The sequence below is a fragment of the Mixophyes fleayi genome, chromosome 6, assembly GCF_038048845.1.
Source record: "Mixophyes fleayi isolate aMixFle1 chromosome 6, aMixFle1.hap1, whole genome shotgun sequence".
In the NCBI taxonomy this organism is placed as follows: domain Eukaryota; kingdom Metazoa; phylum Chordata; class Amphibia; order Anura; family Limnodynastidae; genus Mixophyes; species Mixophyes fleayi.
Window position 1 is genome coordinate 168,257,116 of NC_134407.1, and position 125,377 is coordinate 168,382,492.

The 125,377-nt window shown below is 40.3% G+C and overlaps 1 long non-coding RNA gene and 1 other non-coding gene across 2 annotated transcripts; both read right to left on the minus strand.

Moving 5' to 3' along the window:
* Nucleotides 1-20,666: 20,666 nt before the first annotated feature.
* Nucleotides 20,667-100,468, minus strand: LOC142094724 (uncharacterized). Its single transcript, XR_012677702.1, has 3 exons — nucleotides 100,353-100,468; nucleotides 20,829-21,074; nucleotides 20,667-20,751 (listed from the first exon to the last, which is right to left on the minus strand). It is a non-coding gene; the product is annotated as an uncharacterized LOC142094724 (long non-coding RNA).
* LOC142095522 (small nucleolar RNA SNORD50) lies at nucleotides 74,184-74,255 on the minus strand. The gene has a single exon (XR_012677788.1). It is a non-coding gene; the product is annotated as a small nucleolar RNA SNORD50 (small nucleolar RNA).
* Nucleotides 100,469-125,377: the final 24,909 nt, after the last annotated feature.

Below are 125,377 nucleotides of genomic sequence, written 5' to 3' on the forward strand. Positions count from 1 at the left end.
AGCCAATGATATTTGTGGTCATTGATCAGCCCCATGTGATCCTCTTATTCCACTAAACCACCAAGCAACAGGATCTAACCATTTCACACCCGTATATGTAGCCAAACAGGGGCACAGGCAGGATTTTTAGGGGGGGGGGGGTTTCCCCTCCTCCAAAAAAAAAAACCAAAAAAAAAAACCAGCAGCTCCGTTTCGGCAGCACTGTACTATACGACGATTGTATACAATACAGCACCACCGGCTGCTATATAGTACAGTGCCGCTATGAGGGGCACTTCGCTAAAGGAGGGAGGGGTTTCTGGAGACACGGAAACCCCCCCTGCGTGCGCCCCTGCCAAACTAGACAGAGATACAGTCATTCAGCAGAGTTATATAACAATATAACAAACGTTTTGCTCATGTACATGCTCTGTTAGACTTCAGAGCTACATTCTAGATCAGGTTTATTGAAAGACCACCAGACATATGCAGTTTGCGGTGGGACTAATTGTGAGCATAATATGAGAGTTTGCATTTCATGTTTACTTACCAAACCTTTTTGCCATTGTACTCAAAACATATCTTAAAGAAATAGCACTTGTTCTGACCATATTTGTACACATTCTTTTGTTTTAATTGATTTACTGTTTGACTTTTTGTGTTGTTTATTTTTTGTTTTTCTCCAGAGCATGACTGAAAATAGACATTTTATGCCTAGTGCGGGTCAGCTCCACTATATTAAGCAGGCTCTGGCACGATTAGGGTTCCAGAGTATTTGGTTCACCATTGTTCCAGCACTGTTCCTTCCAGTGATCACCCTGTTCCAGCTCCCTGCATTGTGTTTCCCTGGTTCCACACTTGGCTTGTTCTTGACTATTGCTTAACGGATTGCGATTTGGTTCTGTAGTGACTACTTGACTATTCTTCTGGATCACATCTCTGTACCTTGAATCCTGGCTAGTTTGAAATTGGATTGTCTGCCATCTCTCCTTTACCTACTACTTCGCTGGTAACTGTCCAGGAGAACATTGGCCTGCGCGTCCTTACAGCAAAGACCATGCTCCTTGCTGGGGTTCCTGGTAAAAATCAAGGGCGCGTTAGACTCCACTTCTCCTTGTCCAGTAGTGCTAATACCAGCAGGTAGCCTCCATCCACTACCACATCTGTATACCAGCATTATATTGTGACAATAGAGTTGTTGTGAGAAAGATGGAAAAGAATATTCAGAAGCAATAAGCTAAGGGAGTTTTGACCTCATTGCAGAAACTTTTTGGCAGCTTCCTTCCAACGGCTTAACACTAATAATGTTAATCTAAAGCTTCACTTATATGATGTTGTTAAGACTAGTAGTTGCCTGGACTGCCATGGGCTTCTCCATTTCATTATACTACATTAATGTTTGCCTCGTGATTTCATGAGGCAGCTGTGTTTGTGATTCATAAATAAATACAGTAAACAGAATGAGGGTGTTCACTGCACAAGAGCTTACTACCTAACCCACCCAAAAAGGACTATAGTGTCTTTCTTGGAGACCTGTCCCAGTCACAGAGCCACACCATTCACTCCTCTGCTGGCAGAGACCAAGTTCAATGCCCTCCTGTTTTTATAGGTGCACAGAGTATCAATGATCCTGGACCATCCAAACCAGAGCCAAAACAGAACACAGAATGAACACCCTGGTGACATTTAAGAACAAGTAAAACACAATATTGTACAGCATAAACTTCAGGTTACAAAATACATTGCTAATGTTCCATAATACCATACCAATACATTATTACCAGAAGAGGGGATACAAAGCGGGATAATCTTTATTAGAATATGTATGGCACACCAATCTTGTCACAAGTATTACTACTCAGCAGGAGATGGATTTATCCTCTACAGCTGCTGCAGGAACCCATTCAAAATCCTGCTATATCTGGACCCCCTTGCCACAACCTAAAATATTTGTTCTCCAGAGTCCACCTGAGCACGTCTCTGTCAGTGGCGTGTGTCAGCTTTTCTGGCTTTGGCTGATCCCTGCAATGGACCCTCTGTGCCCACAGCCTTGCAGCTTCTTTTTGGGCCTGATTATTGGGTAGCCCCTAACACCTGTCTGCAGTCCCTACCACCTACTTACCTGCCCGCTGTCCAGGAAAGCTCTCAATGGTTCCAATCAGGTCCGTTCCCATGTCCAGTTCACCACTGCTAATTTAGGCAGAGGCTGTGGTCTGGTCTACCGTCAGGCCATCCTGGATCCTCATCACTTCCATTGTCCTCCATATTCTTGTGCTCCATACTCTTTAGTAGGGCTCCAATGCTTGCTCATCCAAGGTAGCACTTAACATCACAGCTGCATTATTCGCCAAGTTGCAGTCATGGACAGTCACGGTTCCAGCCTCCCAAGCCTTGACGACAATCTGTGGGACTGGCCTCCACTGGAACCAGTACTTGGTAAGTCTTGGGACCTTCCACCCCTGCTCACTCCGTATCATGGCTCCTGACTCTAAAGCAGCTCCAATTGGGGTCCAAGTAGAGATTGAGATAAGGGGCATACAGAGCCTGTCCAGCTCATACAGTGTTCCATCAAATTGCTTTAACACACTGCTCACCTACTCTAATCTGCAACCATTTACCATCTACCCCTCCCCTTGCCCCTGTACCCTCATGGCCCCTGCACCATGGGGGCTACTGCACCATCCAGCTTGCACCACCATGACCCCATGCAACATCAAAGCACCTGCATCTTCTGGGCCTTCCAGTGTGATACCCAGAAACTGCGGGTCACTAGGACCCAGTGGAAAAGCACCATCTCACAGCATGATACAGGAGAGACTTTAGATGCCAGAAAAAGTCCAGTTTATAAGACTGCTGAAAAGCTCCAGGGTTTTGTTGCAGAGACTGTTGAGAGGAGGAGCCTCAGAGTGAGTGAAGTCTGAAGAGACATTTTGTGAAAAGAGACAGGACTTTCTGCTTTGCTGTTGTGAGGAAAAGTGAGAGATAGACTGCAGCAGATGGCCGATGTGTGTTACCAGCCAGAACCCTTTGTTAAGAAATATTTTAGTGATGCATTGTTCCTGAATAATAAATCTGATATCATTCACACATTTAGTGTTTTGTTTGTATTGGGGACTTGGGGGTTCTCCATCCCACTGCTGTGCTGTGACCGAGAGAAGAGAATCCAGAGACCAGGTACGATCTGCACTACAATCTAACAACACCTAAGTATAGGGGTGTTACACAGGACCATCTGAGGGGGTCATGACATGAATAAATTACATATAATGACATGAATTAAAATGTAAAGATGTCCTTGTCCAAGTGAGCTTACAATATAAGAGGTTTGGAGAATACTTGATGCATAAGGAAGCGGAATAATAAATCAGCTGGATGGGAAAGAGCGTGTTGTCATTACACGGCAGCAGCCAATATTAAAGCAGTGTTTGGTAGATGGCATTTCTGTGCAGATTCCAGTGGTGCATCAGTGGTGCATCATGATTAGTAGAGGTAGCATTTCTAATTGGCTTGGGACAACAGTGAACAGACATCTGGCCTTGTATATTCCCTTGGGAAAGACTGTTGTCATGGATTAGCTTTGTTTGCAACTTGTATAAACATCCTGACTCCTGGGCATATAAAAAGTAAGAAATAGGACTAATGTTTTTTTCTATAAAAATATAATCTTTTTGTTGTTATAATAACTTTCTAAGACAAATCATGTTTGGACATGAATGATATTGGCATTATCATAGCTGCAAATACTGTATGTTGATCAGACAGCACATTTAAAATGTCTAATAATCAGATAATAAAGTGCAGTATTAACTGTTTATCTGTGAAGGGCAATGATATTCAAATATTGGAACTCAAATATATTATATATTTTTTCATTGGGCAATGCAATGGAAAAATGGACGTCTATTTGTAATTCTGTTTTTCCAGAGTCATGCCTGAAAATAAGCATTTTTTTATGCCTAGTGCACCTGCTCGGTCTACAAAAGCAAATAGATAAAAAAATCTAAATTAACAAGTAGTATATTTTCCATATATAACTAAAAAAAAAAAATAGATCACTGGTTCTAATAATAATTCCCCTTGCCTGAATTGCTGCTTCCATTTGAAAAAGCTCTAAAGGGGGTGAACTTATTTTGTTTCTTCCCTTACAATCATGGTCCATTACATTACAATCACAGTGCAGAAGGAGTTCTGGTTAATCTCTATGGCAAAAGGTATGGAGATGATTGGTGCAGAGAAAACACTGGGAATGTTGCAACAGCATTTTCCAGTAAATAATCCCTATAAACAAGTGGGCTGCAGAAGCAATATAAAGCTGCTGTGAGGAAGTGGGAAAACCATATTCATAAGCAATAGGCTGAGTAGGAGTTTGCACCTAGGTGCAGACATTTTTTTGCCGCCATCCTTCCAGGGCTACACATTAAAGAAGTTAATCTAAAGTTTTACTTACATGATGTTGTAAAAATGAGTGGTTACCTGGGCTGCAGTGGGCTCTGCATACACGTGGACCATCATCATCATCATCACCATTTATTTATATAGCACCACTGATTCCGCAGCGCTGTACAGAGAACTCATTGACATCATTCTCTGCCCCATTGGAGCTTACAGTCTAAATTCCCTAACATACACACACAGACAGACAAGCTCTTCCTCTTTGCCATCATATTATTATATTATGTTATGGTTTACTTAGTGATTTCATGAGACAGCTGCTCACATGGTTAGTGACTGAACATCATGGATGTGACTAATGTGTGGGTATGAGCATATGTCCAGCAGCAGCTACATGGCTTCACCCAATACACCCACCCCACTCTAAGCTCCACTGCCAGCTGTCCTGCCCATCTGCCTCCCCTGGCTCCTGCACAAACAACACAGACAGGCCTGAGCTCTACCCACCCCCACTACCACCACCACTATTGTCACTCTTGCCAATATAAGAGCTATGCCATCATTGAAACCTACTTTGCTGCTAGATTTGCATTTATTAAACTTTGATGTACCCCAGTAATTGCCTAGGGTGAAGACAAAGGCAGTTCTTTCATAGACAAAGGGGAAACCCAAGTCAGTACCAATAGAACAGGTAAAATGTTAGATTTTAGTTATCACAAGATACCTGTTGCTCATGCAAGGAACTGATGCCAAATGCAATATTAAATAGTGAATGCCGTTGATGCTGTCAATGAGAACATTCTCGAAGCACATAAATGTCATGGTTCTGCTGCTTGATAGGAGCCACTATAAAGAGTGAAGAGAGTTGTACATAAGTCCCTATAAAGGAACATGAAGAGACAGGCACACTAGCGAACCTAAGTGAATGGGTTCACTAGTGTGTCTGTCTTATGAGTAGTATTTAACAGACATATTGAATATGATTAGTTGGGGCAGCATAGATAATTTGCTTAGGGCAGCAATGAACACACAACTAGTCTTGTGCATTCCCGTGGAAAAGCATAAAGACTGGGGTTATGGGATAGCTTTTCCTGCAACTTGTTTAAACATCCTGGCCTGTTGGCAGTGAGAAAGAAAGAATAATGAATTCTACAGAAATATAATTTGTTGTTATAATTGCTTCCTAAGCAAACTCATGTTTTGACAAGAATGGCATTAGTATTAGCATAGCATACTATATGTTGGTGTTGACATAGCACATTTAAAATGTCTAATAATCATAAAGTGGATTGTTAACTTTTTATCTGGGAAGGGCAAGGGAACTGAAATAAATTATATAGTGCACACTTACAACATATATAAGATTGTGCATTATTAGTGGTCTGTAGTTGCATTCATCCAGTGAATTTCTCGACTTGATGGTCGAGAAATTCACTGTAAAGACTTGATTGTCTTTACAGTGCATTTCATTCTCAGCAAATACACCTATTTGTCCATAAAAATGTCCCATGCATATCCACATTCTAGTTTTAAGGGAGGTTATATCTTTATTCTATGCGTCACTATCACACATTTTAATGTACATTGATGTAATTATGCTTTCCTGTAGAAAGTGACCCAGGGAAGTGAAAATAGCATCCCATTGAAATTATACATCAAAGCCCAACTTTTTGTGGGAAGAAAAAGGCTCTCTACTCCAGAAAACTACAAAGCCTTCATCCACTCCCCACTCTCCATAATTCCAACCTCATTTTACGCCATTTTCCTGCCTTCCTGCTCTGCCAATAACCGATGCCTCAACCACTGATAACCACAGCCCATTCCAATCTCCAGGACTTCTTCTGTGCCATTTCCCATGTCATGATCCAGCACTCACCTGAGCCTGCGTGACGTTTGTGTGACAAAGAGATAGTCAAAAACAACCACCTAGTCTGTTTAAAATCATAATCATCACTCGCTATTTATATAGCACCACTAATTCCACAACGCTGTACAGCGAATTCACTCACACCAGTCCCTGCCCCATTGGAGCTTACAGTCTAAATTTCATAATACACACACACACATACAGAGAGAGGTGAATTTAATAGCAGTCAATTAACCTACTAGTATGTTTTTAGAGTGTGGGAGGAAACTGGAGCACCTGGAGGAAACCCACACAAACACGGGGAGAACTCCCCACCGATGGTCAGGAATCAAACTCATGACCCTAGTGCTTTGAGGTTGAAGTGCTAACCCTGCTGCCCCAAACTTTCCCGGTCTATGCCACACATTAACATTGCCTTACCAATTATGCCACGACCAAGGTTTTGTGCGACGAACTAACACTCTTACTTTTGAAGACTTCAGTTCTTCCTTTAAAGTAATCTATTACAACTTATTTACCTAATTTATCATAAACAAAATGATCCCCTCTATTTCAACTATGTAGCGTTCTAATATCAAGCTAAATCTGACATGTGATTTCATAAGAACACAGTGGGCTTTCATAAGAACAACATGCGCTTGTTTAACAACACATGAAAATCGGCTCTGCGTACTCCCGAATTCAATGAGGTGTGGATCTGAAGATACATGCTCTGAAGATTTTGGGTATAGGTCTGCTCTGCTGTATTACACAAGACACTGCAGGATACATCCTATGTGCACAGAAAAAAACCCTATTGAATTAATGTTAATGGGAGCGCTCCCTAAAACGTAGGTATAATCAGATGCATAAGGAAATAAGAGCCTCGGTTGGCAGTTCTCTCGACAATCGTTCATCCTTAATGCGATCGGTAAGACCCTGCCAATATGTTGCAACAAGTGTCTCAATTATAAAGCCAAAATGCGGAATTGAACAGCATATTGACATAGAGAAAGGATTCCCGTAGGTTCAGTAAACTAGAGGCTTTCGACTAAACACAAACTGGTTCAGAAGATCCTGTGAAATGTCTTAATGAAGGTAGTATTTGCAGGAGTGAGTCGTTGCGCTCAAGCCCAAGCATGTGCTTGCACAGAGAGTAGGGAAATAATAAAGGCTACCTTGACTCTCTCAGAGGGAAAGTTCTCTGGACTCCACTCAAACTGGATGGTGCATTGATTAAGGAAACTTCTGCATTCCTTAAAGTTCCCACCATCTTTCTCTGTGGGAGGTATCAGCAGGATCTCTGATGTAGAAGGTGTGGAGGCCGGAGATGAAGATGTGGTAACAGAAGAGGAGGCAGTAGCATCCTTGGAGGCCACCATGGAGCCTTAAAGGGAAGCCAGGTGAGAAACCATTCCTTGGACACAATGCAGAATTGCGCCTGGTCTGATTCCTGTTGCTCGACACATGGGGCCAAATGAAAGAGGATGTCCTAGGCAGAGGGATTGAAGGGATAGTTTGCCTAGGACCTAGGAGTTCCTAGGCAAACAAAGCTTCAATAGGCAAGTTCTCCATTAGGGCCAGAGTATACTGTCACAACTAAAAGCTGGTGTACAAATCTGGTAGTGGATGGAGTCTACCTCCTGTGTTAGCACAACTGAGCAGGGAAGCATGGAGGAAGTATGGATTTTGATGCAAGGATGCACAGGTCACAGTTCTTCAGAACAGTTACCAGCAAAGTAGTAAGTGAAAAAAATGTGTCAAATGGTCAAAGTTCAAACCAGCATGGTATAGATCTACAGAGACAAGATAAAGAAGAATAGTCAAGTAGCCAGAGGTCAAATCAGGAAGGCAAATAAAGAACCAAATATTAATCCGTGGAGTGAAATTGGAAACAAGCAAAGTCTGGAACCAGGGAGGCACAATGCAGGGGACAGGAACAAGGAGGTAACAAAAAGGACAAGCGCTAGAGCAATGGTGAAACAAATACTCTGGCACCCTATTGCCAAAGCCTGCTCAATATAAAGAAATTGGACCACACTAATTACAGGTGGAGGAGACATCCCCTGCCACTGCTGGGGAATCGAATCCCATTGCCTGTCATCTGTACGCACACGTACAGTAAAGCATGGAGCGCATAGGACCCATGAGGCATGCAGCCGTCCCTGTGAGGGTAGAGAGGGATGGTGCCTGACAGTAATTTAATATGGAAAATAATTCCACAATGCTTAAGATAAAAACAATTAACAAAACAACATGCAAAGATACAGTCATGGCGAAGAGTTCTGAGAATAACACAAGGTTTGGTTTTCACAAAGTTTGCTGCTTCAATGTTTTTAGACCTTTTGTCAGATCTTGCTATGGTATACTGAAGTACAATTACAAGTATTTCCTAAGTGTCAAAGGCTTTAATTGACAATTACATTAAGTTTATGCAAAGAGTCAATCTTTGCAGTGTTGACCCTTCTTTTTTAAGACTCTGCAATTCATCCTGATATGCTGTCAGTCAACTTCTGGGCCACATACTGACTGATGGTTGCCCATTCTTGCCTAATCAAGAGTTTGTCAGAATTTGTGGGTTTTGTTTGTCTAGCCGCCTCTTGGGGATCGACCACAATTTCTTAATGGGATTAAGGTCTGATGAGTTTCCTGGCCATGGACCCAAAATTTTGATGTTTTGATCCCTGAACCACTTATTTATCATTTTTGTCTTATGGCAAGATGCTTCATCATGCTGGAAAAGGCATTGTTCATCACCAAACTATTCTTGGATGGTTGGGAGAAGTTGCTCTTGGAGGATGTTTTGGTACCATTCTTTATTCATGACTGTGTTCTTAAGCAAAATTGTGAGTGAGCCCACTCCCTTGGCTGAGAAGCAACCCCACACATGAATGGTCTCAGGATGGTTTATTGTTGGCTTGACGCAGGACTGATGGTAGCTGTGACGATTATGCAGTATATCTAATGACTGATTGTTATTTTCTGTTGAATTCATGTATGACAATGTGTATATTTTATGCAACCTCTCAAAGTATGCTTTGCTGACTAACCTAGGTGACCTGTACAATTAACAAAGAGTCTTTTGAAACTAGCCAGATAGATTAGGATCTCGGAGAAGTTTGAAGCCCCAAAGTTGTAAACCATTTAGCCACTCAAGCAGACAGAGGTGAGAGATTCTCTGAGGTGCCCAAACATATATCTTAGTGATAGATAATTTACTTCGGAAAGCTCTGTGTCATTTTGGGAATCAATCTGACTTAATTCAAAATGTAATTCTTAAGATGGGGGTAAAGAGCATGTAAGAAGGGTTTACAATCTTCTGTTTTAGACATTACATGGTGCATTTTCATGAGGGGGACTATCAAGACTGAAATATCCCATACTTCTCAATTGTGTTCCCTCACACACAAAGCCTTAACTAAGTAAGTTGTGACTCTGGTTTTATTTCCTATTTTATTTCCTGAAACTTACTTGTGCAACATATTGTATGTCTTGTTATTAATTTTTGTAAAGCCTTGGAAACATTTGTTCAGATTAAATAAATTTAACCTAGCGTGTTCTCCGTGATTCTTTGTGAACTTACGAAGCCCAGGGAGGCTCATGCTACATGTGTATGTGATTTAAGTGTGAAACATTTTTAAGTGGTTTTGGTGAACGCAAGGACACCATAATAAATCCTTTATGGTTGCATAAAAGGTGTATTAATTGCTAAATGACTAAGGTGACGCCAGTAACGACCAGCTATTCAGATTGCTGTATCTGGTAAAGGCTGGGCATTCGTGAGAGTTGTGCTCACCTTTCCTTCGCCGGACAAGCATTTTTCTAGATTCCCCAAATAAACTGAAAGGGGATTCATTAGAGAAAATGACTTTACCACAGTCCTCAGCAGTCCATTCCCTTTTGCAGAATATCAGTCTGTCCCTGATGTTTTTCCTGGAGAGAAGTGACTTCTTTGCTAGCTTTCTTGACACTAGGCCATCCTCCAAAAGTCTTTGTCTGCCTGTGCGTGCAGATGCACTCACACCCGCCTGCTGGCATTCCTGAGCAAGCTCTGCATTGGTGGTGCCTCGATCCCGCAGCTAAATCAACTTTAGGAGACAGTCCTAGTGCTTGCTGGACATTCTTGGGCGCCCTGAAGCCTTCTTCACAACTATTGAACCTCTCTCCTTGAAGTTCTTGATGATTCGATAAATGGTTGATTTAGGTGCAATCTTGCTAGCAGCAATATCCTTGCCTATGAAGCACTTTTTGTGCAAAGCAATGATGACTGAAGGTGTTTCCTTGCAAATAACCATGGTTAACAGAGGAAGAACAATGATTTCAAGCACCACCTTCCTTTTAACGCTTCCAGTCTGTTATTCTAACTCAATCAGCATGACAGAGTTATCTCCAGCCTTGTCCTCATAAACACTCTCACCTTTGTTGACAAGAGATTCACTGACCTGATGTCAGCTGGTTCTTTTGTGGCAGAGATGAAATGCAATGGAAATGTTGTTTTTGGGATAAAGTTCATTGTCTTGGCAAAGAGGGACTTTGCAGTTCATCTGATCACTCTTCATGACATTCTGGGGTATATGCAAATTGCCATTATAAAAACTGATGCAACAAACTGTGAAAAATAATATTTGTGTCATTCTCAAAATTTTTGGCCATGATTATATAATTCAATAGTTTCTTGTATAATAAATAGTAATAAAACAACAGAAATGATAAAACATACAAATGATCAGTTTACACTGGCTTAGCTTTGCACCAGAATATCCTACAAAGATGATTTTACCTCCACACAACAGGTCAAAAGTTTCCTATCATCTATATTTCAAATATGACTCCTGTAAGTATGATACTTAAGAAAATATGTTATGGCATTTTCCTGTTCCTTATTTTGCTTCATTTACACGTATCCTAGCTGCTCTGGCCCCCAGTCGGGGTCTGTTTGTTGAATGTCACTGTCCTTAGATATCCCAGATGTTATTGATGTAACCTTAAAGAGTGATTTCAAAGACCTCAGTTTTACGACCTGCATCATATGTTGGCACTGAGCACTCATCTGTAGCCAGTGGTCTTTGCTCTCGTGGAGATACTAAAAAAGAGATCAAAGAAATACAGTCATTTAGATTCAGGTGTCAACCCATATAACCTATGCGTTTCACCGGTTCTGGGCTTCTTAAGCAATTGTAGCATAAACCGTGACTTTCATTATCATAAAATGCATATGGTACTTTGGATTGTAACAACAATACCTGAAGAAGCCCAGAAAGGGTGAAATGCGTAGGTTATAACTATTTTCTCAGAAAGCAATTTGTCCGTTTACATAGGTCTGCCAAGTAGCTCTGGATTGCAACCACTCTTTGATTATATGCTACAGACTGCATGTGCGCATGCGCACTATTACCTGGTGTTACTGTGAAAGCAGCAGCGAGACCTTCACCTAGCAATGGCTACCAGCTGCAACTTACATCGGCAACCTGTTAGACCTGAAGTGACTTATTATGATCGTATCTCTTACCAAGTGTCAAGAAAATGGAGAGTCTGCCCTGCTTTTGGATCTGCAGGACTTCAGGGGCCCCACTTTCCTCCTGCACGCTAATAAAAAAACAGGGGGGGGGTGTTCCCTGCACAGCACATTATCTATAGGATACATTTGATGAATGAAAGGCGACTGAAGAATATTAAGATAAATAAAGCTCCAGGTCCAGATGGCATACACCCAAGGGTCCTTATGGAGTTAAACTCGGAAATAGCTAGACCGCTATTCTTAATTTTCAGAGATTCAATCTCATCAGGCTCAGTACCAAGGGATTGGCGAATAGCAGATGTGGTGCCGTTGTTTAAAAAGGGGACGAGATCACAACCAGAGAATTATAGACCTGTAAGCCTGACATCAATTGTGGGGAAACTACTGGAAGGTATTTTAAGGGACAGTATTCAGGATTACTTGGTATGCAATAAAATTATTAGTGGGAATCAACATGGATTTGTGAGGGATAGGTCATGTCAAACTAATCTAATTAGTTTCTACGAGAAAGTTAGTGGGAACTTAGACCAGGGCAGCACAGTAGATGTGGTCTACTTAGATTTTGCAAAGGCCTTTGATACAGTGCCACACAAGAGGTTGGTTTACAAAATAAGGGAACTGGGTCTAGAAATCAAAATTTGTACTTGGATCGAAAACTGGTTAGAGAATAGGGAACAGAGAGTTGTGATAAATGGAACATTTTCTAATTGGTCAAAGGTCTTAAGTGGAGTACCTCAAGGTTCCGTGCTGGGACCACTCATTTTTAATATATTTATTAATGACCTTGGTGATGGTTTAGAGAGTAAAGTTTCTATTTTTGCAGATGGCACTAAACTCTGTAAGGTAATAAAATCAGAGCAAGATGTAGCTTCTCTACAGAGGGACTTAAATAAACTGGAGGATTGGGCGGCCAAATGGAATATGAGGTTTAACACAGATAAATGTAAGGTTATGCATTCAGGGATCAAAAACAAGAACGCAATCTATAAATTAAATGGAATTAATTTGGGAGAATCTATAATGGAAAAGGATTTGGGAGTGCTCGTAGACAGTAGACTTAGCAATAGTGCTCAATGTCAAGCAGCAGCTGCAAGGGCAAACAAAGTATTGGCATGCATAAAAAGGGGCATAGATGCAAGGGAAGACGGTGTAATTTTGCCACTGTATAAATCGTTGGTAAGACCTCATCTTGAATATGCAGTACAGTTCTGGGCACCACTCTATAAAAAAGATAATTTGGAACTAGAAAGGGTTCAGAGAAGGGCGACAAAATTGATAAAGGGTATGGAGTCATTAAGTTATGAGGAAAGGTTAGCCAGTTTAGGCATGTTTACTTTAGAAAAGAGGCGTCTAAGGGGAGATATGATTACTATGTACAAATACATTAGGGGTCAATACAGAGAGCTTTCATGGGAACTTTTTACTCCAAGGACCATATACAGGACACGTGGTCATCCCCTAAGGTTAGAGGAGAGGAAATTTCACAACCAGCAAAGGAAGGGGTTCTTTATAGTAAGGGCAGTCAAGATATGGAATTCATTGCCAGGGAAGGTTGTGATCGTAGATTCAATAGATATCTTTAAGAAAGGGTTAGACAAATTTTTAGCTGAAAGGTGTATCCAGGGATACGACCGTTAATTTAAAATAAAGGATAGTAGTGGATATAGGGTAAAAATTGGATTGCAATATTGAGTCTGGGGGGATTTTCAAAATTGAAACAGATGGGCGGTTGCCTACTCTGGATTAATTTCAAATATAAGTGCAGGATCGCAGGAGATCCAAAATAGGTTGAACTTGATGGACTGGTGTCTTTTTTCAACCTCATCAACTATGTTACTATGTTACTATGTTACTATGTAACTTGCCTATCAATAACTCTTTTGGAGCTATTGCTATGAATCATTGATTTTCGTTATCATGAACCGCATATGATACTTTTAATGTGCCCAAACTTTTAATGTGCCCAAAGACATCCATGGTTTATAGTACTTTGGATGTATCTTATGGACTTTTACTTCACTGTTGCTAAGTTTCTTTCTTTTTGGATCACTTTTGGATATTGGGGCATTTTGGCCTCTTCTGGTGCTTTCATTATGTTGCTTTACAATTGAGCTGTACCTATATTAAATTACTGTGGTCGGGACCAGGATTATGTTGATCATTTCTATAGATTTGTTTCAATAAATATTGTTGTATTTTATATTACCTTATCACCTACTCATATTGCATCAGGGAACTATATTTTGTATATATTACCCTATACCAGAGGAAAGGGACCCTCCTCTTGCATACTGTTTCCCATCTAGGCAGCACCCAGTAATACGCATACAAAGTGTAGCTACCTCCCCCTCCTTTTTTGTCTATCTCCTGTAGGTAAGTCTCTAGCATCCCTAGCATGTGAAAGAAATGTATATTCAGGATGTGACACTTAAAACCTTCCATGAGGCTAAATGTTTCAAAGCTTGCAGCACCTGAGGCGGGTGGCCCGACTCCCAAAAAACAATCTAGAAATGAGTGAAACCAAGTTGCGCTTCTTTAAATTAAGCAAATGTGTCATTCGGGCAGGGCCATCTTAACAACATTATGGGCCCCCGGGCAAAGCAGTGCACCGTGGCCCATAGATATAGATATATAGATGTATACAGATACAGATATAGATATATAGAGATAGAGATAGATAGATGTTCTTGCTCAGTGACCCTTGTAGGTTTTTTTTTGCAGGTTTTTTTCTTTTGCAGGATTATTTATTCTCATTAAGAGCCGTGCTTATGGGGCCCCCTTGCCTGTGGGGCCCCCGGGCAGCTGCCCATCATGCCCAATGGAAAAGATGGCCCTGACATCGGGACTGGAAGGTGCAAAAGGTAAAAGGATTTGCATGACAGATGATGACACAATATGCTGAAAGAGAAGCTCTGACGAACCATAAGATTGTTGTGCTTAACTACTATGTGATAAGCCATTCAAAACTGGTTACAGAACTGAATCATGAGACAGTTATTACAACTAGGAGAAATCTAGGAGGTGAGAGTAAAAAGATGTAATCAGTTGGGAGGTGAGGCAGTGGTCATTGAGTGTAGAGGGAGGGAGAGAGAGTGGAGGAAAATGAGGTTGATGTAGGGGAGAAGAGTGGTTGAAGGCTTTATAGATGTGGAGTCAGAACTGGATTCTACAGGAGACAGGGAGACAGTAGTGTAACTGGCAGAACTGATTGGCTGATGATGAGCAACAAGAGAGGAAAAAAAATTGAGCAGTGATGTTGAGGACAGATTGAAGTGTGGAGAGGTGGGATAGAGGGAGCCTGGGGAGGAGGATGTTGGAATAATTGAAACGAGACATAATGATGGTGAATGAGAGGTCAGGTTGTGTCCAAGGGGAGAAAGGGTCTGATGCTAGAGATGTTGCAAAGGTGGAAGCAGCAGGAATAAGTGAGAGACTGTGGAATGAAGGAGAAGTAGGCATTGAGGATGACACCCAAGCAGCAAACATGAGGAACAGAGGAGAGGGTAGTGTTATCAATGGATAGGGAAAGGAGAGGAGGTGATTGGACCCTAGAGGAGGGGAACACAAAGAGTTCAGTTTTAGTCATGTTAAGTTTGAGAAAGTGGTTGGAAATAGTAGACAACTTGACATGTGAGAGATCAGGAAAGGGGAGAGGTCAGGGGTGGAGAGGTAAATTTGGATATTGTCAACATAGAGGTGGTATTGAAGGCCAAAGGACTGATCAGAGGAGGGAGTTGAAGGTAGTTGACTGTGGTTGAAGAACTGGGAGATATTTGAAGTAGGACCGTTTATAGAGAGATGGGGAAAAACTGTAGGAGGAGAGAATGAATTTGAAGAAGAGGAAGTGACCGTGAGAGTGTGACTTACTCTAGTGAAGATCAGCAGATCACCATGTTGGTGATGGGAAGGAAAAGTGTTAGGATTCTGTTTCTGTTGCTACTTGCTGTGTGTGAGAGCAGCTTGCTTTCAATTAGGCTGATCTGCTCTATCCTGATTTGTTGCCTGCTCTATTTAAGACCTGTCCTGACACTCAATCTTTGCCAGTGGTAGCATTTTGCTTCTAGCAGCAGGTTACTGGTTTCTGCGCTTTATTATTCTGAGTACATTTCTCTGGTGTTCACAGCCTCGGACTGGCCTGCTGGCCAGCCAGGCTATACACCGTTAGGCCCGTGCGCGATTAAGCCCCGCCTTCTCCGCTGTTGGGGCGGAGCTTACCAGAGGTCAGATATGGTCGTGGGGGGCATAGGGGGCATGTGCCCTGGGCCCCCCTCTCTCCGAGGCTCCCCCCGCCGCCCGCATCAGATGATCTCTTCAGTAGTACAGCAGCTGTGGTGCTGCTGTACTACTATCAAAAATGTCCGAATTGGAGCTTCTGCGCATGTGCAGCAGAAGCAGATTCAGGAAGCAACAACAAAGTGAGCAGGTGAGTGTCAGTTTCACTGCACACATATTTATACAGTTAAAAACAAATCAATCATATATAAATAAATATCAAGAAGGCCCTTCACAGCATAGCAGGTTTATTGTTTATTGCTTGATTGAATATGTCACCTATAGCAGTGAGAATATATATATTTTCTTGCTGCTATAGGTGGCTACATTTGACATATTTAATCAAGCAGTCAAGTAATAATCATGCTATGAAGGGTCTTCTTAAATATGTATATACATATGTTTATTTTTGTTATCAGCTATATCTCAATAAATATAGTAAAGTAATCACATAAGCCAGCCACTTATATTAAAGCTTGAATGAGACTTTAGTGTGTGTGTGTGTGTGTGTGTGTGTGTGTGTGTATATATATATATATATATATATATATATATATATATATATATATATATATAAAAGAGAGGTAGAAGAAACAAGGTGCCACATAGTGTATTACCACAATAGAAAACAATGTTTGAGAATGAATAAAGTGTGATAGAAATAGAAACACACTGGAAATATATTAACAATACATTGTGATTGTCAGATAGTGATCAGAAATAGCACTCGTGCCAATACACTGAAATCCCAGGTGTGATCACCACTAATATTTATTCAGCGTACCAGATAGAAAACCTTTCAGGCATATCTGTAAAAACTGCTGGAGTAGCCAATGCTTCTAGGTGTCTCCAAATCCTCAATAATAGAGGGAGTCACTGGAACCGCTTGAACATCCGTGATACAATATGATAAGAGACTAAAATAGTGTAATACTGTATACAACAAAATTTATTGATAAAAGTAAGTATCTAACTTACATAAAATCATTCATAAAGGTGCATATAAAGGTATCTTTTGGTAGTACTCATATGGACAGCGTGGATTCCCCACAGGGCAGGAAACAGTCAGTCCCAATATATCACCACAGCGGATCACCTGCATTAGTACCCCGATATCCTAAAGTGCACTCGTTTCGTCCATACAAAAAAGCGGACTTCATCAGGAGGAAAACATTTAGAATCATAGGAGTGGAAAAATGCATTGTTTTCAAAAATGCATTGATTTCTACATTTTTTCCTCCTGATGAGGTCCGCTTTTTTGTATGGACAAATATTTACAATGTATTGTTAATATATTTTCAGTGTGTTTCTATTTCTATCACACTTTATTCATTCTCAAACATTGTTTTTTATTGTGGTAATACACTATGTGGCGCCTTGTTTCTTCTAACTCTCTTTTTCAGATATTCCAGATTCACCATCTGTTTTTGGAACTGGCTGCCTCCTGTAATTTGGACTTTGTGTATACACTATTATTGTGTACAAGTAACATCATTATTTAGTGACTTTGTACACAGAAGTGGGTTACGTGCCCCAGGGTATCTGTTGTGTGTATAATTAGATGTGTGTGTGTGTGTGTGTGTGTGTGTGTGTGTAATCTAATTAAAAGCTTTAATATAAGTGGCAGGGTTCGACAATTGCTTTACTATTGATTAATAAAATAGAGGATCCTCTAACATAGTTGCTGCATTTTATAAGGGTATACAAACATAGCTACACACATACAGACATATATAGTCAAAATTGGTGTTATGTTATCAATGTTTATTATTTTTATGTTAGTTTTAATGTGCGGTATCATTGCTAGTTTTAGTGTGCGGTATCAGTTGTATTTTTAATGTGCGGTATCATTGCTGGTTTTAATGTGTGGTGTCAATGCCCCTTTTAATGTGGGGTTTTGATGATTGTTTTAATGTAAAGTATTTTAGTTTGTGGAAGTAATGACTTTTCTTGTGCAGACAAGCTAGGCGAGCCCTCTGGGAGAGCTGTAAATGTCGTACTAGCGGGCTATAGGTGTCGTAATGCAGGATGTGTCAATGTTTACAGCCTTATACCCAATGAAGACGCTCTTAATTTTAGATTTTAGGGGCCCCCTCCCAAAGCCTTAATCCAGCTCTGGGCGGCGGGGCCATTTCCGTCACAAACTCACTACCGCGCAGGTGTACAGAGCCGTGTCTGGGCTCTCTGCATCTGCACGGTAGTGTGTTTTTCACTTCAGCAGGGGAGGAGGAGTGTGCCGTCTTCCTGGTATCACGGCCGCCCAAAGGAGCAGGATGCGGGAGCTTTCCACACAGGTAGGTGAGTGCCCTCCCAAGCCAGCCAGCCTGTCATTTTTTTTTTCACCAGAAAGGAGCAGAGAAACCCTGAGGGAAATGGGGGAATGGAATCAATACACATACTGCAGACCCCATCTAAATGGCACCTTATTATGAATATATATATATATATATATATATATATATTTTTATATTTACCAGGTGTCCTTGTTCTTTACGTTGTGAGTTTCCCTCCGTGGGCTGACCACACCCCCTTGACTGGCCACACCCACTCTTACAGTTGGCCACACCCCAATGTAGTGGGCCCCTATCACTACATTCCCCCGGTGGGTCCTTCATGCCACAGTCCGACACTGGGTGTTCAGCTTCTCCACATCTATTCTGACCTGCACCCTGACCATCAGTTGTGCAGCTCCACTCAATCCAATTGTAGTTATAAGAAATTTCATTGACATTTATACTACATCAAATGCTATTGTGGCTGACTATTCTGAGGGAATTTCAGTCTGTCTCAGAATACTTTGGATTGGATTCTGTGGACTTTGTTATACTGCTGATAAGTACACTGTGACATTCCGCTATACTACGCCTGCTGCTTTGGGTTAATCTCCTGCTCTGATATTGGGACTTTCTGTATCCTGCATTTCTTCCTGTTGATAGCAGAGCCATCTGGATATGATTCTGAACCTGATAAATTTGCGCAAGATTTGGAACTTGATAGTCTACATTTGATATCCTGCAACTGATACTATGCATATACTGCTTGTTGCTGATCACGTCAATGGCATTAAGGTTGTTATTGGTCAGGGTAGCCTTGGGAGAGGGGGAAGATGATGGGATGGGGGAGGCTCAAGGAAAGGAGATGATTGTCATAAAGAGGGAAATGGGAGTTGATAAATTGTTGATAAATTTGGAAATAGCTCAGGTTCGAAAAGGCAAGATCAAGGGAGTGAGTGCTACAGTGGAAAGGAAAATTCCATTGTAAGAGACTAAATAATAGAGACCCTTAGGCAGCAGCATCAATGGGATTGTCAAATGGGATATTAAAGTTGCATGAGGGAAGGTTAGAGGAGAGAAAATGGGAATACCACACAGGGAAATTATCAAGTAATTGGAAGACAGGACCAGGGGGATGGTAATATACCACAACACAAAGGTGACCTGTGTGGAAATGGACCTTGAAAATGAGAAAGATGGTATGGGGAATGAGACAGTAAATGAAGCAGGGGGAGAGAAGGACACCCACGTCACCTTGGGTGGCAGAAGGAAATCCCACCAAAGAGAGAACAGTGGGAGATGTGGAGTTGAAAGATTCCAGCTTGTTGCAAATGGATTTGACATTCCAGAGAGTGTAGTAGGGGTAAGGAGGGAAGATGGGAGATATGGATGAGGTTGGTGGGATTTCTGGAGGTCAGGGTTTGGAGCAGGAAGAGTGTGTGTGGGGGGGGGTGAGGATAGGACAGGAACCAGGATTGAGAGCGGGGATAGGATGGAGGAGGAGGGACGAGTAGAGATGGAAGCTCTGGGAGATAGAGATATTTGTGTCTAGACCGGGAGGGAGGGCAGCTGGTGTGGTAAATAATACATCAGAGGGAAGGCATAGGGAGATGGGAGTAAGGCTAAGTTGGGGGGGACATAGTGAGAGACAAGTGAGCCTGATAGAGGAATTGACATGGGGATGAAGATAGGTGAAGAGGCAGGCAAGAGCAGACAGTACAAATGTGATGCGCAGTGAGGGAGTCGAGGAACATAAGATAAATGAGGTGAAGGAAAGGGGTGGTGGAAAGACATAGTGGGGGAAGAAGGGCATAGGGGAGGACTAATAAGTGAAAGTGGGTGAAGGGGGATGTTGGAAAGGGAAAGAGATGGAGGTGGGGAGCAGGACAGTTGGTCCTGTGGAGCTGGAGTTGGGGGAAGGACAAGGCATTACAATAGCAATGTGGTATGACAATGATAATTAAAGAGTGAGAAAAACAAGTAATACTATGGTGTCAGAACAATGATGGAGAGATAGGATAAGACAATGAGAAAAGTTTAAATTCATAAATGTTGTGACAATGGCAACTTAAACAGTGAAGTATGACAATGGCAATAACACAATGGCAGTTCAAACAATGACAATGGCAAATAGAATAGAGACAGTAAAACAGCATATAGGCAGTTGTGAGACACAGGTAACAGTACAAAGGTGAGCAAGAAAGTGCAAAGCAGGGATAGTGAGTGATATGGAAGGATAGCTGGTGTAGGAGTCAGAGCATGTAGTGATAGAAAGGGTGGAAAACAGAGTCAGAGCAGGAGATGAGAAGCTGGGTATTGAACATTCAGCAGAGCCTGCAACAGCTGGGTGTGAAAGTTTGACAGAGCCTGCATCACTCACCAGTGTGTCTTGAACAGACCAGTGAAATCTATCCAGGATTTGGGGGACATTAGCGCAGATGTCAGGAGGGTTGCTTGAAGGTCTTGAAGAACTGGTGGTGATGCAGAAAAGTCCAGTGAAATATATACAAAGGTTGAGGGAGATTAGCACCAATGTCAGCTCACGTACCAGGCTTTGTAGAGGAGGCGTTGCTCTGCAGGAGGGTAGGTTCAGGAGGTCTGAATTAAAGTCTAGCAATGGGTGTAGTTGTTAGGGTCTAGGTGGATGCTAGAGGAAGTCAGATTGAAGGGCTGGATGATGTCGGGTTTCAAGTTCCACAGGAGGGAGGTGTTTAAGCTGTATGAGTAGGAAGGCCCAAAGATGGTGGATTAATGGCAGAGAGTGGTGTTGAAGGCCGCAGATGGGGCATATAGCCTGTAGTAGACAGGAGACAAGATTCAGGTCTGGGCTAGCAGTGGCAAGCGACTGGGTAAAAACCACGACTATAGGATGGCTGAGGATGGAAGTGTGGGACATGACTGTTGAATGGTGGTGGGTGCTAACAGTGGATGAATTGAGAAAGCCTGATGTGGGAGCAGGTTCTCGGTTTTGGGGTGGTTCATAACCAGGTTGGGAAAAAGGAGAGCCACAAAAAAACTCATAGATGTAGCTTTGAAGCAGCTCCATCGAGATTAATGTGGTCCCTAGGCCCCTCCCTAACAAAACTAAAACCAACAATAACATTCTCAAAGAAAAACTATTCACTTATTACAACTATTTACACTTTTATTACTTTGCTCAAATAACATCCCTTCATCTATTACCTTTTACTTGACTTTAAAGAGTATATCTTTCCGTGTGCAGACAAGAATGACAAATGCTGGCTTTCTGCACCATCCACCCTCACTGCATTATCACATTTCAAATCTTTCTCTACATCATGCTTGACATGCATCAAATTCTGTCACCATATATCGTCAAGCTGAAACCCTATGTCCTAGATTACTAACATTCTTCCATCTGCTCTATCATCATGATAAATCTTAGCACTTTTACTAAACTTTCTTTTTTTGTATGACTCCCACTATATTATATTTTAAGCTCTTGTAAAGTAGGAGCTTACTATTATTTACATTACTTTGTATCTTAGATAGTGTAAAGTGTTGTGGTACCATACAAATAAACTAGTATGTACATACACAGAGATATGCAAACAAGCAGAACTTACTCTGTAAAAGGACATATATATACTTACCAACAGTCCCTATTTTGGCAGGACTGTCCTGATAAACAGGCCTAAGCGGTGATGTGGCCTCCTGAGAATGTGAGGGTAGTTAGACGGATCATATGAGGGAACTACTGTGTTCCAGTTTTGCTCTTCAAAATGGCTGTTTGTTTAAATATACATCAGAATCTGACTCCACTGAGATCACACTGTATTAAGCCTGCCCATAGTCAACTATGTAAGTAAACTGAAGTTAGAGTTGAGCCAAATATATCTGACTTTCAATACCAGTCCCAGTTTTAAAAATATGTCTTGTGCATTTTAGCCCCATTTCTTGTTAAGCTAACCAGCTAAATATTAATTTGGACACTGCAGTGGACAATATCTGCATCCTTAATGAGCATACTGCAGATGTTCTGCTCAGAGTCGTGTCCCCCGTGGGGTATTATTATAGCTATACCTGCCAACATAACTGCTTTTGGCTCTGGTCTAAGTTAATTTAGCGATTTAACCAAATTTGTTTAGATGAGCAGCATGATTGAATGCCTCTCACACAGCGCATTGGTCATACCACTCAACTCTAACTTCAGTTTACTTACATAATTAACTATGGGCAGGCAGCATAGCCCACTTCCATGGACACTAAGGGCTCCTTTATATAGCAGAAAGGGTTAAGGCCTTTTGAGAATGTGGGTGTTGTTTGTGTGGATATTGGTGTGGTTTAATCAGTTTGGGATGTGGTCTGTGTGGATCAATGGAGAGATTTATTTAGTCCGAAATTTGCTTTTCAAATTGCTGAAAGGTAATGGAATGTATATTTGTTTCCTGCAACTGCATCAGATAAGTAAAGACCTAAGTAGAGTGTTGCAGTTTTTTCAAGAGGAACAGAGCTACAGAGGATAGATGTGATTTTAGGAGTACAGTAGAACTTGGACGGGAGCCATTTACATTTTTGCTCTATGGCTCAGTCATTTCTAGTTAGGCCGATGCATGTTCCTGGGAATTTTATTTAAATGTACCAGATTTGAATAAATACAAAAACATTATATATTACAACAGGACCTGTTACACCACAGACTCATGAATGATTGTATCCATATACACAGGTAGGTGAAAAACAAACATCAATAATATATATATATATATAAAGTGCTTCCTGTCCCCTCCCTGGTCAAAGTCCAAAACAATGACTAGACATTTTATTGTACCTAAGAATATATGCTTTTAAACCCTTCAAAATGAAATGACATATATCTTCTTTATTCATCTGCATTTTTATTTATATTTAGTTTGCACAGTCTAGGTTAATAATTTCCAACTCCAGTCCTCTTCCTCCCCTCACAGTCTAGGTTTTAAGGTGATTCATACTTGAGCACGATTGGTTAAATAAAAATGACTAAGGTACTAATTAAGTCACCTATACTCAACCATGGACGTCCTTTAAACCTGAATTGTTAGGTGGGCTTGCGCACCAGACTTGGGAAACACTGCTCTTGGTAACACCACTAAACTTGCGTGTGTGTACTATATATGTATGGATTTTGGATACTTGAGCATGAAAATTAATTTATGGATATAAAAATATTTTTTTTAACAGAGGAATGTGTGGTGACTAAAGTAAGCACATTAAATGTTAACTTACCATGCCAATATAAGAAAGGTGATATACAACAATCAGCCTGTGAAAGTCAAATAATTGGATGAAGTAAACCAAATTATTTAATATTGTTTTACCGTGCGATTGCGATTAGTATGCCACGTGTTATAATGCAATCGCATGGGTTAATAGCCCACACATTTACAATCGCACTTACACATTTATTAAGGTTGCAATCCACATTTATTTATTAGTAAAATGTATTAGAGATTGTTTATACATAAATAATAATATATTAAAGGTATCTAAGGCTCAGGATATAGAAAATGTATCATGTTTAGTGTCATTTTGATCTGCACATTACCATCAGACATCCGCTACAATCGGCTAAGTGATTGTACCTTGCGTATGCAAGTTATGAATGATAGAGAATTAATGGTCAAAATGACACTGTGTGGAAACTGGTTTAGATCAGTTTCCTTAAGCACCACATGTGTTCAGCAGTTGGGGGTGAGGTGGTCACACTTTTTTAGAGGAATCCTTTGAATTAACTTATGACCAGCAGGCAACTGGAACATCATTGTCCCTGAGCCAATGAAGACCCCTAGACGTGATGCTTGTGTACATAGTGACATCATCAGTAGTTTTTTCTATACTGAAACTGCATATAAGCACCCTGGACAGTTGTTCTCTCTCTCTGATTGTGACGCCATGACATGATCCTGGGCCCAGGAGAAGTGCTAGCAAAAATGTATTGTATTCTGTGGTATTATACTTTCCTGCTCTATTGTAATATCTTTTATGCGTAATAATGGCTTGCTGTAAATCCTGCTATATTATGCAATTAAATATCTTTGTGCTTTGGAACCACAATAATCGCATTGGACAATGTTTTATTGATAAGCGATAAAATTAAATGAATAAGCCACAACATTAAAACCACGGACAAATGAAGTGAATAACATTGATTATCTCATTACAATGGCTCATGGTATGATATATTAGGTGGAAAGTGAACAGTTAGTTCTTGAAATTGATGTGTTGAAAGCAGGAAAAATTGGCAAGCGTAAGTCTCTGTGTGACTTTGACAAGGGCTAAGTTGTGATAGCTAGATGGCTGGGTCAGAGCATCTCCAAAATGGCAGGTCTTGAGGGGTGTTCCCAGTATACAGTGATTAGTACCTACCAAAAGTGAAGGACAACCAGTGAACTGGTGACAGGGTCATTGATGGCCAAGACTCATTTATGTATGTGCGGAATGAAGGTTAGCCCATCTGGTCCAATCCCACAGACGAGCTACTATAGCACAAATTGCTGAAAAAAATAACGCTGGCTATGCTGCGTAGATACAAACCCACAGACTGGTCAGAGTGCCCATGTTGTCCCCTGTTCACTACAAAAATGCCTACAATGGTCATTTGAGTGACAGAACTGGATCATAGAGCATTGGAAGTTGGTGGACTGGTCTGATGAATCACATTTTCTTTTACATCATGTGGACAGACAGGTGCCTGTGTGTTGTTTATCTGGGGGGAAGAGATGGTAGCAGGATGCACTATGGGAAGAAGGCAAGCTGGTGGAGGTAGTATGATGCTCTGAGCAATTTTCTGCTGGGAAACCTTGGGTTCTGGCATTCATGTGGAAGTTACTTTGTTACTTTGACACGTTCCACCTACCTAAATATTGTTACAAACGAAGTACACACCTTCATGGCATCGTTATTCCCTGTGACATTGGCCTTTTTAAGCAGGGTAATGCGCCCTGCCATGCTGCAAAAATTGTTCAGGAATTATTTGAGGTACATGACGAAGAGTTCAATATGTTGATTTGGTCTCCAAATTCTCCAGATCTCAATCCGATCGGGCATCTGTGAGATGTGCTGGAAAAACAAGTCTGAGCCATTGAGGCCAACTTACAAGACTTAAAGGATCTGCTGCCAATGTCTTGGTGCCAGATACCACAGGACACCTTGGAGGTCATGTGGAGTCCATGCCTCGATGGGTCAATGCTGTTTTAGAGGCATGTAGGGAACCTACACAATATTAGACAGGTGGTTTTAATGTTGTGGCTGAGGAATACATGTGAGCTACAGTGAGAAGGATATTATTTTTGGCATACAAAATGTAAATTTTTTATGTGATTAGCATGGCATAAAATAAGTACTGTGTACATGGGACTGTTGGTGTCAGTAACTGAGGGGGAGTGCTGACATTGGATTGCTATTTGGAGGCTTCTGGGGTACCTCTTTGGTAAGTTAGCTCTCAATTTAAAAACACATGTGTATGGCCCAAATATATGGGACTCTCATTGTTTAGAGTTAGGACTACCCTATTAGCAAAAGCGCCGTGGAGTGGCGGGTGGCTTTAACATACATTTGCAAATGTGTGCAACTAAGACTTTTGCATTTTTATCTACAGTAGAAATGGCAGATCTGTTGCTGGCTATAGCAGTGTGCTGGGGGATCTCTCTGTGTGGCTGTTCCTTTCAGGATAACCCCACCCTTTCATGCACCTGCTATAGCCTATAAATTGATTGCGCAAGTTCCACTTCTTTATTTGTCTGAGAGGCATGTTGGTGTCAGTAGCTGAGGGGGAGTGCTGACATTGGATTGCTATTTGGATGCTTCTGGGGTACCTCTTTGGTAAGTTAGCTCTCAATTTAAAAATACATATGTATGGCCCAAATATATGGGACTCTCATTGTTTAGAGTTAGGACCACCCTATTAGCAAAAGCGCCGTGGAGTGGCGGGTGGTTTTAACATACATTTGCAAATGTGTGCAACTAAGACTTTTGCATTTTTATCTACAGTAGAAATGGCAGATCTGTTGCTGGCTATAGCAGTGTGCTGAGGGATCTCTCTGTGTGTTTGTGTCAATGTCTTGGTGCCAGATACCACAGGACACCTTGAAGGTCTTGTGGAGTCCATGCCTTGATGGGTCAGTGCTGTTTTAGTGGCATGTAGGGAATCTACACAATATTAGGCAGGTGGTTTTAATGTTGTGGCTGATCGGTGTATGTGTATATGATGAAAGATTCAGTTTTTCCAGTATAAAAAGGAATATATGTGAGCTACAGTGAGAAGGATATTATTTTTGGTATACAAAATGTACATTTTCTATGTGATTAGCATGGCATAAAATAAGTACTGTGTACATGGGACTTAACCGTCATATATAGATTATTGTCCAACACATACAGTACATCAACATGTCCAACCACATACCTGCATATGCTATAGAGCAGCATCTATTGAAGTCAAATAATTGGATTAAGTAATTTTAGATTAATAAATATTGGTTATTATAGAATCCTGTGCGATTGAGAGGAAAATACAGTAAATACATTTACATTCTCATGTACATTTGACTTAATAAAGTTCCAACTCCCATCATTTTATTAGTAAGACTTAAAGTTTATTTATACAAAGAGAAATTTACATTAAAGGTATTTATGCTTCAAGTCCTAAGAAATGTTTGGTGTTTGGTCTTCCACATTTTACCAGCAGGAATCCGGTACCATCGCAGAAGCAATCGCACATAGCAATCGCTAGTTATGATTAGTATAAGATTCATACTCAAAAACTTTGTAAGTTTGTTCCAACCAGTTTTAGTCGATTCCCTCAGGCAAGACGTGTGCATAGCTGTTAGAATGACTTACCCCCACCTTTGGAGAGAAATCCTTTGAACTGACTTATGACCTTCATCTTACACCCTGAACCAATGAAGAAAAACATTAGTTTAGCTTTGTGTACATTGTGACATCATAACTGTTTTTCTGTTATATCAATCTGTATAAAAAGCCACTGGACAGTATCACTCAGCCTCTTTGCTAACACAGACTTCATGACTAGTAATTCACCTGCTGTTGCTCTGAGTTACCATCTACGGATCAGCTAAGTTCTACTCCGCTACTGCCTCTATTTGGACTGACGCTGTACCAGTAATTCACCTGCTGTTGCTCTGAGTTACCATCTACGGATCAGCTAAGTTCTACTCCGCTACTGCCTCTATTTGGACTGCCGCTGTACCAGTAATTCACCTGCTGTATCTCTGAGTTACTATCTACGGATCAGCTAAGTTCTACTCCGCTACTGCCACTATTTGAACTGCTGCAGTACCAGCAATTCACCTGCTGTAGCTCTGAGTTACCATCTACAAATCAGCTAAGTTCAACTCTGCTACTGCCTCTACTTGAACTACTGCAGTACCAGTAATTCACCTGCTGTTGCTCTGAGTTACCCTCTTCGAATCCACTAAAGTTCCACTCTGCTATTGACTCTATTTGTACTGCCGCTGTACCAGTATCACGTATGGTGCCCTGAGTTTCCATCCATGAATCAGCCACTTCTTATCTATTAGCTCCGCTACTCACCTCTTACGATGAGACCGGTTTCCCTGCCAATACCTCTAGTATTTCTCTGACTTACCATCACTCTTCCTCTGTATTAGGCTCTGACTGTTGCTCTGCCACTACTCCTTCTGGGATCCGCGGAATAGGTGCAGCAAATTCCATACCCTCTTGCGGGGATCACTGGTGAACACCACCTACCGTTAGACTCCGCGCCTCTGAATAAGCCTCTTTAGTCTGCAGCTACAAGGGATCCACTAAATATTTATCAGTTTCCGTGACACCCGTAAAAGTGAGCTAGCCAAAAACTGGCCTCAGGAGGCCGTCTTGAAATCTTAAGGAAGCTTTCGCCACTGCTCCTGTCTTGAGAAAGCCTGATCAACTATGACCGTTCTTTCTAGAGGTTGATGCTTCCTTGGTGGGTGTGGGAGCAGTTCTCTCTTAGAAGAATTCTGTCGGCACTTTCTCTCCATGTGGCTTTCTCTCCAGGAAATTTTAACTGGTTAGGTTAACTATAGCATCGGAGTCAAGGAGTACCTGGCCATCAAGATAGCCTTAGAAGAATAGTGGTATCTGCTTGAAGGCACTCTCCATCTTCTCACAGTATTCACAGATCATAAGAACCTCACCTATCTGATATCCGCTCAGTGCATTAACCCTCGTGAGGCCCGCTGGTCACTTTTTTTTTACCAGATTCCAGTTGATCCTAACTTATGATGCTGGGTCAAAAGATTTCAGGGCCGATGCACTTTCCAGGTCTTTAGATCATTCGGATTCTTACCAGTCGGACGTTAGACCTATCATCAGTCCTCTGAAGATCCTGGCTTTGACTAAATCCTCTGTTAAGACACCCCCTGCAGGACGCTCTTTTGTGGATACCCATCTCCCTCCCAGACTGCTGGCTTGGGCCCACGATTCCAGATTTGCTGGTCATACTAGGGTTAAGAAGACCGCAGCCATTGGTCGTCATCCTTGAGTGCTGACGTTCACAAGTATGTGGCAGCTTGCGGAGTATGTGCTCGTCACAAAACACCTAGGCGTCCTCAAGCTGGGCTTCTTCTTCCACTTCCGGTTCCAGACTCACCTTGGGCAAGCATCAGCATGGATTTTATTACTGACCAATAGTCATGGCTTCAGCACTATTTGGGTGGTGGTCGATCGTTTTTCCAAATGGGCACATTTTGTCTCTCTCAAGAAATTGCCATCTGCTGCTGATCTAGCCACTCTTTCCATTAAGAATATTTTTCGGATCCACGGGGGCCCAGTTTAGATCATCTCTGACAGAGGTGTACAATTAATTTCAAGATTCTGGAGATCCTTTTTGCAACAATCTAGGAATTAAGCTAAAATTCTCCTTGGGATACCATCCCCAGACCAACGGTCAGACTGAGCGGGTTAACCAGGATTTGGAGACATTCCTCCGTTGTTACTGCTCTGATCACCTATTCTCCTGGAGTGATTATTTACCTTGGGCATCATTTTCACATAATATTCATCAACATGAACCTTCTTTACCATCTTTGGCCGACATCCCATAGTTCCCACCTTTTCAGAAGTTTCCAGTGCATCAGTACCTGCAGCTCAAGAGATAGTCGGTGACTTTTCGAAGATTTGGATTTAGGGACAATCTAAACTTTTACAGTTCTCGGAAAGGCATAAACACTTTGCTGATCGTCACCGTAGGAAGATTCAAGAACCGTGACCTGCGTACCCTCTGCAGCTAAGCCCAAACTCCCTTGTGGGGGTCCCTGGTGAATACCGGGATTATGGTAGACCCCGCACCTCCCTGTTCAGTTGCTCCAATACCGGTTAGCGGCTATCTCTGCAATTTCGTGACAGCATCCTTTTTGTGTTAAACTTACTTATATATACACATATAACGTGAGCGGAGGCACAAAATATATACGTGAGCAACCTGTTCTCTGACATTGGCCACATTGTAAGCTTACCATCTGCATTTACTAATGTACAACAATAGTGTTAAGTACATTAACTGCATAAGCTTGTCATACAGCCTCTGTTGTAGTCAGTATCAACTATGAGCATCTGTGTATATGTATATAACATCTGCTACAGCATGTTCTGTTAGTTAAGTCTAAATGCTTCTTGTGGTTTAACATCTACCACCAACGCCGCTGACAGCTATTACATATAACAACACAAGTGCCCTGATAATAGGTTTCTGCCAATACAATGTCTCTTTTTCCGACTACAGTTGAAAGGCCACTGTGACATCTATCTCGATCTATACAGATTCTAAACTATCTAACACTGAGAGAGTATTATCACATGCACCAGAGTAGGTCTTTAAATTCCCCAGATCAAGACTACTCTCATGCCCATGAGACTGAACACTCATTCATTCATTATCCCTATGCATAACCGACTCGCTTGCAACCAAGTCAGTGTTACAGCTATATAATAAATGCCACAGCCAGACAGCATACACTTCCTTATATAGCAATGCAGTATGTGTATTACATGTGTCAGGTTCTAAATCACCCCTCCCTCATCTTTTTTTTTGTCACTAAAACTTCTCAGTACACATTTATTGCACTATTCAAGGTCATTGTACATGTGAATCATTCTTATCTGAGAGGAACTGGCTCATTATGAAAGTTATAAAGCACAATAAAAGTGTAGAGATGACACAGACCATTGTTTGACAGTTCTTTAACCCCAGGGAGGTCCATTTTGAAATAATTTTTCAATAGGTTATTTATCTTTCCTTAGGTACATATTATTTAAGTGGGTTCAGTTGTTCAGTTATAGGGCATAAATCAAGTGCAAATTTGCAACAATACACAAAACACTGGACTGTTGGTAATGGCTACCGTGTTCAGCGGAGGGCTGGCAAGTTTTAGCCTGGGGGGGGGGAAACCTGACTCAGTAGTCTATTTTAAAGGGAAAAAAATGCAGGTGGCCCAGTGATCCAGCCCAAGGTAGCCTACTATTAAACCGGTCCAGGGGGCAGATGTCCCCCTGCCCTCCAGGCCAGCCTGTCCCTGACTGTACTGCAGTTTTTTAAATCATTAAAATGTATCTATTGCCTACATACAGCGGCTAAACCAATATTTGTCAGAGTGAAATCTATTAACTCAGTGGGGACTAGTGACATCGCTGAGGCATGACAGAAGAATTTGAGATAAGGTCTTGTCCTATACTTTTAATCATGCAAAACAGTTGCCAAAACAGTTCCCATTCAAATACTCAATCAGCCCCATTGGTTTCCTTCCCTCCCATAGGCTACTAGCTCTGTGCTGAAAAGTGCAAATGTACTCAGCGCAGAAGGGCATTTCTTGACCCATCTCAAACAATATAATAAGCAACATAAAAAAAAGGGACACGCTCATGATTCATGTAAGCCATAAATAAGAATAAAGTGAGCAGTAATTTAGGACAAGAACTGAAATGTTTAATTAAATGGATAGAAGGTTCAACTCCTAAAAATGTTTCCGCCTTACCACATATATAGGTGGATGTTTAGTTTGTGGAGTACAAAGAGCACGTAGGTCTTGATGTGTATTGGGAAGACCATTAAAATACACCAGTGGAAAATCCAAGGTATTGCATGTTTTTGTTGACCTCCATTCTATTTTTGTAGCCCCCAAAATTGATTTTGCAGCACACAATCTATTTCATAAAAATAAAAGAAGGATTTTGTGCATTTGGAGTAGTTTTTGTTATGCGAAATGAATTTGGAACACAGAACGATTTATTGCATGTCACAACAAATAGTTAAGTGCAGGTTTATACATAATTATGTAAACAAAATAACTGATTTATAATTTGCACGCCATATTTAGGTAGAGGGTAGCAGAGTTAGAGCACCTCATGTTAAAACAATGTTTGAAAGGTTCTTTTCACCTATTCCAGGATTTTTTCAGCATCATTTTCTTGGAAAAATGCAAAATAACATTTTATGGTTTTCGTCAACTTTTGTAGTTTGTCTCTTCTTTCCTGCAATTTGTAATTGTGTTAAAGATCAGACCTAAAGTTTTATAACGAGAAGGAAAATTAATTTAATGTGCAATGACTTCACATTTCTGTAAATCTGATAACATCTATTGTAAAGTAATATATTTATATTGTCACATTGCAGTAGTATACTTAAATGATAGCAAGAGCAACTACATTTTCTCTGTTTACTATTCTTGTAGATAATGGATCATCTGCTATCAGCAGTGCCTTCGTAGAGCTTTTTTTTGGCAACTTGAAGCTCATATCTAATTAATTAAAAGTCTATGCACCTAGATGTTTGTTTCTGCTAACTTTTAGATACAATATAAGGCCTTTACTCTCCATTTAACTTTGATAATCCTGGCATTTATTTGTTGCTTTTACCTGCATCCTACTGCCAATCAGGGTAGCAGCAGCTCAGGTTTTTCCCCGATTTTGTCATGACCGCACCTGAAATCTATCTTCCCAGGCCAAGCCTCGCTTGTGCCTCAACAGCTTTATACGTAGAAACACCTGTTTCTACTCTCAGCACCTGGGTCCAACAGGACCATAAGCTTACATGGGGCTGGACTTTTGAACTCAGGATTTTCATACCCTTTAAGCTCTTAGGTACTGGGACCAGGTTTTCTTGGTAAGTGGCACCATTAGCTGTGCTTCTTAATGTGATCACCTTATCCTTTTTCTTGCCCTTTGGCTTTCTGGTAGGATAGGCTCTGCCAAGCTGGGCAGTTGCTCAGAGGAAGCAATACCTGGTAAACACAAGGAGCAATAGCTAGATAGTAACTGAATAAAATGAAAAGGATCTAATACACCACCAGATTAATCCCTATGTAAAATATCCCTAGCTCCTTGCTGACCACCAGAAGCACCCTATACGCAGATCCAGACACTCAGCCCACTGAGACCAGATAGATAAGTATAACGTATGTGAATGAACATATGGTACAAAGTATAAAATAACAGACTTTATCACGTGGAAATTATTCACAGTTATTTTTTACAATTTTTGGCAAAAGAAATGAACCTTTAGTAACAATGCCAGGTGCCCACCTTTGCCACACCTCCAATAACGGTATTATCAATTTCAATAAGCTCATTATCTGGCATTGTAATCCCATTGAGGTTATAGATGTTGCAATTTTTGGGCAATTGTACAACATCAGCGGCAATATTGCAATGTGTTAGTCCAACTTTAGTGCAGGGTGAACATAACTTCCCATCAGTTATCTATTATTACTCTTTACACCTTTTCTCCAGTAATGCACGTGTGAATGTATGTGCAGGAAGTTGCCTGAAGGAATGGTCATACATTTGAGGAGCAGTTTGAGAATGCTATATAGCAGACCTGATGGTAGGGGAAGCAGGAGTTGGTAATGTGAATGGAATGTTGATGGAAGTACAATTTATTTTCTTTCTTTTTTAAAAAGAATGCAATTTTGTTCATCTTGAACAGAAAACACGGATAGAACTTTTATCAGTGCAGCAGTATGATTTCACTCGGGTCATGAACATGAAGGGTACCTTCATGGCCACTGAAGTATTGCTTTGTGGATTGTGTCTCAGATGGGCTTTCCATCATCCCACCCCCACCATTTTGGTGACAGGCAAAATGTCAGCAATGCCTGCTCTGTAACTCACCTCTACTGAGTTTACTCCTGTTTAGGAAAGTAGTCATGATCACAGGACTGCTCCCAGGACTATGATTGGCGGATAGTACGTCCATTCATCAATCACTGGGTGCTAGGAACAGTCTATTAATTAACTTCACTTCCTGTCACTTCAAACAGTGAAGAGTGTGCAAAGGGAGAGGTGAAAGGTGAGTACCTGGTGCCACCAGGGATGAAGGAACTTCGCTGTATCGCAACCAGAGATTTGGGGTCTGCATTGTATTGCCACCAGAGGTTTGGAATCAATGTTCTATAATTGTCCCAAATATGCTGTATTGTTCATTAGAATGTATTGTCTTTCCGTTGCTTGAGTTCTGTTTGTATTGTATAGATCACTAAAATGCTCTGTGTTTTGTATATGGTTAACAAGAATGCTCTCTGTATTTTAGAGGTCACTAGAATGTTCTCTGTCTTATGTCTTCCATATTGTATAAAGGTCACTAGAATGCTCTACTGGTATTGTATGAATGATAATAGTTGACCACCAACTTACCTATATTACTTTATGTAAATAAAGTTGTGCCCGTCTGCTCAAGACTAGTACTGTTCCAGGACTAGCTCTTCTCCCTCCCCAACTCTTTCTTTTATTCCTCAGTTCTTTCTGTCTCTACTACCACAATGCCTGGATTTGTGGAAAGGACACATTTTTCCTTTAGTATGCAGTTGCTCAGTATATTGCCGGCACAGATTCTCCATCTTCATAAGAGGGCTGTGTGTTTTCTTTCCTCTTCTTCGGGACATCTTTTCGGCAAGGCTGGTAGAGCATTGTTGATTGCCATTGTTCAGTTATTCTTTCCTGCACTGATTTTTTTATCACTGTCACTGCAACCCCAAAGAGAGAACACAACTGGGCCAAGGAACTGCATTTGAGAAACTGAGCAAAAGGCAACATTACTCTAACCGTGAGATTTACCACCCCTCACCCTACCAGGTGCTCTAAAGTATCCGATAGACGGCATACACATAAAGCATCAAACATATTATCCCTCTGTTTAGGAATGATCATGTCTCATAAATACATAAGAGGCAATAGAATGACTAATGTGCAATGATACAATGTGCAAAATGATATTTGAACATTATACATTTTGACTGATAGATGGTATGGTATGTAGGATTTATTAGTACATTAATACTTTTAATCTTTATATATTGAAATAATAAACATTGCATACTTATTTATAAGTGAATGCATCTTGTATATATTGAGCTTGCTTTTTATTGCACCAATAGTGAATTTTGATTATGGCAATATATACATTTTAATTTTACCATACCAACTCCCTATTATTTGTTGATATCAATTGTTGTGGTTAAGCAGATTATCCTTTTTGATTGCAGCTGTTTTAATTTTTATTTAAATGTCTATTATCTATTTTCTATAATTTTATATTTCATATTCCATGCCATATTTTCCTTTCCCCCATTTTGTCTGATTACACTCATTTTGTCATAATAGTTTAATTTATTTGCAGAACCCTCTTGAAATGCTGACTTGAACATTTAAGAGGTCATTTACGATGCACAAAATGGTGCAGGGCAGCTGTCTTGCAAATTTTGGGAGACAAGATGGTGTCAATACGCTATGAACCACTATTTGTATAGTGGTAATGCACATCATACTCTATGGATATCTTATTTACACATAGCTGCTATTTATCTATTACACATGTAAATTCTTATTACTGAGCCGTCATACATTAAAATGACCATATCCATCTATATGGGAACAAATCATATACTACTCCTGCAACGTATTGTTTTGTCTACAGTGGACAAGAAATAGCTGTTAAACTTATTATTTATTTAATATGGTGTGAATCTCAGCATATACTGACATAATCTGTGCATTCAGTTACCAGAGATATTGTAAGAAACCTCTATGCATACCCTCAGGGAGACCAACACTGGAAAACCTATATGATGTCCATTGTCCTATACTAGAATCTAGTACTTCCACCTATGATTCAGAAATCTAATGACAGAACTAATAGGTATATACAGATGAGATGCAGGGAGGGTTGGAACCGTAGAGAGGTATGGTGGCCCGGTGATATGGAATGGCAAAGAAAATGTGGACCCTTTACTGCATTGGTCTGCCAGTAACAAAAGTTGACTGCCCATCCCATATCAAACATTGCTCTTTTACCATCTAAAATTCTTGCATAGTTCAGAATGTTGTAAAAAGTGTTATATTTCAGCAAACATTGTATGTCAGAATATCAATCCCATTTCATGTTAATTATTGAATCTGTTTCCTGGAAAATCCCTAACTTTTGTAAGTGAGGTTACAGTTGTCATTGTGTATAATGCGCAGTTGTAGTTTTTGTGCTTTTCATGAGCAAAGGTGAGAAGAAATTCTTAAGATTCCATTGTCACTTAAACTCAGAGTTGGACATAGTTACTGTGTACATACATACCAATATTCTTGTCTTGTAAAACATTGTCTACCAATATCCTCTTAAAAATTTATGGCATATTATTAAGTGACACATTATTTTGGGTTGGGTTCAAGAATGTTTTTTTTGCACCAGTAAGCCAGTCTCAAGGAATGTATAGTATGTTACAAGCAACAGGATGGTAACTTGATATGCAAGCTATTTTTACAGAGGTGCAATGTTCTGGCCCAAAGACAGAATAAGGTGAATATTCTGCGAAAGTGTTTTGAAAATTTTGTTAGTTTCTCCTTCAGACATAAATGAATAATAATTTATGATCACGATATGTTATTGAAATATTGCTGAGGCGACTATTTCTATTTGTCAGAGGGAATTATTATTATAGGTTTTTATAGGGTGCCACAATATTCCACAACACTGTACAGTGGGAAATCACCCATTGTGCATAAAACGTAGATAAACAGCAAGCAAAATACTGAACTGATTAAATATAAAAACACTGGGCACACATAAAGCATAAAACATAACATAAGTGCAGCAAGTACATGGAGGCACATAAGGCTAGAAGATTGAAGGGCCTGCTCCTGAGAGTCCTGCTGAGCCACTCTGTCAGTCTTTACATTGGTTGCCTGTTTTGCAATAAATCCAATATAAAATTCTTCTACTAACATAGAAGGCTGTCTACAAAATTGCACTGACATACATCTCCTCACTTGTCTCAAAATATCTCCCAACTTGACACCTTCGTTCTGCACAAGATCTGCGTCTCTCTTACACTCTCATCGCTTCCTCCCATTCCCGGTTACGGGACTATTTTCGGGCTGCACTCACTTTGTGGAATTCCCTCCCTCCCACAGTAAGACTTTCCTCTAGTCTTCAAACCTTCAAGCATTCTCTGAAAACCCACTTCTTCAGACTAGTTTATGATATTCCTCAACCAGCATCTTAATATACCTAGGTTACCCTATTACCACCCTCTACACAGCTAACGCAAAACAACAACCCTATGACCAACATTGCTGTGTGACTGATCACTCAATACTTTTTACCTTTGCATTCTACCTGGTCCAATGTGCAATATGATGTAGCACGTACCCTTGTATTTCAAGCTCCCATTGTCCCATAGATTGAAAGCTTGCAAGCAGGGTAGTCTTACCGCTCTGTCTGTATCTATTAGACAGTATTGTTTTATTAATGTTTGTTCCCAATTGTAAAGCGCTACAGAACTTGCTGGCGCTATATAAATAAATGTTGTTGATGATGAAGATGATACAGTAGTATTATTATGCATAAATAGTAAATGCAATGTAAATGCATTACACTTAAATTATGATAAAACTTACGGTAAGAAATGCATATAGTACAAATTATGGAATTAGATGAATTAACAGGAATTCTAAATAGTATTAGCAGTCGTTAGGTATAGAGAGAGATATATTAGTACACAGTTAATAAAATAGTAGTATAACAGTAGTTGTACATTAAAGTACCACTACTGTAGGTATGAAAGGTGTTAAAATAGCAATGGTAGAATTTTTAGATGTAATAAAATGGAATTAGAAGTAGAGCTGATAAAATTATCGTAAATGATTATTTAAGGGAAAAACAATGTAGAGCAGGTCTGGATAAGCTGCGGGTCTATGGGTATTGTCAGGGCCATCTTAACAACAATCTAGAAATGAGTGAAACCAAGTTGCGCTTCTTTAAATTAAGCAAATGTGTCATTCAGGCAGGGCCATCTTAACAACATTATGGGCTCCCGGGCAAAGCAGTGCACCGGGGCCCCTAGATATAGATATAGATATATAGATGTATACAGATACAGATATAGATATAGATATAGATATATAGAGATAGAGATAGATAGATGTACTTGCTCAGTGACCCTTGTAGGTTTTTTTGCAGGTTTTTTTCTTTTGCAGGATTATTTATTCTCATTAAGAGCCGTGCCTATGGGGCCCCCTTACCCGTGGGCCCCCGGGCAGCTGCCCATCGTGCCCAATGGAAAAGATGGCCCTGGGTATTGTGAAACTATAAGCCTCAACATTCTTTCCCAGACTATGGCCAGATGATAGCTGGTATGCAGGAACATGTAGTTTAACAATACTTGGAGAGCCACAAGTTGTCCAGCACTGGTGTAGAATGTAAATGTAATAAGTATTAAGTAGATAGATTAAAATGTGAGATGTGCAGGAGTAGTCCAAAATTTCTTATAATGTAAGAAGATGATATATACACTATATGGATAAAAGTATTTGGCCACACCTGTTAATTATTGAATTGAGGTGTTTCAATCGGACCCATTGCCAGAGTTGTATAAAATCAAGCACCTAGCCATGCACTCTCCATTTTTAAACATTTGTGATACAAAATGTGTCGTTCTGAAGAGCTTAGTCACTTCAAGTGCTGTACTGTGATAGGATGCCACCTTCCAGCTTTTTCAATAAGACGGTTTGTGAAATTTCATCCCTGCTGGATATTCCACGGTCAACTGGAAGCAATTTTATTAAAAAGTGTAAGCATTTAGGAACAATGGCAACCCAGCTACAAATTGGAAGTACAAGTAAAATCATAGAGCGGGGTCAGCGACTGCTAAGCTGCATGGTGGGTTAAAGTATTCAACGCCCTGCTGATTTCATAGCTGAAGAGTAACTTCTACTGTGCAGCGGGATCTTAATAGAATGGGTTCCTATGGCCGAGCAGCTGCATGCAAGCCTCACATCACCAAGACCAATGCCAAGCGTCGGATGGAGTGGTGTCAAGCACACCGACACTGGACTGTGGAGCAGTGGGAACACGTTCTGTGAAGTGACGAATCACGTTTCTCCGTTTGGCAGTCAGATGAGTGAGTCTGGGTTTGGCAGATGCCGGGAAATGTTTCCTGCCTGACCGCATTATGCCAACTGTGAAATTTGGTGGAGAAGGGATAATGGCATGGTGTTGTTTTTCAGGGTTTGGGCTAGGCCCCTTATCTCCAGTGAAGGACAATCCTAATGCTTCTGCATACCAAGTCATTTTGGACAATGTTATGCTTCCAAGGCCCTTTTCTATTCCAACATGACTGTGCACAAAGCAAGCACTACAAAGACATGGTTTTATAAGTTCGGTGTTGAAGAACTTGACTTTCCCACACAGAGCCCGACCTCAACCCCATCGAACACCTCTGGGATGAACTGGAATAGAGATTGCGAGCCAGAATGAATGGGCACAAATTCCCACAGAAACACTCCAACATCTTGTGGAAAGCTTTCCAAGAAGAGTGGAAGCTGTTATCGGTGCTAAAGGTGGACCAACTCCAAATTATAGTATATGTATTTGAATACAATGTCATTACAGTCCATGTTGGTGTAATGGTCAAGCGTCCAAATACTTTTGTCCATGTAGTGTATATGCTTGTGTCTTCACCTTAGCAACCATCCATTGTTCCCTGCTGTCCTGTTTAGCCAACAGTGGAGTTTGTGGTACCTAACTCCTGAGAATTTCCAGCCATACATGTAGGGTTCCCATCTTTTGAGGGCCCTTACGATGGTCAGGTATTATTTTTCTATGGTGCTGGCACATTGTCCCACACATGACTTAGGACAGCTCCCACCAAAAATGAGGAAGTATCAATTTGCGCTATAAACGGTTTTTGGAACTTTGGCCAGTGTTTACTGTGTATTAAGTTGTAAGCATGTTCACAATCTGGTGACCATATCCCACACACACACAGAATATTTCGCTAATATTTATTGGTGGCACCTCAAAAGAATCCATATTGGTTCTTCATTCTTGTTTGGGCCTCTAGATGAGCAGTTCCTGAATAAGCTGATGTTTGAGTATTTTGCTTGCTCTGCTCCTGATATCTGAAGTGCTACCATTGGATTCTCTGCTACTGTGGAAACCAAGTCAATGTTCATGGCAAATTGTTAACTATTCAGGATTACCCATACCCAGGATGTTGTCAGAAGTGGACAAATTGTTTCGGAAGCTGATCACACAACGTGGCAGAGACTTATCCAGACTGCAGAAAACCACAAGAACAACTTGATGTAGGTCCTAACTCTACGTCCTTGGCTGACTATCCACTTTCTGTATGACTCGTCTTACCTCTGAATACACCTTTGTATGCCAAACCAGCTTACTCCTGACTACCCACTTTGTTTACCAACTTGAATAACATCTGACTAACCAATTTGTGTGCCAACCTGACTTACTTTTGACTACCCACTTTTTGTGCCAGCACAGCTTTGATTAACTGCTTGTGTGCCAACGTCTGAGTATCTGCTATGCTGTACTACAGATTGGTATTTGAGTGCCCTTGAGTTGCTTTGAGGCTAGTGACTCAGTGGCATCAAAATACTGTGATACCCCAGTATTGTATTACAGTCTTAATTAACATCTGTAGTATTTCTTTCTCCACCGATATGTTTCCATTATGTGTTTATTATTTCTGCTCTGAAATAAATAAATTTTGTCCCAAATTCTCTTATTTTACGGTCAACTTCCATGCCCCTCACATGTTTCCTTTCATCACACAATCCATTGGACACTCTTCAGTCAGGCTTTCATTCCCAATGCTCCACAGTCAATGATTTGAGCACTGCTAAAGGCTACCACTAACTTCTAATTTTCCTTGCAGTCATCTAAAGTTCATTCCTTGTATGTATTTTCCTAGACCTCTCTCCTGCAGATGACACTGTTGAACACTCACTTCTCTTTACTGTATTTTCTACATTGTTAGGACAGTGTCCTATTCTGGTTTTCATTCTACCCATCAAACCACTCCATCAGTGTTTGTTTCCCTGGATTCAACTCCTTTCCATTTCCTCTATCAGTTGGAAAACCACAAGACTCAGTCCTAAGTAGGGATGTGCACCGGCGACTTTTGAGGTCTCGTGTTTTGTGTTTTGGATCCGGATTTTCGGTATTTTTGAGGTTCGGATTTGTCTCGCAAAACACTTGACGAAAGGTCTCGGTTCGGATTTAAGGTATTGGATTCGGATTTTTTTTTAAAAAAACATAAAAAGTTTAAAAATCAAGTTTTTGGGCTTATTTTCACTCCTAGGCTATTATTAACCTCAATAACATTCAATAACAAGCATTTCCACTAATTTACAGTGTATTCTGAACACCTCACAATATAGTTATTAGTCCAAAACGTTGCAACAAGGTATCTTTCTGGACTGCGTAGAGGAGTGGGTCACCACAATATATATTAAAAACCCTGAACTTTTATGATTCGCACCAATAATTGTACCTGGACTGCGTAGAGGAGTGGGTCACCACAATATCTTAAAAACCCTGAACTTTTATGATTCGCACCAATAATTGTACCTGGACTGCGTAGAGGAGTGGGTCACCACAATATATATTAAAAACCCTGAACTTTTATGATTCGCACCAATAATTGTACCTGGACTGCGTAGAGGAGTGGGTCACCACAATATCTTAAAAACCCTGAACTTTTATGATTCGCACCAATAATTGTACCTGGACTGCGTAGAGGAGTGGGTCACCACAATATCTTAAAAACCCTGAACTTTTATGATTCGCACCAATAATTGTACCTGGACTGCGTAGAGGAGTGGGTCACCACAATATCTTAAAAACCCTGAACTTTTATGATTCGCACCAATAATTGTACCTGGACTGCGTAGAGGAGTGGGTCACCACAATATCTTAAAAACCCTGAACTTTTATGATTCGCACCAATAATTGTACCTGGACTGCGTAGAGGAGTGGGTCACCACAATATCTTAAAAACCCTGAACTTTTATGATTCGCACCAATAATTGTACCTGGACTGCGTAGAGGAGTGGGTCACCACAATATCTTAAAAACCCTGAACTTTTATGATTCGCACCAATAATTGTACCTGGACTGCGTAGAGGAGTGGGTCACCACAATATATTAAAAACCCTGAACTTTTATGATTCGCACCAATAATTGTACCTGGACTGCGTAGAGGAGTGGGTCACCACAATATATTAAAAACCCTGAACTTTTATGATTCGCACCAATAATTGTACCTGGACTGCGTAGAGGAGTGGGCACTGGGCACCACAATAAAATATATAAAAAACCTTCAACAGATCTGCATTACACTACACATACGGCTGCTCCTCCATCCTCTCCATCATATACATGTTGGAGTTTTAGCGTGTGACAACCTCTTGTTTTTGATAATGTCAGTGCATTTTGAATATTTTTCAATTTGCCCCACACCACTGAATGTACTTTATCTATGATACGCAATACGCATCTATCTATCTTGACTGCGTAGTGTGGTGGCCCCGGTACACAATTTGGTACCGAGGCCACAATATAATTAAAAAACCCTCCACGTGTCTGAATTCCACCAAACAAGTATCTGGACTGCATAGTGGGGTGGCCCCGGTACCCAATTTGATACCGGGGCCACAATACCTCCTCCAAACATGCTACAGACAATTCGTCATTGAGAGACCCCAGACAGACAGGGTCGAAGTGTTATTGTTTGACTTTGTAAACCCAAAAAAATGTCCCTGTTGCACATAGTCGTGCAATGAAGACTGACTTTTTCATTTAAAGGCACGATCTTTAAAGTGTAGTGTTTGTAAGTCTAAGTCATATTATACTTTTGGTAAAATTGGTTTATTTTGTTCCTCTTTATGGTAATTAATTAGTAATAGAATTAAAGTAGGAAATAGAATTAAATAGAATTAAAGTAGGAAATAGAGTGGTATAGAGTTGTAGTGTGGTATAGATAGAGTGGTCCACACAATATAATAATAAAACCCTCAACTGGTCTGAATTCCACCAAACAAGTATCTTGACTGCGTAGTGTGGTGGCCCCGGTACACAATTTGGTACCGAGGCCACAATATAATTAAAAAACCCTCCACGTGTCTGAATTCCACCAAACAAGTATCTGGACTGCATAGTGGGGTGGCCCCGGTACCCAATTTGATACCGGGGCCACAATACCTCCTCCAAACATGCTACAGACAATTCGTCATTGAGAGACCCCAGACAGACAGGGTCGAAGTGTTATTGTTTGACTTTGTAAACCCAAAAAAATGTCCCTGTTGCACTTGCACATAGTCGTGCAATGAAGACTGACTTTTTCATTTAAAGGCACGATCTTTAAAGTGTCAGAAAGAGAGAGAAGACACAGGAGAGGAGAGTTGTAGCTGGGGACCTGGGGTGGAAGCTCCCAGGCTCCCCCAGCATTGCCTGGAAGTCTGAGCGTGGTGACTGAGCCAGGGCAAGGAATGTGTGCCCTGGATGAGGGGGAGAACTCCATGCCACTATAGTGAACCCAAGAGAGAGGGGGACACTGCACATGGAAGAGGCCCTGGAGTGAGGGCTGCTACAAGAGGCATGGTAGTTGTAGTGTCAGATCCTGAGGCTGAGAGTACACAGAGTGACGTGTCAGAGCACAGGAGACATTATCCCCGCAGAGGAGGGATGAGCTGCAGTTGAGAGGTACACAGAGTGTGTCAGAGCTGCATGGAGGAGAGGCTGCCTGCCTATTAGCATCCATGCATGTGCCCCTGCAGAAAGGGTGATCTGCAGTGAGTATGGAGTGCAAGCGACATGTAAATTATGTTATTTAACATCTGGATAACATTAAGAACTGTGCAGGAGGAGTGATAAGATATTTGCAACCATATTCGTATTTCTCATTAATAACTGTGCTGGAGAGAGTAAGGAGATGTATATATTCTGCAACCATTATGATTATCGTGCTGGAGGAAGAGTGTAAATAAAAGTTCAGTTTGTTATAGAGATGGTCTGGCGCCCAAATTATTGTGACTTCGTTCTATTACACTGCACCAAAGTGACATTACCTGTGTCCCACTAACTACAAAGAAACACCTGCATGTGCAGGGACCCCCTGATCATTTACACCCATGCCCATCAGCTAGCCAGGGCTTGAGAAGGAGGTGCACTGTGTACCCTTTGCACCCCACACTACACACAGTGACAGGGGGTTACATAATGAGGCCACAATATAATTAAAAAATTGGGCATCAACTGTCACCGTTGTTTAATATCTGATACACCTAAATATGGACTGCACAGTGGAGTGTCCCTGGTAGTAAATTTGGTGCCGGGGCCACAATACCTCCTCCAACTTCCAAGTGTAGTGTTTATAAAGACACACAGCGTCGAAGTGTTATTATTAGTTGACTTTCTTAACCCTAAAATTGTCCCTGTTGCAAATATTCGTGCAATGGACAGTTACTTTTCTATTGAAAGACTCAAGCTTTCAAGTGTAGTGTTTATAAAATATAAACAACAATACAGTAGTTTTAGAGCACGTCAATACCTCTTGTTTTAAATTATGACACGGCATTTTACTTTTGGTTTAATTTCTTGAATTTTTTTACATTTGGTTTTACTTTTTGAACATGGCAAACGACTGTTGCTTGGTCATATAATGCAAAAAAAAAATTTCCAAGATGGAATTGTCCTTGGGCCCTCACACCCACCCTTATGTTGTTGAAATAGGACATGCACACTTTAACAAACCAATCATTTCAGCGACAGGGCCTACCAAACAACTTTGGCTGAAATGATTGGTTTGTTTGGGCCCCCACACCAAAAAAGCTATTCATCTCTCCCTGTACAGACTAAACAGGCTCTACTGAGGCAAGATGTCGTCCTCATCCTCAACCTCTGATTCCTCTCCCCCTACAGTGTGTACTTCCTCCTCATCACACATTATCAATTCGTCCCCGCTGGACTCCACAACCACAGGTCCCTCTGTAGTATCTGGAGGGCAGTGCTGTACTTCATTGAGGAATTGATTATTCATTTTTATAAACATCATTTTTTCAACGTTGTGAGGAAGCAACCTCCTTCGCCGCTCACTGACCAGGTTCCCCGCTGCACTAAAAACTCTTTCCGAGTACACACTGGAGGGGGGACAACTCAGGTAAAATAGAGCCAGTTTGTACAGGGGCTTCCAAACTGCCTTTTTTTCCTGCCAGTAACAATATGGACTGTCTGACATGTCTACTTGGATGGTGTCAGCAAAGTAATCATCCACAATTTTTTCTATTGTCACAGCATCCAATGCAGCGAGAGTAGACATGTCTGCAATGGTTGGCAGGTCCTTCAGTCCGGACCAGATGTTATCAGCATCCCCGCCAGTGCCTCTTTTGGGAAAACTGAGCTTTTTCCTCGCAGCCATAGATGTGGAAGAAAATGAGGGTGGAGCTGTTGGCATGTCACGGTCCTCTTCAGAGGACAATCTCCTGACCAGCAGGTCTTTGCACCGCTGTAGACTTGTGTCCGCCGGAAACAGAGACACAACATACGCTTTAAACCGAGGATCGAGCACGGTGGCCAGAATGTATTCCTCTGACTTTAAAAGAGTGACCACCCTCGGATCCTGGCAAAGCGTACGAAGGGCTACATCCACAAGAGCTACATGCTTGCTGTAATCGCAATGGCTTACCAGCTCCTCCCTCACTTTCTCCAGCTGCTTCTGCAACAGCCTGATCAGGGGAATGACCTGACTCAAGCTGGCAGTGTCGGAACTGACTTCTCGTGTGGCAAGTTCAAATGGCTGCAGAACCTTGCACAACACGGAAATCAGTCTCCACTGCGCTTGACTGAGGCGCATCCCCACTCCTTTGCCTATGTCGTAGGTGGCTGTGTAGGCCTGAATGGCCTTTTGCTGCTCCTCCATCCTCTGCAGCATATAGAGGGTGGAGTTCCAGCGCGTCACAACCTCTTGTTTGAGGTGATGGCAGGGCAGGTTCAAGCTTTTTTGATGTGCCTCTAGTCTGCGGTAGGCACTGGCTGAATGCTGAAAGTGTCCAGCAATTTTGCGGGCCACCGCAAGCATCTCCTGCACACCCCTGTCACTCTTGAGGTAATGCTGCACCACCAAATTAATGGTGTGGGCAAAACATGGGACGTGCTGGAAATTGCCCATATTTAATGCCCGCACAATGTTACTGGCATTGTCTGACACCACAAATCCCCATGAGAGTCTAAGTGGGGTAAGCCACTGGGAGATAATTTCCCTCATTTTCTCTAATATGTTGTCAGCGTTGTGCCTCTTATTAAAGCCTGTAATGCACAATGTTGCCTGCCTTTGCATGAGCAGCCATTTTGTAGATGCTGCTACTGATGCAGCTGTTGCTGTTGCTGCGGAAGGGGATGCATCTACCCAGTGGGCTGTCACAGTCATATAGTCCTTCGTTTGCCCAGAACCACTTGTCCACATGTCCGTGGTTAAGTGGACAGTGGGTACAACCGCATTTTTAAGAGCACTGAGGACACTTGATCGTACTTCTCTGTACATTTTTGGTATCGCCTGCCTAGTGAAGTGGAATCTCGAGGGGATTTGGTACCGGGGACACAATACCTCCATCAACCCTCTAAATCCCACTCCACTGATGGCGGACACCGGGCGCACGTCTAACACCAACATTGCAGTTACAGCCGCAGTTATACGCTTTGCAATAGGGTGACTACTATCGTATTTGGTGGTCATGGCAAACGACTGTTGGACGGTCAATTGTTTGGTGAAAGACTTAGCGGTCTTACGACTTCCCCTCTGGGAAGATGACCGACTAACAGCAGCAACAGCAGCAGTGGCAGTAGTAGGCGTACCGCTGCAGGATTCCTCGGATGAATCCCGTATTGAGGAGGACTCAGTCTGGCTGCTGACTTGGGCTGCAGGACTGAATCTGATGGAGATTGTGGAGGAAGTTTACGAGGAGGGTGTTGCTGGTGTGTATCCAACTGGACCACGGGATTTAGGTGTCCCTGTACCGATGAGGGTCCTAGCCCCAGTTCCTGAACTAACCACTGAACTATGAAGGTTATTCAGGTGACGTATAAGGGAGGATGTTCCTAGGTGGGCAAGATCCTTACCCCTGCTTATTTGAGCTTTACATAAGCTACATATTGCCATACATTGGTTGTCTGGATTTGGATAAAAATAACTCCAGACCGAAGAGGTGCATTTTTTGGTCTTCTGACCAGGCATGACGATGGGCTTTTTCATCCCATGGACATCAGCTGTTTCCCCCCCTGGTGCCTCATTTACAATAACCACGTCACCATCCTCATCATCAAGTTCCTCCACAGCGCCAGCTACATCATCAATAGCCTCCTCCCGAGCCACCTCTTCCCGTACAGTGATGGGAAGGTCAGGCTTGACAACCACCAACATCCTTGGACTCGCCTTGTGGATTTGTGATAATTTCTCTTTAGAAGGCAGAGTTGTTTGCTGTTTTGTTGCTGACAGCATAACTCTCTTCAATTTTTTGTAGGGGGGGGAGGAGGAGGAGGGCTAAGATCCGTGGGTGAAGCTGAACCACTAGTCATGAACACGGGCCAGGGCCTAAGCCCTTCCTTGCCACTCCGTGTCGTAAATGGCATATTGGCAACTTTACGTTTCTCCTCAGATGATTTTAAGTTTCTCTTTTTGCTACTTTTTCTTAACTTGGGCTTTTTGGATTTTACATGCCCGGTACTACGAGATTGGGCATCGGGCTTGGAAGACGACGTTGATGGCATTTCATCGTCTATGTCATGACTAGTGGCAGCAGCTTCAGCATTAGGAGGAAGTGGGTCTTGATCTTTCCCTACTTTATCCTCCAAATTTTTGGTCTCCATTATATGTAGCACAAGATACTGCAGAATGTGTGAACTTGGTAATATTGCAGTACCAATGGACTTATACTGCTGTATTGGTTTTGCAAATTTGGTTATAATTATTATATATATTTTTTTTTTTAATTTTTTTTTTTTTTTTACTTTTTTTTTATTTTTTAAAAACTTGGGAATAATGGGGAAATAACTATGCCCTTAGAAGCACAGAGCACAGGACACAGCACCACTGGACTGAACAGGACACGGCACAGGACCCAGCAGCACTACGGAACTCAGCAGGACAGAGCACAGGACACAGCACCACTGGACTGATACTGCAGAATGTGTGAACTTTGTAATATTGCAGTACCAATGGACTTATACTGCTGGATTGGTTTTGCAAATTTGGTTATAATTATTATATATTTTTTTTTTTTTTAAAAAAATGTATTTTTTTTTACTTTTTTTTTATTTTTTAAAAACTTGGGAATAATGGGGAAATAACTATGCCCTTAGAAGCACAGAGCACAGGACACAGCACCACTGGACTGAACAGGACACGGCACAGGACCCAGCAGCACTACGGAACTCAGCAGGACAGAGCACAGGACACAGCACCACTGGACTGATACTGCAGAATGTGTGAACTTTGTAATATTGCAGTACCAATGGACTTATACTGCTGGATTGGTTTTGCAAATTTGGTTATAATTATATATATATTTTTTTTAATTTTTAATTGTAATTTTTTTTTTACTTTTTTTTTATTTTTTAAAAACTTGGGAATAATGGGGAAATAACTATGCCCTTAGAAGCACAGAGCACAGGACACAGCACCACTGGACTGAACAGGACACGGCACAGGACCCAGCAGCACTACGGAACTCAGCAGGACAGAGCACAGGACACAGCACCACTGGACTGATACTGCAGAATGTGTAAACTTTGTAATATTGCAGTACCACTGGACTTTTACTGCTGAATGTGTGAACTTGGTAATATTGCAGTACCAATGGGCTTATACTGCAGGATTGGTTGTGCAAATTTTGTGGTAATTAAAAAAAATTTTTCATCCCATGGACATCAGCTGTTTCCCCCCCTGGTGCCTCATTTACAATAACCACATCACCATCCTCATCATCAAGTTCCTCCACAGCGCCAGCTACATCATCAATAGCCTCCTCCCGAGCCACCTCTTCCCGTACAGTGATGGGAAGGTCAGGCTTGACAACCACCAACACCCTTGGACTCGCCTTGGGGATTTGTGATAATTTCTCTTTAGAAGGCAGAGTTGTTTGCTGTTTTGTTGCTGACAGCATAACTCTCTTCAATTTTTTGTAGGGGGGGGGAGGAGGAGGAGGGCTAAGATCCGTGGGTGAAGCTGAACCACTAGTCATGAACACGGGCCAGGGCCTAAGCCGTTCCTTGCCACTCCGTGTCGTAAATGGCATATTGGCAACTTTACGTTTCTCCTCAGATGATTTTAAGTTTCTCTTTTTGCTACTTTTTCTTAACTTGGGCTTTTTGGATTTTACATGCCCGGTACTACGAGATTGGGCATCGGGCTTGGAAGACGACGTTGATGGCATTTCATCGTCTATGTCATGACTAGTGGCAGCAGCTTCAGCATTAGGAGGAAGTGGGTCTTGATCTTTCCCTACTTTATCCTCCAAATTTTTGATCTCCATTATATGTAGCACAAGATACTGCAGAATGTGTGAACTTGGTAATATTGCAGTACCAATGGACTTATACTGCTGGATTGGTTTTGCAAATTTGGTTATAATTATTATATATTTTTTTTTTTTTTAATTTTTTATTTTTTTTTACTTTTTTTTTATTTTTAAAAAACTTGGGAATAGTGGGGAAATAACTATGCCCTTAGAAGCACAGAGCACAGGACACAGCACCACTGGACTGAACAGGACACGGCACAGGACCCAGCAGCACTACGGAACTCAGCAGGACAGAGCACAGGACACAGCACCACTGGACTGATACTGCAGAATGTGTGAACTTGGTAATATTGCAGTACCAATGGACTTATAATGCTGGATTGGTTTTGCAAATTTGGTTATAATTATTATATATATTTTTTTTTTTAAATTTTTTTATTATTTTTTACTTTTTTTTTATTTTTTAAAAACTTGGGAATAATGGGGAAATAACTATGCCCTTAGAAGCACAGAGCACAGGACACAGCACCACTGGACTGAACAGGACACGGCACAGGATCCAGCAGCACTACGGAACTCAGCAGGACAGAGCACAGGACACAGCACCACTGGACTGATACTGCAGAATGTGTAAACTTTGTAATATTGCAGTACCACTGGACTTTTACTGCTGAATGTGTGAACTTGGTAATATTGCAGTACCAATGGGCTTATACTGCAGGATTGGTTGTGAAAATTTTGTGGTAATTAAAAAATATTAAAGTAGTTTTTGGTATTTTTTAAAAAAACTTTTTTTTATTTTTTTAAACACAGGGGAATATTGGGGAAATAACTATGCCCTTAGAAGCACAGAGCACAGGACACAGCACCACTGGACTGAACAGGACACAGCACAGGACCCAGCAGCACCACTGACCTCAGAAGGACAGAGCACAGCACACAGCACCACTGGACTGATACTGCAGAACACAGCACAGCACAGCACAGCACAGCACAGCACTGAACAGCACAGCACAGCACAGCACTAAACAGCACAGAACTAAACAGCACAGAACTAAACAGCACAGAACTAAACAGCACAGAACTAAACAGCACAGAGGACCACCTAACACACCCTCCCTCTACCCTGATCAATGCCCGAGTGAAGATGGCGGCGACTAGCGGGGAATTTATAGGATCCGAGTATCGCGAGATCCGACAACGGGATTATGAGTCAGAGCCTCAGTTTCACTTTTGAATTTGGCGCCAATACCCGGATCTGTCTCGGATCCGACTCGGATCCGCAACGTTCGGGTGGGCTCGGATTTCAAAAATCCGAGTGCGCTCATCCCTATTAAATACTGACTGTTTTTTCATGTAGCACACAAATACTTGATAGCTTATTTGTACACTGAAATTTAAAGTTGATATTTGTGTGCTACATGAAAAAACAGTCAGTATTTAACTCCTTAATGAATCAGGCCCCAGGATCCAATCTCTATGCATATGCAGGCAAAAAACAAAGGTGGACTCAGCTGGAGTTCAATCCAGGTATTGTGGTTTGGAAAGTGTGGTGTTTTCTGGCAAGCCACAACAGCAGCTCCTTTCCTGGAGATTGAACCTTAGGAATTTGCCTGGAGCATGATCAATTCAGCCTACTGCCCATTTTCTGTCTGTAGCCATTTCTCTGAGTTCAGGGACAATATAAATCGGGCACCCAATTGTACAAACTGCCAGATTATTGTGTTTTGTGCCTTAATCCAGTGTGCCGTATCACTAACTGCTTCAACTCTTGTGCATCAACTTTGACTTTGTATGATTCCCCTGGCACATACTACTACCACCCTTTCTGATTTCCAGCTATTTCTTGGTTTATGCTTTCCAAATGCCCCTACTGTTTCCATCTACAGAGATTCGTCTATGATTACCACAGACCAGCAGTTTTGTGACATCTGGTTGGACAAATATCTACGTTAATTAACCTCATTTTTCAAACATCTTTTTTCCTATAATTCGGAAGCAGGGCCCTCTTACTTCTTTGGCTGTTTGTTATTACCTACTCTTGTTTTATTACTGTGTTTGTTCTCAGTTGTAAAGCACTGGTGAGTATATTGACAATATAAATCAATGTTAATAACAATAATATTAATTATAAATGTTACATTTATTATATTTCAGACTATCTAAGGTGACAATTAATAATTTTTATTTGTATTTCTGTCAGTAGAGTGAAATGTAGATTTTTTTGGTCATTAAATAAAATATGTAGCCTTAAAAGTATTTGAAGTTCCATGCAATTCTGCTTTATGATTTGCTATCTTGAAGATAATGAGAGTCATACTATATAATTATTCAGTTAAGTACATCATCCTTTGAGGTACAATACTTGGAATGCTGCCATAAAGGTACTTTGGAATCTATACACAGGATAGTAAATAATATGAACCTGCTCTTCTCTAACAGAACTTTGTTGTGTTGATAAGGATAAGAGTAACAGCACCAATTAGAGAGCTACAGATGCCACATGTTGTACTATATCTGTCAAAAGAGCATGCTATTTGTTCCACAATGAAGGTAGTCCTCGAATGCAGTCTACAGTATATTGGTGCCACAGGCTAGTTCCAAATATAGGGCCTGATTCATTAAGGATCTTAACTTAAGAAACTTCTTATTTCAGTCTCCTGGACAAAACCATGTTACAATGCAAGGGGTGCAAATTAGTATTCTGTTTTGCACATAAGTTAAATACTGACTGTTTTTTCATGTAGCACAAAAATACTTGATAGCTTATTTGTACACTGAAATGTAAAATTGATATTTGTGTGCTACATGAAAAAACAATCAGCAAAGTGCAGTCCTTATTAGGCCTTTTTAATTTTGCTTGCAGGATCATTCCCAAAAGGCCACGGCAGGCAAATTAAATCTGCATGTCACAATTTGATTATTGCAGGAGATAACGTACTAATATGGTTAAGGTTTCTGCGTGAATTCAACGTAAAAAAAAATGGCCCTCGTCCCCACTGAATAACTAGCAGTTAAACCTTTACACGGACGTATCAGAAGCTGACGGGGTTTGGAGCCTATCTCAGCGGGGAATGGTGCGCCATACACTGACTAGAATCCTGGTGTCAATCGGGTTTAGTTCACAACTTGTTAGTTTTAGAGCTCTTTCCCATTATTGTGTCCCTTGAGCTTTGGGCAGCAAGATTAAGTGGCTGTCATATCATTTTCTGGTGTGGCAATCTAGGCGTTGTTCAATCGATCAACAAACAGAACGCTTCATCCCATCCCGCCATCTCCTTGTTATGACACCTGATTCTTCTTCACGAGTGTGATATGACTTTCAGCGCACGTCATGTACCAGGGATCGAATCCGGAATTGCAGACACCTTGTCGCATTTTCAATGGCGAAGGTTTAGGGCTTTAGCTCTAAGTGTTAATCTACAAGGGACATTGTGCCCCTCTTGTATCTGGCAGATCATCAAACTGGCATAAAAGGACTAGCCGAACGATCTTTAGCACAACCTACGAGACGAGCCTACCGGAAGTCGTTGCGACAATGGTCATGTTTTCTGAAATCCCAGAAGACTCCAGGGTCGGGTCAGGCAGATGCTATGTCATCGTTTATGTGGAAACGATACAGCGAAGGCTCATCAAAGTCAGCAATGGCGTCCACTCTAGCAGGTATATCATTCATGTCTTGGCTCCAAGGCCTCACCAATGTCACAAAGAGCTTTATAATATCTAAAGCATTTCAATGTTGAGCTAGGGATAGACCTATACCATCTGATACTAGGAGACCAGTAGATATTCCTATGCTACATAGCTTAATAAAAATACTGCCACCAGTTACACACGATCATTACGAGCTATTACTATTTCGAACAGCCTTTTCTCTAGCATTTTTGGGGGCTTTTAGGATTTCCAAATTAGTCCTTCAATCCAGACAACATAATTTCTCTGGGCTATTGGCAAAAAACACTGCAATTCAAGGAAATCAGCTGTCCTGCAAAATAAGTAAGTCCAAAACCGATCAGACAGGAAAGGGTTGCTGGATACAACTACAGTCTCAATTGGACTTGGAAATCTGTCCCCTGACACTAGCAACACAATTTACCACCTGTAGACCCAATAACTGCCTTCTTTTCCTAGTTCATCAAGATGGGTACCCTTTAGCCAGGTATCAGTTTCAGGCCATATTTAATAAATCGCTAACACTTTTGGGTTTAGACACCACTTTGTTCGGTATCCATTCCTTCCACATAGGGGCGGCAACATCTGCTGCTTTAGCAGGCTCTTCTGAGGCAGCTATTAAGACACTAGGCCAATGGAGATTATCAGAGATTATCAGTAATTACACTGTGTGATATCCTTTCCTGGTAGAACAATATATATTTCAGGGATTAAACAACACTCCTTCTCTTTCACATAAGACTACTCCAAATTGTATGCAGAAACACGTAATAAACGCTGGCTGTTCCCTCCTTTTCCTATGATGACGCAGCTCTCTGTCACCTTTCTGTAAACTGTGTCACAATTCACACCAGTAACACGATCCACTGAAAAGGGCTTTGCTTTTATGGTTTTACACACTCTTTCACCTTATTATTTCAGTCCCAAAGCTGTAACTTAAAATTTTAGGGCATAGCCCTCAATTTTAACCAAATGAACCTAAAATATTCATATACTGCGCCCCCTTCAGCCCTGCTCCCTGGGCAGTCTCCCCACTCTCCCTATCTCACAGCCATAGTAACGGCCCTGTGCCAGCGCTGCATGTACAAAAGCATAAATTATCATAGTTTCCCGAGTTTTCAAATGAGGGACCACCTTTTTCTATATTATGGACAAAAGCGAAGAGGGTAAATTTGCTCAGTGAGATCATACAGATGAAAATACTGCACCATTTGGGTACCTCTATACCCTGTCTAGCACCTCATCGCTGCTGTTTCGCTAATATGTCGCTCTAAAGTATACTGTTTGTGGTATATTTTTTGATGTGCATGCTCTGTACAGAAATGCATAGGTTTACAACGCAATAATTTATGTATAGCCAACTCTAAATCAGGCCCTCAATTGCAACATTCTCTCCCTAAAATATTCCTTTTTGAAGCTTCATTTATGTTGCAAGTCATAAGAGTAACGGGATATAGTGGCTGGTTTTCTTTCACGTGTCATATCAGGGAACAGGCCATGAAATGGTTAATTAGGGTTACTTAGCACAGTTTTAGAGCTAATGGGATTAATTATTACATGTTAAACAAACTTCAAATACATTATGTTATGTTTGTTAGATTTTGATTCTAACAGACATTTAGGGAATTCCAAACACCAAGTTGTAGCAATTAAGTCATTAATTTATGAACTTTAAATATGCATGAACAGAACATTCTTTAGTAGGATAAAAGAAAGGTTACACTATACCAAGAGAAAATGTATCTAATCTTCATTAAAATGAGATAAGTGAAGTCGCAGCTTAATTTCATGTACATTTAATTTCTCTGTAATTATACCTGTTCTGCTGTGTGTTATTAGACCTGCATGTCTGAGGGCACCTGTTTGCAAATTCGAAACCACATGATCCTGCGGTGGTAGAGGCTGGGCTATAGCTCAGTGATTGCCTAAGGGTACTAGAAGGTAAGAGATAAGCCTAGCACAGCACCACCACTCACCCAGGCAAGCAGGGGTTACATTGGTTTTCCATAGATCACTAATGCACCATGCCCTTTGTTTGAAAGACAAGATAACACAGACTGCCTTGAATTTGATAAGCAAATAGATTTGCAGATTCTGTTGCATGGAAATCATATAACAAAGTACAGGAAGATAACACTATTAAAGCTCTGATATGAGCTCTGGTTTACACTGCTCACGTTTCCAGAACCAGAACATATGTGCTTCCAAGTTAACATGATATATTGTACTTAAACCTGTGGTAATGTCTATTGACTAAAGTTGCTTCACTTTGCTGGATTTTCCTAGATATTTATTAAAATTAAAATTAATATTCAGATCAAATAATAATAATTTAGAGAGACATGTGTGTGAGATCTGAGGCTGCTTTAAGGTAGCTCTGGTTCCCCCATGAAATTTGTACATGATTGGTGTACTACTATTAACATTGTAGAAGATGTAGCCTTTTTTAAGGTAGTGAACACTAAATTTATGTTTTCCGAGTGCCTTTGTTAATAGTGCTGTTTCCTATTGTGATGTATGTGCATTTATTATTATTTATTAAATACCCTTTCTCATTTACCAACTAAAAAATGTATTTGTCCTATTCTTGAGTCACAAATCCAGGTCCAGTTAGGATTTGTCGAGAGTCCACGCCTCAGTGACTATTAGTTACCTGCTCTGATTCTGTCAAACTCCCTTTAGTAAACGGTCCATGTCCACTGTCATGGTAACCAATAGAAAGCATTCTACACTATCAAACAGTCACAAGCTGCTTTACATTAAGACAGCACCCTGGGCCCTATAGTTAGGGGGAGCTGAAGAGGCAACTGGGTAAGAATGAGTTGTAAAGAGAACTCTGTAATAAGCACAATGTAATATGTACTGTGTCTTCTTTATTTTCTGAAGGTTGGGCCATACGGTGGAAACTAAGAAGTTGTGTGTACAATGAAGACTTGGAACCATTAGATTGTAAGCTCTCATGAGCAAAGCATTCTCTTCTCTTGCCTTCTTGTCTGTTGCATCTGTGTGTCCTTGTATCATGCCTATTGCATGTTATGTAGAACATATTGTTATATAACTTACCTATTACATTGAATGTACAGTATTATGCTTAATTTCTTGCCTCTAGCTATTTTTGCATTTATATTTCTTGAATGTCCTGTATTTTGCCTTTTGCTTGTTTTGTGTTTTGCATATTAGTCCTCTCTGTCTTTGTACTGTGTTCGATTTCCTCACTGTATGGTGCTGTAGAATTTTGTGGCACTATATAATTAAATGATAATAGTGATATTGGCAATGAAAAAAATCTAGGGAACTGTGTACTAGAACCATTCTACTTAGGCTTATGTTCTTTATACTGTACACTGGAGACTTGGGGCTGTATACAGGGGCGCACGGAGGATTGTCGGGGGGTTTCTCCTGCGCTGTCATATACAGCAGAAGCGTCTGCGGCAGTGCTGTATACAATACAGCACCGCCGCGGACACTTCTTTGACAGCGCCACGGCTGCTGTATAGGACAGTGGCCACTTAGTTAGCGCGGGGGGGGTTTGTAGAGACTCAGAAACCCCCCCTGCGTGCGCCACTGGTATATTGATAATGGGAAGTTGTGCAAAAGGAGGCTACTGAGAAACGGGAACTAATAACTTGGAGCCTTGAGACCAGTGTATTAGAGACTGTAGTCCAGTGACTGAAAATGTGAGAGGAATATGGACAATAGACAGACAGAACATAAGAATTCTTCCACTCCTGTCCCTACTCGTCTCACACAGTGTCAGTCACCATGCTTGCTCCTAAAGTGAGTTAGCAATGTCCAAAACACAAAAGAAGGTACCACCTCAGACATCATAAGATAATGGAACCCCCTTCTGCTGGGGACTGTATACCGGAAAATAGCAGCAGTGTCCTCAAAGTCATATATTGGAGATTGGGAGCTGTATGGACATGAATGAGCCTTTAGTTATGAGCTCACCCTCTCCCAATACCACAGCATTGGTTCCTAGTAATGCATTAAAGCAAGCATCCTATCTCCATCATTAGAGTTGTCCAGTAAACCCAAGTCAGTATATGGCTATGGGCTACACACATATAGACATTTTGAATGATTGAGCATTTTATTAATTTATAAGTATGCTAAAGCTGAGCCTAAAGACCTCTTTATCATTAACATATGATCTTCCACTTTGCTTTATATTTTACGTAATCCTATCTAAACCATATCTCCCAACATTTGTCCCTCTGGCAGTGGGACGGGGTATGGCCACTCTACGCTGTCCTGTTCTGTCCTCCTCTCCCTTTCCCTACAAACCCCTTCACCGATGTGTGCACCAGTGCACGCGGCACCCGTTCAACGCTGTGCCATCATGCAGAGCAGCTGTGGGCAGAATCTCCCCCACCTTTCCCACCGATTGGGACAAAGCAGTTGGGATTGCAGAACTGAGCCCTCAAATCGGGACTAATATGAATCTGATAATGCAGGAAAACAAGTATAAAATAAATTGAAAATGGACATGTACTATGATGGCTGGAAAAACTAATACTATCTGTAAACCTTAAAAGTCATTTGCAATTTCAACTGCCAAGAAGATGCAAATACAAAGTCTATGAAATACAATATTCATTTTGTCAAATAACGCAAGCCAGCCAATAGTCCAAGAATAAATGTCTTGTTAACATGAGTATTCTACCTATGTAAATTGCCTGGCTGTAGAGTGCTAAAACTGTTTATTGAAGATTATTAATAGCAATATTCTATAATTTCCTTACTTTACAACACTATATAGAAGAGTTATGGGCAACCTGATACACTTCAGGGGCCACATGGTGCAGCCCTCTAACCTTCAAATGGCTCACACATTACCCTTAATGTCTGTAACAAATTACAGTAATACATTTAATCAAAGAAAGGTACACCTATCTGTAATAACATATAAACAGGCACTTTAAACAACTGTTGCAAGCAATAACAAACAAATTTGACAATAAAGCAGGAAGGAGTTGGGGGTGAAAGGTGAAGGCTCGGAGGGCTGCATGTGGCTGAGGGGTCCTTGGTGCCCATCACTGATATAGAGGGTTAGTGCAGTGTTATCAATGGTGTCACAGTCACTTCAAAAGAAGCAGAATACTTGTGTAGAAAAGGCTTATTCCGAGAAGAGACATTATACAGCCCTTAAGATGGAGATACAAGAAAATAGGGTGATCATATACAGGCTTATCTGCCACTCAACCCAAATGTCAAGGAGCCCTATCTATGTCCAGTTTGGTCACACATATATCAGGCAACACTCAGGCCAAATGATCGGATCCTGTGTGGCATAATTAGTGAGACAGATGAGATTCTCACACATGGACAGAGAGATTGCAGTCATTGTCACTTCCAGCAGTCACTATCAACATCTTACAGATCCGAATCAGATAAGGATTGAATTAGTGATTGTTTTAATCACACCACTTTTATCCAAAATAAGTATAAATTGATATACTCCATCCTAGCTATTATTCATATTTAATTTGCTTTGCTATCCCTAACTCTACTAGTCATTTGTTTATATTACATGGATCCCAATAATGGGCTTAATTTAGTATTTGGTTTTATATTGGTGGATTTGGCTGTATGACCAGACCACACCAAGGTGCACTCCTACCCTCTGATATCAGGTGACAATTTGGCAGCTTTGTAATACACCAAGTAGTGTGGAAAGGAGGAAAGATAGGTGGAGGAACACTGGCCAACAGTCTAAATGTCACACCAAAGTACAACCAATAAAATGGTTTTCTATTTTTCCTAAAGTACTGCTCGGTAGCTTATAATAATTATGTGAGCAACAGGATATTTGGGCAGTTTATTTATTTAGCTGACTTCACTCTGCTTTGTCAAGCAAAGTTTTTTTTAACTGCCTGAGAGCAGAGACTGATTTAGGAGTGCACTGCAGCAAAGCAAGAAAAGACAAGAGGGTGCTGTGAATCCAGTATTGATGCTTTAACTCAAGAGGTGTTTAGCCAACAAATGCTACTTATCTAACATCTCTATTTCTGTTAACAAAACAGCAATTAACCCAACCCTCAAGCTCTCTACCTAGCCCCAGTATCATCAATGACTCAGAACTGTCCTTTATTTCCCACATCCAATCTGTCAGCAAATTCTGTTACATACATCTAAGACACCGCCAGAATGTGCATATATCTCACACAAGATACTACAAAAGCTGTAATTGATGCACCCATTATCTCCTGCATGGACTATTGCAATTCCTTTCTTACTAGTGTTCCTCTAATCAGATTTTCAGCCCTACAATCCAGATTGAATATATAGACCAAATTTTATCTCCAAACATTCTTTGAGTGTTGCTCTGCTCTTTCAGCCTCTACAGTGGTTGCCTGTATTTTACAGAATCTAATATAAAATACCTCTACTAACATACAATGCCATTAACAAAGACCCTTTTATTTCTATAAATACCCATTCTAGTTTTTTGTTCCCAATTGTAAAGCGCTGTGGAACATGATAGCGCTATATAAATAAATGTTAATAATAATTAGCGGTGGATTATTTCAAACCTAAAGCTAACTAAATGAGACAAAACATGAACTGGCAGGATGAGAAGAGGGCAAGGAGATTTTGGAAAAAGTACAACATCAGTAAATAAGGTGTAACACCCACGGCCTGCAGCACATATTCAACCACGGGAATTATCGGACAGGCATTTTCTTCGGGAATATGAGGAGCTTGTGGAGCTTATCAGTGGCTGGGGAAACTACATTTCCCAGCAATCCCAATCAGGGGGACTGATGGGAGAGGGCTTCATATATTCCCATGCTTTCATGGGACACACTGAAGGAACCAGTGACTAAAAAATAGTGTGGGCAAAGTGCTGTGCTAGAGATGAGACCAAGACCAGCCACTGCCAGCAAAATTACACTGCGCTATCCAGTATCAGGAGGACCACTGCACCAGAGAGCAACCACAGAACTAGAGGTCTCTGACTACTCAGCCTTCAGGCCATGAGTAACATTCATTTCTAATCTGGGGATAGGACAAAGTGTTAATTAGTGCTACTGAGTCATTTAAGTGCCTAAAAGTATTTTAAGTGGTGAAAGAGGGGCCCAGCTTGGCTGCCCATCTGAACGAGACAAGTTATAGTATCGTTAGAGTGCAACAGCTTGACATGGACTCACAAATATCACAAATATAAACTTCCACAAATATTATTTTATTAGATAGACTAATAGCATAGATGGTGAACAAGTATTATTTTGAGTATGAGAGTTAATGAAAATGTGTTTAATTATTATTATATTATTGTTTTCTTGTGATGATGGTTTGCATCCCACTCTTACCCCATGTGATTTATTGACATTCCTTATTATACTATCTTTGCATTACTAAGAACCTTTAATATTACATTAACAATTGCACCAGTCTCGTTACTGCTTGTGCCACTAATTTGTGTTTGCCTTCATGCGATTGATCCAGGCAGAGGGACTACAACACTAATGAACCTTCAATAAACACATTATACCCCTGTGACAAACCTATCCAGGGGTTGCAACTGTACTGCTCAAACTTCTTTACATAATACTACATTACTTGTATTCATTTCACAACATATCAAACTTTTTTATGGGAGTACCTGCCTGCCAGGAAGCAAACATGCACACAATAGGCCAAGTAGGGGATCATAATATCACAAATATGTATAGTGAAGCGCTCCATTGCAATGCTGTTGGCCATCTACCCAGGTAACAGCTATTCAAAAATAAGATTGAATATGCTACTCTAATACTCCAATTCATAAATATGTGCATTTTAATAGCCGTGACTTTTTGATGAGGTCACATTAAGGACTAGATTTACTAAGCTGCGGGTTTGAAAAAGTGGAGATGTTGCCTATAGCAACGAATCAGATTCTAGCTGTCATTTTGTAGAAGGTACTAAATAAGTGAAAGCTAGAATCTGATTGGTTGCTACAGGCAACATCCCCACTTTTTTTAAACCCGCAGCTTAGTAAATCTAGCCCTAAGTATTATACAGATGGCTGTGGTATTTTGCAGTACACTATCAACATTCACATACTAATAATATAAGTGTACAATAGCAGCAACAATCATTGTTTAATGATGTCATCCAACTTAATGTAATATATGAATGATAATGCCTTTGTATAAACACATCATTTGTCCTGGCATAAAGTACTTACTGTTCCCCATTAATGCTGAAAATGTATTTTCTGTAAGGATCTCTGTATACATATGTATCTATGTGTAACATGACATAAAATAACCATGAGACTGATCTTTAAAACAGTTTGAAGCAGTGTTTAAGTGGCCCCTCGGTCTTGGATTAACAAATATAATGGATTTGCCCCAGACAGCATTTCAATCTTTGCACACACTTCAAAAACACTCAGTAACATGTCAAAGCTACAAAAGAAAAACTGTTAGGATGTCAGCTAGTGATTTGTAATGCTGTAATCTCAGCCTGCGGTCAAAGGCAGCATTTTCTAAACTCTCCTGGCATTGCAGACAGAGCTGCAAATCATGTAAATTTCTATACCTCCAGCGAGGTACACTTAGGTGTACACACAGGGGTTATGTTAGCATGTTTATTGGGTTTTCTTAAGTCTAGTTACAAATATCTGATGCTAGGGCTACAAAAGCTTATGTCAGTGTATGGCTGAATATACATACTAGAGATGGGCGGGTCCGGTTCTCCGAGAACCGAACCCACCCGAACTTTGGGTATCCGAGTACCGAGCTGAGCAGCTCGGTACTCTCCCGCCCATTCCGAATCCAAATCGAGGCCGAACGTCATTGTGACGTCGTCGGATCTCGGGACTCGGTTCTCGCGATACTTCAACTTTATAAATACACGCCTCCACAGCAATCCATCGCCATTTGACAGAGGGAGAGAGCAGGGTGTAGTCATAGGCTAATTAGAGCAGGGACAGAGAATACCATATTGTTCTTGCAATTGCTCTAACCAAAATCGCTAGTGCAGAGAGGAGGATAGAGGTTTATTATTTTTTCTTCATATTTGGCACTCCCCAGCGCTTTTGGGGTGTCCCCCATAATTGTGCATTAATATTTCTGGCTGTCAAAAGTCATATCTGTCAGCAGTATCTACTAAATAATTTGTAGCACACCTCAGTGTTTTTGGGGTGTCCTCCCTAATTGTGCATTAATATTTCTGGCTGTCAAAAGTCATATCTGTCAGCAGTATCTACTCAATAATTTTTAGCACTCCTCAGTGTTTTTGGGGTGTCCTCCCTAATTGTGCATTAATATTTCTGGCTGTCAAAAGTCATATCTGTCAGCAGTATCTACTCAATAATTTGTAGCACACCTCAGTGTTTTTGGGGTGTCCTCCCTAATTGTGCATTAATATTTCTGGCTGTCAAAAGTCATATCTGTCAGCAGTATCTACTCAATAATTTGTAGCACTCCTCAGTGCTTTTGGGGTGTCCTCCCTAATTGTGCATTAATATTTCTGGCTGTCAAAAGTCATATCTGTCAGCAGTATCTACTCAATAATTTGTAGCACTCCTCAGTGTTTTTGGGGTGTCCTCCCTAATTGTGCATTAATATTTCTGGCTGTCAAAAGTCATATCTGTCAGCAGTATCTACTCAATAATTTTTAGCACTCCTCAGTGTTTTTGGGGTGTCCTCCCTAATTGTGCATTAATATTTCTGGCTGTCAAAAGTCATATCTGTCAGCAGTATCTACTCAATAATTTTTAGCACTCCTCAGTGTTTTTGGGGTGTCCTCCCTAATTGTGCATTAATATTTCTGGCTGTCAAAAGTCATATCTGTCAGCAGTATCTACTCAATAATTTTTAGCACTCCTCAGTGTTTTTGGGGTGTCCTCCCTAATTGTGCATTAATATTTCTGGCTGTCAAAAGTCATATCTGTCAGCAGTATCTACTCAATAATTTTTAGCACTCCTCAGTGTTTTTGGGGTGTCCTCCCTAATTGTGCATTAATATTTCTGGCTGTCAAAAGTCATATCTGTCAGCAGTATCTACTCAATAATTTTTAGCACTCCTCAGTGGTTTGCGCTCAGAATGGATTCAAAGCAGTCCACATATGATCTAAATGAGCAACCAGGTTCTGTCACCAGTCCTGATGTTAGTGTTCCCAGTACGTCATCTGGCCAAGGCGATGTCAAACAACAGAGTGTTTTCAAATTAGTGCAAAAAACAAAAACCAAAAAAAAATTTACTGTATTGAAGCGAAAAAGAAGTGTAACTGAGCAAAAGTTAAGTGACGATAAAAAAAAAATTGCAAGCATGCCATTCTACACACGCAGTGGCAAAGAGAGAATGAGGCCTTCACCTTTGGCTATTAGTGGCAGATCCCAAAAAGTTACCCAGGCTACAATTGGTGCACAACTACTGTTACGCGTCAAAGCTGAGCTGCAAGATACCAGTGAGGCATTACAGGAGAATATTTGCTCTGATTCACAAATGACAACAATCCCTGTGGAGAGTCCATCCAACAGTGGGATGTCTAATCGTGAGCATTCTGCTGATGTGTGCCTTAATAGCCCGAGTGTAGCCGGTGATACCCAAATTGAGGATGCCACTTTGGAATTAGAAGAGGATGAGGGGGAGATTTGTGTAGGCGACGAGGGCGCTAATGAGGATGTTGATGAGGATGAGGTTGTTTGTGTAAGTCCTGCACCAGTGGCAGCAGTTCTGGCACGTGACAAGAAAAAGGCCATTGTCATGCCTGGGCATAAAACAAAAAAATCCACTTCTTATGTGTGGAATTATTTCTACCCAAATCCAGACAACAATTGTATAGCCATTTGTAGTGTATGTGAAGCCACAGTCAGTCGAGGGAGGGACCTTAACCATCTTGGAACCTCGTCTATGTTACGCCATCTAACGAGAGTTCATGGCAAAGTGTTGGGAAAAGCTGAAAGTTCTTCCCAAAAGAATACAAGCACTCCCTCATCAGCTAAGACCCTCCGCTCACCGACATACCGACGGCTACAAAATACACCCACCACACCATCCTCATCAATATCCTCAGTAGCGCTCGGAGTTAGCCCGGCATCCCACTTAAGGCTGGATGACTCCGGCACTATTATTGATTCCTCTGAAGAAAGCGTTAGTCCTGCTGCTGCTGTTGCTGCTGCTGGGGGTGAATCGTCATCCCAGAGGCAGGTGAATAAAATGAGCAGTCCTACATTTCAGCAATTAACTGTGAAACAATCATTTGCGAGGGGAAGCAAATATGACAGCAGTCACCCAGTCGCCAAGCGAATCACAGACGCCATGGCTGCAATGTTAGTGTTAGATCTGCGTCCAATCTCCACAATAAACGCAGCTGGTTTTTCACAGTTAATTGAGGTTTTGTGTCCGCGTTACAGAATTCCATCGCGACACCATTTCTCCCGTAAAGCTATTCCACAACTATACCAAAAAGTGTGTAAAAATGTAGAGATTGCGCTGAAAAATGCCATTCTGCCCACTGTTCACTTAACCACAGATATGTGGACAAGTGGAAGTGGCCAAACCAAAGACTATATGACTGTGACAGCCCACTGGGTTGGTCATTCACCTTCACCAGCAGGAACAGCAGCAGCATGTACACCACTACGTAACATTTGTCACAGGCAGGCCACTCTTTGTATCACCGGCTTCACTAACAGGCATACGGCTGACAATTTGTTACGCAAACTGAGAGATGTGATTGATGCATGGCTTATACCACTCGGACTCTCCCCAGGGTATGTCATTTCAGATAACGCCAACAATATAGTGCGAGCATTACAGCTGGGTGATTTCCAACATATTCCCTGTTTTGCTCACACCATCAACTTGGTGGTGCAGAGCTTCCTACGAAATAACCGTGAGGTGCAGGAGATGCTTTCGGTGGCCCGTAAAATTTCAGGCCATTTCAGGCATTCAGCCACAGCATGTAGGAGATTACAGCAGCTCCAAGAGCAGTTTAACTTGCCCTGCCACCAACTTAAGCAAGAGGTGGTAACTCGGTGGAATTCCACCCTGTACATGCTTCAGAGGATGGAGGAACAGCGCAAAGCCATCCAAGCATATTGCACAAGTCATGACATTGGGAAAGGAGGGGGGATGTATTTCACTCTTGCACAGTGGGGAATCCTTTCAGTGCTGTGCAAGGTGCTGAAACCATTTGAAGTTGTGACATGTGAGGTCAGTGCAGACTCTGCTAGTTTGAGCCAAGTCATTCCTTTAATTAGACTATTGGAAAAGCAGCTTGAGAAAATGAAGGAGGAGCTGAAAGCAAGCAATTCAGCAAAGTATGTTGGCCTTGTCGATCAAGTACTTAATTCGCTTCACAATGATCCTCGAGTTATTAAGATCTTGAACTCGGATCAGTACGTTTTGGCCACTGTGCTTGATCCAAGGTTTAAAACCTACATTGAGTCTTTACTTGTAAATGAGCGAGATGTGAACTTTTGCAAGGAGCTATTGCTCAGCAAGTTGGCCGCTGAACTGGGCCTCGGCTTGACGACGTGTCCTCCTTCACTTTCTCAAGCTGTTGCTCGTAAAAAATTAAATTTCCAAAAAAGAAGCAGGGAAGACACAGGGGGCAGACGAGAACAATTTAACATCTGGGCTGGTTTGAAGGATTTTTCAAAAAAAAGTGTCACTTTGCCCATAAGCCCATCCAATATGAGTATAAACATGCAAAGGATGGTGGAGGATTACTTTCAAGAGGTAGTTGATATGGAAATGTCAGACAGTCCCTTTCCTTACTGGGAAGAAAAGCAAGCCATTTGGAAACCCATGTACAAACTTGCTTTGCAATACCTAAGCTGCCCACCCTCCAGTGTGTACTCTGAACGAGTGTTCAGCACAGCAGGGAACTTAGTCAGTGATCGCCGTAGAAGGTTACTTCCCAAAAATGTGGAGAAAATGATGTTTATAAAAATGAACTACATCTTCCACGAGGAAGGCCTTCACCATCCAAGACATCCAAGCACTGACTGTTCTCTAATGGCGGATTCAAGCGGCGATGAATTGATAGTCTGTGATGATGACGTACACACTGATGAGGGTGAGGATGAAGCTGAAGATGATGCCGATAACATCTTTTTAAAACTTTCTATGTAAGTGTAGGGTGCAATCTACCCCCAAAGAGGAAAGGGACTTGTGGCATTTCCATATCACATACCATCTTGAAAGGCTGCTGTTAGGGCAATTTATCCTTAAGGGTAGGGTGTCATAGACAGAGTGACCCTAAACTGGCTTTGTCCATTTTTCATAATATTGTACAGTCTATAATGGCTGAATTTTTTAGTATTTTATACAAGTGGAGGGGGGCCTAGAGAGACAGAAACCAAACTGGCTTTCTCCATGTCAATTAATATTGTACAGTCTATAATGGCTGAATTTTTTGGTATTTTATACAAGTGGAGGGGGGCCTAGAGAGACAGAGTGACCCCAAACTGTCTTTCTCCATGTCAATTAATATTGTACAGTCTATAATGGCTGAATTTTTTAGTATTTTATACAAGTGGAGGGGGGCCTAGAGAGACAGAAACCAAACTGGCTTTCTCCATGTCAATTAATATTGTACAGTCTATAATGGCTGAATTTTTTGGTATTTTATACAAGTGGAGGGGGGCCTAGAGAGACAGAGTGACCCCAAACTGTCTTTCTCCATGTCAATTAATATTGTACAGTCTATAATGGCTGAATTTTTTAGTATTTTATACAAGTGGAGGGGGGGCTAGAGAGACAGAAACCAAACTGGCTTTCTCCATGTCAATTAATATTGTACAGTCTATAATGGCTGAATTTTTTGGTATTTTATACAAGTGGAGGGGGGCCTAGAGAGACAGAGTGACCCCAAACTGTCTTTCTCCATGTCAATTAATATTGTACAGTCTATAATGGCTGAATTTTTTAGTATTTTATACAAGTGGAGGGGGGCCTAGAGAGACAGAAACCAAACTGGCTTTCTCCATGTCAATTAATATTGTACAGTCTATAATGGCTGAATTTTTTGCTATTTTATACAAGTGGAGGGGGGCCTTGAGAGACAGAAAGCAAACTGGCTTTTTCCATTTCTTTACATATTTAACTATAAGTGTAGGGTGTAATATACATTCAAAGACGATGGCTGCATTGCCAATATGCATAGATGGAGAGGAAGACAATCTGTTTTGTGTGTAGAATAGGCCTACCAACGAAGAATTAAACTGTTTTTTTGGATGATTTATTACCTCAACAATTAGATTACTTGTCTCTAAAACAGTTGGAGCACTAAATTGGGTTAATTTAGGCCCAAAAACATGGATTTTCCCAAAAAATAGCAAAACAAAACCAAACAAAACCAAAACCAAAACCAAAACACGCAATGGCGGTTTTGCAAAACCAAAACCAAAACCAAAACACGACGGTAATCCAGATCCAAAACCGAATCCAAAACCAAAACACGGGGGTCAGTGACCATCTCTAATACATACACACTTTCTGATATGTTTTTGCTTTGCATGAATTTCGGCATTGGCTAGAATACAGAAGCTTGGTAAAATACAAAGACATTCTATGGTAATGCTCATTAAGTACATATAACACTATGCCGAGATACATTAATTAATGCTAAAAATGAGGACAAAATACAAGTTTTTATCCATGCTTTAACTGCCATTGTTTGTCAAGTCCCATTGTGTGCTAACCCTTAGTCGTCAGATTCCCGATCAATCATAGCTTAAATGGACAATGAGCGCTAACATTAATATTGCTTATGGAATTGATGGAATAAAGTATTTCTGTGGGTTGGGTACGTTAATCCGTCACTGTGAACCCCGACAAAATTTAAAAAAACATGGGAATAACGATTTCTATGATCCCTACACTACTGAAATGACTACTTACCAAATGTCCGACCTGCATTTTCTTCGGCTTTTCAAATCGCCGTCCAGTGTGTAATCCGATTGGCCTGAACACGTACACTATCAAGTGTCGTGTTTTAATGTGGAGAGACTGAAAATGCCGGTTTTAAAGCGGCAATACCTGGACCCTACGTCCTGCATTTTCAGTCTCTCCACATTAAAACATGCCACTTGATAGTGTACATGTTTAGGCCAATCGAAATTTTGCCTAGGGCGCCGTGAACCCTAGCACCGGCGCTGCTTGCCATGGAATTGAATAGTCTCCCCATTTTTGCTCTGTTTATTTTTATGTATTATATTTCACTTTTGATTTGAAATATTTTAAAGATTAACAAAATAAGTTATATTTTGTTACACTACCAGGGGTAAATGTATCAATCTGAGAGTTTTCCGGCGGGTTTGAAAAATCAATCAGATTCTAGCTATCATTTATTTAGTACATTCTACAAAATGATAGCTAGAATCTGATTGGTTGCGATAGGCAACATCACCACTTTTCAAACCTCCCAGAAAACTCTCAGCTTGATACATTTACCCCCCAGTGTTGTGAGTGACATGTGGATTCATTATTAGATCCCTGTATAACATGCCATAACAAATACCTAGGGAGTGCCTAATGTGAGCAGTAGTTCTTTTCTCTCTTCATATTATACATTTCAATACTACTATGAGAGAACCCAAGTGCATTAATTTTATAAATTAAGGATTGTTTTCAAAATATTTTCTTAACGGTTTATTAAAGATCCATATCTGCCCTGTGTGTTGGGGGTCCTCCTCTTAATTATCCTTATATATTTTTGTAGTGCACCTGTCATCTTAATTAGTGGTTGATAATTGGAGTGTATCTAAATCTAGAGATTAGCAAAGTGACCCTGTTGTGTCTCGTGTTTTGAGAGTCAATATAGCCCGCTAAGTGTTTACATACAGTAGGTGTGCTTCTGTCACCACAAAATGGCTCTGTGTCATGTTTTCTGGGCAGAAAACCCTGAATTATGTCACTTTTAGATCAACCTCTTTAGTAATTACTTCTTTTACGTTTTCACCTAAAATACTGTTGGAACCATGAGCAAACATCAACTCAAAAGCTGCCTCCTGGCAATGCAGGAAAATGACATCCACCAGTCAATAATAACCCCCCAGAATGTCTGCTCAGACAAATGTTGCAACCAGTTTGCCTTTTTATTTCTTTTACTCTTACTTTTTCAGGTAACATAATTTACCAGAAACAAATCATTTTAACTTTTGTGTATATGTCTACAGATAAGGAAATACTATATATATATTATATATATATATATATATATATATATATATATATATATATATATATATATATAATGACCATAAGCAGTGAGAAGCCCAGAGTCCAACTGGAAATACTCCAGTAGGAGGGGAGATACTGATTTATTGATCATTCAGTCAGTCCTGGTCTATTTGCATACACATCTACAGGAACTGTGTCAGAGGGGCTGTGTACACCTACAAACTCCCCATATGGATGACTCAGGGGGATAAAGCGCTAAATGTAATGGTTAACCGTAGAATGGGTAAAGCAGATGTCTGTTAAATCATTAGCTCCGTTAGTTGCCTGTCTGCATTCCTGTGACGTCTACACACCTGTGTCAGCAGCATGTTTTTTCTAACACATTCATTATAAAAGATTCCTCTTGGTAGACTAAGCATGACTGCATTATTCATCACTGTGAAACAAAATATGTACCTGCCCTTTAGAGCAGTGATGCTTAAAAACCTTTACTTTTTTAATGCTAGAAGGATCATAAAGATCCTAAGTGTCCTAAGTAAACCATTGCTTTAAAATAGACCTTATAGTAGCTTATAGTAGCGCTACAGCTATTATGGTATTACCCTATTACATATGACCTATTATGTTGGGTCTGGCAAGCCATGCTGAGACTTGTAATTCAACAACACCTGGAGATCCAAAGCTAATCCATCTCTGCATTACAACTAGTCTGAGGGTCAGGAGACCCCAAAAACATATACTAGGAACAACTAGGACCCACAAATAGTACATCACTGTTTTAGAACTTACAATGGAGTTCAAAGCCACAAAAAGCTCATCTGGAAATTGAACCAATATTATCTCAGTGATGTTTATAGTAAGTTGTTAGACTGCATTATCATGTCTGTCTCCACTGTATCCATTATCAAAATGTAACCCTTATACTGAGCATGTGGTTGAACTAAAAAGACTCAGGGTAGATGTACTAAAAATTGTGCTTGGCTGTAGTTTGAAACCACCGCATATCGCCACAAATTTCCAGCGGTTTAGTGCTCCAAACCGTCAGATTTACTATAGGGCGGTTTGAGGCTAGAATGTTAAACTGCTAGCATGTTATGATGGTTTCAAAACACTTAAAGCCCCGGCAAGTTATTCAAAACCGGAGCAGTTTTTTGACCTGCTGCAGATTGGCCAGATAGTCCAAACATGCTATTTTACTAATCTCGCTTTTCCCGACAACCTCCCTTTTCTGGCTGTTTTTCTGGAGGTTTTCCCAGCAGTTTGGCAAACTGCAAATTTTGTAAATCTGATGGTTTGTATTTGTATCAGGTTAAAAATCAGGATGGGAATTGTAATGTGTGGCCTTTAATAATTGTGGTGGTTTTGAAACCGCAAGAAAAGTGCAGAAAAATATCAAAGCCCTTTAATAAACCTAATAGTATTAAAGTACTGGTCACCTCATTTATACATCCTGAAACTCCTCATTCATTTGATTTTTTTCATCATTATTTATTAAATGCAACATATGAATCTTAACTATGAGTCTGGTAATTTTGTCAACAACAATTAGCATACAATTAGCATGAGTGCATACTTCCCAACATTTTAAAAAATAAAATTGGGATAAATACGCCCCACACAAATTAAACTAAGCAATGATTATATTTTGAATAGCCACGCCCACTTTTAATGAGCCACACATGTTTTCGAGTTATTATTATTATTATTATTATTATTAATTTTTATTTATAGGGCGCCACAAAGTATCCGTAGCGCCGTACAAGGACAAACAATGGCACAGTACAAGGTGAAACAGCACAGTACAAGTAACAGTAAGCACTATAACTCTGGGGGCTCAGGCACAGCATGAAGGAGAGGGAGGGAGGGGAAAAGTGAGTACAGGCAGGTAACTATGGCCCAAGAGGGTGGGCACATAGTATTGAGTTTTAATACTATGGACATTTCCACCAATTTCTGGACTATAGAGAGGTTTGTAAAAGGATCCTTCTCACCCAAAGATGAACGGAAGCAGGGATTAAAATCAAACTAATTATCAGCACCAGATATAGGGGTGGGATTATAATGAGCAGTATTGCATAGTATTACAACACTTCTCAGAACAAGCCAACTCCCCAATGGGTGCTTTTTAATTACTGTGATATTAAACCCCTGCTTCTAATTGCCCACTGTAATACACTACCCAAACTGCCAGGTGTGAAGTTGTCACCTATGCTCATTACCAGATAGTGTTGCTTATGGTTTCTGAACTGAGAGGAGGAGATTCAATTGCTGGCTATGTGGCACGCAGACATCGCACTGGGCACATTGTCGGCAATTACTGTAGAAATCTTCACTCATTTCCCTCACACCCCAAAATGAGCAGATATTTCTGTAAAATCTCCACTGCGAGGACACTACGGAGACACCTCTCATCTAATTGAATCTCCCCCAGAGAATCTGCAACAGACACGTTTGAGGTCATTCACAAAGCAAACACAGCACACCCCCTATAAGAACATTGGGCACACTCCAAAATGTCCTGGTCTTTTTGGTCTCATTGAGCTCAACTGCCTGCAAGATCAATTTAAGAGCATAAAGCATAACAAAAAAAATAACATTATCCCTTTAGATAGACTTAAAGGGAATGGTAAAAGTGACTTAAATTGTAAGTAACATAAAAAGCTTGAGTTTAATTGATACCATTTACTGACTAGCTGGATATATTTAAAGGGCAACTCTACTCTAAACATTTAGTCCAGTAAGTTATGATAGGGTATGTTGCCCCCTTCTGATCTAAGGTGGCCCTAGAAGACTCCAACAGTCTGCTACTAAGGTTGGCTTGTTTCAATGGACAAAGTATGTCCTATTCACATAAGAGGAGCATTAACAACACCTCTGTCTATTTGAAACAGGCAAATGCAACTAGCAGAGAAGAGAACAGTAGCTACGGGGGGCTCACCAGATCGGTTATTAGGAATTCTATCATAATTTTAAGATTTAGATAAAATTATTCTTCTTTGAATCGTACTTAGGTCTCCTCTTATCAAAACAAATTATAACTATGTTATTTAAGCTATTGAATTATATTACATTTATTAAAAACATAAATAAGTAAACTAAGAACTGAATAAATTTACATGATATATAATTTCTGTTTTGATAAATGAAAAGGCTTTTTGAAAATAAAAGTATTGGTATAGTAATGTGAAACAGCCTGGAGTTTGCTTATCTGTGGCCATAAACAGCTTATAGTTTTCTACAGAAAGAATATTTGTCAAAGTTCAAAGTTTACCCCACCTGCTTTTTACCGGTTTTGGATTTCCTGTTATAATGACCCTTGTTGTAACTCTGCAAATCAACACGTAGTATATTTTTATTGCACGTGTTACGCTGCCATGACCATAGTTGGAACAATTCCATTACTGGCTTTGATCTCGGGATGATATGTATATTTTTAAATAGAAAGAAACGAGCTCAAGTCTGATTCTGACTTCATAAAGTAAAAACTAGGACACAGTGTGGCAGGAAAGATCTTTGAGCAGTAAAGTACATTTATAAAACAATGTCCTGTTTTAGGGTACTGGTGTCCTTTCCCTGTTTTTTTTTTCCTGCATTAAAGTTAGCAACCGTCCTGTGACATTTCCTCTTGATCCACCCTCAGGAAGTCAAATTCTCAATAGTTGCACAAATACCACATACACATAAATGATGTAGCCTTAATGGGTAAGTCCACATTTAGGGATTATTTTTGCATGGGATAAATGTTGTGTGTATCCTTGACTAGTTATACAATTTCAACAATGGTTCCTGAAATGTACATACACATTGCACAACGCCCTTAAACAAAAATGTATAAAAACGCAGTTAATATGACACCAGTACTTTCCAGATTATATCAAGCGCATAGTTGTCTAACAGTCATACCCAGAATGCTTTGATCCCTGTTCTGCTTTTACTGACAACATTGATTGTCTGTGTGTTGCTCATACCAGTGACTCATAATAATGTTATACAGGTATGTAATAGTAGGATGGGGTTTCGCTGATAAATGAAATTACTGTGTCCATTCATGATAATATAGTACTACTGATTGAACACCTGCTGTTATGTACACCAAATGTAGATTACAAGAATAGTTTTACTATAAAAAAAAACTAGCAATAATATAATTTATATCTCTAAATGTGACAGAATTGTGAAATGTTAAAGGTATGTAGCCATACTTACCTACTTTCTTCAGCTCCCTTCCGGGAGGCAGCCAGTGGAGGGGGGCGTGAGGGGGCGTCATTTTTGGCCCCGTCCCCTGTGACGTCATGACGCAAATTGCGTCATTTGACAGCGGGGGCGGGGCCAAACACCGAGATTCACCGGGAATCGCGGCGTTTGGGATCTAATTCTGCCCACTTCACTAGGAAGTGGGGCACTTCCTAGTGAAGTGGGCAGAATTCGGGAGATTGGCACACTCACCCGGGAGTCCGGGACACTCTCGCAATAAGCGGGAGTCTCCCGGACATTCCGGGAGAGTTGGCAAGTATGCATGTAGCCTGATGCACTAGCAGAAAAAGTCGTATTTTACAATGGAAATAAAAAGTCTACTCGTCCTTATTGAAATAGCAGTTGTTTGTGATGTAAAGCCTGAAATCAAGATAAATCATATCTGACATTTTTCTACCATTAATGTGACCTTGAACTAGGGGTGTGCACCGGCCACTTTTCGTGTTTTGGGTTTTGGGTTCTGATTAGCTTGAGGTTTTGGGTTCTCATTTGTTTTGCCAAAACACCCCACGAAAGGTTTTGGTTCTGATTTTGGGTTTTGAGTTCTGATTTTTTTTAAAAAAAGCATAAAAAGTGCTAAAATCCATTTTTTTTTTTTTTTTCACTCCTACACTATTATTAACCTCAATAACATTCATTTCCACTCATTTCCAGTCTATTCTGAACACATCACACCTCACAATATTGTTTTTAGGCCAAAAGGTTGCACCGAGGTAGCTGGATGACTAAGCTAAGCGACACAAGTGGGAAGCACAAACTTGTGACCCAACACGTGGCAGGATCAGTGGACTTAAACAGCAGTACCACTGGACTTATACGGCAGGATTAGTGCCTTGCTTGCAGTCTCCTAGGTAACGCAAATAATCTGTACACATATGCACACAGGGGCATAGCCAGTAAAATATGGAACACATACTTTATGGATAAACAATGTCACTACACTTCATGCCGAGAAGCTAACCAAATAGTTTTCTCCATACAAGATATTCCCAACTATTCACTGAAATACCTAGCTTTTATCACCACGTAAATTAACTCAGCAGTCAGATCCATAATAAAGTGTGTCATCACACAAGTCAGGTTCGGGATAGACTCATCACAGTTCAGGAAAATTTAAGTTTGACATTTGCTATAAAACAAACACACAAATAGTCAATTAGTATGTTTTTGGACATTGGGAGGAAACCCAAAGAAAACCCTCACAACTCATTAGGAGAACATACAAACTCCACATAGATATTGCCAGGGTTGGAATCTCAGACCCATATGACCCCAGCACTATAAGGAAGCAATGCTAACTACTGTGCCACTGTGCTGTCAAAATTTTTACAAATTGTTTAGGAATGTTTATAGAGTCACAGTTGAGTAAAAAGTAATAGAAAGACTGTAAACTGTTTTGGGTTTGGGTTTTGACATGCACCAAAAAATAGAAAATTGAGGTATAAACACTAATATGAATATTTACAAAGAAGATAAGTTTTTCTTTAATTATTTTATACTATGAAACAATCCCAGTTTTCTGCACCATAAATGGAAATGGCCAAGTGGAAAAGGATTGGGGTTGCCTTAAAACCTAACTCTCATGACAGCTGCTTCTGTTTTGGCTGTAAATACTGACTCATTCTCGCCCCCAGGTAACTTTCTTCCATAGCTCCACTAAAAAAGCCAACCTCCCTCTTCCCTGATCTGAGCCCGACTGAAGATGGCGGGCGCGAGCGGGGAATTTATGCGATCCGAGTCTCGTGAGATCCGACGCGAGACTTGGACGTCAGAGCCTCGGTTTCATTTTTTGTGCGCTGGAAATACCCGAACAGTGCTCGGATCCCGTCGGATCCGCACTATTCGGATGGGCTTGGATTTAGCGCAATCCGAGCCCGCTCATCTCTACCTTGAACCCAAATTTCAGAATTCAAGTTAAAAACAAATAGACATTTTTTTAAGGGAAAGAAGCAAAAAATTTTTTAAAACACTTACAAAACCCTGTTTGCATAAGTGTGAACATCCTTTCACAATGGGGCTGTAGCTGTGCTCAGAGATAATTAATTGTATTCAAAATGTGTTTATAGATCATTATCATGTACCTGCCAGCAAAGAAAGTAGGAGTTTTGTATCACCTATAGGATCTCATTGTTGAAAGCTACTGTTCAGATGGGTATAAAATAATCTGAAAGGAGTTACATCTACCATGGAGCACTGTGAAGAATAGCATCAATAAGTGGAGAAAATCTAGCACAATTTGGACATTTTTATGATCAGGATGTTCCTCCAAAGTTGACGACAAGACAATCAGAAAACTCATCAGGGAGGTTATCAAGTGGCCTACAGAAATATCAAGGAAGCTACAGGAACTTCCTGCATGTGACATCAATCCCCTATATTCTTCACATGTCTGGGCTATAGGTTGAACCTTTGGGCCTTAATTCTAAAATATATGGTTCACCCAAAGAATACTGTGAGGCATGGTGGTACAGCATCATGCTTTGGGGTTGCTTCTTTTCAGCTGACAAAGGAAATCTAGTTAGGATAGGGGGCATAATTAATAGCCCCAAATATCTAAATATTTTGGCACATAACCTGCTGTTCTCTGTTAGAAAGATGAAGATGAAGAGGAACTTCACATTCAAACATGATAACGATCCAATGCATTCATCCAAGTCAACCAAGGATTGGCTTCAAAAAAAGGAATATCAAAGTTTAGGAATGGCCCAGTGGGAGCACAGACCTCAATCTCATTGAAAACCTTTGGAATGAACTAAAGATGGCCGTGCACTGGAGATCCCATTAATGGACCTTAAACTTTATTACACAGAAGAGTGGGATAAAATTGCAAAGAGTTTCATGTGTTTCAAGTTGATAGAGACTTATTTGTTTCAAAATTTTGCCTTATTGTCATAGCAGCTGTTCATCAAGCCTATTTAATGCACATTTGGGTGTGGCTCACAAGTAGGCCCTTGCTAAATGTAAACCCCTATACCTGGGAGGTGAGTGCATCTGATTTTAACTGCATTTCAATGATGTTTAAAGCATATAGGTCAGTGTAGGACCTGCATATAATGAGGTGCCATTGACGCTGGGATGCAGGCTTAAATGTTTTGATCAAAATATGAACTAATACCTCATGTTTTCATTTTGCTAGACACACACAGATATGCAGTGAAAAGGATAAGCCCTGACAACTGTCTTTTTTTGTTTTGTATACATATATGGGCATTTATATTGCCACGCAGCTGGTACCACATACAATATGGGATATACCGAGCGCGGGTTTATTGCCATGCAGCTGGTACCATATATAATATGGGACATACCGAGAGCGGGCTTGTTTTTTCTCTTATTTATTTTTCTCTTATTTAAAAAGACAAAATGCTATAACAAAACCAAAAGGTATCCACAAAGTATTTAGTTTAGGGGTGTGCACAACCAGGGTATTGTAGTCTTTTTCCACTTCTTTTTCCTAAAAATTGTCTATTTGTTTTACGCTTGAAATTTGTTGGATACAAGGTTACAATAAAGGTGGAAAAAGGACAGTATTTAACTTATGTGCAAAATAGAAAACTAATTTTCACCCATTTCATTTTAACATGGTTTTGTCCAGGAAACTTAAGTAAGAAATTTCTTGCCTGAGTTCCTTAATGAATCAGGCCCATAGTCGGTAATAACAAAATATTAAAAGAAAAAAAAAAGTGTTTTTTTTCCCCATTTTTTTCCACCATAAAACACATTTTTTAGGATAGTATTAAAGTCTTCTGTACATAAAATAAAGTTTTACATTTGCTCCTGATTTAAAACAATACATTTTTGATCCTCTGCTAAATTGATTAATGTAGGCTTTGTGCCAAGCATCTGATAACATGTGAATGGCTTTGGTAACTTTTTTTAGACTGATAATGTGCAGCCCTACCCATAGCATCATATAGGTTACCTTTGGTCCTTGACCTCTAAGATGGTTAATAATTTACCAGTGTTGCTATGTATATGTGTAAATAATGTAATATTACCTACATCTGGTTAATGGGCTGTAGTTACTCCCATTAAAGAGACTTTGGAAGTCAGCATATAATACATGTATATAAGTGTCTTGTTTTCTCTGTATTAGTAGGTTGCTCTGCAACTGATGTATCCATGCTTGATAAGCTGGTCACATAAGTCCAAAAATACACAGGAGGTAGAGATTAGAGGACTATGCAAAAAACATGTATTTCTCCAAATATTTCACTGAACAGTTTTAAAAACTTCATCATAGTTAATAAGGCCTTTTATGTTTGGTTTACAGTGGTGGGATTAAAATAAATATATATATATATATATATATATATATATATATATATATATATATATAGTGATTAGACCAAACGGCGCTCAGTGAATATCACCAAAAAGTGCTTAAAGTGCTCTAGATCAAAAAATAATTCACATACAGTAGGCTGCTTCAACTCCATATACAACAATTGCAGATGCAGATAACCTAGATAAACATAAGAGGAGAAGCGCCAAACATAGTGTGATACCATAAAATTTGTATATATCTGATGCCTGCGCGTTGTGCGCCCACTCTTTTCTTTGCAGCACCGCGGCTGCTGTAATACCTAAAATGTCCGAAATGGAGCTGCTGCGCATGTGCAGCTGCAGCAGCTCCTCCTCTGCATGAAGACTCGAGAGAGAGAGAGTAGGTGAGTGACCAAAATATTATACTAAAACTATATATAGAAAACCCTTAATAACATGGGTATTTCTTGCGTAAATATGTAAAATGTAGCCACCTATATCAGTAAGAGTACATTATATATATATATATATATATATATATATATATATTTATTTATTATATTCTGGCTACATTTTACATATTTAATCAAGCAATCAAGTAATAATCATGTTGTGAGGCGTCTTCTTAAGTATGATTATTTATTTTATCAGTAGTGTTTCAATAAATACATATTACACATTAATATTAGGCTGGTAGAGCAAATTGAGTGGCAGATTATATCTTATTAATCATTAGTAAAGTTATTACTGAAGCTGTATAGTTATATTAAAGTTTGAATAAAATTGTAGTACATTATGTATAATTTATATTTATATTTATTTAGATATATACACATATTTATGTAATCTAATTAAAGCTTTAATATAAGTGGCAAGCTTCAATAATAACTTTAATAATGTTTAATAAAATAGAGGGTCCTGCATGATTATTACACATTTTATATATATATATATATATATATATATATATATATATATATATATAGACACATAGATATGCACACATATACATAGCTACACACACAGATATAAATATAGACATATATAGTCAAAATTGGTCATTTTTATGTTAGTTTAAATGCGCGGTATCATTGCTAGTTTTAATGTGCATTTTCAATGGTATTTTTAATTTGTGGTATCATTGCTATTTTTAATGTGCATTATTAATTGTATTTTTAAAGTGCGGTATCATTGCTAGTTTTAGCGTGCGGTATCATTGTTAGTTTTATTGTACGTTATCAATGGTATTTTTAATGTGCAGTGTCAATACCCATTTTAATGTGACCTTTTGATGATTGATTTAATGTACAGTATTTTAGTTTGTGCAAGTAATGATTTGTCTTGTGCAGACAACCTAGGCGAGCCCCTCTGGGAGAGCTGTAAGTGTTATACTGTGGGCTGTAGGTGATGTAGGTGTGTCAATGCTTATAGCCTTATACCCAATGGCGTTATTTTACATGCGTTTTATACAGAGGTCCTTGTACAATTTACAAGTACCTGTACTAATATTAATATATATATATCACGCCCGACATTCAGTGAGCAGCAGCAGGAGAGAGGATGCTGGGTCCCAGGCACCACCGAATTGGTAAGAAGAAAGAAGAAAAGACAGAAGAAATAGAAGAAAGAAGGTCAAGTATGGTAAGTAAAAAAACGGAGGGGAATGGTGATAGGAAACAGCAATGGAGGGGCAAAGGAATGAAGGAGGGGGCAGAGTGAAGATGCAGAGGGGGCAGAATGTGTGGATACAGAGGGACACAAAGTGTGTGGAGGCGATGCAGGGGCACAGAGTGTGTGTGGAGATGATGCAGGGGGGCACAGAATGTGTGGAGGCGATGCAGGGGCACAGAGTGTGTGGAGATGATGCAGGGGCACAGAGTGTGTGGAGATGATGCAGGGGCACAGAGTGTGTGGAAATGATGCAGAGGGGCACAGAGTGTGTGGAAATGATGCAGAGGGGCACAGAGTGTGTGGAGATGATGCAGAGGGGCACAGAGTGTGTGGAAATGATGCAGAGGGGCACAGAGTGTGTGGAAATGATGCAGAGGGGCACAGAGTGTGTGGAGATGATGCAGAGGGGCACAGAATGTGTGGAGGCGATGCAGGGGCACAGCATGTGTGGAGATGATGCAGGGGCACAGAGTGTGTGGAGATGATGCAGGGGCACAGAGTGTGTGGAGATGATGCAGAGGGGCACAGAGTGTGTGGAGATGATGCAGAGGGGCACAGAATGTGTGGAGGCGATGCAGGGGCACAGAGTGTGTGGAGATGATGCAGAGGGGCACAGAATGTGTGGAGGCGATGCAGGGGCACAGAGTGTGTGGAGATGATGCAGGGGGGGCAAAGAATGTGTGGAGGCGATGCAGGGGCACAGAGTGTGTGGAGATGATGCAGGGGCACAGAGTGTGTGGAGATGATGCAGAGGGGCACAGAGTGTGTGGAGATGATGCAGAGGGGCACAGAATGTGTGGAGGCGATGCAGGGGCACAGAATGTGTGGAGATGATGCAGGGGCACAGAGTGTGTGGAGATGATGCTGAGGGGCACAGAATGTGTGGAGGCGATGCAGGGGCACAGAGTGTGTGGAGATGATGCAGGTGGGCACAGAATGTGTGGAGATGATGCAGGGGGGCACAGAGTGTGTGGAGATGATGCAGGGGCACAGAGTGTGTGGAGATGATGCAGAGGGGCACAGAGTGTGTGGAGATGATGCAGAGGGGCACAGAATGTGTGGAGGCGATGCAGGGGCACAGTATGTGTGGAGATGATGCAGGGGCACAGAGTGTGTGTAGATGATGCAGAGGGGCACAGAGTGTGTGGAGATGATGCAGAGGGGCACAGAATGTGTGGAGGCGATGCAGGGGCACAGTATGTGTGGAGATGATGCAGGGGCACAGAGTGTGTGTAGATGATGCAGAGGGGCACAGAATGTGTGGAGGCGATGCAGGGGCACAGAGTGTGTGGAGATGAAGGGGGCACAGTGTGAGTTAGCTGTAAATTATTCTTTGACAGAAAAATAATTGAAAAAAATATATAAAAATATTATTTTCCCTTGGATTTATGTGTATTAATTTTGCATACAACTAAATAAGTATTTCTGTCCTGACCTTTTTTTGACCCAACTACTTAGAGAACGGGACTGCTCGGTAAATATTTTGGAGGGGTGCCTTGAAAAAATTATGGAGACTCTAAGGGTGCCGCAAACTGCAAAAGTTTGGGAACCACTGCCTTAATTTTAGATCTTAGGGGCCCCCCTGTCTTAAGTGCCCTGGGCCCCCCAAAGCCTTCATCCAGTTCTGCACATCAGACCATGCCACCTTCTTCCATTGCTCCATGGTCCAGTTCTGGTGCTTATTTTGGCAGTGGACAGGAGTCCGCATGGGCACTCTGACTGGTCTGTGGCTATGCAGCCCCATACGCAGCAAGCTGTAAAGCCTGTGCATTCTGACACCTTTCTATTATAGCCAGCATTAACTTTTTCAGCAATTTGTGCAACAGTAGCTCGTCTGTGGGATTACACCAGATTGGATAGTCCTCGCTCACCGCATGCATCAATGAGCCTTGGGCATCCATTGCCCTGTTATTGGTTCCCTGGTTGTCCTTCCTTGGACCACTTTTGATATGTACCAACCACTGCATAGAAGGAGCACTCCCACAAGACCTGCCGTTTTGGAGATGCTCACAAAATCACTCTGTGCATGCCCAGAACCTCATACGCCACAGAACGCAACAACGTTCAATTCATCTTTGAGTGCAAAGGACACTTACTACAGCCCGCGATTTAAGAGAGGGAATGGGATGGGGAAGGGGCATTTGGCCTTAGTCACGATACAGTAAGGAGGTGCCAACCTTGAGTGCACGCAGCAGCGTCTGATCCAAGCTCTGGGATTCTCAAAAGTACTCGTTTTCAGCTGTATCTCTTGCTCCAGCTACAGGACTAGGCTAAGTGCTGCTTACAAATGATGACACCTGTGTATGCATGCTATTGCAGGTGTTTGCAGTCAGTAGCATTTGTAAACATTTATTTTATGTACATTAGACATTAATTACAGGATTCTAAATGTATTTCATGAAAGAAAAAATATATATATCTTTTTAAATTTTTAATATTTATTCATTAATGTCTATATATATACCAGGGGGCATTAATTCAACATATATATTTTTTCTGTACGTTCTTTTGAGCATTTTTATTCCACATAGGTATTGGACATATTCTGCAGTATCTTATGTAGCAGAGCAGAATAGACCTACACCCGTATTAATCAGCGCACATATCTTCAGATCCGCTTCTTGTTGAATTCAGGTGTTTGCAGACCCGAATTATGTATATTCTGAAACAAACGCACATTGCACTCATTATGCATTCATTGACAACTCAGGCCCATAGAGTTCTTTTCTTAATGCAGCAATAATAGTCTCACAGTGTTTGGTGTGCTATTACATATCTTTCTCCCTCTGGCTGAAGATGAGGTTCTCAGCCACTTTTGGGTCGTGAACTACCTGCAAGCCTGATCTTGCTAGCTGCCCCTCTCTGCAAACATGAAATTCGCTAATAGTAAGAGTTTTGCTCTCCACACATAGGCTCGCTTTGCTGTGTAATCTCCCTTAGGCAGACTTTCCTTTGCAATGCTACACCCGGCATCTCTTTTGATAGCTCTGATGTCTCATTGTTTGCTTGTTTACTCTGTATTTCCATCAAACTCTCTTCTCAGACTCCTTCCCCTACTGCTACCTCATGCAATTCTGGCTCCCAGCCCCTCACATTGCTATTTTACTCTTTTCTTTCTGTCTTTTCTCCCAGCTCTGATTCACTGCAGAGACCTTTGCTTCAGCCAGCATTTTCATGGCGACATGATGTACTGGCTTCCCAGCACAAGACAACCTTGCTACAGTCCCCTCCTGGTGCTCAAGCACAGAACAATAGCAACTTAGTGAGGGTGCACCACCTGAAAAGCAAAGATGAGTTAAAACATCCTCAGAGGATAATGTTTCCAGACTTCTCAAAAGCCTTTTGGACTGTGCATTGAGGTGTTCACCTTGCAACCTTCCACTGTCCTTCCATGTTCTCCTACTTTTCTCAGACTCTGGAGTGTAAAACCGAATGCCTTCCTTCCTATCTCACTTGAGGAGAAGGTATTCCATCCAACTTGTTCACAACCACATGGGGGTCATCTCTCTACCTGTTGGCCAAATTAAGTTTCCTGGGTATGTCTAGGTTGCCGATGAGCACCTGTCACCTGGCTGGATTATGTGCTCCTTCTGGTCATAATGTTCCTTGCTTCTCTCCCCCAACTTCCTTGTTGACTGCTCAGCCTATCTATATGCCTTATTTAACTCCTGACTCAGCTTGGTTATGTACTGTAACCTAGAGGGTTATCTTCTGGTGAAACGGCAAAGCTGACATATATGGGTAATCTTTCCTGTCTTCTGAACATCAGAGAATAATCAGAATATCCAGTGGTCTCATTCTTCGTGCAATTGTATGCATGCCCAAAGTGGGATATGTGCCTGCTCCATTGTGCCTTTTTACTATGGTTCAAGGTACCCAATATATTGACGAGGGTTCATTTAAACCTCTCAGGCTGTGGATCCCCCTGTGGGTGAAATGGTTACCTTTGATCCTTGATCCTGCAGATGTCACACAACTCGTTGAACAAGTGGCTCTCGAAGTCTCGACCTTGGTCAGAGTGAATTCGTGCTGGAAGTCCATAGTGCACAAATAACTTTTCCCACAATATTGTAGTAACAGTACAAGCCCTCTGGTCTTTGGTGGTATAAACTTGTGCATAGCGAGTGTAATGGTCAGTCACCACAAGCACATTGTTAATGCTCCATTCATCTGACTCGATGTAGAGGAAATCAATGCAAACTAGCAATATTCACAATGGGAGCAGATCTGGTGGGCAGAGGCTTTTTCAATGTACACATGCCACAAATCTTGTCATATCTTTCAATGTCTGCCTCCATCCTTGCCCGGTAAAATCTATCTCCAATGAGCCTGGCAGTCTTCTCCACGCCTAGATGACATGTTCATTGCACAGTGCCTTAAGTGCCATAGTCCAATGCTTTTTGAGCAATAGCAACTGCACTCTGGTCCTTCCGTTCTTCCCTTGGGACTCACAATATAGCAATCCCCTTCTCACTAGGAATTCCCTCTGTTGCAACAACAGAGCTGTCTCTTAACTCTTCACTCCACTGCTCAGCAACTTCTATTTACACTTCATGGCCCACTGTACTGGTCCATTGGCTGGATCCTTCTGTTGATCTGCCTACAGTTGGGCAAGGCTTAGCTGTTGGAGGTCTTCCATATCCATATTGAACAACCAATAGTACAATAGTGGTAAGGCCTTCTCAGTGGCCTCCAGAGAACTGATGTTCTACTTCTCAGGGGAATGGTCACTCTCCTTTCATGGCACATCCCTCTCACCTCAGGAGCAGGTACTTCGACCCAATCTTCCTCCTTTCTTCCACATGACCTCCCTGGCAATCTTGACAGAGCATCCACAGCCACATTATTGTTCCCATGCCGGTATTTGATGCTAAAATTTTAAATCGCTTTTGCCGCCAGCCAGTGATGTCCAGTGGCATCAAGCTTTGTCTGCACATAGATTAAAGGATTGCTATTTGTCTGAACCTCAAAAGCAGAACTGCAGAGGTCGTCATGCAGCTTATATAGCCCACTTGAGTGACAGAAATTCCAATTGGTGGACTGGATAGTTCCTCTCGCTGGGGACAAACTCTGGCTAACATAATACACTGAAAAAAGTTTTCCATCATTCTCCTAATACAACACTCCCACGAGTTTGGAAGAAGCATCAATGTGGTGTACATATGGTAGGGCGGGATCAGCATAGGCCAGTACTGGAGCCTCAGTCAGGCACTTCTCCAGCTTCTTGAAAGCCTCCTCACAAGCCAACATCTTCCTATCTTCAAATTCTTAATTCATCTTATGAAAAGGCATTCGGGGGAGCTACCCTTCACGGTGTTTAGTATCCTTGCGTTAAGTCTGTCAATGGCTTGGTGAGATTAGAGTAGCCTGGTATAAACCTTCAATAGGTGTGTTTAGACTTTCGATAGTACCTACAGCAATCTAGAAAAGACTTCAGCACCCCCAACTTTCTGGTCCGAGACCAATCTAACACTTCTTCCACCTTAGCTGGATCCATGGCCACTCTCTATGTGCTGACCACGTGCCCCACATATTTTACAGTGGTCTGGTATAGATTATATTTGTCCATGAAGAGCTTCAGACCATGTTCTAATAGCCAATCCAGGACCTTGAATAGCCTTTCACTATGCTCTTGAAGGGTCTCTTCAAAAACTATCATGTCATCCAGTTAGACTTTGAACTATCTGAAGTTCTTGTTTCCACCTACCTGATCCATGCACCTCTGGAACATGGCTGGGGCCCCTGGAGATTCCCTGGAGCATCCTCTTGAACTGGTAGAAACCCAGTGGGCAGATGAAGGTGTCCTTAGGGTGCATGGGTATCTTCTCTGTGTTGGACCTCCTGAGGTCCAACACCATCTGCTTCCTAATAGACATCCCAAGGCCTCGTCAATCCTCTGCACCATATACTGGTCAGAAACTGCTCTCTTATACAGTGTCGTATAGTACACACACATGCAATTGCCCCTGTACTTCTTCCGAGCCACCACTATCAGAGAGGCATAAGGGCTTTCTGACTCCATGATGATGTCTGTCTCTTGCAGCTTCCGCAAGTGATTCCAGACATGTTTTCAAATCGACTGGGGTCTGGACCTTTCTCTGAATGATTTCTCATCATTATCATTTCTATCATGATCCAATGCTCCACTCTGCGACCTAGGCCTAGGTCTCCATCCCTAGGAAGAAAGCTGGGACTCTATTCATCATTTTTTTGATCACTTGTTCCTTGCCTGTCGAGACAAGGATCACTTCAGGCCTCAGTCATTCTCTCTCATTTTTTGCCTCTTTCTCCACTTTCTGGTAGGCAGCCAAACATGCTGAATGGATGGGGAGACCCAATGGCTAGTTTTCTCCCTCTGCTTCATGGCACCACTGAACTAGATGTTTGCATTCATGCTTATGATGATAGGCACCTTCTTCAACTTCAGAGCACACCAAAGGCATCACTTGGAACTGGTGATTAACTCCTGCAACATCCTGAGGAAAATTCAACGTTGCTGTGATGTTCACTAGGTAAGGGTAGCTCTGCTCGCTAAGAACCTAGATGGTGAATTAAGTCAATGGCTCAATGGTACTTTTGATAGATATCAAGAATACCACCCCTTTAAAATTGATGAACACTTAAGACCAGCTATATAGCAAAGCTGAGCATTTATAGCCATTTATATACACGTTTTTAGCATGTTTGGAGTAGGCCACATCAGTCCGTCTAGGATGGTCTTACACCACTACTGCTTGGGTCCCCCACCTTCTTAGGTTGGATGGATCTTTCTAAGAGGGCCAACAGGGGATTTTCTGATCCTTCCCTCCCATTTTCCAACAGTTTGCTGTTGGGAAATAAGAGGTTGGCAGATTGGGGGATATTCTTCGGTTCCATTGATTTGCACACAGTCAGATAATGTGGCTCACTTCTCCACAAATGTAACAACCTTTCTGAGGGCTCCCTCCTTGACTTCTCCTATTCTCCAGGTGTGTTGTAGGACTCATTATGCTGTTTGACTCTTGAGAACCACCAGGAATATTATGGGCTTGTGTGGCCAAAAGATGGGTGATTTGTTCCCTTTGTATTTTAAGAATCTGTAGTAGCTCACTCTTGCTGCATTCTGTTTCAGGATGTGTGGCTAAAGTCACTATCTTTTTCACATGCTGCTTTCTAGCGGCCACTATAATTTCTTCTTTCCGGATGTCTCACACAAACTCCTTGAAAGAGAGTTTTCCAGCGTCAATGTATATGTACTTCTGAGCCACAGGGTCTTGAGTAACAGCCCCTTGAAGCATTTGCTGCAGTCTGCTCAGGTTCACGTCCTCTCTAGCTATCCCTCCTTTTTCCATGATTCTGGGGATCAACTTATCTAAGTGAAATACATACATAGACATTTTCTTCCTCGGGTTCTGGTAGGAGTGCTTAAACTCTGAGAGTTTAGTTATGAATATTATAATACATGTAAAACAGAAAATATCTTCCCCATTTTGAATATTGCAATTAAGACCGATTGCAGTGTAATTTGTTTACCTTTATATAACGTTAGATCGTGGAATATATAATGGTTCTCTATTGTTTTCACATTGGGATAAAGCTCTTTGCTTTCCCGATGACAATGAAAAACAGTTTGAGACTGAGATCAATTGATTATCTAAGTATACTCAACTGCGCTCTGGCTAGAATGAGAGGGTTAAAGGGGTTACTGATTGCTGGAACTATTATCAGCAGACATCTACTTTTTGACATGAGGATTAATATTGACTATTCTCTACGATTCAGATATACGATCTAATGTAAAATTAAATACCATGTTGAATTATGGAGCAGTTTCCTCTTTCAATGTTTTTAATCTGGATAAACTGGAGTATTATGGGTATAACTCATTTTGTAGCTTAATACAAAAGAATTATTGTTTATATATTTTTTTAAGATTTTTATATATATGTCATTAAGTAACAATATGTGAAGTGTTCCATTTGGGAGTTGATAAAGGATATTTGATACATTTGTGTGAGAACATTGAGTTGACCTATGAAAGATAGCTCGTTCCTTTAGGATCCACTCTACTGATGAAGTCCTGCGTGACGAAATGCGTAGCGAGTCTGGATTAGGATTACTCTCTGAGGTTCACTCTGAATTGATCAATAGGAGTATTCCTGTGTGTTTTTATGTGATATACCTGCAATCTGAGGATTTCTGGTACGTAGTTAAACGTGATTTTATAAATAAAAGATTTAGTTAATGCACTATGGAAGCGCCCCCGTTGATCTTTATATATATATATATATATATATATATATATATAAATATATATATATATATATACAACATTATAGTTCAGGTTGAGAAAAAGATACACAACTGTTGCCAAAATCGATTTTGAAAGTAGAGGTCAGTGAAATTTTCAAGACTTATCTGCAAAATATAAACCTTGCTCTGCAATTGGCCTTAAATGTTGCACATTTTGGCAGCTGAAATTGGTCTTAAATGTTTCCAGGTATACCACACCACACAGCAGAATGAATTGTCCATCATCCCAGCTGTATTCATAGATAGTACATTTTGCAAAATCGAAATACAGTGCAAAATGGCAAAAAATCAAAACTCAAAGATTGCATTGGGAAACAGTGATCATAATGTGGTCTCATTTGAAATTAGTTTCCAGAAGCAACGGTATAACGGATCAACTAGGACTTTAAACTTTAGAAAGGCAAATTTTAATATGCTAAAGGAGTCTATAAAGAGCACAGACTGGGACAAAGCCCTTGAAGGCAAAAATAAGGAAGAAAAGTGGGCTGTCTTTAAAATGTTGTTGGAAACATACACGTATAAGTTCATTCCTATGGGAAATAAATGTAAAAGAATTACCGGTAAGTCTAAACCAATGTGTCTAAATAAAAAGGTAAGGGAAGAAATGCAAAGGAAGAAGCGTGCATTTAAATTGTTTAAGTCTGAAGGGTCAGAGGAGTCCTTCCGTAGGTACAAGGAATGTAATAATACTTGCAAAAAGAAAATTAGATTAGCTAAATTAGAAAATGAAAGGCACGTTGCAAAAGAAAGTAAGACAAACCCCAAAAAGTTTTTTTAAGTATATAAATGGCAAAAGGATTAAAAAAGATAATATAGGACCCCTAAGAAGTGAGATGGGTGAATTGATAAATGATACTAAGGAAAAAGCATAGGTATTAAACACTTTCTTTTCTTCAGTATTTACCAGAAAGGAACAAATGGTAGGAGTAATACATAAAAATGGAAATGAAACCATGCCATTAATTAATACTTGTTTGTCAGAGGAAGAAGTCCAAACGCGACTGAAGAATATTAAGATAAATAAAGCTCCAGGTCCAGATGGCATACACCCAAGGGTCCTTATGGAGTTAAACTCGGAAATAGCGAGACCGCTATTCTTAATTTTCAGGGATTCAATCTCATCAGGCTCCGTACCAAGGGATTGGCGAATAGCAGATGTGGTGCCGTTGTTTAAAAAGGGTACGAGATCACAACCAGGGAATTATAGACCTGTAAGCCTGACATCAATAGTGGGGAAACTACTGGAAGGTATTTTAAGGGACAGTATTCAGGATTACTAAAATTATTAGTGGGAATCAACATGGATTTGTGAGGGATAGGTCATGTCAAACTAATCTAATTAGTTTCTACAAGGAAGTTAGTGTGAACTTAGACCAGGGCAGCACAGTAGATGTGGTCTACTTAGATTTTGCAAAGGCCTTTGATACAGTGCCACACAAGAGGCTGGTTTACAAAATAAGGGAACTGGGTCTAGGAATCAACATTTGTACTTGGATCGAAAACTGGTTAGAGAATAGGGAACAGAGAGTTGTGATAAATGGAACATTTTCTAATTGGTCAAAAGTCTTAAGTGGAGTACCTCAAGGTTCCGTGCTGGGGCCACTCGTTTTTAATATATTTATTAATGACCTTGGTGATGGTTTAGAGAGTAAAGTTTCTATTTTTGCAGATGACACTAAACTCTGTAAGGTAATAAAATCAGAGCAAGATGTAGCTTCTCTACAGAGGGACTTAAATAAACTGGAGGATTGGGCGGCCAAATGGAATATGAGGTTTAACACAGATAAATGTAAGGTTATGCATTCAGGGATCAAAAACAAGAATGCAATCTATAAACTAAATGGAATTAATTTAGGAGAATCTATAATGGAAAAGGATTTGGGAGTGCTCGTAGACAGTAGACTTAGCAATAGTGCTCAATGTCAAGCAGCAGCTGCAAGGGCAAACAAAGTATTGCCATGCATAAAAAGGAGCATATATGCAAGGGAACACAGTGTAATTTTGCCACTGTATAAATCATTGGTAAGACCTCATCTTGAATATGCAGTACAGTTTTGGGCACCACTCTATAAAAAAGATAATTTGGAACTAGAAAGGGTTCAGAGAAGGGCGACACAATTGATAAAGGGTATGGAGTCATTAAGTTATGAGGAAAGGTTAGCCAGTTTAGGCATGTTTACTTTAGAAAAGAGGCGTCTAAGGGGAGATATAATTACTATGTACAAACACATTAGGGGTCAATACAGAGAACTTTCATGGGAACTTTTTACCCCAAGGACTATATACAGGACATGAGGTCACCCCCTAAGGTTAGAGGAGAGGAAATTTCACAACCAGCAAAGGAAGAGGTTCTTTACAGTAAGGGCAGTCAAGATATGGAATTCATTGCCAGGGAAGGTCGTGATGGCAGATTCAACAGATATGTTTAAGAAAGGGTTAGAAATTTTTTTAGCGGAAAGGTGTATCCAGGAATACGACCATTAATTAAAATGAAGGATAGTAGTGGATATAGGGTAAAAATAGGACTGCAATATTGAGTCTGGGGGGATTTTCACAATTGAAACAGTTTGGCGGTTGCTTACTCTGGATCAATTTCAATTATAAGTGCAGGATCGCAGGAGATCCAAAATAGTTTGAACTTGATGGACTGGTGTTCCCTTTCAAGCACCTGTTATGGCCTATAAATTGATTTGAGCAGCTTCCACTTTTGTATTTGTCTGAGAGGCATGTTGGTGTCAATAGCTGAGAGGGGGTACTGGCACTGAATTGCTGTTTGGAGGCTTCTGGGGTACCTCTTTGGTAAGTTGGCTCTCAATTTAAAAACACATATGTATGGCCAAAATATATGGGACTCTCATTGTTTAGAGTAGGACCATCCTATTAGCAAAAGCGCCTTGGCGTGGCGGATGGCTTAAACATACATTTGCAAATGTGTGCAACAAAGACTTTTACATTTTTATCTACAGTAGAAATGGCAGATCTGTTGCTGGCTATAGCAGTGTGCTGGGGAAAAAAATGTTGTGTGTATGTTCCTTGCAGGATAACCCCACCTTTTCAAGCACCTGTTATGGCCTATTAATTGATTTGAGCAGCTTTTACTTTTGTATTTGTCTGACAGGCATGTTGGTGTCAGTAGCTGAGAGGGGGTACTGGCACTGAATTGCTGTTTGGAGGCTTCTGGGGTACCTGTTTGGTAAGTTGGCTCTCAATTTAAAAACACATATGTATGGCCCAAATATATGGGACTCTCATTGTTTAGAGTAGGACCATCCTATTAGCAAAAGCGCCTTGGCGTGGCGGATGGCTTAAACATACATTTGCAAATGTGTGCAACAAAGACTTTTGCATTTTTATCTACAGTAGAAATGGCAGATCTGTTGCTGGCTATAGCAGTGTGCTGGGGGAAAAAATGTTGTGTGTATGTTCCTTGCAGGATAACCCCACCCTTTCAAGCACCTGTTATGGCCTATAAATTGATTTGAGCAGCTTCCACTTTTGTATTTGTCTGAGAGGCATGTTGGTGTCAATAGCTGAGAGGGGGTACTGGCACTGAATTGCTGTTTGGAGGCTTCTGGGGTACCTCTTTGGTAAGTTGGCTCTCAATTTAAAAACACATATGTATGGCCCAAATATATGGGACTCTCATTGTTTAGAGTAGGACCTTCCTATTAGCAAAAGCGCCTTGGCGTGGCGGATGGCTAAAACATACATTTGCAAATGTGTGCAACAAAGACTTTTGCATTTTTATCTACAGTAGAAATGGCAGATCTGTTGCTGGCTATAGCAGTGTGCTGGGGGAAAACATGTTGTGTGTATGTTCCTTGCAGGATAACCCCACCCTTTCAAGCACCTGTTATGGCCTATAAATTGATTTGAGCAGCTTCCACTTTTGTATTTGTCTGAGAGGCATGTTGGTGTCAGTAGCTGAGAGGGGGTACTGGCACTGAATTGCTGTTTGGAGGCTTCTGGGGTACCTCTTTGGTAAGTTGGCTCTCAATTTAAAAACACATATGTATGGCCCAAATATATGGGACTCTCATTGTTTAGAGTAGGACCATCCTATTAGCAAAAGCGCCTTGGCGTGGCGGATGGCTTAAACATACATTTGCAAATGTGTGCAACAAAGACTTTTGCATTTTTATCTACAGTAGAAATGGCAGATCTGTTGCTGGCTATAGCAGTGTGCTGGGGGAAAAAATGTTGTGTGTATGTTCCTTGCAGGATAACCCCACCCTTTCAAGCACCTGTTATGGCCTATAAATTGATTTGAGCAGCTTCCACTTTTGTATATGTTTAAGAAAGGGATACACAAATTTTTAGAGGAAAGGTGTATCCAGGAATACGACCATTAATTAAAATGAAGGATAGTAGCGGATATAGGGTAAAAATAGGACTGCAATATTGAGTCTGGGGGGATTTTCATAATTGAAACAGATTGGCGGTTGCTTACTCTGGATCAATTTCAATTATAAGTGCAGGATCGCAGGAGATCCAAAATAGTTTGAACTTGATGGACTGGTGTCTTTTTTCAACCTCATCAACTATGTTACTATGTTACGATGTTACATTGCCAGGTCTAGATACATCTGTAAGATGACCCATTCTGGATCAAATTTCAATTTGCATGAAATAGTGCAGTGGCATGAGTTATCTTTAGCGGCAGGTTATTAAGCGAAAGATGTGGCTCTTATCATGGATGATGAAAAGGAGGGGATCGGTTGGGCACAAAGTACTCAGACTCATCTGCAGCACCAACTGAGCCACATTAAAGGCTGGGCAACGTCATTAGCAAATCAAGAGCTTCTTATAGGTCTTGGTGGTCCTTCCCTTATAGCCACACACCCAAAGGCTGCCCGCAAAGCTTGGTTTGGGGAGGCTGAGAGCACCAGGAGAGTGACAGCACCAGGGTTAGAGGCCTGGCTCTTGATACAGTAAATCCAGTATGTGGTCATATACTTGCTCTTTCCATGTATGCTTTTTACTTCCAAATACCTTAATAATTTGCTAACACTGAAAATGTGTTGACAACACACACCTAATGCTGTTTATTTTACTTTTGTGATGTTATGTGTCTATTTTTGCGAACATTAATTAGAGCTGGCAAGGAATGCAGACTGTTAGATACCTATATATAATGCAAGCTCAGGGAGGACAGAAACCTCCCGTGGAGCAGAAGGGCACTTATGCTACATTTATTTAGCTAGAAAATTATTTCATTTTGTAGCCCCATGGGATGTCTGACTTGATTAAAGCACACAGTGGGCATGAGGAATGGGAAAAGCATATGTTTACTGCCTGTCATGACAAGCCCCACTCCAACAGGTGATCTAGTTAACCAAAGAAACAATCCTTGCATTTTATGACCAGTGTAATTCATTGTGAAATCTGTTTGAAAAGTTTCCAGCTATGCCACAAATGCTTTTAAAATATGCTGTAAAATAATGAAAAAACATTCAACATTAGATACTTAAGTTAAGCTTAAAACATATTGCAAACTAAAGACCATATCGCCATCTAGTGTTCGTTTAATTATTGTATTGCATTGCCAAATTAATATTGTTTTATACCTTCTAACCTCTGTTCCTATTAATCTCACATATTTTTCCAATTGGGAATGCCAGGCAGAATTGAAGGACATGTCCACTTTCCACTTTGTCCCTCCTTTGAAATTACCTTTTTCTGAGCTTTGGAGACCCTGGATGAGATTGAGTCTCCGCAAGAGATAACCTACCCTAACGTCGTGCCATTGTGCCTTTGTGAGGAATATTTGTGAAAGTATTGACCTAACCTTATTCTTATACATACAGAATAAAATGACACCCTATCTCCAGCACATCAACAGTGAAGAAGTTATTCCTATTATATGGAGAAAAGGACTATGCACACTCTCTACCCCTTTATCTGATTTAAATAATCTTGAAGGAGATCAAATTTTTGCATGTTGGTGCAAAAGTAGCTGCATCGATGCTCCTTATGCATACTTTGGTAGCCACGTTCTCAATGCACCAAATTTTTACAGCCCCACAGATGCCAATATCGCAAATACTGCAAACCTATCAAGCCGAGTGCAATTTAACAAAAATATTCACAGAACAAAACAAAGAGATGATGCAATGTATGTTGCACTTATAAATAAGCCTAAGTAGCTGCAAAACTGCTGTTAAAATAGCATTACCTCTACGAAAATTATTTTACCATAAATTTGTAAAAGAAAAAAAAATACTATTATTCGTCTTCTTCTTATTATTATTATTATTCTTATTATTATTATTATTATTATTATTATTATTATTATTATTATTATTATTACTAAAGTTTTCATGATTTTTGGAAATTATTTTTATTATTTAATTTCTTTAAATCAATACCTGTAAAGATAGAACATGCTATAGTTATTGTCTTACCAGTTCACCTGACCCTGTTCATCTTGTTTGTCTGTTGTCCTGTATGCTACCATATCTATCTATCCAAGGTTCATTTACTTTATTCTTATTGTTTTTGCATTGTATGAAATAATATAATTCTCTATGACATTGGCATTTTTCTGGCTGTAATTGTGATTTTGGAATATGAGAAATTGTGATTTTGGAATATGAGAAAATGCCTATATAGATGGGATTTTGCACGAATATTGCCAGTTTACATGTCTTCAATGAAAGAAATTAATGTAATATCTCACTTATGTTGCAATGACCTTGACATTAACAACTGCCACTAGATGGAGGCAAAGACTTACATTTTGATACATTTATGAAAACATGTTGCTTATGCCAAGGAGGAAATTTACTGAACTGTGCTTTTTTGCGGTTTGTGAATAATAACAAAGATCTTTACCCCTATTATGAAAAATATTTCCCTTTATGAATAAAAGTAAAGATATATGCTGCTTTACTATTGTAAATAAGTAATTAATATGTCTTTAGCAGTTATAATATTACAGAGGTTATCATTTCTGTAGTGCAGCTGGCATAATAAATACTTACCTGGAATCATCTTCTGTTCTTAATGAAGCATAATCCATAGGGAATTAAAATGAAACCCCTCATAGATGACCTAGAACTCTCCTGAGGAACACCAGGCAAAATAAGTTAATGTCCTCTAAGCCCGCATACTTATTAGATGTGCAGCCAATCAGAAACAGAGGAGAGGCCTCTCCTGATTGGCTGCCCATCTATAAAGTAGGCCTTTCGCCCAGTGGAAGACCTGGCCCTGAGTGCTGTGGAAGTCGAATAAATGGGTGAAGTCGTTTCAATTAAAAACCATCAATTTAATTTGACCTTATGTGAAAATATGCGAATAGCATACTACAGTGTGCAATGGCATATTTAGCAATAACACGTGCGAACACTCCTGCATACACTTATGCTCACACATTCACTTGTAAATAGTTCACCTTAATAAAGTTCCAACACAGTCTTTTATAATCGAGTATGATATATTTAATATTTTAATATAATAATGTTAAAACTACTTTGTTGATATTTAAGGTTCAGGATATAGGAAACAAATCATATTTAGTGTCATTCTAACCCACTTTTCACCATCAGACATCCGCTACTACTGGCTAAACGGTCGCATGTTGCGTATGCAAGTTATGGATGATAGAGGAATAATGATCAGAATGATATTGTGTGTGTAATGCAAATAGACTAGTTTAAACCAGCATTTCGTCGGGAAGACATGTATGCAGCTGTTGGAGAGTTGACCTCCACCCTTGGAGGACATTGTTTGAACCGACCTATGGCCTGCATTATACTGGACTGACCTGAACCCTGAACCTATGGAAACATGTCAAGTCCTCACTACTGTTTTTTTATGTATACAAACTGTACACAAACTAGGCTCTGGGACCACTATACAGTCTACTTGACCACAGACTTCAGGATTGAATGACTGTATGTTGGATATAGAGCGCTTGCGTATTTATCAACTGTACTTATTCTATTGAATTGTTATTTGCTGCATCTTGCTAATAAATCTCTTTGTGCAATGGAACCACACAAATCGCAGCGGACAATTTTCATTGATAGCAACTAGACGAACATAACAGTGCAATGATCAGTTGGCTGTTGAATATTTTTCAGCATAAAATCTGAAGGAATGCCAACAGTGCTGGACATAGTTGTGCCCAGTGAGTATGGTGTGGAGTGGGCTGTCAGCCTGTTTGTGCCAGGGGCAGTAAACCAGTATAGCCATGTCCTCAGTTGCACCCACAATGATGGCTGAGGGAGCAAAATTTTGCATTAAAATTTACAAATGAACGAAAACCAATTAATCTTTGTTTATTTCTAGCAGCAAAATAACAAATTAAGCTCATTCTCCAAAATGTTGCTGGCTTCCAACACCCTTCTAAACTTCTTTCAATCATTGCACTCCCCAAACGGGTCTTGCCGGGTACTTACGTAGAGGGTCCCAGCCTGCTGTGCAGAGGCCATAAAGTCCAAGCCTCCTTGCGTGGGTGCCTAGTGAAAATCATCTCCAATGTAAGACTCCTCGCCTCTTGGTGAAGTAGTGTCAATCCCAGGAGGCCGAGAGGATCCGACCATCCTAGGGATCGTGACAGTTTCTCACCTATAAGTCTTGATAGTGCTTCAAACTGAACCTAAATTCCTTCTCCGGAGTGTGTTTCTGGAATTTGAACACTGGGGGCTCAATTCAGGAGAACCCTTGCCCCATACCAGATCTGGTTCAACCTCCAACATTCAAACAATATAATAATGCAATAAACGCCCCATTGACGTGAGATTTATTTAATTTAGGCTGGTTGTACAAATAAAATATTAGCAAATACAGACCATTATAAATGCACAATATGCTTGTGTTAAAGATTAAATATACAACAGAGTTAACCGTTTAATGTCTGTTATCTTCCCTCCTGGAACCTATTATCCTGGAAAAATAAATAATCTTTGTAACAAGAATATTTCCCGAATTGTTACTAACTATTAACACTCTATTGGAAACAAAGATTAGGGTACTAATTTCACTTAAGTTTCCAGTGATATTTAGAAGTACTTTAATAATGCTTAATATCCAATAACACTTATTATTACTGTCAGCTGAAATTATCCCTAATCACTTCTCTTTGTGTGTCTTTGCCCTCTTATTATATTAAAATGCATAGGGTTAATGTCTTTCCTTTCACGCACCTTAAGTATCCTTTGTATGTTATAAGTATAACCTTTAATAAAATCAAATAACATTTTAATTTGAAATAAAACAATGGGGCTGATAGTGTCCCCCCACAGGGGGATCATAAGGAGGAGGAGTATTCCCCCTTTGAGAAGGTGAATTGTATGTGCCCTGAAAATGAAGTGCTCGTGTGTGGGGTGTGTGCAGGGCTCCCTGAAATGCATCCTTCTATTAACTGCAGCATGAGGGAAGGGGATCCCCTCCTCTGTGTCCTACATGCTCCTTATGATATTCCTCTGACTCTACAACTAGGCTGCCTCTTGGCCCGCTCTGGAGCGCAAGATCTGTGGCTATTGTAATCATATGTATACATGACTAAGGACATTGGTGCACATCAGTAGATAATTACTTATGAAACATTGGAAGTTAAACACTGTTTGCATCCCCTGTTCCTGAATTGGAGGCAGTAGTAATATTGACAGTCCAATATGACTATGAGCTCTAAGTTTGACAGATTTTCAGGCAAATGATGACTGTGACTAGATCACTTATAAATAACTTCTGGTATTAATTTATTTAAAGGAAATAGCACAGGGCACTTATTTATATAATTGCATATGCACTTATTTTTGATATTGTGTATATTTTGCTAAGGTATATCTTTAATTCCTGAGACCAGGGGGAGAAAATAAGTTTTTTTGTGTTTTAACCTTTCTAGAGGAAATGCCTTATGTTTGATGTATATATCTGATACAATAAGCCTTTGTTTAGAAAGCCTTTTGTATATCTTGGTTTAAGGAAATGTCTTGTTTGGGGTTTAAAACTTTTCTTGAGGAATTTTTTTCTTTGGAGGAAATGTGTATTCTGCAACTGTTGGAAGAAAGGACTCATGTGAATCTCATACTAATTAGACCTTTTGATGTGTAAGGGTCATAGGAAGATGTAATTAGACTTGCTGTAATATGCAGGAAATAACAGCAAGGTTTTAAGATATCACAGATAAGCGTAAATAGTGTTAGCTTTGCAATGCATGTAAATCTATGTTTTGGTAAACTGGTTACATCCTGATTCTAAAAATAGCCTGTCAGGCTGTGTCGAAAATAGTATAAAAGGGAGCCATTATAAACTGAAATGTATCATTCTGATGTTCCATCTGACCTGACCACTGATACCTTTAATCAGTGAAACTGTTTTTGTCAGGACACTTGAGCAATAAACATCACTTTGCTTCAAGACCCTGCTTGACAACTTTTTCAATATTGCTGTAATCCTGTGACCTGCAAATTAGACCCTAAATCTTATCCGTTTCTGGCTGTCTGATGTTTGTACCTAGCTCTCCAGTACCACCGCTCTGCCGCTACCCAGCAGCTCTGGCCAGTGTGATAGACCAGGAGGGATCCATCTGCAACACCCTGATCCATAGTAAGCGGTCAGGGGTACCAGCCCAAGTGTACCAGCACGGGAGCACACTAGCAGCGACAGTTACGTAGAAGGAACATGGTTCTGGGCGACATAAAGGAGTCCAGTGGTGGCAGCAGGCTCCTTCTACTGCGGCAGGAGGGGGGTATTTGAAATAACGAAAGGGGATGGTGGCAAATTAAGCCCAGCCGGTTCCCAGCAACAATGGACAGGGTGGCATAGGCGGTCCATCCTGTCACAATGACATTATCATTAATTGAAGATTTTGTGAACAAAATGTTTTATTTATACATGTTGTAGTGTTTAATAGAAAACTGGCATATTAACTGACTGTAAGTAGATACATTGTTCCTTATCCACATTTTGGGGTTTGGCACCATTGTCTAATCAAATAAGGTCCTCTTGCGGGGAGAAAAGGGCTGTGCAGCTGCCTATAAATTAGGATATGCCATTTTCACCCCACGTCAGCACATTTAAATAATCATGTCCTGCAAAATAAAATCATGTTTACTTCAATGCAAAGCTAGGCCCACTTGTGCGTTTAATCTCCATTTAACAAGGAACGCGCCCTGATACACCCAACTCCCCTCATCAAACCATACAAAATGTTTTACCTCTGCTGACCCACAAATCATTGTAAAATGCATTTATGCAGAAATAGGAGCGTGACTTTACAAAACTCTTCATTTGCTCTGTGCTCTTGCACTTTCACACTTTTGTAAATGACCTTTATTGGTCCCAGACTCAAGATAAACTGTAATTTGAGGGCTTTCATTCATCAGTGTTTGATATTGTCAAGTGTGGATTCTACATAATCTAATGTCTTCATTTCTAGATGAATTAAACACCTGTTTTGCAAAGACAAAAACAGGAAGTTGCAGACACCTCACACAGATCTGTGGATAAGATATAGTATACATATCACTCCAATACTTTCACTTTTGCTAACAAAGATGCATATAGGGCCATTGTTTAAAGCCGGATGCATAATTTGTGGTTTAAAAAAAAAGAAAATGTTAATAGTTCAGCTTTTTATCATATCCTGTCAGCATTTCCTGAAAAGAAAGAGATGAGTATATTTTGTTTTTCACCTATAGCCTCTTAATTTCATTATTGACTTATACTAATACGCATAGCAATGCAATTAATTAAGTACTGGGAAAAGCTTACAACAGGCACTAGAAACCTTTGTATGGCTACAGTTCTTTTCGGACTGGAAAGCTTGCTAGAGGCTGAATTTAAATGCCCAGCTAGGCATTTAGTCTGGAGCTACACATTGTTATTTGTTTTCTGCCCTGGATTGCTTTTTTCATTCATCACTCTTTACCTTTTTTGTCAGTCCCGTCAGCAGAAGGGAGAGAAAATAGACAGCAAAAAAAATCTTGAAGTTATTGCACCATTCATTATGTGTGGATTATTGTTCTTCTCTTTGATGGGCGTTATATTGACTGCTTAGGGACTTATTACACTAACACCACTACCGTTTTAGTTAATACTCCTTCAGAAGAATTCACCAGATCACAGGTACTGCATTTTTTTATTCACAATAATGTTTTTAGAATGTGAGGGGATACTAGTGCTATATTATACTTCTAGGGCAGGCCTGGCCAACCTGTGGCTCTCCAGGTGTTGTGAAACTACAAATCCCAGCATGCCTTGCCAGCTATCAGTGAGCTATCTGCTGACAAAGCATGCTAGGACTTGTAGTTACACAACACCTGGAGAGCCACAGGTTGGCCAGGCCTGCTCTAGAGAGTTGCTGGGTTTGTGTTTAAATTTCACTGCTTGTACATTTTATTTTACCAAAGAGAAAGTGTGAAATTGCTCTCAGCTTTAAGCTTCAAAGGGTATACCATGAAATATCATAATAATCATCATCATTTATTTATATATAGCACCAGCAAATTCCTGTAGCACTTTACAATTAGGAGCAAACAGCAATAAAACAATACTGGGTAATACAGACAGACTGAGAGGTAAGAATTCCCTGCCCGCAAGCTTACAATCTATGGAATAATAAATAATTAAAAATGCACGGCACTAGAAATAGCAGCAACACGATGGAAATAGAATGCAACAATTTTCAACATAGATGGTATAATACAAACAGGAGACACTTATGTAAATAACCCAAAAAGATTTATTTTGGCTTGGTACAAAAAATGGGGAAAATAGATATATCCCAGGGGTTAATATAAAAAATAAAAATAAAAATAAAAAAATAAAAAATATAAAAAGGAAAAACTTAAAAATAGTGATAAACAATAAAAATAAATCCAAATTAAAACCAAAATATAAGTCAGAAAAAAATCCAAGTAGGTACATATGACTCAATCATATACACTGTAGTTAAAAAAGGAGAATAAAATTATGCAGATGTAAATCACAAAAAATGATGGAAAGGTAGGGATAAAAAATGTACCTAAGTAAAGGTCCTAAGGTCTGTCACAGAGGTGTCAGAGTCCGTGGAGCCCTCCAGGGCTATAAACGAGTGCTTTCTCTTCCCGGAGACGGTGCACAGCCGATGGTATTAGGTTTCCACGGCTACACCTTTAATTATGATGCTTTGGAACGCAACCCTGCGTTCCAAATCCCGCACTTCCGGTTTCAGACAGCCGGAACTTGCCGCAACGCTATAAAATATTTAAAAACATATGAGTGAAGGGTCCTCTTCTTGTAGAAAGTATAGGTCCAATGCATTTCACCCCTCCATCGGGGGCTTCCTCAGGGTATGTACAGAAAGGTGTGTGGATCATATAATTAATGGATAATAAATAATAGCAGATAATATCTTTAGCGTTTTATTGAAACTTATCACAGCATAAAATGAAACATTTTACCTGGGATCAGTGTCATGCCTTAAAAAAGGGTAAATAAAGACAAAATAAAGAAAATACAGTTTCGAGTTCCTAGTGTTGGGATGAATCTGCTGGTCAGCAAGGAGGCAACATGTAATTGCATTTTCTTTCAGAAAAGAATGGTCAGAGTAAAGTGAGACAGCATAAGCAACAGAAAGGCAGCTTCAACTATGTAATCCAAACTTTACATTTCATATTTAGCCACTTTATCTCTCGCTATTTACAATGTCTTATACTGATGCTGCTGCCTTGTTATAGGCAGGGCCACCGAGAGGGGGGGAGCGGGTACCAATTACCTGGGCCCGGGCCTGCCAGGGGGCCCGGGTCGGGCCCTCGCGCCGACAATTTTTTTTAAATGTATTTATATTTTTAAAAAACTTTTTTTGTTGCTTTTTTTTTTTTGGCGGGGGGGGGGGAGGGGGGGCTCGATCGTTGGTGGGGGGAGCAGGGTAGTTAAAAAAAACCCCAAAACATACTCACGTGATCGCAGCACCGGCATCCCTCCTCTCTGCTGCTCTCTGCTCCACACAGACTGAATGTCGGGCGTGATATCATCTTGTCACGCCCAGCATTCAGTCAGTCTGGAGCAATGGAGCATAGAGCAGCAGAGAAGACCAAGAGAGAAGAAAAGGAAAAGGTAAGTAAAAGGAGGAAAATGGGGGGCTTTGCACAAAGGGGTTAAAAAACAAGGGGGGGCTTTGCACAAAGGGGTTTAAAAACGAGGGGGGCTTTGCACAATGGGGTTTAAAAAATGAGGAGGGGGCTTTGCACAAAGGAGTTAAAAATGAGGGGGGGCTTTGCACAAAGGGGTTAAAAAATGAAGGGGGCTTTGCACAAAGGGGTTAAAAAACGAGGGGGGGCTTTGCACAAAGGGGTTTAAAAAACGAGGGGGGCTTTGCACAATGGGGTTAAAAAACGAGGGGGGGCTTTGCACAAAGGGGTTAAAAAATGAGGGGGGGCTTTGCACAGAGGGGTTAAAAAACAAGGGGGGGCATTGCACAGAGGGGTTAAAAAACGGGGCAGCATGGCACAGTGGGGTTAAAAAACGGGGGCAACATGGCACAGTGGGGTTAAAAAACGGGGGCAGCATGGCACTGTGGGGTTAAAGAAAGGAGGGACAAAAGCAGCATGGCACAGGGGGATAAAGAAAAGAGGGACAAAGGCAGCATGGCACAGGGGGATAAAGAAAAGAGGGACAAAGGCAACATGGCACAGTGAGATAAAGAAAAGAGGGACAAAGGCAGCATGGCACAGGGGGATGAAGAAAGGAGGGGGCAAAGGCAGCATGGAGGGCGCAGTGTGATCATAAGGGGGCATAGCGTGGTGATGATAAAGGGGCACAGTAATGTGTGTGTGATGGCACGGAGCTTTTGTCAATGTAGTGTGTGTGAGGTAGATGGTGGCTAATGGTTGCTATTTTGTTTGCGGGTTAATGGGAATACTATTTTAATGTTGGGGCTGGAGGAAGGCCTAATTAATAATTATGGATGCTATTGATTTAACAGTGGGGCTGGCTGTAATTTTCTAAATGTAGCCATTTTTTTTTCCCAAATAGGTCCTCCAACATTCCAGGATCCGGACAAGCCGCAACTAAAGAAACCAGCAGCCACATCTGGTAAAAGTGAGAAGAACAGATAGGACAGAGCAGCATAGTGTGTGAAATGTTGTGATTCTAGTAGGGACAATGCCAATGTTTGGTGAGCCCAGTGGGCGCAGGCCAAGACTGAACTCTTTCTGTACACACTGCATTCTTCCTATACTACACAAGGGTGCTAGATGTCCTGAAAGTCAGGAGTGCTTGGACAAATGTCACGCTACAGTGAATTCAGGACCTAGTGATTTTGATGTGCTAGCCACGCTGCAATGGCGCATTGCCACGCTCCCAATCGTGTGAGCACATCCCTGAAAAAATTTGCTCAAACTTTTTTGCATACTCAACTATAAGGGGGGGGGGGGAAGGGGGGCATGAATTTGTTGTACCAGGGCCCTGAATTCCTCTTGGCAGCCCTGGTTATAGGGCTAAAACAATAACATGAATCATTTTTAATAATGACTCAAGCTGCGAGTTTCTGGTGAGTTTGAAAAGTGGTGATGTTGCCTATAGCAACCAGTCAGATTCTATAATTTTGTAGAATGTACTATATAAATGATAATGAGCAACATTCAGAAAACAGCGCTGAGAGGTGTTTAATAGGTGGATTCTCAATGTAAAAAATCACTATAAATCATGACAAAATACATATACAACGGTCAAACCAGCGGTAATTTCATACAAATATTTAATAACTCTATATATAAAAAATTATTACAAAGTGTTAAAACAATTCAAAAGTAAAAATAAAAACAAGATTATTCAATCGCTGGGACCAGGCGCGGGCTGGAAAAGTTCAGCCCGGGGGGGGCGCACAGGCGGCCGCATCATAGATGATGCGGCCGCATCGCGTGTCATGTGATGCGGCCGCCTGTAATATTCATGAAATTTTGTATTCAACGGTGGGGGGGCCGGCCCAATCAGCTGTCAGACTAAGCGGCCCGTTGCCCCCCTGCCCCCGGCCCAGCCCGCCCCTGCCTGGGACATAAACTGTACAAGCCACAATTCAACTGCTATAAATTATTATGCAAAAATAAAAACAACAAGTTAGAATGACTATAAATTAAGCCTCAAAATAGCAAAGGATCCACACTCATATTCCCACAGGGCAATGTTCATTATATCCCATCAGTAACTGCTCGTAAATGATAGCAGTTTCAATATGCATAGGTATCAAATCTGGCAGTGAGAAAGTTCTTGACAGGCTTCGATCTTATAATATCCTTATGAGAAATCAAATAGCTAAACTGAACAGAAGTTGATAATATAGACTGCTTAATAGCGGTAAAAATGCTAATCTTTTATGTATGACAATCACGTCCGTCTGGAGGCTGTAGACAACCGCCGGGCGGTAATAGCAGTTCCAGTAGTTCCAATTACAACACAGATGGCATAACACAGTCAGTGTTAGATGCAGAAAATACTGCGCTTGTATTGTCCATCCAAATACTTGTAGCATAGTGGAAATAGCAATCAGCCTGCTTTCTGTGTCCAGATCACTTCTCAAACGGCAGCACAAACACAATCAGCAATGATTAAACAAGAATATGCATTTAAAACCTATGTTTGATCGAATAAATGAAGGGTATAAACAGCAAATCAAACAGAGTGTGGTTCATTAAGTAAGTGTCTTTTTGTCTGCAAAGCTCAGACATTTTCACAATTTATACCAGTCGAATTGTAACCTTTTGACATTGACAGTTTATGTCCCAGCGATTGAATAATCTTGTTTTTATTTTTACTTTTGAACGGTTTTAACACTTTTCAATAATTTGTTATATACCGAGTTACTAAATATTTTAATTAAATTATTGCTGGTTTGACCGTTGTAGATGTATTTTGCCATCATTTATAGTGATTTTTTACATTGATTATCTACCTATTAAACACCTCTCAGCACTGTTTTATGTATGTTGCTCATTGTCTCTAGTGGGGATTAGCAAGTAACTCCTTCTTTACAGCTGTGGTGCGTGTATTAATATTGTGGAGCAGTCCAGCGCAGGATTTTCTTTCTCTTTTTTAAATAAATAATAGCTAGAATCTGATTGGTTGCTATTGGCAACATCTCCACTTTTAAAACCCACTTTAAAAACTCGCAACATGATCCATTTACCCCTAGGTCTCAGTTTGCAATTGATGCAAAACGTGGAAGAAATCAAGTTTTGGGGCAGAACAAGCCATCAGTAATTATCAGTATGCTGAGTCACGCGTGTTTTAAGATTTTTTTTTTACATCTGCATTTTTAATATAAAATGCATTCAACTCTAAATCAGACCCTGCGTGTTATGTACTGTTTGGACCTCATTTAGAGTCGGATGCAAAGTCCGTTTTAGGCGCATCCAGCAAAAAAACACTATCACGCATGTGCAGCAAGCACCATATCCGCCTGCATTTTGGATGCAATTAACACTTGCGACAGCTTGCGACTCACTAGGAGAGAATGGGAGGAAAACGGATTTGTGAAGGCGTGAACATGTAAATACATCCTAGTCGCAGTGAGGCGCAGACGCAACACACGTCAAAACAGGGCTAAAGCTGTGCGGCAGGAATTAGGTTAGCGTTAGCGAGCTGCAGGAGCTGCTCGCAGCTTGGTTGGGTATTACGAGTGGGATGTAACTGGGGCTGCTTGTCACTCATAATACCCTACCAAGCTGCGGCACACACCCACTCCTACACTTCTTAGACGGACTTTGCGTCCGACTCTAAATGAGGTCCTTTATGTTCATTTGTATATCTATACATTTCAACGTAGATATTTGAAATGTAAACAAATGTTTATATATATAACACATAGAAATTATTTACATATAAATATGCCATAGTTTGAGTTGTGCATAACTGGAAAGAGTCTAAGATTATAAATTGAACTTTGGTTTAAATTACACCCGATATAATATAGACATTATTATTTTGCCGCTATGTATAGTTTTATTAGTTTATTAGTTGTGATATTTTTAATAGAAATGCAACAAATGACAATTGTTATCCTGGTGAAATCCAGTATGTACAGTTAACAATCTATATTTTTATGCCTGTGTACAGATCGCTGGTATGAGTGCATTCTTCATATTTGTGTCCATCTACTTGATTATCCAAAGCAAATGCTGTGAATCACACGATAGTATCCAGGAATCTTCGACAAATGAAACAGATCCATTTCATATTGAACTGTCACAGAGGCTGAATAGTGTGAGACAGCAGCCTACAGATCATACCGCCAGCATTCATGTTGCCTAAAAGAATTTGGTCACCTCTGTCTAATTCTGATGTAACATTGGGCCTTGGCGTGGGCATTTATGAATGTGCCATTGGATATCTCGTGGATCTTCACCTTTTACTGCAGTTTTTCTTTGCTTCTCTTTCATGAATATCATTTATAACACAATCTAATGCTGCTTTTCACGAGTATCTCTAATCAGGAAATATCTCTAATCAGGAGAGTGTGTAGATACGATCTGAGTAAAGATCAGTCCTCGTCATTGATGAGATGACTGCCGCATGTTGTATGTGCTGTTTCTAAAAAGGTAAATAATACATATTGGAAAAAAAACAGTGATCCTTCACCTCCTAAATGAGTAACCAGTACTAGTGTTAATGTCGGTACTGGTTAACACTAAAGCAGGGGTACAGCAAGCATGGGGACCCCTGGGAAAAGTGGTAACCAGCTCCAGGATTTGCCAGGCTGGGCTGGTTACACTATAACAGGTAGATGAGCATTGTGGAGCCCCCTTTCATAATGTGAAACAAGCCCCAGCCTAGTTAGCATGAGGTTGAAATCCCCAGGGGGTAAATGTGTCATATTCTGATTTGTACAAGTCGCCGGAAATCGGCGATTTGACAGTGGCGCTGCCTTGTAAATTTTAGCTGTCAACTCGCCGATTTCCAGCGACTTGTACAAATCGGAGTATGATACATTTACCCGCAGGTGTATCATGGGAATCAGACCTGCAAACAACATATGGATTCTCACTCTCTATAGATAATCAGCCCCATGCTGAATAGCACTGACTTCTGTAACAATGGGCTTCGGACAAATTAAGCTTTTGGTCAAAATGCTAGCTGTCGTGTTGGTGCAAAAACTGTTTCTAAACAGATTATTCAATTGTCAACTGCAATGCATGGTGGACTGAACATTATGGTTTGGAGCTGATGGTTAGGATTGAGTCAACCATAAATTACACACTAGTTCAGAACACTCAATGCTATTCACAAAAGGATGGTTTTAAGAAATATAATGGAGAGTTTTGGAATGGCAAATCCAATAAAAATTATGTTGTATTCCGTACATGCAAGAAATCACTCGCACATTATCCAGTTGAGGTTGTTCTGTGTGGAGTGGACCAAAATCCCCACAGTGGATATAATAGACTAATAAGACATTCTGACAAAGGGCTAGTTAGTACAACTAGTAGCTCACTGCATTTGTCTACCACAGGAAACTGCATTTCTGATCATTTGGTTGAATTCATAATTTAAAGTGCATTTTTCTGTGTAATTAGTTGAGTTGTTTAACTTCATTTATCTATTTAATTGCAAGGAGGTTCAATTATGTATATACAATTATATATTTAATCTTTTTAGTGGATGTATTTTGTCTCCTAACCCTTTCAGAGATTAATGCCCCCATGCACAGCAAAACTTATAGGTCAGTGCGGAGTTGAAACTATACTATTCTCATGCTTGCCTGCTAAGGCGCATGCATGGGTGCTCTATCATGCAGTCTTCTTTACCTATGAGGGCACACATGGGTTATATTTCGGTCAGGAAAATGGAGCTGCACTTATGCATTCCAGATAATGCATTTTAGGTTCTAATATCAACATTGAATTACCAGCGTTATATATATATTTTTTCATATCTATTCTCTAATAGATAAGATTTTCAACTAGGAGAGTAATGGAGGCGCGTTTGGGAAGGGGCCAGTTCATGTTTGAACTGCAGGGGTTTTAAAATGCAATTTTGCTTCTGATTTGTAGTTCTGTACCGTCTTTCATATTGTCTGTGACTATGTTGTGACTTGTTTGTCAAGTCCCTATCTACCCTACTAGTAAACATCTAGGGCTACATAACTAAAACCATGGGGAAGCTGAGTACTGGAGTCATTGGTTGGTTTATGGAAAAGCAATCTGTTTTATGTATGCCCGCCCAGTCCTTTAGGTTTAGAAAAAAGTTTGAGGGCCCAAATATGATTGAATTCTATGGTTTAGTACATATTTGCTTTTTTGAGCAATGACAGTAAATATCTCTCACTGCATCCAAAGCTCTCTAACATGCTCCCAATGTACTGAATCCAGTCTTCAGGTCTGTCCTCCTCCAATGCATTGCTCTGGCAAAATTTCCCTATGGTCGACTATCTTTTGCCCATTGATCCTATCCAGGTGTCCACAGCACTTCTGATTAAGCCTCTCTTTCTTTCCTAATGTAGGTGCCACATTGTGCAAACCAACTCCTTAATCCCTCCACAACCTCTCCATGCATGCTGTGGAATCCTAGAAACTCATGTCTGCCACCAGCCCCACCAGTATGCCCTGAATCTATGGTCTTTTCTGGTTCATCATGCACTGAGAAGTCAAGACCTTAGTGGTGATGCTATTACACATACATTATACATATCATTCCTCATGCCCCCTTCATCCGTGACATGTCCGTTCAGTCATTGATGGACTGCAACTGCAGTGTTTATTTTCAGTACCCAGTCTGTGAGAGGAGGGGAAGGAATGCAGGATGTTAGTGGTTGTAATACATAGGCGCATCAGAGCCTTTCTTAATTGTGGAGATCTATGATCCTGAGAGATATCCACGATTTTACAAATAATATCTCACCAATGCCCCATCAGACTCATATTGCACTATAGTTGTGGCCTGAAACTCGCTGCAGTGGGCCTAGCAGTGGTCCATGAAATGTGTCTGACAAAACAAATCTAACTAATCTGCTTATTAGTGTGGGTCTGTGCAATAAACCTAAATGTAGTTGTTAGTACAATAAGTCTAACAATGAGACAGTCAATTGGGATCAGTGCATTGTTTCTGTTAATTGGATCTGTACAATCAGTGTGCCAAAAGGGATTTTAGCAATTTGCCTACCAATTGGGCACTATACATTGAGCCTGCTAGTGGGATTGTGTGTAATGATCTTGCCAACGGGAGTCAATTCAGTCTATCTCATACTTGAATGTCCGGGAGACTCCAGAATTTCGGGTCAGTCTCCCGGACTCCCGGGAAAGCTGGCTAATCTCCCGCATCCCGCTGCAGCCAACACGAAATGACGATTGGAGGCAAATCGCGTCATTTTGGCCCCGCCCCCTCGCACCCTACTGTCACGCCTATCTCCTGGAAACAGATTAGAGAAAGTAAGTAAGTATGGTCTATCTACCAATTTCTGTATTTGTAATGTGCCTGCCAATAAGGATTTGTGCAATATACATGTCAGTATAAGTATGCAGTACATTTCACTTCCATTGTTCATCATGCAGAAGGTGAGGAATGCATAGATACAATATGTTGTTTCTCTCCTCCTTTTTTGCCTTCTCCTATATGTGTCCTCTTACAGTTTTCTCCAGAAACTGTGGTCTTCAACTACATTCTACTGTAAATAAAGCAGGCTTTTGTTTGTGTGTGCAAACAATGAAAAAACAAGCAAAAAAAGTGATCTGATCACTATAGAAGAAAACACAATTGTAGGTGGTTCAAAGAAAACTATTGTACCATTATGGCGAAAGCAAATTGTTGTAGAATCATCTCTAGTCATTGCTTCAAATATTTTATGTTACCAAAGCATTTCCAAATCTAATCACTGACAATAATTAATTCTAATGCCATTGTTAAGTGCGTATTGTCGCTAACCAATAACGATTGTCGAACCTCGATTTGTGTTTCCAAAGCACAAAGATTTATTCTCAAAAAGTAGCAGAATAATTCAAGCAAAATAATAATAAGTACAGCCGTTACTTATCGCAGGCGCTCTGGATCCAGTGTGTAGTCATTCAATCCTGAAGTCTGGGGACAAGATGTCTGAACACTAGATGTGAAGCTGCTGCTTATATGCACACAGAAATACAGTAATACAATGAAGATGGTATAGCTTGCTTCTATTGGTCCAGGTTTCAGGAAGGTCCAAGGGATTGTCAATCATTGGCTAGTTCATCCTAAGGAATCCAAAGGAGGGGGTCATCTCTCCAGGGGGTATGCTCTGCTCTTCCCGCCAAGATTCCTTAGTCTTAAGTAGTTCATAATTCCCTATCATTCATAACTTGTGTATGCACTCTGCGATTCCTTTGCAGAATGAACCAAACAGTAGCAAATGTTAAGAGGTTTATTATGATACCACACATGATATGATTCCTTCAACCTGTTCCATATATTTCACTAATGTGCATATAGCTTATATTATAACACATAAATACTACTATATTTCGACATAACTGACTATGTGTTGCAACTACCATTAATGTGTACTATTTTACAAGTATGCGTGTTTGTGCGAATGTATGGTAAAAGACCAAATACTGTTGCTGCCACGTGTAGTAGCTGCGTACGCCCTTCCACGCCGTAGCGTACCCTTGTACGTCGTAGCGTACCGTACACATCTTTTCAGACAAAGACAACCAAGTTTGTTCGATTTTAATTGAAATGACTATACAATTTGCTGACTTCGACACCATATAAATTAAAATATTAATACAATTTGCTTATACTTAGACACACTCCAACAACATGTAATGCCTTGTAGTAGGACGCACACTGTTTAATGGGATGTGCCCGATAGTGCAGGTGATTTATCCAACCCAAGGAAAGGGATTGTTAGGTAGTGAGGGATTTAAAAATACTAAGATTGGCCCAATGGGAAAGACACAAGAGATGGTGGTCAGTGAAGACCCCTATTGCAAATAAAGTTCTGGGAAAAGTTGAGTTGAATGTATGTGATTTTTGCAGGTAGAGATGGAGATGCAGAGGTTCTAGATGAAATACGGTAGTTCAAAATAATGCCCTAAGCAAGCTATAGAGAGTCTTGTCTGAATATGAGTAGAGTCCAAGTTGAAGTCAATCCCATCGTATAGCCCTGACCTTGTCTGGAAGTGGATTGGAGGTACAATGAGCTGAAGACTGGCAGAAGACATACAAAAAGAGAGCTGCATTCAAGAGATACAGTAAACAGATTTCAAAGTGAGAGATCAGAGTAAGACCAATGCCGAGCGGCAGAGATATTGAATGCATTCTGAGCATGCTAGAACCAATAATGTGCCAAGCTCATAACTATCATTGAGTAGAACATGAGTACTTGCTATCTCTGTAATATATTTATAATATCCTTGTCTATAATCTAGTGACAAAAGGGACAAAGGACTCTTAATTACTGTTGTGTTGACCTGATGCAGGAGTATCAGGACAATTCTTATGCCAGACAGTGTAGGGGAGAAGTGTGAGAGTGATTATCCCTAAATCATGGAGAGCCAGCTTTTGGGCAACATCAAAGTAAGGGCTGGAGGTGTCTAATATCATTTGTGGACTTTGTATACTGTGGACTATTCATTACAACTACTGTGAACTATGTTGTGGCACTTATGATGTCCTATAGTTATTCCAGTTATTCCAGTTTTCAAACTTGCATGTGCATTCCACATCCCCTTCTCTTGAAGGTACTGGAGAGATATGACATAGCTATGTTATTCCAAGTTGCAGTGATCTATTCACTTATTTATTATTTTTATTTCAACTATTACAGGATAGAAGATTTCCACTGGAGTTTTAAAGTGATAAACAATTGATGTGAATATGTTTAATTGCATTATTCCATTATTATATTGTGTATAAACAGAGTAATGTTGCAAATATTTACTACTAATCCTGTCAAGCCACATTCTGCACTATCTTTAGGTGTAAGTATACACACTTGTATGCCTGACATATGCCTTGAGCAAATGCTACTGTTTATTGAGTCGAACGCATATTGAAATACATCCTTATCAACATAAACATACAAGTATATGTAAATGAGGCCCTTGTGTCTATACTTTCAGCTCTATAGTTTATGAGTGTTTATGTTTTGTAGCTCTTGACTTAATAATTAACACTCAAGTTTTATTTCAGATATTAAGGTGCATTTTTTTGTAGGTTCATCAGAATGTATAGTTTTTGTGGCAGTGACGAAGCAGCTGGGAAAGGAGTCTATGAAAACAAGTGATTTTGTTTAGTATCTTAGCCATGGAGATCACGCTCTTTATTTGCTTTGCAACGACCTCATGTTTGCGGCATATTGAAAACTGATCCCTACCTTTTGGCAACCATGCTTGATCCTAAGTTTAAGGCATATGCAATGTCTTTGTTTCCAACAGACATAGATGTAAAGAAATGCAAATATCTCCTTGAGAACAAGTTGCCAGCTCAAGTGTCATATGAAATAACTATATTTCCTGTATCTCCTGCAAATGCTACCACTTCTGCCAAAAAAAACCCTGACTTATTATAGTAAGAATCCCACTGCTGAAGAGTTGTCACAGCACCTACAAGTCAGAAATTATTAAGGCATCTGACCTCTTCTATCTTTTCTTAAACTATTATCCTATCTGCTACTGCTCGGCCACCCCATTTCATTTATATCCAACGCCATCTTATTTTACTAGTAGGAAATGTACCTTTTATTAAACCACCATCCAAATTAGAGATGCTCAGGCTCGGTTCCCCGAGAACCGAACACACCCGAACTTACCAGATCCGAGTACCGAGCTGAGCCATTTTTGGATTCTATAAGTACCGAGGGACAGAGAATGGGTAGCCCAGTTGTTGGTAGTCTGTAGAGAAGTTGGGCAGCGTCATATGTAGAATAGAAAGGGGAGGGGGTAGCAGTGGTCTTCAAAGTCACAGGCAAGCTCCATTGCTCCATTTCTAATTGTCATTGCTGAAATACAAATTCTAGGGCTGGCAGGCTTGGTGTAAATCTGCAGTCACATTGTACTGTGTTATATAGGTAACACAAAAGAGGAGAGCTCCATTGTTCCATTGTTAATTGTCATTGCTGAGATAAAAATACTAGGGCTGGCAGGCTTGGTTTAAATCTGCATTCAAATTGTACGGTGTTATATAGGTTACACACAAAGAGGAGAGCTCCATTGCTAAGTGTCATTGCTGAAATACAAATACTAGGGCTGGCAGGCTTGGTCTTCTGAATTTGCAGTCAAATTATACAGTGTTATATAGGTTACACACAAAGAGAAGAGCTCCATTACTCCATTGCTAATTTTCATTGCTGAAGTACAAATACTAGGGCTGGCAGGCTTGGTCTTCTGAATTTGCAGTCAAATTGTACAGTGTTATATAGGTTACACACAAAGAGGAGAGCTCTATTGGTCTATTGCTAATTGTCTTTTCTGAAATCCAAATACTAGGGCTGGCAGGCTTGGACTTCTGAATTTGCAGTCAAATTGTACAGTGTTATACAGGTTACACACAAAGAGGAGAGCTTCATTGCTCCATAGCTATTTGTCATTGCTGAAATACAAATACTAGGGCTGGCAGGCTTGGTGTAAATCTGCAGTCACATTGTACGGTGTTATCAAAATGGATTCACAGCAGTACAAGAAGACCCAATCTTTATTGAGACAGACACAAATATAGGGAAGGGTGCATAAATTAAGGCAAGACATTCAACAAAACTTCAAACAGTGATGGTGAAATGGGTTGGAGGGAGTAAGGAAGTGGGAGACACAAGCCCAAGATTTTTTGAATAAACAGATACATAGGGGGAGAAGGAGAAGAGGGAGACAGAAAAGTAATCATCTTCCTCTTCCTCAGGACTGTCAATGATGTCATATTCTCTTAGCAGGCTGTGGATCAGCCTGCGACAGTCCTGGATGGTCATTTTCTCCTTTTTCAAGATGAGGCAATTCCTGACAAGCCAAATAGCATCCTTAAAGCAGTTCATAAGACGCCAGGTCTCCTGGATTGCCCCAATGGTGTGGGTCCCATGAAATAATCCATAAAATAGCAAATGGTATGAAAGGCAAGTTCTGGGCACACTGTCCTTAAAATCATGTGCCCCACTGCAGCAGTGCCTGTGCAGTGGGGCAAGTCCCTAAAAATATGCTGTGCTGTTTCCCTTCTGGTGATGCAGAAGGGGCAGTGAACATATCGGCACAGGTTCCGGGAGTGCATGAATGTCCTGAGAGGCAGACCTCTCTGGATAGCCATCCATGCAATGTCTTTGTGTCTATTAACCTCTTAGAGGCCACATTCTCCTACATGTGTTTTGTTGTTGCAGCAGAGAGCCCTGGAACAGACTCCATAATGTCTTTAGCTCTGATAAGCTTGTGGATAGTTTTTGGCTTCCACAAGTCTGGTTTAAGTCCCTCCAGATGGTGCTCTCTCACAAATTGACCAACATTCAGGTAAAACCAAGGTGTAGTCCAGTTGTAAGGGAAGGAGCTGTCCCACTTGTCCCAACCAAGGGTCCTCCAAAGAGGCATGAGGAAACAGCGAGACATGGACTTTCGAGCAGAGCAAATATTCTTTTCAATAAGAGTTCTGTGGATGCAGTTACAGACAAAGAAGGCTTGCAGCATAGTGGGGATATCCGGGATCTCTTTCCCACCTTTGAGGGTCTCCTTGTACACGACTGCCCGCTTCACTCTGTCCATGTATTAGCTGTAGAATTACCACAGTTATCCAAGGAGCGGTTGGAGCGATCAAATGAACCATAATTGATTTCATGATCCAAGGACAATTCCATCTTGCACCACTTTTCTTTTCTGCCACTGCTGTGTGCCAATGTTTCCTAGATGTGCTAGGAACTGCAGTGTGTTTGAGTCACTGCTCTGTCGCTTAGCAACCAGCCAGGTTGCTGCAGTATTTGTCAGAAAGTGTATGAAAATAATATTGTGACCTGTGAGGTGGTCAAAATTGACTGCAAATGACTTGAAACAATATTGAGGTTAATAATAATGTAGGAACAAAAAAAGAGCAAAATTATGTGATTTTAGCATATTTTAGCAATTTAAAAAATAATAATAAAAAAAAAATGCAGATCCAAAACCAAAACTAAAACCAAAACATATGAGGGCGGTTTTGCCTAAACCAAAACACAAAGTTAATTCAGATCCAAAACCAAAATCAGAACCAGAACATGGGTGTCAGTGATCATCTCTAATACAAATATTTATCTGGGGCTGTTCTGCCACTCTGTTTCATTTGCACCTGTCTGATAGCTTCACCCCTTCACATAATTGGGCAGGGTTATAGGTCTACAAGGGGGAAGAATTGTTCTCGGGAAGTACTGGAAAATTGTGAGGTGGTCATCATAAATTATTCTAAATGTAAATGATTCTAAATGATATAAATAACAATGTAGGAAAAAAAAAACCACAATGAAATCTTTACAAGAGGGTTTTTTTTCTATCATACATACATTTTTGTTTTAAACACAAAAAAACAAAAACCAGTCAAACCTTAAACTAACACTAAAAGATAACGATGATGAAACAAAAATAAGACTCTAGGTGGTTTGCTTATCTCGTTTTCTCCGGGTGCTCCGGTTTCCTCCCACACTCCAAAAACATACTAGTAGGTTCATTGTCTGCTATCAAATTAACCCTAGTCTCTCTCTCTCAGGGCCGCCGAGAGGGGGGGGGGAGCGGGTACATTTTACCCGGGCTTGCCAGGGAGCCCGGGCCGGGCCCGCGGTTCTAATTTTTAATTTTTAAAAAATTTTTATCTTGCTTTTTTCTATGTATTTTTTTTTTCTCCGCGGCGGGGGGAGGGGGGGAGGGTCGGGTCGGGTCAGGTCGGTTCGTTGGTGGGGGGAGCTGGAACACTAAAATAAAACAAGAAAAAAAAAAATACTCAAGTGACCGCGGCGCCGCATCCCTCCTCTCCTCTTCTCCATTCACACTGACTGCCGGGCGTGATGTCATCAAGTCACGCCCGGCAGTCAGTGAGGAGTGCCGGACAAGACACAGCTAGAAGAAAGAAGAGAAGACAGAAGAGAAGAAGAGAAAAAGAAAGAAGCTGACAGGAGGTAAGTAAAGAAACGGAAAGGCAAGGGGAGGAAAGGGAGAGTGCTATAAAGAAGGGTGAGTAAAACAACGGGGGAGAGAGGCTGAGAATAAATAAAAAAGGGGAGAGAAACAATAAATAAAAAAGGGGAGAGAAACAATAAATAAAAAAGGGGAGAGACACAATAAATAAAAAAGGGGAGAGACACAATAAATAAAAAAGGAGAGAAACAATAAATAAAAAAGGGGAGAGAAACAAAAAATAAAAAAGGGGAGAGAAACAGAATAGTTAAAAAGGGGAAGAGAAACACAGAATAAATAAAAAGGGACAGAAGCACAGAGTTAAAATAAAAAGGGGAGAGAAACAGAATAAATAAAAAAGGGGAGAGAAGCACAGAGTTAAAAAAAAAAGGGGAGAGGCACATTTAATAGTGGGGACTATTAATTTAGGATGGGGTGGTTTGGGGGCTATTGAATATGAGGGTGAGTTTAGGGAGAATGAGGTCTATTTATTAAATGTGACTATGAATTTATTAATGACAGTGATGGTTGCGGGAAATAGGTATTGCTAGGCTGTTTGCAGGAAGGGAAATAGGTTTATTTATTAAATGTGAATACTATTATTTTAATGTTGGGGCTGGAGGAAGGCCTAATTATTAATCGTGGGTGGTATTGATTTAGCGCAGCGTCTGGCTGTAATTTTCTAAATGTAGCCATTTTTTTCCCCAAATAGGTCCTTCAACATTCCAGGATCCAGACAAAGCCGCAACTAAAGAAACCAGCAGCTACAGGTGATGAAAGTGAGAAGAACAGGTAGGAGAGAGCAGCAGAGTGTGTGAAATGTTGTGATTCTAGTAGGGACAATGGGAATTTTTGGTGAGTGTCGTGCCCAATGTAAGGTGCAGGCCAAGACTGAACTGTTTGTGTACACACTGCATTCTTTGTATACTACACTGTGGTGGTAGATGTCTTAAAAGTCAGGAGTGCTGGGACATATGTGATGCTCTGGTGAATTCAGGACCTAGTGATTTTGATGTGCTAGCCACGCCCCAATGGCGCATTTGCCACTCCCCAAATGTATGACCACACACCCCAAAAAATTTGCACCGCTGTTAGGCTAACCACGCCCCAACGACGCATTGCCACGCCCCTGAATGTATGACTACACCCCTGATTATTTTTGCGCCGCCATCGGCGGGGGCTTACTCGACTATGAGGGGGGCCCCATGAATTTGTTGTACCCGGGCCCTGAATTCCTCTTAGCAGCCCTGCTCTCTCTATGTCTGTGTGTGTGTGTGTGTGTGTGTGTGTCTGTATGTGTGTTAGGAATTTTAGACTGTAAGCTCCAATGGGGCAGGGACTGATGTGAATGAGTTCTCTGCACAGCGCTGGGCAATTAGTGGTGCTATATAAATAAATGGAGATGATGATGATGATGATTCATAACCACTGTGTAGCACTACATCCTTTCCAGGATCACTCCTAGTAGGGAAGTAGATGTTGTTTTTGTATTTAGGGAATGTTCCTACATGTGTCCTTGTTGTGTAGGATTACTTTCTAAACATTGACAGCGTGGGTAGCATCTCCAAGTTTTGTGCTTGGATTCAATTTTTTAAAAATAGTTTCCATGTATAAGCATAAATGTCTAAAATATTGAAAGGTAACATTAATTGAAGATATATATATATTTTCTGTGCTTTCTTCCTAAGAATACAGAAAACCTGAACTTATTAAGTGCAATTTAATATGGAAAATAAATCCACTATGCTTAAGATGAAAAAAATTAACAAAATGACATCCAAATATTTACAGTAGTTTCTTGTAAAATAAAAAGGAATAAACAACAGAAATTGTAAAAACTTCCGAATGATTAGTTTCTGTCTGCTGGGAGGGCAAGAATAACGGGACATGTCTCAATATGCAATTGGCTGCCAAAAGTTAACAAATATGTTAGGTTTACAGGACATTTTAAATATGCTTCAGGTGCCGACATTCCCCCTTTCACTGTGATGTCAGACCTAGAAAGTCTGTGTAAACACAAATTAGTTTTTTATGACCTCTTTTCAAATGCGTTTCAAGTCAGGGTTTATTTACAATGGCCTAATTTGTTATGTCAATGTCCTACAAAGATGATATTACCTCCACACAACAGGTCATAAGTTTCCCTTCATTGATATAATAGGCATGACTCCTGTAAAGTATGACATTTGAGAAAATATTTCCCTTCATTCACACTATTCTCATCTGCTCTGTCCCCCAGTTAAGATGTCCTGAGATATCACAGAAACACCAACAATGTGGGAGCTTTGTTTGTTACATTTTATTGATGATATTGATATAACCTTAAAGAGAGATTCCAAGTTCTTTAGCATTTACAATCCGTACCATAAATTGGTTTTGAGCACTTATCTGTAACTATGTCTAGAACTGTCTATCCATAAATATCTCATGGGTACAGCAGAAGAGTTTACAAAAAATCAAAGAGATACATTAATTTAGTCTCCCCTTTATAGGTTTTAACCCATGGCTGGACACTGTTAATCTCAGCTACATCAAGCTAATACTATGAATACGATAAATATATAAAAATTAGAGCATAAACTGTTTTTAATATGTTTGCATTCCATTATTTAACTATATGTATAAATCCATGTTTGTTCTTTTGTAAGAGGATCTTGTCAGAAATACCAAATTTTTTGTGTCTATCTTATCAAGACCTTGGAGTAATAGACTTTTTCTGTTTCAATTGTGTTTGACAAATTGTCATCTCAAAATAACCCTTGTTTCCTTCATGTATATCGGAGAGGTGTTCATATTTTCACATTCATACTTTGTCTTTCCAAGCAGTCACATTCACAAATAAATTACATTATCAGTTGAACAATTAACAAAGGGTTTCACTTTATTATGCTTTATTTACATAGCGCCAACAATTATGCATCGCTGTACATCAGGGGTGGATCTAGACTTTATTTTAAGGGAGGGCGATTTAGCATAATCACACCCCTCCTGCATTGTGATTGGCTGGCTTTGATTGACCACGCCCCCACATGTGATTGGCCTCGCCCCTTCACCTGTTTTGATTGGCGTCTTGGATGCAATGTAGAAATAAGCTTGTGCTGCTAGGGGGTATTGCTCCGATCTCCCCCCCCCCTGGATCCGCCTCTGCCATACAGATAATATTTATCATTCATAGTACCGCTCTTATTGGAACTTACAGTCTAAATTCCCTAACAGACAGTAGGGTTAATTTTGTTTGCTGTCAATTAACCTACCAGTATGTATTTGGAGTGTGGGAAGAACTGGGGCACATTTTTCTGAGCCAGCGTGACAAAGTTTAATAAAAAAAACTTGGTAAATAGGAACAACAGATGAAAAATGGTAAGGAGTGCAGAAGAATAGTAGACAGGAAAAATTAAACCTTATGATTTGGGTTTATTTACAAAATATTTTTTCACTGTCAATTATTATTCTATGAGGTAACAGTAGACCCACACATATGTCATGTGCATGAAATCATCCAAAACACTTTATAATGAATCTGCTATTTTATTAACCCACTATGTGTTTTATTTCCAGGGTTCACATAGTAGGAATGTAAGACATGTTACCAACACCCTCTAGGCAAATAGGTGTAATTAGATGGTCATATATAGCGCTTGAAGTATTTATATATACATAAAACTCATCAGCTTGGTGCAACAGGTGTTTCATTAAAAATATAGTCAGGCAGAATTTCTGTCTTGATATGTAAAAAATAGGAAAGACTCTGCAACCACCCTAAATGCTCAATCTTCACCCGTCAAGTTCACTTTAATATATTATATAATATATTATTTTGCAATGCAAAATCTCAGTTCTGTAAGTGCCATCATGCCCTGGAAGCCCTGGGTATTGCAATGTTCGTATTGTCGCTATCAATAAATAATGTTTGATGCAATTAATGTGGTTTCACAAAAGAGATTTAATAGTAAAATTATGCAGAACATAATGATAATACAAAGTACAACTGTCAGGATGAGAGCATAAATCTAATGTGATGAAATAGAATATTGAATGTCAGGGCCCAAATAAAATATTGCATTGATACATAAATGAACCTGATTTTCAACCCAGATAAATGTTTGACCAAATGTTTTTAAAAAGGAAACAATTGGCCCAGTAGGAGGTAATTAGGTTGAGCAAACCCTTTTGTGAGGAGACCTGCTTAAGATATGCAGATAACAGACATCCATTGTTTTAATCATGTATTCCACTTCCTTATTGACTTCCTTTCAATAGATAGTATAAATACAAAGAACCACTAAATGTAAATGAGAGAGCCATATGCCTAGGTGAGAATCTTGAAGACAAAGGCCACATTTGAAAGCCTATACATGTATATAGAAATATAGGCTTCAAAGAAAAATGTCTTCATAGTTCAGATTTGGGAAATCTGAGTGCTACGCCATACCAAGGAGCAGAAACCACACCAGGGTTGTGAATGACTGGTACTGGCAGGATCCGGGAACAGCTATATTCACATATCTTTTGAAAAGACATGTCACCTCATCATAATTCCATCATGTTTCGTATTTAAATGTGCAGGAGATTATGACCGGTTTATTGAAGGGGAAGTTAAGTCTCTGGGATATATCTGAGAGAAGCAGCCAAAGGTCAAAACTTTAGGAATCGTTTTGAACAAACCCTAGGTGACACCCAGGGGACATTTCTGCCCCTCCCCCCCAAGTTGCCAGACTTGTGGGAAATAATTTCACATTGATAAGCTGTCCATCTTCCAAGCCAATTTCCCTTGGCCAGTAAATGCAACTCTACTCTGAATGTAACCCCTATTATTATAAACTGATTTGCTTGTGTATGTTATCTCAATCTATTAATTGTTTAGTAATTATTTTTTATATCTGAATGCCCTGTACTTTTGTATATTAAATCTATAATCTAAAATGTTGCATCCTTGATACTCTAACAAATCCAGTTGCCTGTTAAGAAGAATATAGCTCGACCAAGTTAACCCTTTGAATGCCAGTGTGTGATTTGTTAACACATTTGATTAACAAGCTTAGTGTGTGCTTGCATTTACATTTGTGTAACAGTCTGGAGGTGTAAAGTGTTAACCCTTTGTTCACTGGCGTGGGCCTTGCTTGTCTGTGAGCAGCTAGAATCCTTGGGTGCCAGTGTGGGACAGTATATTGGGGTCCTATTGCCCGTATTCAATAGATGGTGGCAAACCTGAAGTGTGAGCGTTGTTTAGGGGCGATTCAGTAGGTCTATAACCTGTGTGATAGGTAGAGAGACCTCATACAGCAAACACCTCAAAGTCACAGCATCTGGGAGTGCATTCGTGACAACAACTGATACATACCCTGCGCAACCCCTGGTTCCAGGAACAGCCCATCAATTCTGATGTCTGTTGGCAAAGAGAGAGTCTGTTCCTGAATCAAAGCTGCTTTTATGTTGTTAAGTTTAGAAAAAATACTAATGTCACAAAATTAACACAGATAACACTAAGAGAGGTCTTCATTGGTTCAGGGTCAACGATGTTACAGTGGACTACTGGTCATAGGTCAGTTCATTTGATCTTCTCCCAAAACAGGGGGCAACCGGTTTAAACTGACTTATAAGAAGAGTGTTTTTGAGTATTAATCTCATATTGTTCATAACTAGTGACCGCTAGATGCAATCACTACTCTGTCGAAACCGGGTTACTGCTGGTGAAATATGATTTAATATGAGACCAAACTCTTTACATTTTAGAGGAACTGAACCATAAATACCTTTATTATATTATTATCAGTATAAATAACCTTTAATTCACTTATTAAATAATGTAGTGTACACTATTTACAAGTGTAAGTGTGAATGTAAGTGTGTCAATTATTAATCCATGCGATTGCGTCATTACTCACAATCATACGTACACTGGCGCTACCGTCTTAGACTCACAGGGAACCTCTGAAAAGAGGACTGTATCTCCTCAATCCTCTCGTCATGCGAGGTACATAATACAAGAAGAAACAAAGAAAAAACATGGCATAATAACATACGACACTGAATAAAGTCCACCACCACTATGGGGTATAAGATGATCCTCAAAAATAGGTGATATCAATGAAAACTTCCAATAAGCACCCGTGGTTTATTCTTCAATTCTCTCCCCCTTAGGGTGTATGCTTACATAACAGAAGATCAATATGCGCCTGTAGGGTTGTGCTCTGCTCCCTTAACAGTGTTGCAGTATATGTTTTCTTTCACTCAACTCCAACATGTAGACATAAAGAGAAAAAGAAGCAAAGCAACCACAATAGTGCATTATCACAAAGCACATTTATTTTCCATAAAAACAATCTGAATGATTAGAGTCAATAGTGTGGACCCGTACCAAGTGTAAAGCATAAAAGGGCATGTGTATAAATATTCACTGCTGCAGCTCAGTTCCAATATAAACAGCACTGTCACCTGTACACACGATAACCGGGTCACCAGCCGCCGACGCGTTTCAACCCACAGTCCAGGGTCTTTCTCAAGGCATGACTCTCGCAATCCAAATCCCAGTTTAAATACTCTTCATTCCCCGCTGATCACGCAGAGGCGCTGATGGAGTGTTCACAGCGTGACTCACTCAACGACCACGCCCCCCCTCCAAAACGAGGTCTGGTTGAGAAAAACTTTATACATCCCAGACATCTGAACATCACACTGTTCATACGGAGTTCACATCGTCTGTCTGTTCTTCTTTTCAGACTGAGATCTAATACATGAGATCTCCTTCAACAGCGGGCATCATAGCATATTAAAAAAACGATGTCACAGATATGGAGGGATGGAAATAAACAAAGTATTATAATCATTCTATTAAAAAGTAAGTACATCTGCACATAAATAAAAAACAATGTCTACAACGAGCAATATAAAAACATGTATATGCACAATAGCAACATGGGTCAGATGATAAATGGTGACCTACACATTGCGAAAACCTGAATCACAAATCACATATAATTTGTCCCAAAGAAGTGAGGCTGATAAAACAAAATACAGTGCAAATAAGATGGCAATAACCACAATACAATGGATACAAATGCACCCATGAGGAATATACACTGTAAAGAGAACTAGCCACAGGAACAATACTCAATACAACCTAATCCATGAGACATGAGATGCTATTCATAACTAACGGTGTCATGAAGCACCCCCTGGATGAGTAATACCCCCTCACTAAGGAGGAAATGACTGTATTAGAGAAGGGTTTGAATTTTGCGCCCTCTTGTAATATGAATATATTCAACACGTTTGTAGATTTACAAAAATTTATTAGGAAAATTACAATTAATTTTTTTTTGCTCTAAAGGATCAACAAGATAACCAGGAGATTGATGTTAATACTAACAATGAGATTGACTCTAAAATCAGATTTTAGAAAAAATCTACTTTTTTCCCCTCATATATCAAGGGGAGCTTTATAGACTCTTTTAATAAAATTGTAACAGAGGAAATAAAAAAAGTTTAGAAAGAATGAACATCATAGAAAGAGGAAAAAGCAGAATTTAACCTTTAAAGAGAGACAGGCTCTGGAAGGGTTGAGAAAGAATAAAGAGTTGGTCATCAAGCCCGCGGACAAGGGAGGAGCAGTGGTGGTTATGAATAAGGATTATTACATACAAGAGATCTTAAGTCAATTAAACTCGGGGGAAACTTATAAGAAATTGAGAACTGATCCCACCGATTCCATCGCGGATGGGTTTAAAACATTAGTAAATAAATATGTTGAAGAAGGGGTATGTGATAAAGAAGTTTCTGATTTTATTATCATTCCATTTCCTCGCACTCCAGTACTGTATACCTTACCCAAGGTACATAAAAATCTCAAAGAACCACCGGGTAGACCCATTGTGTCTGGCACTGGGTCAGTGACGGTCAATTTGTCTCAAGTGATTGATTTCCACTTACAACCGTTTGCTCAAAATGCAAAATCATACCTACGTGACACCAAGAATTTTTTACAAAAAATTACTCAGATTGAATGGACTCCCGGGATGTTCTTCGTGACAGCTGACGTCAAGTCGCTGTACACGATCATCACACATGAATTGGGGTTGACAGCAGTCTCTAAAATTCTGGAAAATTCTGATCTCTCAGTGGGCCTAAGGAATTTTTTATTGGAGGGTATAAGCTTCATCTTGACTCACAGTTATTTTCGTTTCCAAGATCATTATTATTCTCAGTGTATCGGCACAGCTATGGGCACCAAGTTCGCCCCAAGCTATGCTAACATCTTCATGGCCCAGTGGGAGGAGTCTAGTGTTTGGTCGGGCCATCCATTTGGGGCGAGCTTGGTGTCCTGGTGCCGGTACATTGATGATGTTTTTTTCATTTGGAAGGGGTCTGAAAGTGATCTCAGTATGTTTTGTAGTCACTTAAATGACAATCAGATGAATATTGAATTGACCTTTGATATAAGTCAAACGAAGGTCAATTTTTTGGATGTAACGGTCTATGTGAAGGAGGACTTGATGCAAACTATGACCTATAGAAAACCTACAGACACTTTAAGCTACATACAACGAGATAGTAGCCATTACTTCAAGTGGTTAGATAACATTCCCTTGGGACAGATGCGGAGAGTGAGGAGAAATTGTTCGGAGGATGTAGTGTGTAGGAGACAAATTTGTGAAATGAAGGAATCATTTCTTAAGAAAGGTTATGACGAGAATAAATTAAATACAGCAATGGAAACTGCAGTACTTTCGGATAGAAATATTTTAATGGCCGATAAAGCGACAGGACAACAGAAGTCTGATAGATTTCAGTGGGCATTTATCTCCAATTTTTCAGATGATCATCAGCATATAAAAAAGATTTTCACAAAACATTGGGATTTGCTCAAAAGAGACGAAACCATTGGGAGCTTAATTCCAGAGAAACCCATGTTTATTTTCAAAAAGGCACCTAATATTAAGGATAGCTTAGTGAGAAGCTGCCTAGATGAAGACAACAGAAAATCTATTAGAACAGTGGGATTCCATAGGTGTGGGTTATGTATAGGTTGCCAGACATGCAAATCGTCAATCTCTAAGACCACAGAGCTTACCATTAATGGGTATGAATTTAAAATTAACCAATTCATTACGTGTAATACGAGAAATGTTGTATATCTGTTAAGGTGCACTTGCGGCAAGATATATGTTGGCAAAACTACCCGCCCACTTAAAATCAGGATGCGGGAACATATATATAACATCAGAAAAGGTATGGAGACCCACTCCATTTAACAACATTTTAAACAGCATCATTCATGTGAACCCCGTCATATAGAACAGTTTTGGGGCATTCAATTGTTAGAGACTTCATGGAAGAATAGGGATCTAGCTGGGAATCTAGCGAGGGCAGAGATGCGCTGGATTTTCAATTTACAAGCATTAGCTCCCACAGGTTTGAATGCGGAGTTCGAGATTAAATGGTTTCTATAACCCACCATGTTGCTTATATTTTTATATATTTTACATACTTTATATATATTTTTTTATATAATTTTATATATTCTGATATACATGTGGATATCTGTCATGTGTGTTACATCGTGTGGCTCACATCTGACCCATGAGTTTATATCCTTTTTGCACATCAGGGGGGTGCTTCATGACACCGTTAGTTATGAATAGCATCTCATGTCTCATGGATTAGGTTGTATTGAGTATTGTTCCTGTGGCTAGTTCTCTTTACAGTGTATATTCCTCATGGGTGCATTTGTATCCATTGTATTGTGGTTATTGCCATCTTATTTGCACTGTATTTTGTTTTATCAGCCTCACTTCTTTGGGACAAATTATATGTGATTTGTGATTCAGGTTTTCGCAATGTGTAGGTCACCATTTATCATCTGACCCATGTTGCTATTGTGCATATACATGTTTTTATATTGCTCGTTGTAGACATTGTTTTTTATTTATGTGCAGATGTACTTACTTTTTAATAGAATGATTATAATACTTTGTTTATTTCCATCCCTCCATAT